This window comes from Coenobita brevimanus, chromosome 40, assembly GCF_032717465.1.
Source record: "Coenobita brevimanus isolate Jiangsu-jjx chromosome 40, ASM3271746v2, whole genome shotgun sequence".
NCBI lineage: Eukaryota > Metazoa > Arthropoda > Malacostraca > Decapoda > Coenobitidae > Coenobita > Coenobita brevimanus.
This window is the reverse complement of record NC_136993.1, coordinates 63,131,314-63,275,492: the sequence shown is the minus strand read 5'-3', so window position 1 is coordinate 63,275,492 and position 144,179 is coordinate 63,131,314. Positions and strand designations below refer to the sequence as shown.

Genomic DNA, 144,179 nt, shown 5'->3' with positions numbered 1-144,179 from the left:
TGATTCCTCTGCAGGCTGTGATGGTATTTCTTATGCATTTTTAAGTCACCTGTCTGATGACTCCCTTTTGTTTTTGCTGTTATTATTCAACAAGACCTGGTGTGCTGGTGAGTTTCAGCTTGTTGGTGTGTTGTTGTAGTCATCCCCATCTCCAGGCCAGGAAAGGACCACCTACAGGTGACGAGTTATTGGACCATTTCGCTGACTTCTTGAATGTGTTAAGTCTTGGACAAGATGGTCAATGGTCGGCTTTGTTGGAGAGAGGTGACTTCTTTTTCCCAGTCGAGTATGGTTTTTGCAAAGTGCAGTTTACCTCTGATGCCATACCGCCCATGGAATTTTCTATCTGTGAGGCTTTCTCTACAGTACTAACCAACAACAGGTTACAGTCTTCTTCTATCTGGAGAAGGCATACGACACTGCCTGGCATCACGACATTTTAATTTTTCTGCATGAGGTTGGTCTTAGTGGGCTTTTGCGTATTTTTATTAGCAATATTTATCTAACCGTTTTTTAAGGATCCAATTAGGGGGACGGGTGCTTTCTAATAACCATGCACTTGAAGTCGGGGCACTACATGGGATTATCTTTAGTGTTTCTTTATTTGATATTGCCATCAAGATTGTAAACAATGGACTATTTAAATTCCGTCACTGCATCTAGAATGTCTTTGATAGAGAGGAAGTTGCAGCTGGCACTTAACAGAATTTCCCTATGGGCTGGGTATCTTAGTTTCCATTTTTCTTTTACAAAGAAAGTGGCTACACATTTTTATCAACATTAGTGGGTTCATCCAGATAGTCAAAGAATCTACTGCTTGGAAGAGACGTGGTTTCTGGGTCTTCTGTTTGATAGACGACTAACTTGGGTTCCTCATATTCATTATGTTAAAGCAGCTTGTATTAACGCCTTCAGTCTTCTGAGGGTTTTGCCTCACACCTCTTGTGGTGCTGATAATCATACCCTCCTGCTCTTGCATAGGTCTCTTGTTCTTTGTAGACATGAATATAGATGTCAGATCTATTCCTTTGCGACAGATGTCCATCTCTTGATGTTAGATTCATTGCATCATGCTGGTGTGCATCTTGAAAATGAGGCATTTAGGTCATCCTCGATTTCGAGCTTGTTGGTGGATGCTGATGCCCTCCTTTTAGGAAATACGCCGCCAGTCATTGATGATGAGGTGTTGGTATCATCTTCACCCCGGCTTCCAGATTGAGTGCCATATGCCATGATGTAGGATTTCCGATCTGCTGTTTATGACACTTGTCCTAGTTTCCCGAAGTTCTTTGCTTACATGTTCCGGTCCGTTACGATAGCCTTCTCTGTTCCAAGACTTGCCATGTATCCACATCAGTTCTCGAGTGTGGTTTTTGGCTGCTCCCTCACGTGACATTTTGTAGGCCTGTTGGTGGTAAAAAGAGCTCACTTCCCTCTCAGGTGTCACTCTTTTACCTTTTAAAACATGCTTCTACTCCTTAGGGCTCTGACCCTGTCTATACCGTCGGATCGAAGACCGATGTTGAAGTAGGCTTTGGTGTCTATTCCCTTCCTTCAGTCGGGGTGATGACCTTCCTGGTACTGCTTCAGTAAACAGGGCGAAACTGACTGCAATTTTTTTGCTCTACAAATCGTTCTGACTCTCTCCCTAGCTATTTTTGTGATTTTTAGTGACTCCTGCAGTGCTATGTCTGCACTGGAGTCTTTTAACTCACCTCATTCATTGGTTAAATAAACTATAGAGTCAGTTTTTCTTTTTGGATCTCATTGCCGTCGTGCAGGGGGTTCGTGTCCATATGGGGGTGTCCAGGAATGAGTGGGCTGATCAGCTGGCTAAGGTAGCTTGGGCTTGACTTCCTGCGTATCTAGGATCACATCCTTCTCTGCATTGGCTGCCTGCATGCGATTATTACCCCTTTTATTACTAAACGGATTTACCATTGTTGGCAAGGCTGTTGGGATGCGGTGGGGTCTAACAAGATGTGTGTTATTCTATGGCGAGGTGGGCTCCTTCGCTTACGGAGGCTTGTCTCGCTGCTGAGACACTACTTTATGCTGGTTGTGAATTACCCACACTCGGTTCTCTCATGGATTTTTAATGAAGGACTCTACCCCTACATTCTGTGATGATTGCTTGGTCCTCCTGACTGTTCATCACTCGCTGGTGGAGTGACCCAGTCTTGGAGATTTATGCTGTTGGCATCTCTCTGAGCACCAAGCAGTTGATATGTCGTACCTTCTTTCATTGGTGCTTGGGAAGATGCTCTGCTGTATGGGAGGGGGGGGCCCTCGACTTTGTGGTGGCAGTTGGATTGTTGGGTAAGATATAGTACTCGGTGTTTTTCTTAGTGGTCCTTTTTGGTGTTTTAGTGGTTTTAGTGTGTTTTTCATCTTTCAGTGTAAATTATTATGTGTATTATTAGATTATTGCCTGCCCTGCTGGCCTCTTTTAACTTGATATCCATTGGTATATGACCATGGTATTGCGCTGCCAGTTTTTTTTATAGATATAATCAATAAATCAATCATTAAATTCTCTGTAACTCTGTATGATGCTTTAAACATTTCACCTGATTCAGAACAGCAGAGACCTTCCAACTAATCAGTTTTTATGAAGTATTGGAATCGTCTTCAATAAAACATCAACTATTGTATAGTGAGACATTGCATCAAAATCAAATGAATTGTCCTTAAAGGAAGACGGTTTCTACGAGTATTTATCAGTGGACGAATTCTCATGTGAGACTTGCAGATAATTTGCATCGTTTGAATGTTTGCTTTAAATAAAATCTGCCATATCTTATAGAAATTTTCTGCATAATTCCTATTTTACCTCTTGATGAATACCGTATAAAGTCTACAAAATGGCTACGATCCCGAATACCAGTTATTTAGTTTAATTTCAAATTGGTTCTGAGATTATGGATTTACATCCATCATGTAAGTTCCCACATTCAGTGCAAAGTGATTTACTTTGAAAATTAAAGTCGTTCAAAAATGCAAATCATATATAGAAAAAGACAATGATGATTCAGACGGTGGGATGGTTTGAACATGGCCGTTTTTGGAAATTTTGTGGGTGATATCGTTGCAAAATTTTGTGTAAATGTGCAAGTCTTAATCACCATAGAGCTGACAGAAGTGGATGGCACTGACGGTCATACTTACTGATGGACACCAGATTTTGTTATTTTTCACAAGTCATATAAAACTTTTCAAATAATTATCATAAGCTCTGCAGCCATGAATACATGTGCATTCGCATCTATATTATATTGTATGGATATATCGTCGACACCAGAGGATATTGTCTACCTCATGATAATGTTGATATGCGACTAGAGAGAGAGAGAGAGAGAGAGAGATAGATAGAGAGAGAGAGAGAGAGTATGCATGTAAATGAGCTTGTGTGTGTGTGTGTGTGTGTGTGTGTGTGTGTGTGTGTGTGTGTGTGTGTGTGTGTGTGTGTGTGTGTGTGTGTGTGTGGAAGTCATGTATGATGTCAGTATTATTAGTGTCTAAGTATCGGAATTATTATAGTTAGGTAAAGCATCGGCAGGCATTGTATTTAATGGAAAAAGTTACTCATTGTTTAATTTTCAAACACAACTTCTCTGAGTGCCACCGCGCCAGCACCGAGTCAATCACGGGCTCACGGCTGGGTGTTTGTAGGGTGTCCCTCCTGTTGTTCTCAAGAACTGTGCTTCTGTGTTTACACCCTGCTTACTGTATGTAAACTCTTGCCCCTTTGTCTATCAACTTGTACCTTTCCTTCTTGCTGGAAGATTTCTCTCATTCAGCCAGTCCCAAAGAAGGGTGACCATTCTCAACCCTCTAACTATCCCCCAACTGCTTTAACATCCTTTGTCTCAAAAGTTTACGAGTATATTCTTAACAGCAAGATTTTGAAGCATCTTTCCTATCACAACCTTCTTCCTGATCGTCTGTATGGGTTCCGTCAAGGATGCTCCACTGGCGATCTTCTGGCCTACCTCTCGGACTCCTGGTCATCCTCCTTTCAGGACTTTGGCGAAAGCTTTGTCATTGCACGTGACAATGCAAATGCTTTCGATCGAGTCTGGCTTATATCTTTAATTTCCAAACTGCCCTCTTACGGTTTCTATCCTTCTCTCTGTGCCTTCATCTATAGCTTCCTTTCTGGTCGTTCTACAGCTACTGTTGTAGACGGCCACCATTCTTGTCCTATATCTATCAACATTGGTGTTCCTCAGGGCTCTGTCCTAACAGCAGCTCTCTTTCTTTTGTTCATCAATGACCTAAGGTGTACATCTAACCCTATCCACTCATAAGCTGATGACTCGACCCTTCACCTTTCCATTTGGTTCCCGCAACGTCCTCTCAGCAGTTACTTAAACAAACAAGGGATGAGGCTATGGCACACCTAATGTCTGACTTGGCTCGTACCTCTGCCTAGGGTAAAAGTGATCTTGTTATTTGTAATGTATCAAAGACTCAGTTCTTACACCTATCAACCCTACAAAATCTTCCAGAAGAGTACCCACTAATGTTTAATAATATCCAGTTCAATCCTGCATCACCCTTAAACATACATGGGGTTTCATTCTCTCGGGACTTAGCTTGGAAAGATCATATTGCATCTCTTGCAAAATCTGCTTCAAAGAGATTAGGTGTGCTAAGCCGACTCAGTACCTTCTTTACCCCTGCACAGTTGTTGACCTTATACAAGGGTTTTATTCGCCCCTGTGTGGAATACAACTCTCATGTGTGGGAAGGCTCCCCACATACAGCTCTTCTCAACTGGGTGGAGTCAGAGGCTTTTCATCTCATTAACTCTCCTGTTACTGTCTCCCTTCAACCTCTGTCTCTTCGTCACTCTATTGCATCTTTATACCTTCTCCATCGCTACTTCAATGGTCACAGCTCCTCTGAACTGTGTGCTTGCATCCCTCCACCTCTACAATGGGTGTGTGGCACCCGTCTAGGAACAACCTCTCATCCCTTTTATGTCCAACTCTCTAATGCAAGAGTTAACTGTTACTCCCAGTCCTTCATTTATGCAACAGGCCAACTCTGGAAATGTCTCCCTCTGTCTGTATGTCCTGCTTCCTGTGATCTCCAGCCTTTTAAACGCAGTGTGTCCAGGCATCTCGAAATGAACGGATCTTGAATTTGGCTCTCTTTTGTATTGTTTTTGCTTTTCTCTTGGAAGGAAAAGTTTTCGGGCTCCTGGTCTGTGGTTCCTTCTTCCATGCATTAAAAAAAGAAAAATACATACAGTACACGCTTCGACTCTGTACTCCTATCGTAATAAACTTATGTTTAAGGTGTACAAGCGCCATTCTTTCTCCAAGACTACATCAAGGGTTTAAGGTGAACTACATGCCAAGAATGTGGTCTTTTAGCTGTGGTATACAAATTAATACAAGCCACTCAGCCAGCCAGCTCTACCACCCACCATCCACCCAGACTGACACCAATCGGTTCTAACTGCCACCACCACCTGCCTTTCCTATTGTACCTTCACCTCCTCAACGACGGGCAAGTTATCTCAGTCCTTTGCTGTGCCACATGAGCCTCATCTCCTCACACGAACCCCTGCCAGGCTCACCAGCGAAGCTCAAGCCCTTCAAGCTCCTGTCGCCCTACTGTTCCCGGGCTTCTTCGCCACGAGATGCCCACCCTTATGCTGTCCGGTGTAAAGGTCGACTGTCCATCATCCTGTCCCAATCACCACTCCCCAAGTCCTTGTAGCCCCCACACCACTTTTGCAGCCTCCTCAAGCTTTCCTACTGCTTCTGTCGCCGCCCCCTGGAGCTGAGAGTGGCATTACTATAGTTGTGGGTTTCTTCCCTACTGCTTGGGGACATTACTGTGACGAACACAGCACCCGCTAGTTCTGTAAACAACACTGCATCAGCTGCTTACCTTCCCCTGAAGCCTCCATCACAACCGCTGGCTCACCAGCTCTTCGTACCACTATACACCATCCTCTGGGACTAGGACAGCCTCGATGCATTGAATATCTGTGGTATTTACACTGCAATTATTGACTCTAGTGTTCTTCTTTATTATATGTTACGAGGTCACTTGCTGCTTGTTTTCTACTGCACATGTATAATTAGATATGTGGTGAGATTGAATCCTGGAACATTTAAACATTGTATCCTATGCAAATGTCGTGTGTAGTAACTAGAGGACAGCTGTTATACTGAGAAACATTGTCAGTCTCTATACCGACAGTTTATGATTCTGTAGTAATGAGCCATTTAGTTAAGTTCACAGTTTAGTAGTAGTATCTCTGCATTACCATTCATTGTACAGTAACAATTACCTGTAGGTTGACAGCCTTTGTTCATTAGTAATGATATTGCTACACTATGTGTTGAGATTTAATTGTTTAGTGGTTTGTTATGTCAGTGTAGGTAACCTGCATTTGTTTACTTTTTCCTTGTTCTTGCACTGTATGTTAATTTGTTTCATACTGGCAACCCACCTTTACTGTAATTTACTTTGCTACATACTGCCCCGCCCCCTCTGCACCCCTTTTGTGCCTATCTTGCATGTCTTTTTGCGGTGTTTAACAACTTTAGGTTTAGGACTCGGTATTTTGTAGCCACACGAAAGCAAAGCATTAATTTGCACCTTTTGCAGGCAAGCCCCTTGCAGTCATTGATTTTTCAAGGTTTGTGGATTTCTGCTCTCTCTTTGGACAGACGACGTCTTGCTTCATGCCAAGGCAGAGTCTGGGAGTGGATTGTTGTGACCGGTATTTCATCTTTACAGGTCTATCTATCTATCTATTGCTAGACGCCTCAATCCCGTTTGGGGTGGCCACAAACAAATCGCCTCCAAGTCGCCCTGTCCCCCGCCATTTCACTGCCCTGCTCCCAACTCACACCCTCCTCTCTCATATATCTCTCCACCCCATCCCTCCATCTCATCCTCGGCCTCCCCCTCCCTCTTCCCCCCTCCACCTCACTCACATACACTCTCTTCGTCAGTCTTTCACCCTCCATCCTCTCCACATGGCCAAACCACCTCAGTGTGTTCCTCATAATGCTTCCTATCACATCCACATCAACACCACAACGCTCCTTTTTATCCTCATTCGTCAGCCTGTCTCTCCATGTGACTCCACAGGCTCCTCCTAAATAACTCATTTCCACTGCTCTCACTCTTGACTTGTGTCCTTCCAACAACGTCCAAGCTTCACTTCCGTATGTTAGAGTTGGTATCACAATACTGTCATGTAGTAACTTTTTCACTTCCATGCTCACTTCCCTGTTTCTTATCACTGCTTTCAAAGAACCAGCAACCTTTCTTCACTGCTGTACCCTTTCAAGCACTTCACCCTCCAAACCTCCATCCTTACTCATCACACTACCCAAGTACTTAAATGTACTCACATTTTCCAATTCAACCATCCAACCTCGCTGTACATTCACTGACTTCACCTCTCTCAAAGACCATCACTTTACTCTTCCCTACATTCACCTTTAGATTCCGTTTCTTACACACTCTCCCAAACTCATCCACCAAGCCTTGCAGCTCCCCTTCGTCTTCACTCAACAACACAGTATCATCTGCAAACAACAGCACAGGGAGCTTCCAAACACCACCCCCTCCCACCAGGGCCACTCCAACATCCACCACCCTACCCTTTACCTCTTTTATTACCCCATCCATGTACAGATTGAACAACCATGGAGACATGACACATCCCTGTTTCAACCCAAGTTTAAAAGAGAAAAATTCACTTAGTTCACCATCTACATGCACTGCAGTCTTCGCACCATCGTACATACTCTTCACAACATTCAACAACTTCCCATCTACTCCATATATTCTTAACACTTTCCACAATCCTTGTCTATCCACCCTGTCATATGCTTTCTCCAAATCCATGAAAGCCGCATACAACTTCTTTCCCTTCTCTAGAAACTTTTCCACTAAAGATCTAAGAATGAATATCTGATCTACACAACCTCTTCCCTTCCTAAAGCCTCCCTGTTCTTCTCCAACTAATTTCTCTGTTCTTTCTCTAACTCTGTCAATAAGTATCCTACCATACACTTTTCCTATTATACTAAGAAGACAAATGTCCCTATGATTACCACACACTTCTTTTTCCCCTTTTCCTTTGTACAAGAGACTAATTATACCTGACTTCCAATCCTCCAGGACTCTACCTTCCTCCCAGGCCAATCTGCACATCTTCCACATCCATTCTACTACTATCTCTCCCCCATACTTCAGCATTTCACCACACACTCCATCAATTCCTGGGGCTTTCCCCGATTTAACTTTCTTCATTGCTTCCACAACTTCTATCCTACTGATTTCTTCCTGTCTTCTCACCTCCCTCCTTCTCCCAGCTATTCCCCAGCCACTTATACTCGCATTACTTCCATCCTCTATGTTCAACAATTCCTTAAAGTGTTCTCTCCATCTGCTCACTTTATCTCCCTTCTCCACTAGTAATCTACCATTTTTATCTTTCACTCCCCTGCTAACTTCACTTCCACCCTGTCTTACTCTTTTCGCCTCTTTCCAGAACATTTTTTTACAGTCCATCCACTTTACACTCAAATTCCTTCCAAATTCCTCATCCACTCTCTTCTTACTCTCTCTTACTAATCTTTTCACTTCTCTCTTTCTTTCTACATATAACTCTCTCTTCCGCCTCTCAACTTCTTCCACGCCTCTATTTCTCATCCATTCATTGTATGTTTTCTTCTTTTGTGCCACAGCCTGTCTCACCTCTTCATTCCACAACGCTGTTCCTTGCACCCCCCTCCGTCTTCTCTTCCTTGCACACACCACATCACATGCTGCACATATTTCTTCTGTAAATATCCTGCACACACCTTCCACGTCTCCCATCTGCTCCAGTTCATATTTGCCCAATCGTTCCTTCACTTCTCTCTTATACTCTGACTTTTTCTCATCGTCTTGTAACCTCTCCACTCTCCTTGCAACTACTCCTTCCTCTCGTCTTTCCCTTCTTCTATTCCTCCATCTTACTTGAATCCTAATTCTGGCCACCACCAAGTAGTGGTCAGAAAGTCCACTCCCCCAATCTCTATAAGCTCTTGCATCCATTACACATATTCGCATCCTTTCATCCACACACATAATCAATCATTGCCTTCCTTTCATTCAGTTCACTGTTAAATGAAATATTGAGTCTACGCACCTGTTATGAGGATACAGTAAGGTACAAAATTTTGTCATGATTTTCTAGAAACACAATTTTAAGGCTAATGTATCTGCCTGTTTTGCTGGGTAATATAAAGAGAATAAGTAAATTTAAAGGAAATTCTTCACATTGATTACCTCCTGCTCAGTGATGGCACGATGGGGCTGTCTTTGTGTCCAATCATACAGACGGATCTGGGTAGAATCTCCTCCCGGGAAGAGTAGTAATCGCAGCTGCCTGGATCATAACATAAAAGATGAGATGCTCGAGTGCACTGCTACAAGCAGGAAAACTTTCATCACAAATATTTAACATAAGTACACTGCTTCTGTGGAATGATCGAGATGCTGGATATATTCAGAAAATACATATTTTGTCGACATTACGTATAATAAGTGAAGTAACTGCAGGGAAAGAGAAACGAGGAAATAAAGGAGCGTTGTGGTGTTGATGTGGATGCGAATGAAACTGTTAAGAATAATATCTTAAAATGGTTTGGCTATGTGGAGAGGATGGAGAATGATAGACTGACTAGAAAAGTGAGTGAGTGAGGTGGAGGGGGAGAGAAGGGAGGGAGAATGAGGATGGGATAGAGAGATGGAGAGGAGACGGGGGGGGGGGTGAGCTGGAGGGAGGGCAGCAAAAAAATAAGAGGACAGGGCGACGTGTAGGCGATTTGTTTACGACTTCTCACGTGATTAAGGCGTCTGGCAGTAGATAGATAGATAAATAGGTAGATAGATGGATAGACAGATGCTTATGCAATCATTTTATTATCGCACCTGTTTTTAGAAACTCGTATCCCCCAAATGGTTAATTTTCATTGCACATTTTATGAACCCACCTGTTTTTGAAAATTCCTGGCCTTTAATAATATAGGTGATGGTATCGATATCAAAAATCACCTTGCGACCACTCTTAACCTCATTGTCGAGTACGTGTTCAGAGGCGTATTGGTTCGTTGTAAGGAACTCCACTCTGTTGTGTGCCTGACTCTCCTTCACCTCTTTAATTGCTCCAGATTCAGCTGCCTGTTGGTGAGGAGAGCAAAGTAGAGCACGAAGGGATGACTAAAGCTGTTGATGTGTATCTGCCTGTTTTCCTTAGGAGGCTGTACACTGAATAAGAAGCCTAGTGGTTTCCTGTGACCCAGGAAACCATTTATATCGTTAGGTAGTAGCTATATAACCAGATAACGAGGTGATGTGAAGCCTTCTATGGTGCCTTTTCTTTAATAGGACGAAGAGACACAAATGCAGGCCCATCCACTGAATGTGACAGCCCTGATGGGACTCTTGCCTGCATGCAGTTGATGGGTTTCCTTTACTACTATATGTGTGTATTACCTCTGAGGTGACAGTTCTTTTACATTTATGTATTGCCTCATAGGTGGCTGAAGTCCTTTGTATACCTGGATTACCTTACAGGCGATTGAGTTTTTCTATATACATTAATTGACTCAGAGGTCATTGCATTCATTTAAATACCGGTACTTGGATTGCCTCAGAGGTGACTGCATTTTTTTTACATACTTGGATTGCCTGAGAGCTGAGTGAGTTTTTCGGAAAGATCATGATGACGTTCTGATCATCGAGCACATCCCTGAGGGTCTAATATGGCTCTGGGATATATCTGACGGCCAGACGGGACATGAGATTACCAGCGTAGCTCTTCGTCAGTACCACCGTCACCAGGATCCACTTCCCCATCACCACACGCTGCCACCACCACCACTCCTTATGCACTCTCACTGCTGTTGGCATTTATCGCTTGTATACAAGATGGCTTGTAAATAGCACCCTACCATACCCACCATCAGGTAACTTGTCTCTGAAGCCCCACCCCTTTCCTGAAGTCCTGGCCTCAAGTCATAAGCCTCACCCACTCCTGAGGTCCTGGCCTCAAGTATTAAGTCACACCCCCTTCCTGAAGTCATGTTGTCAAGTCTTAAACCCTGCCCCCTTCTTGAAGTTCTGACCTCAGGTCTTAAACCCTATGCATTCTTAAAGTCATGGCCTCAAGTCATAAGGCACACCCTCTTCCGAAATTATGGCTTCAAGTCTTAATCCCTATCCCCTCTTCCTAAAGCCCTTGCCTCAAGTCTATAGCCTTCCATTATAAGGGCAGTGGGTGAGGGGGCAGGGCTTAAGAGACATGTTGCTTGGCAGTGGGTATAGAAACTCATGTGACAGTATCTCATGTGTTACATGGCATGGCTCAGTCGGCTAGTGTGAGCGTTGATCGTGGCATTTCGAGCGGGAAATTATTAAATGATACAGGGTAGATACTGATTACAAAGACTGTGCCGTCCCCACAACACACAAGAAACTTCTCAGTGGAGATGAAGTGGAGCGCAATGTATGGGCCACCTTGTATTATCCCGACCAAGTCACTGACATCCATAACTTAACAACACTATTTTCACATTGACTTGACCTAAAACTGCCGTTTCTTTACCTTGAATACTGAATTCTTATGTAATAATAACACTAGAATATGGTGCTAGTCACGCAAGAAGTGCTACCAAGAGAATGTAGAACCGTAGAACTGTTTTCTTCTACCTCTTGGGTTACGTGAAACTAGCTACAAAAGGACGAAAATTTAGGCACAGTAAAGGTAAAAGGAGGATAGGAGTGGTTTGTATATTGCCCTCATACAGTATATAACTTGGCCTATAATATATATATATATATATATATATATATATATATATATATATATATATATATATATATATATATATATATATACAGTATATATATATATATGCAGAAACTTCACTTCACCGTGACGATATGGATGCAAAATAACCAGAGGAAAAATGAAAGAAGCGACTGTTGCTCCTTTCTTTTCTCCTGTGGTTATTTTTTCATATCTATCTATCTATCTATCTATCTATATCTATCTATCTATCTATATATTTGTGTGTGTGTGTGTGTGTGTGTGTGTAAAACGACTACAGCACATGCTCCTATCTGTAGAGACAGTATAATATATGTTACTGCCTTTTAGAAAGTGTATTCTATACCTCATGTGACTATCTTTTACATGATTACACCACATGTCCCTACAACCAATATGCAGTACAAATACTCACTGAAATCATAGAAACAGTAGGTACTTTATTCCTGATAATGGTGGACGACTTTATTCACCAGTTATTAGCACACTTTGTAATTGTGTATGCCCTTTTTTCCAGATCTGTCCATTAAATATTACATAATTCTTAGTTTTCTCTCTTTTGCCTATCCTGTAAAAACTACCGTGATTATTTTTTTTCCAGCATGCATTTTTTAGCTCTAGTCCAGGCCCTGTTGTAGTGACCCGTTTACATCTGCTTAGGAAGAGGCTTTGACTGTTGATCTGAGTAAAGGATACCGCCAACTTGAAAACAGTATTATGTGGAATTGCTAGAATCAGCATAATTGAGAAAATGGCTGTTTTCAAAATGGCCACCACCGGAGTCTTTCAGGACTATAAAGGCTTACAATTTCTAATAGAAATGTAGTACCTGGAAGACTATTATGGGGTTTTCATGCACGGCCGACACGATGGTGCCTATAGGATATCAATATGACCTTGTGTAGTACCTGAAATCCAAGATGGCCGCCATCCGGACCCTCTCCAGACAAAAGAGTCGTGTATCTTTTGAAACAATGTGACTGGATGATTTTTATGCTAATTACAAGGTTTGCAGGCACTCCCGACACGATAGTACCTTTACTGATTCGATATCACAACATTTGATACTCAGAATTCAAGATGGCCGTCTTCCAAATTCCGTAGCTAACAAGAAAGTTGTCAAATTTTAGATATATCTGGAATATAGCAGTACTTTCTGGATATTATTATTTAATTTTTTTGTAAACGTCTGCTTGAACTCAGTTTTGGAAGGAAGTCATTACATACTTTGCTTCCATGGAATCATGATGGTATCAAATCTTCTCAACACCTTGGCATGAGAGGCATTCAGGGAGTGGTTGGTGCAGAATGATCGTAGTATCAATGACGAATTCATAGAACGTGCACACGAAGTATAGAGAGCTTTATGTGCAAAGGAAAGACCCACTGAGAAATTCGCAGAACTATTTGATCAGTCATCGAATCTCCATTAACAATTTGAGTGTTTTCTGGAAGAATGCTGTGCAAAATCTGAGGTGTGTCAGTACCTGCAAGTGTTTCAACAGATGGCTGCAACTATCAATCATGTGGTTGCATCAGACCGAGAAGGAAAATTCCTTCTACACATAGCTTCCATGGAAGCTTCTCTGCCAATCTTCTGAGAGAGCGCCAGCATCAATTACTTTTGCTATGGCATGTTCTACCTTGAATCCATGGAAGCCTTAGGAGCAACTCATCCGGATGTTTGTTAGCGGTTCATGCATAGTCAGCTTGTCGTGAAGGATCGAGTTGAAAGTTACATCAGTGCTGTTGCACCATCCATAGGGCATCAAAGAGTGCTGGTGACATTGTTGGCCAAGCAAGAAGTCTGAGGTTCGTGATCGTGTGGCAACTCATCTTCCACTAATTTCTCCTCATCTCAAACAACTTCAGGGATATTATGAATGATGTGTCGATGAATCATAGTGAATCGGAGTGTGTTCATCATAAACTTACTAGACGCAAAGCTCAACAGCTGAATGAAAACGTTTCAAGGCTCCTGGCCTTTGTGCGAGAAAGGGGTAACCCTTACTTCATCAAGGCTCCTGCCATGAACTGCACAACCTAATCACTAAGCAACTGGCATTGGATGAATTGGCCGTCTGTCTGCTCCAAGTGCAGGTGAATGGGGATCAACTGGTATGAGAATTCTAGAGAAAGAGGTTTGTTGACAAGACCAAAAAACTCTGCCAGTATATCGAAGAGGAACTTACCTCAACTTGACAGCAAACCATCCACTGGTGTGAGTGCAACTTCTGCTGTGACATCGAAAATGATAGCAGTGGCTCAGTGCGACATCGAAATTGTGAAAGAGTGAGGCATGGAACTTGAATCTACCTATGCCCATGATATCCTGCCTGTTTCATCTCTATTTGAAGGCGATCTGCCTTCCAAGACTGACAAAAGTGCGCTCATTGCAGACTTGGAGAAGAGCTTAACAGGCGATGAGTTCCACTTTCCTGCCTTTAGATGCATCCGTTATATTGGACAACATGTCGAAAATACGTTCCTTTCCAAACTTGGCTTCATTTTGAACATTTGAAAGTGCAATCAGTTGTGTGCTATCAGCAGGGCCACTCTATTTGTTCCAGGTCCAGCCTCTATATCGTGTTTGACAGCAACTTAGAGTCATTTGTTAAGGGTGGAGAAAGGCTTTGTCGCGCCAGTGGAGTTGAATCCGTTGACCTCACTGAGCTCACTGCAGGTGTCCCAATACCCCAACAAATGAATAAGTTGTGGACCTCCTCTGTCAACAAAACTATGCTACAGCTTCTCGTTTGCAATCTCGTCTCGACTCCTGAGATGGTGAAGTTGAATGTTATGCTTGGTGGATGCGTCACAGACGATGGTATTGTGTCAGCAGAGTTTCTCCAATCTGGAAGGCCATCCATCCAACTGCCTTCTGAAGCTACAGAACCTATTGACATGCTGACATGTGATGTGGAAGAAGCCGCTGATCACATAGTAATCCACTGTGGATGGGAGGTGGATCAGGGAATTAGCTAGTTGCCAGCAGTTTCCAATGACACAGACACAGTAGCACGTCTACCTCATTCTATCTGTCTATCTATTGCCAGACGCTTCAATCCCGTTCGGGGTGGCCACAAACAAATCGCCTCCACGTCGCCCTGTCCCCTGCCATTTCACTGCCCCACTCCCAACTCACACACCCCTCTCTCATATACCTCTCCACCCGATCCCTTCATCTCATCCTCGGCCTCCCCCTCCCTCTTCCTCTCTCCACCTCACTCACATACACTCTCTTCGTCAGTCTTTCACCCTCCATCCTCTCCACATGGCCAAACCACCTCAGTGTATTCCTCCTAACACTTCCTATCACATCCACATCCACACCACAACGCTCCTTTATATCCTCATTTGTCAGCCTGTCTCTCCATGTGACTACACAGGCTCCTCTTAACTCGTCACGTCCCGAGCTATTTCTCATCTCTGACATCCCCCAGTCCCGAGATATTTTCGAAAAAATTTTTTTTGGCTAAAATCTCCGCTTTTGGTGAGAAACATCGAAAATTCATAGAGAAATCGCTCACCTGAGGTTTAAAATACTCGATCCAGGTACCAGTTCCTCCTTACCTGACTGGGTTTTCTAACAGGCTGGCACCAAAGAAAACGAGTTCTATGGGAGGGTAACTATTTCACACCACTCATAAACCGTATTTATTTATGTACTTGGTACAAATTTATAAGTAGTACGAGAGTATATTGGTTTTCAAACAGTAATATAGGCATTATATGCATTGTTTCACCCACTAACTCATCACCATACCTGACCTTCTTTTGCCACATTACCTGATCATCATTTCTGACTGTTTCTTCCTCTAATGCTATGTAAACTTTGTCCTCCACATTATCATCGATTGGGGAATCACTCTGGCCCTGAATGTCTTTACTGGCCAGGTCACTGGTAACAGGTGAATTGCCAAGACTATGGCGTGAGTGGGGGAGAGGGAAGGTTATGCGGTGTAAGGCATTGCCCCTGCTTGGCATCTTGAAGAGGAGTAGAGGAAGGTGTCCCGTGTATACGTATGAAAAAACAAGCGCAAAATTTAAAATTGTGCAAATTAGGGACCTTGCAATTGCACGACATACCAGCACATTGCCGGGACTGGCAAATGCAAAATGTTGCAACGTACCCATACATCGATGGGACAGGGCGGGTTAAATAGCTCATTTCCACTGCTCTCACTCTTGACTTGTGTCCTTCCGGCAACGTCCAAGCTTCACTTCCATACGTTAGAGTTGGTATCACAATACTGTCATGTAGCAACTTCTAAATTTCCATGCTCACTTCCCTGCTTCTTATCATTGCTTTCAATTAACCAGCAACCTTTCTTCCTTGCTGTACCCTTTCAAGCACTTCATCCTCCAAACCTCCATCCTTATTCATCACACTACCCAAGTACTTAAACGTACGCACATTTTACAATTCCTCACCATGCAACCTCGCTGTATATTCACTGGCTTCATCTCTCTCAAAGACCATCAGTTTACTCTTCCCTACATTCACCTTTAGATTCCATTTCTTACACACTCTCCCAAACTCATCCACCACGCCTTGCAGCTCCCCGTCGTCTTCACTCAATAACACAGTATCATCTGCAAACAACAGTAGAGGGAGTTTCCAAACACTACCCTCTCTAACCAGAGCCACTCCAACATCCACTACCCTACCTTGTACCTCTTTTATTACCCCATCCATGTACAGATTGAACAACCATGGAGATGTGACACATCCCTGTTTCAACCCAACCTTCAAAGAGAAAAATTCAATCAGGTTCACCATCCACACGCACTGCAGCCTTCGCACCAACGTACATACTCTTCACAGCATTCAACAACTTCCCATCTACTCCATATATTCTTAACACTTTCCACAATCCTTGTCTATCCACCCTGTCATATGCTTTCTCCAAAACCATGAAAGCCGCATACAACTTCTTTCCCTTCTCTAGAAACTTTTCCACTAAAGATCTAAGGATGAATATTTGATCTACACAACCTCTTCCCTTCCTGAAGCCTCCCTGTTCTTCTCTAACTAATTCCTCTGTTCTTTCTCCAACTTTCAATAAGTATCCTACCACACACTTTTCCTCTTATACTAAGAAGACAGATGCCCCTATGATTACCACACACTTCTTTTTCCCCTTTTCCTTTGTACAAGAGAATAATTATACCTGACGTCCAATCCTCCGGGACTCTACCTTCCTCCCAGGCCAATCTGCACATTTTCCACATCCGTTCTACTACTATCTCTCCCCCATACTTCAGCATTTCACCACACGCTCCATCAATTCCTGGGACTTTCCCCGATTTAACTTTCTTCATTGCTTCCACAACTTCTATCCTACTGATTTCTTCCTTCATTCTCACCTCTCTCCTTCTCCCAGGCATTCCCCAGCCACTTATACTCGCATTACTTTCATCCTCTGTGTTCAACAATTCTTTAAAGTGTTCTCTCCATCTGCTCACTTTTTCTCCATTCTCCACTAGTAATCTACCATTTTTATCTTTCACTCCCCTGCTAACTTCACTTCCACCCTGTCTTACTCTTTTCGCCTCCTTCCAGAACATTTTCTTACAGTCCCTCCACTTTACACTCAAGTTCCTTCCAAATTCCTCATCCGCTCTCTTCTTACTCTCTCTTACTAATCTTTTCACTTCTCTCTTTCTTTCTACATATAACTTTCTCTTCCGGGTCTCAACTTCTTCCACGCCCCTATTTCTCATCCATTCATTGTATGCTTTCTTATTTTGTGCCAAAGCATGTCTCACCTCTTCATTCCACCACGCTGTTCGTTGCACACCCCTCCGTCTTCTCTTCATCCCACACACCACATCACATGTTGCACATATTTCTTCTGTGAATATCCTGCATACACCTTCCACGTCCCCCTTCTGCTCCAATTCATATTTGCCCAATCGTTCCTCCACTTCTCTTTTATACTCTGCCTTATTCTCATCCTCTTGTAACCTTTCCAGTCTCCTTACAAATATTCTTTCTTCTCGTCCTTCCCTTCTTCTATTTCTCCATCTTAATTGGATCTTGATTCTGGCCACCACCACGTAGTGGTCAGACAGTCCACTCCCCCAACCTCTATAAGCTCTTGCATCCATTACACATTTTCGCATCCTTTCAACCACACACATAATCAATCATTGCCTTCCTTTCATTCAGTTCACCACCCACCCTTCTCATCACTCACCATGTATACCTGTGGATCATTTTGTGCCTGAAGAGGGTACTGGCTATCACTAACCCCTTCCCAGCACAAATGTCCACTAACGCACTGCCATTCTCATCTATCTCAGCAGGCACACCCCACTCACCAACTATTCCATCCACCTTCACATTCCCTACTTTACCATTCATATCAACGATCAAAAACACTTTCTCATTCCTTCCAAACTTTTCCATGCACACTTCCACATTTGTCCAGAACTCTTCTCTCACTCTGCTTGCACGATCTTGCATTGGCTGATGCACACACACAATCACCCACGTTTGTATTCCAACTTTCAATCTTACCCACACTATCCTTGACCCAACTGATCCATAGTCTCTTATGCTCTTCTTCCATCTTTTACTCACAACTATACATACTCCTTCTTTTGCCCTCTCATTCTTATCTACTCCTGCACATATATCCCATCCATACTCCCATTCTCTCACACTCTCACCTCCCCATTTAGTTTCAGTTATTCCGCATACATCAACTTTCGCACCCTCAAGCACCTGGACAATCTCTCTCTCTTTCACCTCATCATTTGCTCCCCTTACATTCCATGTTCCGATTACCATGTCCTTTGTCCGGTCCTTGGTTGTCATCTTTTGGTCAGTCCTTGTCCGAGGCTTATTGTTTGTCTTTTTAGTTAGTTGTTTTCCGGTGAGGGGCACTAACCCTCCGCCAATCCTTTATTTGCCTTTTACGACAAGCAGGGATACTATGGGAGTATTCTTGAAAACCCCCCCTACCCCCAGGGGAGGAGGTATTTTCGAAAGCGAGGCCCCCAAGAATTGTGGGTAGAGCTTGGCACCAATGAGCAACAGCATCATATACCACTACACACTTTTCCAGATAAGCTGAGAGTAGGACTATCTAAAGTCATTGTGAAGGCACGTATATTGACTGGAGATGAAGCAATGATTAAGATAGGTACCGAACATGCCTCTCTGTCATGTGATCCAGAACATTAATTGGCTGATTTTGCAGTCTGACACTCTCACTGACGAGATCTTGATAAAAGCTGAGGAGTATCTCGTTCGGGTGTGGGCTGGCGCGAAGAGTAAACCCAAATCGCGAACATTCGACCAGCTCTGGGTGGAAGTCCAACTGCGAGCTCCGACACCAAAATCGTTGGAAGCCCTGCCACCAACTTCAAGTGCAATTCGTGGCCACATCAGTACACCATTACTCTGTCTGTAAAGTTCTATGCCTTCTTGATGTTACCCACCCTGCCACAGGCCCTACCAAATACAGATGGGTGAAAGACAATGACACACTACTATCTGAAAAATGCCTGAATCCATTACCCCAAAGAATGCTAGTCATTTGTAAGTGTGGTTCGATGTGATGTTTGTGCAAAATGTGTAATTTTTTGCCATAAACAGGAGTTAGTTTGTCAAAATAAGTGAAAATGCCATCTATCAGTCATAATTACCTCATATGTTTGTGAAATGAGCTTCACATTGTATTGGTATGACTGGGAAGTGTCTTTGAATTAATACTCTTCAATGCTTATGTTTTCATTGCTTATTTGTGACCATCTTGAATTTTGGGTATCAAATGTTGTGATATCGAATCACTAAAGGTACTATCGTGTCGGCAGTGCCTGAAAACATCATATTTAACATAAAAATCTTCCAGTCACGATGTTTCTTTCAAAAGATACACAGCTTTTTTGTTTGGGGAGGGTCTGGATGGCAGACACCTTGGATTATTGGTACTACACAAGGTCATATTGATTTCCTGTAGGCAGCATCGTGTCGGCCGTGCCTGAAAACCCCATAATAGTCTTCCAGGTATTGCATTTCTATAAGAAATTGTAAGCCTTTGCAGTCCTGAAAGACCCCGGTGGTGGCCATTTTGAATTATTTTCTCACTTATGCAATGATTCTAGCAATTGCACCTAATACTATTTTGAAGCTGACTGTATCCTTTACTCAAAGCACCAGTCAAAATCTCATCCTAAGAAGATGTATACGGGTTTCTAAAGCAGGGACAGGATTACTCCATTTCCTGTTGGTTTTTGACGGATGGTGTGGTTGGTGGGTCGGAGGGAGCCTTCCTGTTTTGTATCCCTTCCTCTTATACATTGTTTAAAACTCAGTAGATTTTTTTATACAGATAATTTGGTTATGAGCAATATGCATCCCGGTATCTATATTTCCAATATACTCCTGAGTACTGGAAGGGTTGGAAACAATAATAGACTAGTGGTTCATGACTCATGAAGGTGCTTGTCCTACTAGCAGCGTGGTAGCTTAGTCGTTGTGGGAGGACAAAATGACAAAAACACCTTTTCAGAGGAAAAGAAGATGGTGGGCTGTAGGAGAGGGGGATTTTAAACCTGCAGTCTGCTTGGTTCACCATCAGATGAACCTGCGACTGCAACGACTGCTACTACTACAACAGACAATGCAGTGAAGAAGCATTAGACAACCTTGCTGGAGACAAGGAAAAAGTGACACGTTCTGCATGAGCAGAAACATCTTGACTCACATTGCTGCAGCAGTACTTGCATCAACACAAACATCTCCGTGAAGAAATAGTCATGTTTGATAGTGTGGTGGGATAGACAAGCAGCCAAAATCAGCATAAAGGCAGGCAGCAGCAGGAGCATCGTCAGTATGGCCACCCACACCATGGGTGCCAGGGGGAACAGGAAGCCCCAGGGATCTACTTCCGGCAACCCCCGTCCAGCAAATACTCTGAGTGACTCTGTAAGCAGGGGCCACGTGAAGTCCACAGCCCCGGCACGCAGAAGACTCATGCCAAAAGGGCCAAGACCGATGTCCACCTCCTGAGGAAGTAAATATAAAGCCACAGGCACTGTACAGGGTGACCCTCAAATGTAACGAAGTATCAGGTTATTTTTCGGTTAATATAGAGTAACAAATGCTATAAGAGTGGTGTAGGGACATACAATCAGCTTTAGTTTTTATGTATACTTTAAACCGAAGCTGTTTTATGCATAGCCTAATGGCATGTCCCTCACGTATTTATAGTGACTTTCAGTGTTAGATGACTTTTTATTTGTTTTATGTATATAGATGGTTATATTTTGTCACTAATTTGCTATTACTCCTGTTCTGCTGCCACGATTTTTTTTTTATAGAATCAGTTACTCTAATTGTCTTTGGTTCTAGTTTTCCTACATAATCCTCATTCATATGTCCAGTTCTCAACCCATATAATATTCCTTGTGGGTGAATTATTCTAAGGGAGCTGGTGACTCACCTTGCGGTACACCTGTCCCATCATGCCACTCCAGGAACCGTCACTTAATCTGGTACCCCAGGTTCCGTCAGGAGGTAGAACAAATGTGTATCTGATGAAAATGAGTCATTAATTATCTACTGAATGAATACACTGCTATAAGAAAACGTTTTGTTGCAGGGCTACTATAAGAAAACGTTTTGTTGCAGGGCTACTATAAGAAAACGTTAATTGGTGCTAGTCTAAGAAATAAGAAATGTTTAATTGTAGGGCTGTCAGTCTCTAGTGTAGTTTATCATTTGAGTTGCAATATAACCTTCGGTCTCATTCAGCGTATGAGTAATTGGGTCCTTCGTTATACTGCAATTTTAAAAAAATCCTTGAAATTCCATTATTTTACAAATGAGATTAAAGACCATAATTCATTATTTTTTCACCTGAAATTGGCCAGAATTTTCGTCCTTTGAAGCTAACTTCACGAACCTCAATGGCAAAAAAAAAAAAAAAAAAAAAAAAAAAAAATGCTGCTGCTCTTCATCATTTTCATAGCAATTCTTCGTGACTAGTATCGTATCGTAGTGTTCATCCATTGTTACAGCTCAGCATTCAATATGAAGAGGTGGCAAAATTAGAACAGTTTAGAATAAAACTGGTAGTCACTCCGGAGATCTCGCAGAGTCTCTTCCTTGGCTATTTATTGTGCAAATTTTACCTCACTTTGGTCTTGTATGTTATTCATGCAAACAAGAAACGATATAAAGAGCATGGAAGAGAATGTTAAGGAGCAATAAGGAAAATACATCGCTAGGAGCCATGAAGCCTCAATGACACGTATAAAACGGCCCAAATTCTTATACGGCAAGTCATTGTTATAAATATTGTGTCATTTTTTCTGTTAAGCCCAACATTAATTACAAAAAAGTTCCTTAAGTTCTATTGCTGTACTGATTTTATTCTAACCTGGTCTTAAACAATCATATCCCCATCTTGAATGCTGAATTGGAAAAATAGATTAACACTAAGATATGATGTTAGTCACGAACTAGTGCTATGGAAAGGATCCAGAGCCGTAGTATTATACTTTTCCGTCAATGGCCTAGTGAAATCAGCTGCAAAATGGATTTGATTTTCCTTAAACTGTAGTTTTAGAGTACCTGTCGTATGGAGAAAGATTTGATACATACATGACACACTGAGAACTGCGTCCGTTTTATTCTTGTGTGTGTGTGTGTGTGTGTGTGTGTGTGTGTGTGTGTGTGTGTGTGTGTGTGTGTGTGTGTGTGTGTGTGTGTGTGTAATCATAAATAATAAAATAATATTCTTTTACATCCATTAATTCATTGTAGCCAGTGGGTGAAAATACACAGGTCCTAGATCTAGAATCCTTACCAGGGGGGGTCAATGGGGTAACCCTGGGAGCTCTTTGAGAGCGCCAACGCACTACCAAGCCTCACCGAGGCTGGAGTGAGGTGTAGGAACAATCTTTACCCTGCTGAGTTTCGAACCCTTGCTGGTCTGCCACCACAGTTCACCTTGAACAATAATTTACAGGTGAGCTCACCTCAGCATCACAGCTTGAGCGGCGCTCGAACTCGGGTCACAAGGACTGGGAGTCAAGTGTTTCATCAACTGAGCCAACTGTGTGTGTGTGTGTGTGTGTGTGTGTGTGTGTGTGTGTGTGTGTGTGTGTGTGTGTGTGTGTGTGTGTGTGTGTGTTTTGAAGGATACAGTGGCCCAATTCAACATACGAGAAATTAAGTCCCTGAGCGAGATAATCGAGGACAGTAACCATGTACCCCTCAAACCAATCTCGCTCTCCACCAGGCATCGATGGATCCTTGAGCTTCACTGCATTGTGTAGGGGATATCCTTCAGAAGCCACAGATAGGACTGGACCAGCAGTCAGTCTGAAATGAAAGAAAAACACGTGTTTTTATGTCATTGTCGTCAGTGCCTTATTATTTCCTTCAATTGGCATCAATAGATCTTTCAGCTCCAACATATTGTTTAGGAGAAATCCATCCAAAGCCACAACTTGGTCTAGCAGTCAGTCTGAAATGAATTAAAAACACATTCCATTATCAACCTCTTTCCTGAGATCATTAGTTTCCACTACCAGTCTTGTTACCACCGGATAATTATTCAATAGGAATTTAGGGACCTTCAGCTTCAATGCCTTTCAGAGATGTCCTCAGACACCGCAGATGGGGTTGGTTCAACACAAAGGATAGACTGGTAGAGAGCACGTGGCTGTATCATGGTAGTTAGTTTCGTATCATAAAGTATAGCCATTAGTAATCCTGACATACGTTTTGACCAATGAGTAACTGTTGATATTTGTTGTCTCCCGAACTGACTGATGATAAAATGAGAAACAATTTACGCCAGTGTTACGGCATCCACGTCTTCAACATCACTGTTTGATCTGAACATACATGCAACCAGTTAAGAATATCTTTACCAACAAAGAATTCCAAGTAAATGAAACCAGATATAACCTCCTCAACCTGCATAAAGTTACTGGATAACTGATCAAGAACTCAATAGCTTTTTACACAGTTTCAAAGGCACTTTTACATATCCTGACTTTTGAACAATTGAAGTACAGTTTTAAACCTCAGCCCCATTTAGTTTACTAGCTAGATTAATAAGTTCACAATTGCTTTCAAAACGGCTTCAAAATGGTGTAAGAGATGTACTGTTTGCCTTACTGTGAATTACTATAAGACCTTATTTACTTCTGGCACAGTTTCGCCAGGGTTCTCTACTAATGAAGCAAGATTCCAACAATTCAAAACTTTTTGAATTCTCGTTAACTAACCGCAGCTCATTTCGCCTGGTGCGGTTCTGAAACAGCTTTATGGAATGCTTGACCGCATCTTTGCAGCTACGGTATACCCTACCAGTGTAATACCTGCTGAATTTATCAGGGAAGAGCTGAATGTGAGATGAAACGACCAAACCTCGATGTTGGTCCCAGGAAGCGACTCGCACTGGCTTCGAATTAAGGGCACTGTAGGGCACCTCCACATACACATTGCACCTGACAACACAGAAGGACAGATACAGTTGTGATCTATAAATTATTTTATAGTGTTATTTTATGAAAAGTCTGGCAACCTACTGTAAACATTCAGCCATGAGAGTCCTTCCAATAATCCTCTGCCAGCGCTGGGTCCTTCCATCCGTATTTCGCCACTGAGGGTGGGTCACCTTAATGTGGTGGCAGGGATTGAAGCTTGGTTGATAGTGCCACCGACTCTGGAGGGCTGCCAATTATTGTACGATTCAGTAACTGTTGGTCTCATGAACCAAACATCTCCCCTACATCACTGGTACAGGAGGCCTGTTGGTGAGGTTGCTTGTAATTGCCCATCTTCCATCTTGGGTGGGATTTTTGATTCTCCACGAGTTTGCCTTGTATGGAGTCCCATAATGCTTGGAAAAAGGAGTCCTAAGGGTTGAGCAATGCAGCATGGTGCACCCAGCAGCTAGAAACACATCTCTTTGGTGTGTTTCTTCTGACTAGAAGGGGAGCCTAGTTGGGACTGACCAGGTCAATCAGCTTGGTCACTTCTTGGCAAGAGTCAAGCAGGCACTGAGGGGCCGGGTGACTCCTACCGGCCTGGAGTTACCGTTGTCCAGGTTCTCCAGTGGTTACCTGCATAAACTCATTCAAAACCTCTGGGGTCGCAAGCGATGTTATGCTTTGCATAATTACGGCCTCCCTTTGTTGGGTTTTATGGTGAGTGGAGGGATGGGAGAGCGAAGTTCTCTTTTCATGAACACATGGCATGTTCAGTCATAAATGTTGCTGATGATGATGCATGTATCCCCGGACATTTTTCGGACTCTTCCTCTCTTATTGTCATTCTGGAAAATTTCAAGTCCCATGGGGACTATCCTCCATTGTCCCAGCTGGACTGAGAGGCATCCACGTTGGGTTGGTGCGGCTATGGTGTTAGACCCACACAAAATGATGCCCGAGTCTTAAGCGAAATATCTACTGCTGAAATACTCTATGGGCAGGTTAGTGCTACATATTGACATTTTTTATATGCGCTGTGCCATCGTTTCTGCTTGTGACAGTGAAACTCAAATTTCTTCTCAGAGGGATGGAAGCATCCTTGCTGAAGTGTCCTCCCCATAATAGAGCTCCAATTTACTATGACCTCTGCTTGAGGCAATGATATTACATGTATTCATCACGCTACCTGTAACACTGGTCTGCGTGATTATAAAGGTCAAGGATATGTTTGCTGTTCTTAGGTCAGTTTCTTACGCTGATTCCGAAAATCACATTATCGTTTCTCAATCAGGTCAAAGTTTGGAAGTAAAACACTTTCTAGAAATGATCATTTCCTGTTATATTGGTAAATGAGTGATCCTACTAGCATAACTCAACTGCTATATATGTACAGGCTTGACAGGCGGTTGTTACAGATCGCAAGAAGGGTACAGCATGATATAAGATGGCTAATCAGGTATGAATGGCCTAGGTAGAAAAACTGCCTTAAGACTCCTCCTCTCAAGGTAGAAGTACCGCCTTAAGACTCCTCCTCTCAAGGTGGAAGTACCGCCTTGAGACTCCTACTCAGTGAGTCGATGAAAAGCCTCCATTCTGTAGCATCATACTTCAAACCCGTCACTTCAATCAGGTCGGCACAATGTTGCAGTAGACGAGAAGATGCCTCATTAGACGAGAAGTATTATTGGAACTCTTTATCTCGGTTTCGATACCATAAGAACGTTGTCACTGGTGCCAGCAGACGTTTCTCATGAAGGCAAGAACCAAGCAGCTGATCAGACTCCTTGGACAGGTTTAGGTCCCGGGTCAGATTGTATAGTTCAGCTTAACTCAGTGGCACAGGTTGGTCTCCCCCTTTTGGCTCGAATGTACAAGACTCGTCTGCATCGGTCGCATCTCCAGACTCGGAGTCAGATGACGATCCCATGTTGATGTCAGGTTCAGGAACAGGAACGCCTGGGCCACAGAGGACTGGCTTGGTGGTTAATGGAATGTCGGTATACTGAACATGATGTTTGTTCTTGCTATTGATGCCCTGTAGATTCGTCATACAAAAATCAGTTTGTGGTGTGATCTTTACCTTCCCTCCACACCATTGAAACACCGAACAGCATACTCTTCTTCGTTTTGTTCCTCCAATCCCATTATTTTGAACACATGTTTTGGAACAATTTGAGGGGCAAACAGCTTATCTTGGTCACCTAGTTTTACTCGGAAGTAAGCGTGATATGATTTCTTCACAAAATCTGTAATTCTCACCTGACGGTCTGAAAGGGTCACCTTTCCACAGATATGGCAGAATCTGTCAGGGTGGCTCTTGCACTTTCAATTCATTGAAGTGACAATCCAGATATGAATTGAAGAAAAGAAGTTCTTTTAAAGGCATCCGTGATAATTTAGGACAAAAACATAATTCATGAACACCGGTTCAGTAACACTATTTGAGCCATACATTCAGTTTTTTCAAATGTAGCATATCTAAAAACTTGACCTGATTGAAGAAAATGAATTGCATTTCTGAACTCGGCATGCAAAACTGATCCTCAATCAGTTGAAAAACCTCTGACCTTTGAAAAAAAGTTTTGAAACCCAGGCCAGTGTAATAAGTGTAAAGGTGCAATTTTTTCCTGTAATCTCCGATGCTCAGAGGCTCAGCTGTTGAATGAAGTGCGATCTTCTGGTGTGGTGAGTGTCGTGCACCTCGAGAAGAAAATAGATGGTATTCTGACCACAACTCAGACATCTTTCCTAAAATTTGACAAGGTAACCTCGCCTGCTTCTTTGAAAGTCACTTGGCTGTCACTTCCTGTGAAGTCTAATGTGCCAACTCCAAAGCAGTGTGTCTACTGTCAAGAGAATGGACACGTCAGCCATTTTTGCCGTTGTGCACAGGCTGGCCTTCCTGCAGTGTGTCTCATGTGGCTAACCAAGCCACACCTGTGACTGTCCAGGACACCTTAAATGCAGTCACTGCAGGGGTCCTTAGCCTGTAACTTCTCAAATATGTCGTCGATACTGCCTGGAGAAAGAGATTTTGTCAATTCGTACACATGAGAAGGTTTCGTTTCCTGGAGCAAAAAGGAGGGCCCAGACTCACTTCCTTCAGCCGGAGGTTACTTATTCTTCTCCTCTCCTTTCTGGAGAATCTGTGTGCTGTGCTGTGACTCGGATGTTCCCTTTTCCATCTGGTGATTTGCTGAATGCTGTCTCAGGGTTTAATACTGCATATGAGACTGGTGTTTGCCCACCATATTCTCAGGCTGTTTCTGCTCCCACATGGGTGGCTGAGGGTTCGCCCACTTCAATGGTGGTGGCGGAAGTCTGTGTTCAAGTGTCTCTTTGTCAGCATGCCAAAAGTTCCATTTGTATCTAGTAAGTACTTCCATGGTTCTTCAGGGTCCTCTGAGCCTGAAGACCGTCTGCCTAAAGTCTCTATTGTGAAATCTTGTGAGGACCTCTCTGCTGCTCCTCCTGCCATGGAATGTCTGACATCAAGACAGGTGCAGGATGAAGTTGGTGTTTCGCTGGTGGTCCGGTTTCCACTTGGGGATGGAGTTGCACGGATCGTTGGTGCATTATTTCCACCACTTAGTATATCAACCTAATAGGACTCTGGTCCTGTGGAATCTCCGTCAATTTATGAGGCTTCTTGTGGTGGTGCTGGCTGCCGTACTTCACCTTGGCCGACCTATAAGCTGCTTTCCAAGCAACATGTTCTTCACACTAAGAAAAGGAGTGTTGTATAACTTATTCCTTGTCCTCAAGTGTACTTTCAGATGGTTGGCACAAAGTGCAAGTCCCAGGTACTGAGCTGTCTTTTTCCGGGGGCTTTCCTAAGCATCAGTCCAAACCTGCTCGCTTGTCAGAGATTGCGTGGTCCTTCACCTCTAAAAGGTTAAAGGAATCAACTGTGCCTGGTCCATTAAGCACTACTCTGCATTGGAACTGCACAGGTGTTAGAGACAGTTGGGAGGATCTTCAACTGCTCCTGTCTGAGTTTCACCCCTTCTGTGTCTGCCTTCAGGAAGCTATGGCTGGAGACACACTTATTTTCATTCTTGGAGGATATACTGTACAGCTTTCTGCTCAGCACCCCTCATGGACTGTGGTTCTTGATGTGGCTGTGTTATTCTTTGCTGTACGGATATTCCATTCACTTTTTTTTTTTTTTTTCTGTTCAATTCCCCCAACAGCTTGTGGCGTTCAGTTACACCTGGAGATGACTTACATATTCTGTAGTCTTTACTTACCACCCTGTATACTGTCTCACATGCCGATCTAGATCATCTTATTCATCAACCTCCAAGGCCATTTGTGCTAAATGGGTATCATGCTTTGTGGGGTGATTCTCTGTGTAACTCCTGTGGTGATCTCCTGGAATCTTTGATTGAGGATTTAGACCTGGTTCTTCTGAATACTGGTGATGCAACATATCTTCATGAACAAAATGGTACTTTATCTGTTATTGATCTTACACTGATCTCCCCTGAATGTTCATTGACTTTTTGGTCACACTTTGTCTGACTTGAACGGTAGTGATCATTACGCTATTGTGAAAAAGGCATGTAACTCTGTTCTGGTGGAGCATATCCGTCACTGGTGTTTGGGTATGGCTAGTTGGGCAAACTTTGTAGAATACTGTAGTTTTGATCATAGTGTTCCCTGACTTTCATAATGTTGATGATGTAGAACAATATCTTACATCTACTATACATCAAGATGCTTGTTCCTCTATTTCTTGAACGTCTGGAAAGTTTTGCAGGAGACCTGTGCCTTCGGGGAATGAGGAGTGTGCTTTGGTCAGAAGATTCTACAAAGCTGCTGAAAGAGATACAGGCAAAATAAAGATGTTGTCTTTTTAAAAATTCAACTTAAGAATGTTATTGCCTGTTATCGGTGGGTTCTGAAAAACTCATGTCACACCTTGTGGAGACCCTGTGTCACGCGTGTCACCTTTTCCATGCCTTTACCATTAGTTTGGAAGAGGATTAGGAAAATAACAGGCAAATAATCACCTTCTCCTCCCCTGGTACTTATAATCCAGAGGTCTTCTGTATCCAATGCCTCTTAGGTAGCTTCAGCTCTTGCAGAGCATTTTTATAATGTTTCTAAATCAGATCCCTCCAAACCAATTACCTGTTTTCGCCGTCAATAGAAGTTCAATATTTCCTTTTTGTCAATTGGAAGACAACTTTATAATGCCTCCTTTACTCTCTGTGAACTACATGCTTCTCTCCAACAGTGTAGTGATTCTGTTTCTGAACCTGATGACATTCTTTATGCTATGACTAGCAATTGGCATACGATTCTCTGTTGTTTTTAGTAGATCTTTATAACAGGATATGGGACGAATCTTTACTCCCCACTGATTGGAAGATCAGTGCATTCCTACCATTTCCTCAGCCAGGTAAGGATCAGTCTATTGCCACTAGTTATCGCCCAGTTTGTTTGATGTCTCGTGTGAGCAAACTCTTTCAGATGATTAGCGTGAGGCTTATTTGGCATCTAAGAAAAAATGGTTTCTTCTCTCCACCACAGAGAGGATTTCGTAGAATGGGATGTATATTACATAACATCATCAGACTTAAGTCAGCAATCCGTGAGGCTTTTGCATGTCGGCAACATCTTGTGCCTGTGTTCCTGGAAAAACCTTATGATACGACATGTTGCCTTGGCCTTCTGAGTCAGTTTTACAATTTCGGGATGTGTGGTCGCCTGTCATTGTTCCTTAGCAACATCTTGTTAAATTACAAGTTTCAAGTAAATATGGGCTCCCCACTCTCTGTCTCTCGAGTTCATGAGGAGGCTGTTCCACAGGGAAGTGTGCACAGTGTTCCCTTATTAGCAGTCGTCATCAGTGACATAATGGGTTCCCTAAATGAGGGAGTGTTTTCTTTCCTTCATGTGGATGACCTATCAGTATGGTTTGCTGGATCCTAGATTTGCACAGACATGTGGAGAACGCAGCTAGAACTGGACAAGGTCACCAGCTGATCAGACTGGAGAGATTATAATTTTTCTTCCACCAAAAGTAGCTATGCATTTTTGTATATGCATATTGGGGGATTCAGGTCTGTGTGTAGAGTCTGTCTGCCCCTGTCTGGGTCCCAAGGATTGCTCTGTGGTTCCTTCTAGATGTGGAAGTGTTCAGAGATATTGAACGTAGCCAGTCTTCTATCCTTTCTCAAGCTCTCAATAGCTATTTCTGGAACATTCATCCGTTCACAGAGGCACCATTCCTCTACGTAGAAATGGTTTAACCCGTCCCGTCCCGACCACTTTTCCACCACTGACTCCCCCCAATCCCAACCAATTTTGTAGAAAAATTTTCTTTGCTCAAACCTTTGCTTTTGGTGAGAAACAATGGAAAATCACAAAGAAAGTGGTCACCGGGGTCTATAAGTGACCTACACAGGTATGCCTTCCCATTACACCTGGAACCGTTTTCTATGGAGGTGCTCCGTGGCCGTTGCATTTTCTATGGTAGAGATTAGTATGGGAAACCATTCACAATAGCTAGATATATATTTATTGCAAACAAAAAAACATGTAGTACAAGAGTATATTGGTTTTTATTTAAAAATAGAGGTGAAATAAGCATTGTTCCATTGGACGAACCTAGGGAAATCGCCCAAATTGGCCACAGATGATTTGCTGACATTGTTGTTTCATCATACATTTCATTTTTTCAACTTATATAATACTTTTCCAATAACATTATATCCTTTTCCACTTTACAGAACTGTTTTCACATATTTACAGGCCTGACGATAATATTTAGTGTAATGTTAGCGCATATTTACATAGTGAGTGAACTCGCTGTGACTGTTGTTTCAACTCACATTCTCTTTTTCAACTTATATAATACTTTTCCACTAACATTGGACCCATTTCCACTTTACAGAACTGTTTTCACATATTTACAGGCCTTACGATTATATTTATTGTAATATTAGCGCATATTTACATAGCGAGTGAAGTCGCTATGACTGTTGTTTCAACTTACACTCTACAGTATTTTTCAATTTATATAATACTTTTCCACTAACATTACACCCGTTTCCACTTTATATAATTGTTATCACATATTTACAGACCTTACTATTATACTAAGCATCATATTGCATATGTATATGTCTTACCTCTACAGTGAATGTCATATTATTGCTAGCATACACAGTATCAGTAATGTAGGAAGGTGTTATATTCCTTGAAACATGGCTCATGGCACAACGCTAAGTTGCAGTCTACACACTCGTATCTTGTGTCTTTTCTCTGAGTGGTTGGTCTTACTGTTGAGTGCTTGCATACATGGCAGTGGCACTGGGGTCTAGGACTGTTTGGTTGAGGAGGGATGCTGCTCAGGTAGTGGCATCCTGAGAAGCGTAGGGGAGTCTGGGCGGCACTGGGGGTGCGGGTGCTGTGTGGGGCCCTGTCCTGTGCATACCTGGTAATAATTTCACGAGACAGCTCCCTCACAAACCCCTCAAAGGTCTCAGAGATTCCCGTTGCCAAGGTATGGAGGTAGTGTGCGTTGAGGACTGTGATGTCGAGCAAGTGGAAGAAGAGCTTTTTCTACCACTTCATCGTGGTCCTGGCACACTCCACACTGGAAATCACGGAGTCAGACTGATCCACTTGCCTCATGTTGATATTGTAGTCCAGTACTGACTCCAGTTTCTGCAGTGATCCACAGAGTGTGTGTGGTGCATCAGGGGGCAGTGTACAGTCGACAGGAGGCAAACTTCCCTGTTGTGGTTCCACAGGGTGGCGAGGATTATATTTGCCTGGAAGAAAACCACCTCGTTCTTGTCAAGTTTCCACCCAACCTTGAGCATAGGGAGACGGTTTCTCTTTACTGTACCACAGGCTCCGGTGTCGTGTTGGTGGAGGAACCGAGCGAGAAGAGGGCTAGTGTACCAGTTGTCCAAATACAGCACATAACCACGATGAAGGTACTCCTCTATCACTATCTTCACCCGAAACGGTGTCTCTTGCTGGGTATGTACTGGTGAAAGGAAATATTGTCTTTCCACAACACAAGACTCTCGTCTATGACGAGGTCTCTGTAAGTATAAAATGACAAGTGGAACATTTCCCATAGGTGATCAAAGACAAGCCTAATTCTCCTCATTTTATCTGTGATATTAGCATTAGCAGGGTCATTGGCATCATAAAAGTGGAGGCAGCTGAGGATTTGCTGGAACTGATTATGACCCATTACCTTACCAAAGAAAGGTGTGCTGGTTATTGAGTCCATGGATCGGTATGCAGGAATTTTATTTTATCGTACTACACCCATCAAAAGAACCAGGGCCAAAAATATGAACATATCACCTAGGGTTACCGAATAGTCATAGTGTTGGGGGTGCTTGCTCGTTGTACCTTGACGCTCGCTTTCATGGTGCTGGCTGCTTGCAAAGAAGTTTGTTTGCTCCACTATGGAGCCCACAAACTCCTCCCCAAAGAACAGGTGGAAGAAATCCATCCTGGTGGAGCACATGTGGATACCTGGAGCCATGCAGCCAGACCGCCACTCCTCAGTGAAGGGGTGAATGATGGGAATGAAATTATTCCCATCTTCCCAGTCCCACAACACACTATCTTCTCCAGCCTCGTCCCCATCATCACCTTCGTCAGGATGGGGAGGGGAGGGTGGTGGGGGAGGTTGGGGAGTGGAGAGTGGTGCCCTTCCCCACTCGCACACCTTTTCCCTCTCCCTTTTCCTCTTCCCTTTCCTTCCCTTCCCCACATGGGGCTGTGGGGAGGAAATGCGGGAATATTGTGTGGCGAAAAATGGCTCCACCTCGCCTCCCCACTGCCCATGTACACCATGTGCTCGTGCTGCCTCCCTCACACCACCACTTTCCCTTTCACTGTGCACTCCTGCCACACCACTTTCCCTTTCAACCATCACTCCCACCACACCACTCGCGCCTTCCCCAGACAACACAGAAAGATCATATCCATTTTTCCTTCTCGCCGCACCTTTTGATCCTTGCGGCGAAATTTTCTCCCTCCTCAACCACGAGGTAACATCACGTCATGTGACTCCATCCTCATCCTTGTTCTCGTCCTCATCTGACTCTTTATGTAGGGGCTGGAGAGAGGTCCGTGCATGTGTATGGGGTCCAGGCTGGCCTTCCTTCACCTTATGGTATGTCACATGCCGCACTTTCCTCGGAGAAGGGACCTCCTCATCACTGCTGCTTGTTTCCTCCTCAGACTGCACATAATCCTTATCCTCCACATCATCATCCAATGGAGAATAACTATGACCAGTGAAGGTATCCAGGGCAGCTTGAATTTCATCCTCAGAGAGACCTATATGCACCATGTCTGACCTGGGTCACTGGTAACAGGTGAGTGGCTGAGACAAGGGAGCGAGCAGGTCAAGCGGGGCCTGTGAGTGGGCCCGCCTCGTGGCAGTTAGGGGAGGCTTGCCTGCGTATGCGTACCAAAAATCACGAGCAAAATTTGAAAATTGTGCAAATTTGAGACCTTCCAATTGCTGCACGTTTATATACGTCAATGGGATTCACAGTGACAAAACATTTGGATGTATATATACGTCCGAACGTTTTGTCACTGTGAGTCCCACTGATGTATATAAATGTGCCGGAATTGCAAGGTCTGTCATTTGCACATTTTTCAAATTTCGTGCTTGATTTTTGGTACATATACACGGGACACCTTCCTCTACAAGATGCCAGGCAGGGACAATGCCTTACCCCGCATGACCTCCCCCCCTGCACACCATTGTCTCGGCCAGTAAATATGTCATGCCACGGTACGAAATTCAAGGCCAGAGTGATTCCTCAACCAATGACAATGCAGAGGACACAGTTTACGTAGCATTAGAGAAAGAAACAGTCAGAAATGATGATCAAGTAATGTCGTCAAAAAAGGTCAGGTATGTTGATTTTTTGGTGAGTGAAACAATGCTTATATTGCCTATATTACTGTGAGAACACCAATATACTCTCGTACTACATATAAATCTGTAGCAAATAAATAAATAAATAATTTATGTGTGGTGTGGAATAGTTACCCTCCCACAGAACTCGTTTTCTTTGGAGCCAGCCTGACAGAAAACCCAGTAAGGTAAGGTGTACTGCTACCTCTATTCCATATTTTAAACCTCAGGTGAGCAATTTCTCACTGAAATTTCGATGTTTCTCACCAAAAACGGAGATTTGAACCAAATAATTTTTTTTTCCAAAATTGGTCAGGATTGGGGGGAGTCTGTGGTGGAAAATCGGTAGGGACGTGGCGGGTTAAAGTCAGACACTGGTGTTGGGCTTGTGTTGGTTTTCCCAAATTTTGTGAGGGGAGATTCCTGTATTTTTACTGCAGAACTGACTACTGTTGTTTTAGCTCTTCAACTGATTTTAACACATGAGGGGGTTTGTTTTACGATTTTTGACGATTCTCAAAGTGCCCTTTCGGCTCTTGAGTCCTTAAATCCCCTGGTCCTTGTGTTTCTTGAGTGGCTCTTCCTGAAAGAGGTGTGATAAGCTTGTCCGGTTATGTTAGGTTCCAAGGGCATGTTGATGTGGAGGACGATGAGTAGGTTGATACATTTGCTAATGCCACGTCTTCTCGACGGCTGCCTACCAACTACCCTCTTCCCACTTCCGATATGACACCTTTTTTGCAGTCTGTGGTTCATAAATGTTGGCAGACAGTAGGACGCTGTTATTCATAATAAATTAAAGAAAAATTTTCAGAGGGTGGTTGTGTCAAGGGTTCTCCAATCTATACCTTGGGGATTGAAGGTGGCTGTTGCCAGGCTTCGCACGGGGCACTCACAGGTAACTCATGGGTTCCTGAGTATGGTGGAACTCAGCTGTGCTGTGATGATTGCCTTGTTACCCTTACTGTCTGTCACTTGCTGGTCGAGTGCCCACGTCTGATGGACTTATATCAGAGATTCCTCCATAGGCATAAGGGGGCCGATGGTACCAACTGTCTGTCCTCGATGCTTGAAAGAGGCTATCTCACTGATGTTTTCAGTTTCCTTCAGGAGACAGGCCTCCTACCACTCTTACAGGGAATTGTCTATCTATCTATCTATTGCCAGATGCCTCAATCCCGTTCGGGGTGGCCACAAACAAATCGCCTCCACGTCGCTCTGTCCCCCGCCATTTCACTGCCCCACTCCCAACTCACACACCCCTCTCTCATATACCTCTCCACCCCATCCCTCCATCTCATCCTTGGCCTCCCCCTCATTCTTCCCCCCACCACCTCACTCACATACACTCTCTTCACCAGTCTTTCACCCTCCATCCTCTCCAGATGGCCAAACTACCTCAGTGTATTCCTCCTAATGCTTCCTATCACATCCACATCCACACCACAACGCTCCTTTATATCCTCATTTGTCAGCCTGTCTCTGCATGTGACTCCACAGGCTCCTCTTAAATAACTCATTTCCACTGCACTCACTCTTGACTTGTGTCCTTCCAGCAACGTCCAAGCTTCACTTCCATACGTTAGAGTTGGTATCACAATACTGTCATGTAGTAACTTTTTCACTTCCATGCTCACTTCCCTGCTTCTTATCACTGCTTTCAAGTAACCAGCAACCTTTCTTCCCTGCTGTACCCTTTCAAGCACTTCACCCTCCAAACCTCCATCCTTACTCATCACACTACCCAAGTCCTTAAACGTACTCAGATTTTCCAATTCCTCACCATCCAGTCCCGCTGTACGTTCACTGACTTCACCTCTCTCAAAGACCATCACTTTACTCTTCCCTACATTCACATTTAGATTCCGTTTCTTACACTCTCTCCCAAACTCATCCACCAAGCCTTGCAGCTCTTCTTTGTCTTCACTCAACAACACAGTATCATCTGCAAACAACAGTAGAGGGAGTTTCCAAACACTACCCTCTCTCACCAGAGCCACTCCAACATCCACTACCCTACCTTGTACCTCTTTTATTACCCCATCCATGTTCAAGAGCTTTTGCCAAAAGTGAGGAAAATATTTATGATATGCAAGTGTGCACAAAAAATATGATATCGTAAGAAAAATGCCTAAAAATATCGAGTTTGTACATTTAAGAAAAAATAAAAGAATGTTATCAACAAAACAGTACTATTAATGAGAAATTCAACAAATTTTTAACTTCTTGAATAACGGCATCATCAACAAACCCTTACTGTTTATCAAAAATTGGAAAATACTTTAACTCCTTGAATTAAAACATAATTATTCAGAAGTACCTTACCGTATTGTTTTGGCATGAGAGAATAAGACGAACAAAGAGTTTGTCATGGATAATGTTGGGCGGAGGTGGTGGAGGTGGTAAAGTGTGAGGCGGGTGAGGATGAGAAGTCTTGTTGACCACACCAGGAGGCGTCCTTTGAAGGAAAACTGGGTGAAGGAGGTGAAGAAATCTGGGTTGTCACTCACCACCACAATTGTCACAGATCCCAAATTCTGCTGCAGCTGATGACATGCATGGGTTAAAGGCATAAGTACCTTTGGTTAATGTAGTATAGGTTATGATTCTTTGGCTCGATTAAGTTAAATCACTGACCGAAAGGCTTGTCAGAAGGGTACTAACAGAACACTTTAACTGTTATGTGACAGTGACCCACCTGGCGAGCCTGGCCAACCACCTGGGAGAGCTGTGTCTGTGTCATGTTAGCGTCCTGGCCGTGCACACCCACCTCAAACACAGCCACATCCCGCACAGCCACATCCCGCAATGCCCCCAGATCACCAGCACTAACAAGCTGTATTTAGAATCTTGATGTGTAACTTGAAGATCTGACATTGGTGATTAAATTCTTTCCCCATCTTATATTGCTAGTGTTATCTGTGTCTATTGATCAATAGAGAAGCATTCATCGTATATGGCAGATCATCAAAAAGTATGTCGAAACTAAAAAGAAATATTTATTTCATATATTTGTATGTCATTCATTAGGATGGAGGAGAGGAAGGAGAGAGGGAGGCCAAAGAGCAATTAATGTCTCCCACCCACGTTAAAACCCACACTGAGAGGAGAGAGAGAGAGAGAGAGAGAGAGAGAGAGAGAGAGAAAGAAAGACAGACAGACAGACAGACAGACAGACAGGCAGACAGACAGAGAGAGAGAGAGAGAGAGAGAGAGAACAGATGGGCGCACCACCAGGCCAACAGGCAACGTGCTGGCTGCTGGTACTGTACAATACACAAAAAGGACATAAAAAGAATCCCCTCCAAAAATCTTTGTCAGCTTTTAGCTGCCATAATCAGGGAACATCGTCTGGCATCCATTTAGACGCAGAGAAAATTGCTAGCGCAACTCTGGGGGCTCTAATCTGGCCAAGTTCTCTCCTGGGTACAACAAGTGACTCTGGGGTTAATGTGTCCTAGACCGGCCACAGCCATTAGTGTGGCTGCACTTTTCGATGCTGGGGCAGCAACGTTTGCAAGAAGCTCAAAGTAAACAGACTGTTCGTATTAAAAGTTAAAATATTAGCTGTATTTACCAAGTATATGCTCATAACGTTATCTGAATGTCAGTTCCTTGTAGCAAATTCACCGTTAACAGTTCATATATGCGCTTTATTTACATGAGGTTCCAGGCTATCCTAGGTTAAGTAGTTGGTGTTTGGCTAGCTTAGCTTCGATTTTTTTTTTTTTTTTTTTTGCATGATCTGATTAAGTTTGGTAAGGATAAGATAAAGTTAGATCGTCAGGTGTAAGTTAGGATAGGCTGTACACATTTTACTCTAACTCAGCCCCCCAAAAAAATCTGCCATGGCTACTGAGCTACAGAATGAGATTAACACAAGAAAAATTATGTTGGTTATGAAGAAGTGCTATTGACTGGTTGCCGAACTTACGTATTGTCAGATTCTGCCAATGAACTACTTGAAATATGATTTAAAAAGACAGAAATTTGGGCTACGTTAAAATAATCGACAATATGTTAATTCTAAATTCTGTTGAGTGATAATCATGGACGAGCGAGCAGTACCAAAATAAATGACTAAGGAAATGCGCCTCGGGTAGCAGATTTCCCTTTTGTATACCATTTTTAAACCTTTGCTAGGTTTGATTTTGCCAGAACGATCAGTCATCATTTTTGTTTTATTTTTTAATTTATGCAAGGAAGAAGGGATCAAAGGCTGAGCCCGCAAAACAGTTCCTTCCAAGAAAAAAACAAAATAAACGATACAAAAGAGAGACAAATTCAAGATCCGTTCATTTCAAAATGCCTGGACACACTGCGTTTGAAAGACTGGAGATCATAGGAAGCAAGAAATGCAGACAGAGGGAGACTGTTCCGGAGCTGACCTGTTGCATAAATGAAGGACTGGGAGTTAACTCTTGCATAAGAGAGTTACAGAAAAGGGATGAGAGATTGTTGCTAGAGGGGTGTTACACACCCGTTGTAAAGGTGGAGGGATGCAAGCAGATAGTTCAGAGGAGCATTGACCATTGAAGTAGCGACAGAAAAGAGATAAAGAGGCAACAGTGCGGCAAAGAGACAGATGTTGAGGGGAGGCAGTAAGAGAAGGAGATTTGATGAGACGAAAAAACTTTTACTCCACCCTACTGAGAAGAGCTATATGTGGGAAGCCTCCCCACACATGAAAGTTCTACTCTAAACAGGGGCGAATAAAACCTGTGTATAAAGTCAACAACTGTGCAGGGGTAAAGAAAGCACGGAGTCGGTTTAGCACACCTAATCTCTTGGAAGCAGATTTTACGAGATGCAATATAATTTTTCCAAGATAAGTCCCAAGTGAATGATACCCCAAGCATGTTCAAGGATTATGCAGGATTCAGCTGGATATTATTAAACATTAGTGGGTACTCCTGTGGAAGATTTTGATGGGTTGATAGGTGTAAAATCTGAGTCTTTGATGCACTGAAAAAAAAAAGATAATTTTTACCCCAGTCAGAGATGCGAGCCAAGTCAGACATTAGGTTTGCCATAACCTCATCCCTTGTTTGTTGAAGTAAATGCTGAGATGGACATTGCAAGAACCGAATGGAAAGGTGAAGGATGGAATCATCATTGTACAGTCGTGGCCATAAATAATCACCTATCCTCCTGCACCCCGTGCCTTAGACTGGCTTCTTTATGCGCAGCAAGTCACACTGGAGTAAGAGGGGCTGAGAGGGAGGAGCCAGAGAGAGAGAAGGGACGGTGGGTGGGGGGGGGGGACGAGCGATGGTGCTGGGGTGGAATGAGAGAGGGGAGGTAGGGGAGGGAGATTGAAATGCGAAGTTGTGGCCACATAATTTGTCTATTTTCTTTTATTCAGGGCATCTTGTAAAGGAGTTACTATTCGGTAGATAAAGCTGCATTACACCTAATATAGCGGCGTCAAATAACAAGCTTTAGATAGGTGGTATTATCAAGGACTGGCTCGTGAGTGAAGTATACTGAAGTGGCAGATCAAACATTAGTGTGGAACCAGATATTTGCGTTTATCTGCGTATTTTGACTTCAGATGCAGAATGGAATCTGGATGGCTTTGACTTCTGTAATATTTGTGTAAGAAACGTCCTCTACCCTTACATGTAATTACTTTTTAGAACTAAATGTTATATGCAACCTTTGACATGGCTGTGTCCACAATAACTATGATCACCCTCGAGGTATACACTCCCTCTATACAGTCATCATCATGTCAATTCAATAATTATTTCATGACATCTTCATATGAAAAGGCTATTTAAAATAATTGTGCATAAAAGGTAAATAAATTTGATGTCTGTGCACATGGGTGGATATGATAACGATATCTATCATAATCTGTTAGAGGGAAAATGAAACAAAATCCTACATAAACTCCCAAAATATATCTGTGTCAGTGTTTACCGACACTGGTCAAGCGAAAGCAACCAGGAAAGGCTTAGTAAGTAGTTCAGTGGCCTCATGCCTTATAAACCTTATGCAGTCTTCGCGGCACCGGGGAAATAAATGTTGTTGATGGTTTGCTGGTTTCGTCTGAACAGCTCCCACTCGTCCTTGGTGTGCTGGTCCTGGAGGGTAGGCAGGCCCGTGTCCTCTCGTTCTCTGGCTGCCTCGCGTTGCCAGTCTGAACCCACACAATCTCGATGGCTCTGCATTAGAATTTGATCTGTCACGTCAGTATACTATTCTCACGCGCCAGTCCTTGATATCATCTCCTGATATGTCACGTCACTATACTTCTCCCACGAGCTAGTCCTTGATATCACCACCTGATCTGTCACGTCAATATACTTCTCTCACGAGCCAGCCCTTGATATCACCACCTATCGAAAGTTTGTTGTCTGACGCCGCTATACAAGGTGTAATGCAGCATTATCTACCGAATAGTAACTTCTTTATATGATGCCCTGAATGAAAGCGATTAGACGAATTATGTGGCCCAGCTGCCCAAGAATTTCGGGAGAATATGTGAAGGGGAGGCACAATTGAAGCAAGTTCGTCAGAGCACTTACGGTAACAAAAAGCTGTAAAATAATGCTCAAGAAGCAACATCTCTACGTACTGATAATGGAGGAAGGTCCTGCGTAATGGCAGGATTATTGATTAATCTAATGGCTTCATTTTGAATTTTGTCCAACTGCCTCAATGCAACCACTTCACATCCACTTAACAGTGACGAAAAGTATTCATTCTCCCTCCCCTACCTCCCCTCCCTCACTCTACCCCAGCACCATCGCTCGCCCTCCCGCCCCACCCACCTTCCCTTCTCTCTCTGGCCCCTCCCTCTCAGCCCCTCTTACTCCAGTGTGACTTGCCGCGCATAAAGGAGCCAGTCTGAGGCACGGAGTACAGAAGGATAGGTGATTATTTATGGCCACGACTGTACAAGTGGATAGGGTTAGATATACAGCTTAGAAGGTCATTGATGAACAAAAGGAACAATTTACCTTTGAACATCTGTCTCTAATGATGATAACAGATGTCTCCTCCTGTGCTGCAGCTCTCAGTACGGCGTCTAGTGCTTCTCTCTCGGCTGTTGCTTTGGAGGAGTTAGTTATCAGAGTGGAGAAGCAGTTATTAATAGGATGAGTTAAGCATTAAACCGCCATACTCGCTCCAAACACGAGACTCGGGGGTTCGTCCAACATTTGAACTCCGATACTGCACCGGATCAAACCTGAAACTTCGTCTCATCTTGTCTATCACATGTTTCGGGAAAGTGTGGCTGCACCATTACAGGATTTTAATGCACTGAGAACACCTGTAATCTGGTGTATGGATTCTTTTTTCTGTATTTGTTTCCTCTATTTTTTTTCTGAAAAAGGTGCTCTACATAGATGGGCAGTACTCATAAAAACACAAACTTTTTTTGGGGGGAGGGGGGGAAGCAGGTTTGCTTTTGATGATTTTGCTTTTGACAGACAGGCAGTATTGGGCAAATTCTCTTGAATCCTCACTAGGGTCGATGCGGTAACTTGATCATGCATAAATTAACAAAACTTAATCAAAACTGTTGCAGTAAATAATGTTTTGTGCGATGCTATTATTTTGGCAGGTTCCTTCTATTTGCCACAGTACTGCTGGTGATGTCACGGAATAATACCTGGCGCCTGATGGGTTATATTTTACTCCTCTGGTAAAGAAAATATATAACTGATATTTTTTTTAGAACATGGCCTAATACTTGAAAGGCACGCTTTGTTAGATCCTGTCTTGCACTATATCCTTTCTGATCTAACTTGGCCTAATGTTGTCATTTCTCCGTCTTGGATATACCAATAAACTTACTCCATCTTGAGCTATACCAATAAACTTACATGAGAGAATGTGGTGTTAGGCACGAAGCTCTATGGAAAGGATGTTGAGTTATAGCATTGTTTATTTCTACCCTTGAGCCACGTGGAAGAAGCTACTCCTGAACAAAAATCTGGGTCAAATTTGGGTTAAATGAGTGTATGTGCTGCATCATGTATATTGTCGGATGCAACACTTGTGGACAAGGAAAGGTTGATTCCTGACCGAATTAACACAGATTGAATTCATGTCAGCTCATAACCGAAATCTTTGTCACGAGTCGGCTAGTGACATTGGCTTTTGTGGGAAACCGCGAACTCTAGTGGAATCCCAGTTTATCGTTCAGTTAACCGCTCACTCGGCCGGGAGTGTTTTCAAATCAATTTTTCACTGTCATAAGTGATCGTCTTTGTGTGAGACATTAGCGCTTCCGCTGAGCGATTTGTTTTGGGCGTGTTTCGCTCATTCTAGCCGTTGGAAAGGCGGCCACAGTACTTGCCTCTTTCCCACGAGTTAGTCAGTCAAGCTTCGAGCACCACGGAAGTAGGTTGTGTGTGGCAGTGTCCTTCCTCAACGACATCTACGAAGTAGTTCCCACCACCGTCGTAGTCCCACATAGCTGTGATAGGCGAGAGACTTAAACGAGTCCAGTGTCCTTCCAGTAACGACGCCCAGTCATCTGCTTAGTCCACTATTTGGCCAGTATTTTCTTTTCGTTTTCCTAGACTTAAGAGTTTAGTTAAGGTGTTGTTTTCCTAGGTTTAAGAATTTTGCTTTTGAGTGAGTGAGTGAGTGCGATCTCTTTATCTGAATTCACTTTGAAATGTACCGTTAAATTTATTCCTTTGTAATCAATAAATTTAACAGTTCTTTTTCTTTGAGCTTAATGTTATGTAAACTTGTGTTTCATTTCTCCATAATTAAGCTTATTCTAGTTATAGCTCCTAGCTTGCATAAACGCATTGCTATTCATAACTGGTACTTGGGCCAGTCTTGTTGTATTAAGCTTAAAATCCGTTGTGCCTTCTAGGAGTTAACGCATCAGCAAGAACCTGATATCATTAATAGTATTAGTTATTTATTGTTAGGAGTGAAGTCACTTTCTCCAGGGGCTAACAGTACCATTAAACAACAATTGTGAGGAATTAGTCTCTGCTGTGTACTGTTGAGAAAGTTTATAAATTCTCGTTCTTAGAGAATCGAGCAAAGCAAGCCAGTATAAAGTAATCATTGCTTGATTTTAGCAAGACATTTAATTGTCCCTGCTATCAGTATTATTGAACATTATCATTTAATAATGCATATATTTTAAAAACCTCGTGACAATCTTCATTACCATGTCTCTCTTTTTACTTAAAGAAATTCCACTGTAATGTTCATGTAAGATATATATTATATATATTTTGACAAAAAAATATTACCCCTTTTGTTATAAGTAAGCACTGGTCAATGTAAGGAAGGGGACGTTCGCACCTATACACACATACCCTGAATCCGTGCCTGTTAGATTTAAATATTTCACTCCTCAGTAACCCACGGATGAGTATTTGAAACAAACTCTGGATTATCTTAGTTTTTAACAAGTTATTGTTGCAGCTTTGATTAAAGCTACCATACGTCCCTATTTTCACTGACGTGCCTTTCTATTTGCTTCTTTTACTTCCGTCTGGGAGGAGTACTAAATATATAAAACTGTCCGGAGTTTACCGAGGTTTTTATATTTCACCAAACTTTCACAGGCGAAACTAGTAATACTGTATATCCTAGAATTAAGAATAAAGTATTCAGATTTTTTAGAACAAGATTTAAATTTCCATGGCAGTTCAGCCCTGGACTGTTTAACCTCTACCACAGCCACCTCTCCTGGCTCCACATGAGTCAAATCCGAAGAATTAAATTATGCATCATTTACTCCGGTTTGACCGAGATTTTTGTCCTTTTGCAACTTATCTCACGTGACTTAGTAACGGAATTAAGTTATGCCACGACTCTACAACCTTTCTATACTACTTCTTCGTGACTAAAAACAAATTCCAGTGTTCGTCTCGTATAACAACTTGGCATAAGATAGAGATGGTAAATTTTGGCCAAAAATCGAGTAAGAGTATAGTGCTTAATTCCGCAACACTTGCAGATAAATTAAGACTATTTTATGCACAGAACATAACACATTAATACAATCGAAATAGATTAGTATATACATTGCGTCAAGTCTCCTTCCTCCCGCTTTTGTTGATGAGTATGGCTATTTTTTAAGATAATGTAGACTCTTCACAGATATCATTCAGTTGTATGTTATATTGATCATACTTATCCAGATACTTACATTTTGGCAATGGTACAAGTTTGGCAGCCATTATTAAATCAGTTGCCAGGTTCAAGACGAGCAGCCCCACACAGCCATACATTTCTAGAATACAAGCTTTAGTTAGACGTGTAAAACTAAATAAATAAATCAGAGTAGTAGTAGTAGTTTTTTTTTAAATAATCAAAGAAAACCATCACTATTACCACGGACCTTTTCCCACTAATCCAGAAACGCCATCACCATCATCATCATCATCGTCATGACCATTTTCCCACGGATCCAGAACTATCCTCATCCTCATCGTCACCCGTATAGATGAGGCGTTCCCATAATGAAAGTCTTATATATGCCAGCTGATAGTTGCCATTCTTCACTATCAGTTTTAAGCTTTAGAATTCTGGTGACCTATTTTCCATTTTCACTACCTATGTAGAATGCACTGTATGACCCAGAATATAGGAACTCTTATGCTCATCAGCAAACAGAATCTGGGCAGTGAGACTGGAAAGCCGGGCAATGTGATCGGAAAACTGGGCACTGTGACTGAAAAGCTGGGCAACTTAATTGAAAAGCTGGGGAATTTGATTGGAAAGCTGGGCACTGTGACTGGAAAAATGGACAGTGTGAATGAAAACCTGGGCAGTGTGACTGGAAAGCTGGGCAATGTGATTGGAATGCTGGACAGCGTCATTGGAAAATTATGCAGTGTGACTGGAAAGCTGGAGAGTGTGACTGGAAAGCTGGGCAGTGTGATGAGAAAAATGTGCATTGTGATGGGGAAACTGGGCAGTATAATTTTAAGGTTGAGCAGTGCGATGGAAAAGTTATCTGTAGTAACACTTTTGTAACAGCCTTCGTCCTTTTCACCAATAGTTAAGCCTATTTGGAACAATCATTATGCCTTATGAACTGATTAATAACTGAGAAATGCTTAGATTCAGAGGTAATTTAAGGTAATAGCGCAATTCGTCACCATGTCTCGAACCTAATGAGCTTTGAAAATGATGGTTTGGAAGAGTCATTTGAGAGCTAATGCAGGCCTCCCTCTGTCCAGAAGGCACCTGGCCTTCACCTCAGGAAAGACCGTGGTGGGGGACTCGATAGCCTCTTGAGTGTACAATACATACCTGCATTTGACACAGCTACTCACCCCGACTGCAACTATGTTCGACATATCATTTTCCGCAAACTGCGCCTCCATCTGACACAACATTTTTCCCAGAATGCACCTCCAACAGACAACATTTTTCCGAGACTGTACCTCCCTCTGACATTTTTCCTAGTCTGCACCTCCATCTGAAACATTTTCCCCAGTTTGCATCTCCATCTGGTACAATATTTTTCCCAGACTCTAAATCCATCTGATTCAACATTTTTCCCAGTCTGCATCTCCATGTGACACAATATTTTCCTGAGACTCTAACTCCATCTGACAATATTTTTCCCAGTCTGCATCTCCATCTGACACAGCATATTTACAAGACTGTACCCCCATCTGACGCAACATTTTTTTTTTTTTTCGCAGGCTGCACTTCCGTCTGAAAGAACATTTTCTGCAGACTGCACCTCCATCTGACACATTATTCACAGACTGTTCCTCCGTCTGACACAACTTTCGACTTCACCTCCATCTGGCACAACAGTTTTCCGAGACTGTGCCTGTACTTCACACAATTTTTGACCCCAACTGCACCTTCATCTGATGCAATTATTGACCTAGACTGGACATCCATCTGACAATTTTTGACCTCTACTGCACCTTCAACCCTTTGCTCCCATGACTTATTACTAATATTACCGGACCTCTAATGCTGAAGCGGTTTAGGAAATCTATATTAAACTCTTCCAGTTTGGCAAGCCTTTCTAAAGCTGAATATATATTTTGCGATTGTCTGAGAAAAATTATAAGTAAAATCAAAGAACTGCTATCTTCCCAGCATCATTTGAAGGAAAAATAATACCAAAATACAGTAAACATCTTTTCTCTGCTAGTGTCTTTCAGATGGTTAGACTTTTCTGCTATATACTCATATTCATCAATCTTTGGGAAGATATATTCTCGTTTCTCTCTGGACGTCATCGGATTCAAGGCAGTGAGGGTAGAGATACAACCACTGTTTAATTACATTTTATTAATATTGGTCTTTCAGTGACTTACAAACTCAGTTTCAAAGAGACAAATTGTTACAAGCAGATAGGGTATTGCTCCTTATAAAAGGATTAAATTCTGTAACACACTCTACTATCCAGAAAGCAGGATATTGTTCCTTGCAGAAGCATTAACATTTATTAGCAAGATATTGTCCAGAAAACATGTACTGTATTAATTTAAGAAATAATATAGCATATATGAAATACTTGGAAAGTGGACGATGCTCATGTGTGTGGATTTGTACAAGTTCTAACAAACGATTTCGTCCATGTTTTCACTCCACCTTATGTTATCCATTAAGCATTATTATCCAGTACACTGTTCCTCACAGGAAAAAACATTTAATATTCTTGTCCAGAAATACGTGTGGTTTTGTGTCCAAATTAAAGATTGTAATTTATCTGTCCTTCCTTATGTAATTTATGGAAGGTTTTAGTTTGATTCTGTCAAAGGCAGAGTTTGCGAGTGAGTGAGAGAATCCTTGAGATGACAGGTGATTCTTGTGTGATGTCTCGTTAGCCGTCTTCTGCCTGTCCACTGTCCTGCGAGTAGGCCATCTCGGAATCTGGTGGCCAAGTATTTACAAAGGTTATAAGCTGATTTTTACAATGTAGTTGTTCATCGTTATTAGCTTTTGCAGTAAGGTTCCTGATATTCGTATGTGCATTGTCTGTATCACGTCGTTATCCGTACCAGTCGAAAAACTGACTTTAAACGTGGCTTTCCTCTAATATCCAAGCTAGCAGAGGAAAAGTGAATTTTTCTGGCATTTCAAATTGCTCACCAGCTAGCTGGCTGCCCTCGCAACATAAACGTTTGGCTGATAGATAGCATGGAATGTCTGACTTGAAACGGTTAGTGTCCAAATATTGTACAGTATTACATGTTTATTCATATTTTATATTTATGTCTTGTGTTAATTTATTGTGATGTTGCAGGCTACGATCTTTTTTAGGGTTGGTGTGCCGTTCTTAGGGGTTTTCAGGGATTATTATCGCACTCTTCGTAAAGTCTGTTTGTTTGTACCGACTTTGATTCCATTAGTTTGGATGTGAGGAACTTTCTATATGAATCGTGATGCTTGTCTCGTTTTTCAGATTAATAATCGCTCTGGTTTGGCTGCCAAGTGTTTAATGAATGTAACAGTTGATATTATTTCAGGGTAGTTCGTATATTGCACATCCCTCTATTCTTGTGTTGTTTGGACAGCTCAGTCAGTGTTATCGGTGTTGACACTGTATCATATTTCCACTATATCGGTGCTGGAGAGGGTTGCCTTCATGAGGTGGCACTAATGATACCTAGTGACTCAACTACCTCGTAATAAAAACATTTCTCAGATAATTCTCTTTTCAAAAGAATGAGGAACTTAAGCCTACTGTCCACCGGATTCACATTCACCTGAACCTGGGGTTGTAACTACTGGTACTACTACTACTACTACTACTACTACTCATAACAATTTTCATGCTTTATAGTGTCTACTTTTTTACGCTCATTCACTGGTTAGTAATGTCATTGTTCTGCCAAACTGTCTTCCCTCCTTTTAAAAGCAAACTGGGCCATTCCCATTACACACAGAATTAGAGAGCACAATACTTGGACCATCCTGTGTATAAAGAAAACAATCTTACACAGAAATTAGGCTCAAAGCTCATGAATATAGGCAAGGAAGGTAACCAATAAGTATCATAAGCATTTTTACAGTAAACATGTAACAGTTAGTGGTAAGTGGCGGCACCCATCATCCATTCACTTGATGTAGTCATGCCTTCAGGTGACCGTAAACTGTGTGACACGCCAAGTGTTTTTTTCTTCTTTCTTAATTATGAAACCATTTCCTACGTTTTGTTGTAACCATATAACCAGACGGGGCCTGGTTGTTAAGTGAGTTGAGGCGCTCCGACTGGGCTCTCCCCATAAGAGTTATATCCGAGGTATGGTTTGGTTTATTGCTCACATAATGCCACTCAGGGTTTAAAGAAGTTGGCCACCTTCCCTCCCCCCCATCTTAAATGTCTGGACTCGGTAGTCTAGCCCCAGACCCCGATGCCCCCAGTGGGTCAGAAAAGAATGGGATGATAGAATTATTTCAAAATTATTATCAGAAATCACTTGGTTTCCTTAAAATTTTTGCTCTAATATTTACTTTGGTTAAAAATAGAATGGGGTGATAGAGTTATTTTAAAATTGTTATCAGATAGCACTGGATTTCCTTATAATTTTTGCTCTAACATATACCCTGGTTTGCATCAATATCCAGACGGCTTAATCATGGAAGGGTTGGCCACAAACAAATCCCCTTCATGTCATTCCCTCCTCAGTCATCAGGCTGCTCTCTCTCCAGCTCACCCTCTTATGTACTTCTCTACCCTATCCCTTCATATCATCCACGGTTCCTCTTCCTCTTTTCCCTTTCCACCTCACTGAAATAGACTCTCCTAGTCACTCTCTTTTTCTCCACTTTCTAATGGTCATTTTATCTGGCCATCTTATTAATACACCACATCCTTGGTCTCCTATTTCTCCCTTCACCCACTAAACAGTCCTCACATTGAATCTCCTAGTCAGTCTTTCATTCACATTTTCATCATGGCCAGACAATTTTTCCATCTCATCCTCAGTCTCCTCTTTCTCCTCTCTCCTTCTGTCTCATTCACCTAGGCTCCCCTAGATAGTCCCTCATTCTCCATTCTATCCACATGGTCAAACTAACCTACCTCAAGGCACCTTTCCTAATGTTTTGGTTGTGGTGTTAAGTGGTTATGTGAGTGATGAGAAAGTGAAAGCCAGCCACCGTATGACTGCTTGGTTCCCCTTACAGTCCGTCACTTGCTGATTAAATGTCCTAGTAGGAGGGACCTGCGTCAGAGATCTCTCCATAGGCAAAGGGGGGTGGATGGTGGTTGTTGTTTGTCGTCCATGCTTAGAGGAACATCTGGCTATCCGGCTGACATTGTTTTTTTCTGTGTGATTTGAACCTCGTTACCTTTTATAGTTTATAGTATTTTTTTCCAGTTCTTACCGTTCTTGCAGTCAGATTTACTTTATTCTGATGTGCATTTTGTGTGTGTGTGTGTGTGTGTGTGTGTGTGTGTGTGTGTGTGTGTGTGTGTGTGTGTGTGCGCGCGTGCGCCTTATGGCCGTGTTGTTGTGGTGCAAAGTTATCACTTAATAATTCAATTCAGTTATACACACCTTAATCCTTAGCAACACATTACCTCTAGTTCATTCACTTTAACTTGGTGGAGGTTTTCATCCTTTCAGAAGCCTATTTCCTGTTGACCATTGTTAAAAACAAAGAAAACTATAGCCTTGCACTGTACCATTGAACGTTATCGTGACTGGTAACGTATCTTTGGTTCTGAAACAGCATTCATGACAGAGATGGCATTTTTTTTGTCTGAAGTTGTTGTCGTTGTTGTTGTTGATAATGCTGTTGTTTTTTTGTTTTGTTTGTTTGTTTGTATTGTTTACCCCCCAATGGCCTTGAGGTAAAATATTTGCATGCATCCCAGGCCGACCCCAGGACCATTTTTCAGATTTCTAAAATCGGTTTCACTTTCGTACAGATGTGAAGAGAATCATCTGACGCACCTGGCAGTGAGATTTTAGCTTCCTAAATCCATCCTGCTATTTGCTATGAATCGCGGAAGAATTCATAAAATTCCTGATCATGTGCCATTACCATGTAAAGATATGAGCGAAAACATACGAGATAAACTGTCTGAATGCTTGAGATGGCAGAGTAGAGTCGTTTAAACATACCAGTGACCTTCATTCCCTTCCCATAGAAGTTCTTTTTATAGCTCGCGCTAATTCCGCTAATTGCACACCACCAGCATTGGCACTGGTTGGTGTCGTTCGACGCCTGTGGCCATTAGAGGACCTACTCAGGTATGCCTGGCCAAGCATTTAACCAGCTGACAGCAGGTATGAAACTACCCTTGAAGTGGTTCCACAGGTGCCTCATTCGTTGATGTTGTGTTCATGTTAGATGTGCATTGTGCTGTGTAGTGTTCCATTATGTGTGTAATAGTGTGCGGGTTTATTATACAAGCAGGTGCTGTGCAGTACTCCATTAGACTATGTAAAAGGCTCAGGGATGACTAAGACTAAGTGCAAATTATGGACCATCCTGTATTTTTCATACTTTCATACGATCTTACTCAACTTGGGGAGAACTTAGCTACCCACACCCACACTAGAAGACTGAGCTGTCTTTGCAACACAAAATACTGCCAAGTGAGTTTCCAATGAGGCACTATTTAAGGACCACCTTGTATTTTTCCTGATGCATTTATTCAACTTAGGAAAAAACTTAGGTATCCATATCCACACCAGTAGACTGAGCTGTCTCCAAAACATACAAGGTTCTGTACCTCCAGGTGATTTTCTAGTGGAGTGTTATTTTCGGATTTCCCTGTATTTTTGCGACTTCCTGACTCTCATTCAACTTCGTGAAAAAAAAAAAAAAAATGGTTGTAAAACAGTCCCCCCTTCCAGAATTAAGGCGTCTGGCTATACATGCATAGATAAGTAGAGGTTTAATCACATGGAAATTAAAATTAATGAGGTTCCCTAACACCTTTTCTGAAGCCATTTATTTTGCCTATTACAACTTGCTGTCCTATCCTGTGCTATATAAATCCTTCTAACATTGCTTGCTCTGCATAAATATAAACCAGCCATGTTCATTAATAAATCACTAAGAAGTGTTACAGACTACTTTACCCAACGGTAATACTGGTCTTAGTGATAAGCAAACATTCTGTTTCTGAAGTTCGACCTTGTTAGACTGTGAGTTATTTGGTAACTAGGACTGAAGCTACTAGCATAAACAGGTAATAATACAAGTATCTGATTACCAAAGAAATCTACTGATATACTACCTGCATTTGCTTCACAGATCCTTGTTGGTGGAGAAGAGAAAATGTCGTGGAAGGAATCACGTTCCTACTCAGGAGACAGCATCATGCATGACAAACGCCACAATAGGGGGAATAGTGTTCGCCTTGATTATCATTAGCTTTTTGTGTGGTCTGAGTAATAAGTGTCTGATCAGTAGCTTCACACACAGACGAAAGTTCTCTGGGATCGACAAACAAAGATGGACACTCACTGGATCGGGAACACACATTGGCGGATGATAATTCTCCAGGATGGGCATCCGCTGCCAAAAGCTCTCTAGTACTGGGGCACAGCCTGGACGAAAGCTCTCTGGGATAGGAAGACACATACGAAAGCTTTCTGGTATGGTTAGACACACTGGTTGAAAGCCCTCTGGGATAGGGAGACACACATGCAGACGAAAGCTCACTGGGACTGTAGGCAAACTGTGACTCTTGTGGACAAAACATCAATAGTCTGATAAGACAGGAGTAGAGACTATCACTCGATTTTCTTGAGCACAGGCTGCCTTCCCTCCTCCACCGCTGCACCCATCTGCGCACTGTGGATGTGCTAGTGCCTGTTTGCTCGGCTATGGCGCGTAGGGAGAGGCCTGCTGTGCTCAGTCTTATTAAGTTCACACGCTGCTCCATAACAGTCTTCTTGAATGATCTTCGAGGTTTCATTATTTCGTTCTGCGTGAGAGACTGACTGGAATAAGAAATGGAATAGTAGGGGGACAAACTCATGTTTTTTAACCCCTTAACTGCGAAAGGCCCCTCATAAGCTGAGAGAAAAATCATTAAAGTATGGATGGAGAAACAGTTGTTCATAGCATTAATGAAAAGTTGTCTGAGCCTTAAAATAATAATAATAATAGTAATATTACAACAAAAATTATAAAAACAAATTCAAACAGAATTTCTCTCCTCGCCCTTTTCCGTGTCATTTCTTCTTTTTATCCTAGGAGACATAGGAGGCTTTTTAGCACCTGTTCTTAGCGATTAATTTTCAGTACTGCACTAAAAAAAGCACATGCAGAATGACAGTTTGCAGTATACTGTCAGGATGATTAAATGCCTCTGAGAGTGAGGCCTCATAGCCGCCTCACCACTGTGGGTCCAAAGGTGTGAGAGCATCACACATGGTGATGCTTCCTTTCAGATTCCCACACGTCGACCCATTGCAGAGGGGGTGACAGTGAATACCCACAGCAGTGAGGTGACTACGAGGCCTTGCCTTTAGAGGTGTTTATTCGACCTGATGGTATATTGCAAATTGTCATTCTGCATCTATTTATCAACCATTGATGCCACATTAACTTAAATCACTGTTTTCCTCACTCTATGAGTCGGGGTGTGCGAATCAGAAAGGAAACATCAACATGTATGGTGCTTTCACACCTTTTAGTCCCGCAGCAGCAACGTGGATATGAAGCCCTACTCTTAGAGATGTTCAGTCGACCTGATCGTATATTGCAAAAGATTGTGGGATAGAGAGTTTTTAACTCCATTAGCATTAGAAAAAAATGGATTCATAGGTAAAGTACTCTGATCGAAACCAGAAAAGAGTATCCAGATCTTGTTAAATTTTCAGGTATGTCGACATTTTCGTGTGACTATTCCGGACACCCTCGTATGACAAAAATAAAGAAGCTGGAGAAAGAAAGGCAATATGTTGAAAAATGGATTGTAATGATATTACTCTACCATAGCCCAGATTCTCATCCTATGACAGCTTATTTCACATAGCTTTGTAGCAGAAAAAGAGAATACTACGGCTCTACATGCTTTCATCCATAGCACTTCTTCGTGAGTGGCATCGTGTTCCGAAGTTAATCTATTGTCACAACATTCAAGATGGCGATGTGGAAATTTAAGGCAAGGTTAGTGTAAAAATTGACTCCTGGATAATGAAGGGATGTAAAACGAGTATATGTTGTTTTAGAAGACCATGAATATTATTACTGTCTCACAAAGGAACGACTAGCTTAGACGGAAATAAATACATTTTTGTTTTTACTGGGAAACTTTATAAAGTAGATAAACGAAGCTTCTCATTTTTGTCGACCTGCGTGACACAGGTGTCCTTGTAGTGATATAAGGAATTCAGTTCTAAGAGAGAGAGAGAGAGAGAGAGAGACTTGGAATGAAGAATACAGCAATACAGCAGCTGCTGGTACTGTAGAGGGCACCGTGTCACTGTTCGTATTTTTTATTACCAACGCCGTAATGGAGTCCGTTTCTATGTATTTATATGTATCTGTATATTTACTGTATACTGAATTGCTTAATCAGGTTCGGATCCGCCTTGACACATAAATCTTGTATGGAGATGGAAAGAAGTTATTTGAATTTATCGAAGACTTATCAATGTTCAGGTCATGGTTCAAATTCAAACTTCGGGTGAGGCGTTGCTGAGCTGTTCAAGCAGTTTTAATCTGCTGTATATATAATTGCTTCTCGAGGCACTCCTGTGGTGTTATACTCATTAAACTGCTTTTAATTTAACTTGGCCTAAAATTACCATCTCCCCGTCTTGAATGCTATGTTGTAACCCTAAATTAACACTAGAAAATAATGGAAGTTACGAAGAGTGCAGTGGAAAGTGTGTAGTACCAGAGTAATTTTCTAAAACTGAGGAACTTGAAATATGGCACAAAAAGATGAAAAATCAGGGACAGGTTACGGTGAAAGGAAAATACTCATTCATCATTTAAACGTTTCACTGCGGAAGAAATCCCCCTGTGAACAGCATATCATTATCAGGTCTTACACTATCTATCTATCTATCTATTGCCAGACGCCTCAATCCCGTTTGGGGTGGCCACAAACAAATCGCCTCCAAGTCGCCCTGTCCCCCGCCATTTCACTGCCCTGCTCCCAACTCACACCCCCCTGTCTCATATACCTCTCCACCCTATCCCTCCATCTCATCCTCGGCCTCCCCCTCCCTCTTACCCCCTCCACCTCGCTCACATACACTCTCTTCGTCAGTCTTTCACCCTCCATCCTCTCCACATGGCCAAACCACCTCAGTGTGTTCCTCATAACGCTTCCTATCACATCCACATCCACACCAAAACGCTCCTTTATATCCTCATTCGTCAGCCTGTCTCTCCACGTGACTCCACAGGCTCCTCTTAAATAACTCATTTCCACTGCTCTCACTCTTGACTTGTGTCCTTCCAACAATGTCCAAGCTTCACTTCCGTACGTTAGAGTTGGTATCACAATACTGTCATGTAGTAACTTTTTCACTTCCATGCTCACTTCCCTGTTTCTTATCACTGCTTTCAAGGAACCAGCAACCTTTCTTCCCTGCTGTACCCTTTCAAGCACTTCACCCTCCAAACCTCAATCCTTACTCATCACACTACCCAAATACTTAAACGTACTCACATTTTCCAATTCCTCACCATCTTACACGTACCCAGTAATAATGTAACACAAAGGCAAAAGTCGAGTCTTTTAAAGCGTCCAGTCTTGGCATTTCGAAGCTAAAGGATTACACAGGTATAGCCTATATTGATTTATTATATTATTATTTTTTTTTATGTGGTTTTTATATAGTTTTCGGTGATGGATTCAAAAATGAAAACCAGTTTTCTCCATCACGTAACGTTATTTTTCACAAAACACTTTCTTTTTAGTTTTCATTTATAGTTTTTTTTCATTTCACGTTATATAAATATTTCCTTGTATAATGATTATGTGTCTGAATTTATTATATTCTAATATTAACATCTGTGTTTAAAACAACACAGTTATTATATTTGATAATCAGCGAGAATATAGCTGGAACACAACAGAGTTATGAGTCATACCAATATTGGAGTGCGGCAAACATATCTCAGCGTGACTCAGTTGACTAATGCGTTTCTAAATTACTTTCAGTGGAGTGTTTTTTTTTACCTTTTTTTATGCTAGGAAGAAGGAACCAAAGGCCACGAGCCCACAATAACTGTTCCTTCCAAGAGAAAAACAAAATACAAAAGAGAGCGTCATTCATGATCCGATCATTTCGAGATATCTGGACACACTGCGTTTGAAAGAATGGAGATCATAGCTAGCAAGAAATACAGACAGCGGGAGACAGTTCCAGAGTTGACCTGTTGCATACGTGAAGGACTGGGAGTAACGGTTAACTTTTACATTAGAGAGTGGGACAGAAAAGGGTTGAGAGTTTACTACTAGACGTGTGCTACACGCCCGTCGTAGAGATTGAGGAATGCAAGGAGATAGTTCAGAGAAGCAGTGAGCATTGTAGCAGCGATAGAAAAGAGATAAAGTGCGGTGAAGAGACAGAGGTTGAAGGGAGCCAGTAAGAGGAGGAGAGTTTATGAGACGAAAAGCCTTTGACTCCACCCTATTTAGAAGAGCTGTATGTGGGGAGCATCCCCACACATGAGAGCTGAACTCCTCACAGGGGCGGAAAAAAAAAACGTGTATAGAGTCAACAGTTGTGCAGGGGTAAAGAAGGAACGGAGTCGGCTTAGCACACCTAATCTCTTGAAAGCAGATTTTACAAAAGATGTAATAATATGATCTTTCCAAGATAAGTCCCTAGTGAATGAAACCCCAAGCATGTTCAAGGATGATGCAGGATTAAGCTGAATATTATAAAATATTAGTGTCCAGTGTTATTTATTGTTTTTCCTTTCTTTACAGATAAATTAAAACTTTGTTGTACTGTTAATGATCATATCCTGATGTCTAGAGGTTGTGTGAACAGTCTGAATCTTTTATGCTACATTTGTGGAAAATTTTTAGTGAATAACAGAGATAGAACGTAAGAGATATTGTTATAAAAGCTTATTACGCCAACTTTGGAATAAAACATGGTGACCAAGACAAAAAGTGGGTCCCTCTCAATGTCTGCTCTGTTGTGCTGAGGAACTAAGACAACGGACGAAAGGTAAAAAGAAGGCTCTAGCTTTTAGTTTCTGATGACATGTAGGGAACTCAAGAATCATTACAGTGATTGTTATTTTTGTTCCTGCAAAAATCAGAGATACAACAGTAAGATCGAGAAAGAAATATTAATCCTAATTTTCCATCAGCTGCAAGACCTGTACCACATGGACCTGATCTGTTAATCCCTACTCCCCATAATAGCCTTGATTATGTTGAAACTCTCTCAGAGGAAGGAAGAGCTGCGGTAGACAATGAAGTATTTGTCCCAGCGTGTTCAAACAATGAGCCACAGCCATTCTCTCAGGATGAACTTAATGATATAGTAGGAGATCTCTTTCTCCCTAAAGATAAAGCAGAGCTGTTTGGGTCCCAATGAAAAGATAAAATCTTATTGCATTCAGACAACTTTCTTTTGGTAAGGAAATAGAGAAATTTTGAGTTTGCACCACATGTCAAGCAAGAGATATCCTTGGTTCATTGCACTAACGTAAGTGGCGTAGTGCAGAAACCTGGCAGAGATTATACTCGTAATGCAGAAGAATGAAGACTGTTTATAGATTCATTTACAGGAAGCCTGAAAAGGGTACTTTTTCATAATGGTAATAAATTTGCATCAATACCTGTTCCTCATTATGAGCATTTAAAAGAAACGTACTAGAATTTAGCAAATCTCATCGCGAAAATCAACTACAGCGAACTCCGTTTGTTCATATGTGGGGTCCTGAAAGGCCTGTGTATCTTACTAGGTCAGCAGTCTGGGTATACAACATTCCCATAATCTCTCTGTGAGTAGGACAGCAGAGCCAGGGATATACAGTGTGTTTAGAAGGAATGGCCAAATAGAAAAAAAATCTACAGCTTGTTGTCAACATCAGACCTAGCTCCAAAAATCCAGATAAACTGCTGTTACCACCGCTTCATGTCAAGCTTCGATTAATGAAGAATTGTGTTAAAGCCGTATCAAAGGACAAAGCCTGTTTTCTGTGTTTGTGCCAAAAGTTTCCTGGTTTGTCTGAAGCTAAATTGAAAGAAGACGTGTTTACTGGACCTGGTATGAAAATTGAATTCTGATCCAGAATTTGATGGTGTGATGAAGGACCTGAAATAAAAGGCTTGGGTATCATTCAAAAAAATTATTTCTAAGTTTTTACCTAACAATAAGGGTCCAACTTAAAAGGAAATTGTGAGAAATTTCTTGGTTAAGTTTCGCTTTTTGGATTCGGATTTGAAAATGTTCCCCGAAAATCTTGGAGCAGTGAATGAAGAACAGTGTGAAAGATTCCATCAGAATATGAAGAGTATGGAAAGAAGGTACCAGGGACGCTGGGATGTCAGTATGGCGGCGGACTACTGTTGGATGATTCATAGGGACTCACCAGAAAAGGTGTGCGAACAACTGGCCACCAAATGAAGTTTTGGAGAAAAAAAAAAAAAGTGACAAATACTACAGAAGTTATATGTGAGTCATAGAATGTATAGTGTTATTTGCTTCATGTATATGTTTAAAAAATTACAATGACTAAATATTTTCATTTTACATTAACTTTGAATAATATTGTACAGATCGACTGAAATTTTCTTGTATTTTGATTACACATCTTTTTAATTTTGTGTATAATGGGATGTGATGGAAATATCCTGAATTTATTTTTTCGCTGTGTTCATTGGTACAATAAATATTAACTACTCAGAAATAAAACAAGTTTTAATGACTCATTTTTCAGAATTATAATTATAATTCTGACTTTCTTTTGATTACCTGCCAATAAAAAGGATCTCTCTAGCCTCCCCTCAAACTTTGCTTTTATCTACCTACATTTATTTCATTTTCATCTGTCTACAGGCAGACTCCTCAGTTCTGCAGGGGATGGCTACAGACTAATCACTTTCACGTGGGCCTGTCCTATGCCATCAGGCTGTCGTTCCTCCATCTCACACCACTGTTTCGTATACTTCTCCATCTCGTCCCCCCCACTTCACCCTCTTTCTTCTTCACTCTGTGCCCTACAGTGCTCGTAGTCTGTTTAATCTGACCTAAAATTGCCCTCTCTTCATCTAAAATGCTGATTTGCAACATTAGAAAACACTACTGTATGATGTTATTCACGAAGTAGCGCTATGGAAGGTATGTACAGCCGTATAAATTTTTCCACCACCCAGCTATGCGAGGAAAGCTGCAAAAGGACGAAAATCTGGATCAAGTTAAAGTAAAACAAGTACAGTCAGCTTCTCAATCTCAGCTCAATCCACATAACCATACCCTCTCACCATATGCAAATTCACATCAACTTCTCAGCATAGGCCAATCCGTGTCAACACCACACCACTCCCTTATTTCCTCATTTATCTGTATTCCTTTCCATGAAACTCAACATGCTCCTCGCAGGTAACTCATTTCCGCCACTCTGTTTCCAAGTTGACCATACAGCGTCAAAATCAGTATTGTTACTTTTCCTTATTTCTAAAAAAAGTAAATGATTAGTATATTCTTTTTTTTCCTAAGTCTCAGGGCATTAGTTTTTGTGAATGCAAAGTATGACAGGGACAATAAACAGCATAAAAATGGTCATTATGTTCAATGTTTTCTTTAAAAATGGAACTTTCCCTCTCCATCGAGCTGCTGAGTAAACGGTACTTTTATTCTTCAGGCTCAAGATTTCCTTTCATGTTCTGATCACCTTTTTATTTATTTATTTATTTATTTTTTATTATTTTTTAACAAAGGACATTGTCATATGTACGCTGCATATGTAATTATATAACTCTGCAGCCTCCACAACCCCACCCCTGACCTGTATCCACACTCGCGTATTGAGTCAGTCTCACTGTTCGTACTCTAATCCTTTCACAACAACGCGCCACACTCTCAAGACTTACCAGAGGAGAGGCGATGGTCAGGCAGCGGCGGGTGATGTAGTCAGCCGCACAGGGTCAGGCGACCAGTGAGGCAGACACCCCGGCACGACCAAATTTATTGCAGATATCTCTCTCTCTCTCTCTCTCTCTCTCTCTCACACACGCACACACACACACACACACACACACACACACGCGCGCGCACACACACACACACACACACACACACACACACACACACACACACACACACACACACACACACACACACGTACGCACGCACGCGCGCGCGTACTCTCTTTGACATATACTTTATGATACTTTGTAGCACATCTTCCTTGGTGACTATTCTGCCTTTTACACCTTAAAATTCAAGTAAGGTTTTCATGCCTTCACTCTGTGAGGAGAAAGTCAAGTTCTATTCTGGACTTAAAAGTGGGTAATTATAGTTAAAGATGAACTGACCTCTTATACTCTTTTTATTCTGACTTGGCCTAAAATTGCCTTCTCTCCTGTTTGAATGCTGAGTTGTAACATTGGACTGGCAGTAGAATATGACACTAGTCACAAAGATGTGTTCTGGAAAGGATGTTGAGCCATAACATTGTCTTTTTCTGTCAGTGAGCTACGTGAAATTAGCGGCAGAAAGAGAAAAACCTGGGCCTAGTTTGTGTAAAAGTGCTACAGTATTGATTGGGAAAGGTAATAATCGAATCATTTGCACTAATTGCTTTATTATGTATTCATGGGTGCAGAGATAATTACATATTAAGCCATATCAACCCAGACCATTTCAGTCTTCTTAGGAAAGTACTCGAGTGCTGATGCCCATTTTGTGTTACATTCTTGCCCTTACTTCTTTTCCATGAAAGTGTAGATTAGGCTGAGTTTTCTTCATATCAGGTTAGGTTAGTCTGTTACTCAGTTGAGTTAAATGTTAGATTAGCATAGGATAGGTTAACTTGAGAGAGAGAGAGAGAGAGAGAGAGAATGGAAGGGTGATCATCCGGGATAAATCAAACCTAGAACGTAGCGTAAAAATGGTATAATGACCTGATGTGCTGCCCAATTAGTGGAGGGGTTAATGAAGGCTGTATTTAACCTCACCCTTACCAAATGTCTGTCCTGAACTGAATGGAAGTAACAAGAATATAATGAAAAAATATTGTGCTGTAGAGAAGTACTCCGCAACCGTTTTCACTTCACGGCACATTATACAATTTGTTAAGTTTTGTTGTACACCTACAAATTTTAATATTTGTCATGTCAGAACTGAACTGCAGAAAGTTATTTTAACTTTTCTTAAATGATGAAAGGAAACTACTACTTCTTGGTGCACAGCACCGTGTGTTTAAAGTAACTTGCTGAATTATCTAGTGTTCAAGATAATTACAAAATCCTTGAATAAAGTCTATTGTGGGTGCATGCACTATTATATATTTGCATACTTCACATGGGATACTTTCTCAAAAAAAAAAAAAAAATTATAATGAATGCAGGAAGGAAAAACAAAGGAAAAAAAAGTCCATGTGCCTAAAGGCATCCTCCATTCATAAAATACTTATAACAATTGGATTTAAAATCGAGAGGATTAAATGTATGTGGGAAACAACTCCCAGGAAGTGAATTCCAGAGAGTAATAGTTCTGGGGATAAATGCATTTTGATAAGGAGAGGTTCTGCATTGTGGGGGAGAGAGTGTGAGTTCATGGGTGCTCCCAGCTGCCTGAGTATTTCGGGAGAAAATGTGAAGGGGAGGCACAATTGCAGCCAGTTCATTAGAGCACTTACAGTAAAAATATCGATAAAATAGTGCTAAAGATGCAACATCTCGACGTACTGATAAGGAGGAAGGTCCTGTGTTATGGCAGGATTATTCATTAATCTAATGGCTTTGTTTTGAATTTTGTCCAACTGCCTCAGTACAACCGCTCCACATCCACTCCACAGTGGTGAACAGTATTCGATCTGAGAACGCACATGACTTTTGTATATTGTGGCCATCTGCTCGTCAGTGAAGAACTCACGAACTCTGTACATAAGTCCCAGTTTTTTAGAAGCATTTTTAGCAAGGGATTTAACATAAGCTGTTCAGCTTAGGTTGGGGTTTAGAGTAACACCTAGGATATCAATTGTAGTGGATATGGGAATACTGACGTCATTTAAGATTATGTGTGAGTCTGAGGGGTTCTTTCTATTGGAAAAATTAATGTATTTAGTTTTCTGAGCATTAAATGAGACAAGATTTTTTTTTCCCCATTGATTAATTTTAGAATGGTCCTGGTTCAAAGAAATTGCTGTATTTATTTGGGAATTTACAATATCAAATTGTGTAAAGGAGGTACTAAATGTGAAAGAACTATGAAGGGTTGAGTCATCAGCATAAGAGTGTATTGGGTTGTGCGTGACAGATAGGAGGTAATTTATATGAATGAGAAAAAGGGTTGGCGCCAAAACTGATCCCTGAGGTACGCCAGCATTTATGGAATGAAACTGAGAATAAATTCCATCTACCATGACCCGTATTTTTCTACTATGAAGGTAAGAAGAAATTGCAGGAACCAGTGATGCAAGGCCATAGTGTGACATCTTAGACAATATGGCCTTGTGCCATACTCTGTCAAATGCTTTTGAAATATCAAGTGCTACTGTGTGTGTTTCACCATGTTGGTCTATTGTTTTGTTAATCTGATGGGTAAGAAGGCAAAGAATATCTACAGTTGAATGTTCCTGTCTAAATCCATACTGCCGATCATTGATCAATTTATTGATTTCTAGATGCTTGACTATGTGTTTGTTAATTAGTGTCTCAAAAACTTTACCGAGAACGGAAGTTATTGCAATTGGTCTATAGTTTGATGGATCAGAAATGGCCCCCTTTTTAGGAACAGGATGAATATTTGCTTCTTTCCAAGGGGCTGGAAAAATTGAGGTACGGATGCATAAGCGGACAAAATTTGCTAATACAGGAGCCAACACTGAGGAGCAATTCTTAAGTTCTATTGAGGGAATTTCATCTGGAGCAGTGGCTTTGTCTGCTGATAGATTCTGTAATACGGCTTGTACATGTTTGGTGTGAATCATGAAAGGAGGTATTTGTGGGGAATCAATATCAGGTACAGGAATATTACGATTTTCTGAATTTAGGGTTGAGTTTGTTGAAAAAATGTCAACAAGAAGGTTGGCTTTTCCGCATGGGTCACTTACTAGATTTCCACTGGGGGACTATAACGGTGGAATGGAAGAGGTGGTAATGAAGTTAGTTTTAAATGAATTAAGGGTTGACCAGAATATTTTGTTATTATTTGGATTGTTTAGTAGTTTGTTAGCTTGTCTATGTAGAAAGTTTGATTTAGAAAGATTGATAATAGTTTTGGGATGGTTTCTGATATTTTTATAATAGTTAAAGGCTTCTTTGGTTTTGTTCCTTGTATAAGTGTTATACGCTATTGTTTTATGTTCTGTTACTCTAGCACAAATGTGGTCAAATCATTTAGGAGAATTACATCTTTTTCTGTAACTATGATGGGGAATGAATGTTTCCATGCCGACTTTAATGAAATCCTGTATGTGGCCCAATGTGGAACTTGCATCATGGGAGAAAAAGGAGGTCCAAGGAACATCCATGAGAAAATTTTGAAGTCCCTCCCAGTCTGCCCTGTCTTAGTGCCATTTAGTCATCACGACAGGTTCAGAGCAGGAGGGTGTGGTAGGTGTTAAACTGGTGGCTTGAATCAGACAATGATCAGAGGATCTGAGGGGGGACTTCACTTCGACATTATAATTATCTGAATTGGTTGTTAGAAACAAGTCCAATAGGTGGGGATTTTGATTGGGGGTTGTCTGGTACACGGGTGGGTTGACTGACTACCTGGATGAGATTAAATGAGTCAGCAAATAGCTCACATTCAAGACCAGAGTCATCAGTTCTGGCTGAATAAGTGAGCTATTCGACATAACAGACATTAAAATCACCCAGAATAGTAATTTCTGATGCAGTATTAATGCTGAGGACACTTAGTTGTGAAGACAGAGAGTCAAATAAACTCGGCTCTTGAGGGGCATTAGGGGAACTATAAACAACAGAAATACTTAATTTTACCAAAAGAGTTTAATTTCTTTATGGAATAGTCGAAATAATGACAATTAAATTTAGTAATCTCCTCCAGAGCAATTTCTGATTTAGCAAGGCAACAAACACCTCCTTTGGGTCTGAAATTTTGAATCAAGATATAACTAGGAAAGTTAAATATAGCTAAATTAGAGGTGGAGCTTACTTGTGCCTCTGTCAGAAATAGCAGATCAGGGGATTCAAACTGGAGAAAATTTTGAACAGAGTTGATGTTGGAGTGAAGTCCCCTAATATTGCAAAAGAAAATTTTTCTGCACTGACGAGCAGATTAAAGGCACCACAACACTGGAGGTGACACAGTCGCTTGATGACGACCGGGAGGGCCCTGTGCAGACAACCCAGCCCTGCCGGTGGTGGTCACCCGAGAAACCACCGCACTGATTCCCAGTATAGCAGCAGCCATGGTTCTTTTTATGGGGGGAGGGGGAGAACAAGGATGTGTTGTGGAATGAGTATGATATGTAATGACAAGATCGGTGTTTTTTGGAGAGAGGAGAGCTGGTTTAAGGTAATGTAATATAATGTGGATATGTGTGTTGTGTAAAGAGGGCAGCCTGATGCCCTCCAGTGTGTGAGGCAGAAAGATGTGTAACCAGCTACCAAGGCCTAGGAGAGAAAATGGAATCCAGGCTATTCCTTGTCTCCCGTGATCTTGGCGGTAGTACTTCCCTGGGCGGGGCTGCCTACCCCTACTACTCAGATGTTTTTCTTAGTGGATAAACCCAGTCAGTTTTTACTATGACAGGGTATTAAACGAACACATTTAACAAAAATTATAATTCCGGAGCCAATAAAAATTAAAATTGCCACTGAAACTTTCTGTAATAATAAGTCAAAATGTTTTTCAGAATGTTTATTGTCAGTTGCAACAACATATTTGTGTTTAGCGAGTTTTTTTCAGTATTAACACTTAAATATATGATATATTATATATGTAAATAAATACCCTATATATATATATATATATATATATATATATATATATATATATATATACCTAGGCTGCTTCCCCCAAGGAAAGGGAGGTAGCCGAGACAGGACGACTCACTCTCCATTTACTCATCCATTCAAACACATTTATTCGCATCTTAGCCCCAAAGGGGAGAACGGACAGATCCTCACTGCACCACACCGCACAAGGGTCAACTGCGCAATGCAATCAGTGACATCCGCAGCAGGGCCCGACAGCAGAACTGGTTTACCCCTGCCACATCATAATAGACCCATCCCCTTACCCGCACCTGACCTGACTAGCTGATCAGACCAAATGCGGGAGAATATCCCCTCAGGGCTGCGTCATCACTTATTCATTCACAATTTCTCTCCATTTATTTCTGTCACGCACAGCCACTCTTCCTTGCTCAACAGACATCCCTCTCGCATCCAGCGCTCTCTTCACACTGTCCATCCATCCTATTCGTGGTCTTCCTCTCAGCCTTACACCTCTCACATCAGATCTAATTATCTTTTTCACCAGTCGCTCATTATCCATTCTCTCCATATGCCCAAACCATTGCAACACCCTCTGCTCAACTCTACCAGCCATCTCCCGAACAACTCCAGTTCTCCTTCGCACTTCATCATTTCGCACTCGATCCACACGCGTCACTCCACACATACTCCTCAGACATCTCATCTCCATTACATTCAAACTTTTCCTCTCTGCTACACCCATATTCCATGTTTCAGCCCCATTTAATGCAGTCGGTACCACAACACCCTCATACAGCCTTCTCTTTACATCCATTCTAAGCGAACGACATTTAAACACTTTTTTCATTCCTCCCAGCACCTTTCCTACTTCATTTATTCTAAACTTCACTTCTGCATCTATTCTTCCATCCACAGCAACATGTGACCCTAGATATTTAAAACAATCTACCTCCTCAAGCAACTCACCATTCAAAACTATATTCATCCCCCTACCATCTATCAACCTCGTACACTTCATCACTTTACTCTTATTCTCATTTACTTTCAATTTCATCCTTTCACACACCCTTCCAAACTCCTCTACCAACTGTCTCAATCTCTCCTCTGAATCAGTCACCAGTGCAGTATCATCTGCAAACAGCAGCTGCTTCAGATTCCACTCTCCTCCATCAACATTTACCAGATTATATATATATATATATATATATAAAATTGTTAACACTGAAAAACTCAGTTAACACAAATATGCTGTTGCAACTGACAATATCACGTCAATAGCACACTTGGAGATTGTTGGGTACGGTAATCTCTTTTTAGCTCTGTCCAAAATATGTCTAATGATACGTCACTGGATGTTAGTTTTAGGTTACTGTAATTCGTAATATCCAGAAGATCCTCTCGTACCCCTGGAAAGATATAACCAGTTGATGCTTCTGCAGCTGAAGCAAAAGGATCACAGATCAAGTCACATTGTTCTGTGTAGCAAAAGTTTTCTGGTACGACATTCCTTCCGAGTAATAACTCAGTTATAGGGAGCGGGGAGTGTGTGCTGCAACACAAGTTAATGATATGTGCCGGGGTGCTTAAGGAGCGGGTGATGAAAATAATGACCTGTGCACCTAACAGGAAAATATGGAAGTTTAATAACCAAGCAGTAAGGGATACCTTCCATATGCGAGATATATAGAGTGGTGGCTGAACAGGGAGACGTTGATTGAGGTGTTAATGAACAAACAAGATCCCCCAAAACCAACCTCTTGAGAGTTACTGATTCAGCATGTGGATGGACAAAGGGCCCCCCAAGACTTAAAGTAACTTGGTGGTAGGATGAGGGTGTAACAGCTGCAGTTTAGGAGAAAAGAGGCTTCTCCAGGAGTGGAGAGAGAGTTGTAGCAGAGAGGAATACTTGGCTGTCAAGCGAAGGCGTAGATGAGACGTTTACAAGGCAAAGTCTGATTTACAGTTACTTTTGCTGGATTATCTAAATAGAAGGAAAGGAAGAATATGATATTTAAGGTGGCAAATATGATAAAGAGGGAGAATTGGGTCAGCAGTGTGTGAAGAATGATGATGGAAAGGTAGTGGTGAAGTGGAGATTAATAATTAAAGACTCCTGGAGACAGCACTACATCCGGTCATTGAATGAGGAGTTTGACTATGACAAGGAAGGTTTGGAGTAGAGATGTATTGGATATCCACATCGGATATGTGGAAGATCCGCATCATTCTTTACATCCGCATCTGCATCTGCCTTTGTGATAAAAAAAAAAAAATCTGCATCCGCAACTGCATTATCGATTTAATAACCATCAGCATCCGCATCTGCATCCTTACCACACTCAAACAGGATGTGATGGATATAAAAAAAGAAGACTGAAAAACAAGCACTAAACACTTCCTATCACTCGGTGACAAAGCGCAGGTGGCCAGATGTAGCATAATTATGTTAAGTTAGCATGTTTCCCCAACAAATCATTGGTTTAGCATGAAATTTAACATATTGTCAAATTGTTCACATTACCAGAGAAATTTTGTTCATTAAACACAAACAAACATGATTATTAGTATGGTGGTTTTTGTCACAAGATAGAGATGTATCTGATCTCCTCATCCGCATATGTGGAACATCCGCATCATTTTTGAAATCCACATCCGCATCTGCATCCGCGTTTGTGATAAAATCAGCGTCTGTATCTGTATCTGCATCTGCATCAGCACTCGCGATTTAACATCCGCATCCGCGGATCTCTGAATTCAGACATCCAATATGTCTCTAGTTTGGAGCCAGCAGATCCAGTGTTTGGCCCTTGGCCTTTGTTTGACACTGATACTGTGAGTAGGGCTATAGACAGGATGCAGGTGGGGAAGTCAGCAGGTGTGTCTGGGTTGACTGCTGAAATGTTGAAAACCTCAGGAGATACAGGAGTGAGGTTAGTCACTGATTTCATAAATACAGTTATATATGAGCGTGTTGTCCTAGATGATTGGTTGAAGAGTAGTTACAAATGTGTACAAGGAGAAGGATGATGACCTGGAAAGAAGAAGTTAGAGAGGCATAAAGCTTTTGAACCAGAAAAGAAGAGCAATGGTGAGAGTTCTAGAAGGTATGATTAGAGAATAAGTGAATCTTGATGAGATGCTGTTTGGGTTTATGCCAGGCAAAAGGACCGCAGATGCTATTATTCAATGTTCGACAACTTCAGGAAAAATATATAGAAAACAAACATTCTCTTCTAGCATGATTGTTAAGAAGTAGGAATGGCAAAAGTGCACAGATAAGAAATGAAATATAAAATACAGAAACAAGAGAGCATTCAGAATGGGAGGAGATTTGGAGAACCATACCCATAACCACATTCCACACTTTAGCCACAAACTTGTAGCTGGTGGAATGTGGTACTGGGTATAGGTCTACAAATCTCCTTCCATCCTGAATGCTCTCTTGTTTCTGTGCCTGTTTCATGTATTTTCTGTGCACGTTTGCCATTACTACGTCTTAACAATCATTTTAGAAGAAAATTTTTGTTTTCTAGTTAAGGATCTTTTGGTGGAAGTATAATTAAGCATAAAGCAAGTGTTAGATTTGGCTTTATACATGCACAGAATATTGAAAGAAAATAACGAGGATGCCTTCCCGTGAAAGAAGTGTTTTGGGAAGTTCTGTAACAGCTGGCGAGCTGCAGCTAACCAATATTGCAGAAAATGGTGTACTTACGGGTGACTGCAATGTGGTTTTGAGGCTGTAACTCAGGAGCCGTAGCCTTAATGCTTTCCTAAACATGAACAGCAGCATCTACACTTGACATATAGCGTTATGGTGTATGGTACGCTCACGTACTCCTTTTGTTGTGGAGTTATAACTGACGAAGAAAAAAGAAAGAATGAAAGAAGAAAACAATTTATATTTTAGCGCTTCGATTCAGTGACATCCACTAAGCTTAGCAAGACTTTTCATGTAGTTTTGCACTTGAATACCGAAAGTCTCTTATTTTGTAAGCTTAGAACTGGGCTTTGCGACCGTTTTCGGATGAATGCTCCTATACCCAATGTATAGGACACTATTTTGAACCTGCGCCATTCCTACTTATGGAGTGGCTACCGCATTCCATGATAGGATAGAAAAGTTAACTGTACTTTGTTTTTATTGATTTGGAGAAGGCTTTTGACAGAGTCCCTAGAGAGGTGGTAAAGTGGACAATGAGAAAGCTTGGGATCGCGGAGTGACTTATAGGGTGGTTATGGCCATATGTGTGGGTGCTCTCACCCAGGAAAATTTGAATGGAGTTTCGAGTGAGTAGTTTCCGTGACTGTTGGTGCGTATCAGGAGTCAGTCTTGAGCCCCTTGTTGTTTATTATGGTACTTGAAGCCCTCTCACATAACTTCAGAAATGGACTCCCATGGGAGATGTATGCTGATGAACTGGTGTTGATTGCAGAAACTGAAAGGGAGGCAGAGGAAAGATTTAGGAAATGGAGAGATGGTATGGGGAACATGGGTTTATGAATAAATGCAGATAAGACATTAGTGTTGGTATCTAGGGCTGGGGACAGTACAAAGAAGAGGGGGATTGGCCATGTGCGATTTGCCAGAAGGGCGTGGGAAGCAATATTATTCCATCTTGTGCACTATTTATGACACGTGGGTGCATAAGAGATGTGATGGTTTTAGAGGTACACTGCAAGATAATGCTGGTTTCATGTGTCAGTGTGTCAGGGAAAGCATGTGGAGATTGCCATCCGTGAAAGGACTGAACTTGCTGGTGAGTCTCTTGAGTGTGTGGAAGAGTTCTGTTATTTGGTAGACGATGTTATGTGCTGGAGGTGGGGCTGGAGCTAGGTTTGTGATTGAGGAGTGGTTGGAAGAAGTTCAGGGGGCTGTTACCTCTCCTGACATTGGAAGATCTCTTCCTCCCTGCTAAGGGATTTTTGTATGCGGCATGTGTTGGGAGTGTAATGATTTTTTTTTAATGCTAGAGTGTCCCTTTCCCACCACCATACAAGTAGATGGTACTACTACTCTGCGGCCAGGTTGTGTAGTAAGAACTCTGCCACCGTATTCCCTGCGTGTCATAATAGGCGATTAAAAGGGGCGGGGTGAGCGGACTAGGGACCCCCCCTCCTCTTTTTTTTTTTAGTTCCTAAGAAGAGACAGGCCATAGAAAGGGATTGGGGATTGAGTTATCCCCGTACCCTGAAGATTGGGTCTATGAATGTGCGTGGCTGTAGTACGATTGAGGCTAAAAGGGAGGAGATTGGGAGAATGTTTATGAGAAGAAAGTTGGATGTGTTAGCTTTGAGTGAAACATAGATGAAAGGCGAAGGTGAGTCTATGTTTGGATGTGTGAATGGAAGATTGTCAGGTGCTGATAGAGGGAGGGCAAGAGAGTGAGCCCGGAAGTACAGCAGTGTGTGACTGAATGGAAGGAGGTGTCATCGAGACTGATGTGGGTGAAAGCGAAATTTGAACATGAGTTTTGGGTATTTGTGAGTGCATATGGGCTTGGTAGTGAAAGGTATGAAGAAGAGAGGGAGTCATTCTGGAATGATATTGATGAGTGTCTGCAGAGTTTTGGAGCGAATGTGAATGTGGTATTGATGGGAGATTGAATGCTAGAGTGGGAAATGTAGCAGTTGAAGGTGTAGTTGGTATGTATGGTGTGCCTGGAAGAAATGAAAATGCGGAACGAATGATAGGAATGTGCGCTGAATAAGAGATGGTGCTTGTAAAAACCTTGATTGAGAAGAAAGATATTTATAAGTATGCATGGGCGAGGCAGGAGGGTGCAAGGGTTGTTGACAGAGCATTGATGAACAATGTGGTTGTGTCCAGGAATGTAATTGGAAGACTGTTGGATGTGAGAGTTTTAAGAGGGGAGGGTGGAGATATGTCTGACCACTACCTGGTGGAGGGAAAGTTGAGAGTAGGTAAGAGATGAGTGAAGGCTAGGAGAGTTAGGTGTGGGAGGGAGGTTTTGCAAGTGAATGAGTTGGATTAAAGATAGAAAACGATAGAGCATCAGGAGAAATTGAAAGCTGAGTGGAATGCAGTGAAAGATCAGGAGAATGGCAGTGTGGAGGAGGAATGGCAGTTGTTTAAGAGTGCTGTGGTGGGACATGCTGAAGAGGTGTGTGGTGTGAGACGAGTGGGTGGTGGCATAAGAAAGGGAAGTGAATGGTGGTGCGAGGAAGTAATTATGGCTGTGGCTGAGAAGAGATGCGCATATGAAGTGTGGCTGCAGAGGAAGGATGAGGTGTCATATGAGAGGTATAGGGAAAAGAGGAATAAGACGAGGAGGGGTTGTGCGTGATGCTATTGTGGCAGCAGATGAGAGGTGGGGTAGGCGGCTGACAGAAAATTTTCAACAGGATAAGAAAATTTTTTGGATGGAGATGGAAAGGGTGTGAAAGGAAGAGTCTGGGAAGGAAGAGTCTGGGAAGGAAGAGCGAGTAAAAGCAGAGGATGGAAGGATGTTAATTGAAATGGATGCAGTAAGGAAGAGATGGACGGAGTATTTTGAAAGACTGTTAAATGTGGAGGAGGAACGGGAGGCTGAGATTGTGGCAGATGGAAGCATACACTGAATAAATGTGCTGGAAGATTTGAATGATTCTTTAATCACGATGGAGGAAGCGCAGGAGGAAGTAAAGGAGATGAAAACATGGAAAGCTGCAGGTATGGATGGGTGTGCTGTGGAATGCCTGAAAGGTGGTGGAGCAACTGTTGTTGACTGGTTAGTAAGATTGTTGAATGTGTGCTTTGTGAAAGGTATGGTGCCAATTGACTGGGCAATTGCTTGTGTGGTCCCGTTGTATAAAGGTAAGGGTGATAAGTGTGAATGTACTAGCTTTAGGGGTATAAGTCTGTTGAGTGTTGTAGGTAAGGTGTATGTCAGACTGTTAATTAAGAGAATTAGAGAGGGTACAGAGGGAGTGATCTGTGATTAGCAGTGTGGCTTTAGGAGAGGGAGGGGATGCATGGATTAGGTGTTTGCTGTGAGACAGGTGTGTGAAAAGTATTTAGCGAAAGGTAAGGATGTGTTTTGGGCGTTATAGATTTAGAGAAAGCGTATGATAGAATTGATAGAGAGGCTTTGTGGACTGTTTCAAGAATGTATGGACTTGATGGTAGGTTACTAAAAGGAGTGAAAAGTTTTTATGTAAATAGTAGAGCGTGTGTAAGAGTGGGAAATACTATGAGTGAGTGGTTTCCAGTGAGAGTGGGGCTGCGGCAGGGATGTGTGATGTCGCCTTGGTTGTTTAATATTTATATGGATGGTGTTGTAAGGGAGGTGAATGCAAGGCTATTAGGTGGAGGTCTGAATCTTGTGAATGTTGATGGCAGAGAGTGGAATCTAAAGCAGCTACTGTTTGCATATGGTACTGCACTGGTGGCTAATTCAGAGGAGAGATTGAGACAGTTGGTAGAGGAGTTTGAAAGGGTGTGTGAAAGGAGGAAATTGGAAGTAAATGAGAATAAAAGTAAAGTGATGAAGTGTACGAGGTTGGTAGATGGTAGGAGGATGAGTACAGTTTTGAATGGTGAGTTGCTTGAGGAGGTAGAGTTATAGGATCACATGTTGCTGTGGATGGAAAAATACAATAGATGCAGAAGTGAAGTTTAGAATGAATGAAGTAGGAAACGTGCTGGCAGGAAGGAAAAAAGTGTTTAGATGTCGTTCACTTAGAATGGATGTAATGAGAAGGCTGTATGAGGGTGTTGTGGTACCGACTGCATTACATGGAGATGAAACATGGAATATGGGTGTAGCAGAGAGGAAAAGTTTGAATGTAATGGAGATGAGGTGTCTGAGGAGTATGTGTGGAGTGACGCATATGGATCGAGTGAGAAATGATGAAGTGCGAGGGAGAGCTGGAGTTGAGCAGGAGATAGTTGATCAAGTTGAGCAGAGGATCTTGCGATGGTTTGGGCATATGGAGAGAATGGATAATGATTGATTGGTGAAAAAGATAACTAGATCTGACATGAGATGTGTCAGGCTGAGAGGGAGACCACAGATAAGATAGATGGACAGTGTAAAGAGAGCATTGGATGCAAGAGGGATGTCTGTTGAGCAAGGAAGAATGGCTGTGCGTGATAGAAATGATTGGAGAGAAATTGTGAACGAATAAATGATACAGCCCTGAGGGGATATTCTCCCACATTTGGTCTGATCAGCTGATCAGGTCAGGTGCATGTAAGGGGATGGGTCGATTACGATGTGACAGGGGTAAACCAGCTCTACAGTCAGACTCTGCTGCATATGTCACTGATATCACACTGCAGTTGACCCTTGTGCTGTGTGGTGCAGTGAGGATCTGTCCCTTCTCTTAGGGCTAAGATGCGAATGAATGTGCTTGAGTGGATGAGTAAATTGGGAGTGTGTCGTCCTGTCTCGACTACTCCCTTTCCTTGGGGGAAGCAGCCTAAGTATACAGATAGATAGACAGGAAGAAGGAACCAAATGCCAGGGGCCAATAAACTGTTCTTTCCAAAAAAACAAATAAAAGGGGATAGTTCGCAAGCTCAAACGTACAGAAAAGGCAATGAAGAGGTGGATATGCAGTGCGTCCCTGAGTGCGAGGCCTGGGGGGGCTAGGTTTATGATGGAAGAGTTGAGAGGTATGATGGGATTCGAGTGTGTTGGTGTTGTGATGAAGAGAGGTAGATTGTGATGGTTTCAGCATGTGGAGAGGATAGGGGTTGAAAATCTGGTGCAGAAAATGAGAAGTGTTATTGATGGGGGTGGGGCAGCAAATGGTAGACCGAAAAATCCTTGGGAAGAGGTTGTTGAGTGTAACCTCAGGGATTAGGGACTAATCAGGGAAGCTGCGAGAGATTGAACAGCATGTACAGCCGCCATTAGGTGGCCATGACCAACGTTTGCAGCATGTTGGAGTCTTCAAAAACGAAACGAAACGTTAGGGTAAACTCATATAATAATAACAATAAATCACCAGCAACCAAACCTGCATATGGAGCACTCTTAAGAACCAAGGTGCATCACATTCAATTACTCATGTATACACTCCAAAATGTCATATCTATGTCCAAAGAGACAGTTCTTGGCGACACTTTCGAAAAACGCACACTCATATTACAGGAGAGTAATGTACTGCGGCACACAGGAAACTTCGGGCGGCTCAACAGTGTGCCCCAGAGCACTGATTGCGTGGCACTACTGTGGAGATCATGTAGCAGATATTATAGGGAGGAATTCTGGTGATCGTGCTACGTGGAGTGAATGGAAAGTTTGAGACTGACAAGGGAGGTGGTGGTGGCTTATTTGGACTGCTGGCCGGGGATTGGGTGGAGAATGTGTGGTTGTGGGTTGAATTCTGGTTATTGCTGAGATTATTTTGTGGCTCTGAGAAGAGAGAGAGAGAGAGAGAGAGAGAGAGAGAGAGAGAGAGAGAGAGAGAGAGAGAGAGAGAGAGAGAGAGAGAGAGAGAGAGAGAGAGAGAGAGAGAGAGAGAGAGAGAGAGGTGAGGGAGACACTCACACACACACAGAGGCAGACAGCTACAGAAACCTGTCAGATATGTTCCTGTCTATTCAGTTTGAGGTTCACATAACAGGGACGGGGGGAAGAGCATCTGCATTTGTCCATCTTCCAGCAGCTTTACAAATGATTTCAAAAAGCAGAATCAACAGACCGGCAGCGTGTCCAACAGCCAGAACTGCAAACATGCCCTGGAATGAGATTTGACGGCTTAGATTATCCACTCAGATGATTTTGTTAGATTAACGTTCGACCTAGCCCCGTTACCTTGATCTTTGACCTACTGGTCTAAAAAAACTAGTAGATGTACGCATCATCTTACCCATAACTAAATATAATTAAAGTCGGATGAGAAATATCTGAAACATTTTGTTCACACACACACACACACACACACACACACACACACACACACACACACACACACACACAGCACAAAACATAACACCCGTCATGGGTTGAAAGAGTGAGCCATACAGCCGTCAAGACCCACCCATAGGTTTGTGAGGGTGAGTGTTGTACTGACGGTGATCCTGGTGGGTAGGTTGTGGCAGGAGGTGACGTTGGGTATCGTTTTCTTGATCCACTCGTAGTACAAGCCAGCCTCAGCCATGGAAGACATTCTGTACAACACAAAAAATATATATTTTTTTATGTGTTTGACTCTGGCCTTACAATTAATGGCCCATTCCCAGAGAATCATCAGCCCTCTTACGTACTATCCACTCCACATGCCACTGCTTCGGAGGAAACACCCACCGTCCATACTGAATACTTGTTAGGGTTGTCTCATACAGGAATTTTGTATTGTCAATAGTGGATATGTTTTCACGGAATTCGGCGGGTCTTATGGTATATCAGTAAGGTCTGCATTAACGCGATTCAGTTCTTTAAACTCTTCCCTGCTCCAGCGAGGATTTGAAGCTGTGTCCTTTGGGACTGCAAGCCGCCTCTCTACCGACTCACACACCGTCGAAAATTTGTATGAGGTGAGAAACTACTTTAAAAAGAGGAAGTATTATCAAATTAAAATATGGTATCAGTAATTACGTCAGTCCATGAGACTGTTACCTAGGAAGAAAATGGGATCAGTATTAGTGTATGAAGCTTCAAAATACTAAGAAGCCTGAAGAGCAGTGAAAAAAATCCTCGGAAAACACATTAGTACTAATAAAACCTTTCGAGGTAAAGAAAGCAAGCTTGTATATTTTGTTGCTTACTTTTAGAACAACTTTGGGGATAAATTGTGGATGGTCCGCACACTACGTTATAAAATGGATTCAGGGGCGACATAGAGATCAATATACCTAAATCATATCACTACAGTTCTTTCGCTTTAACTTGATCCAGATTTTCGTCCCTTAAACCTGTCGTCAGGCAACTTGGCTTTATTCTCAATGATTAACCATAGACAGGTACTGTTTCTGACTTAACATATTTAGGTAATGTGGGGTCTGATAGACCCCAACATTAAAAAATACAAAAAAAAAAAAAACCCCTACTTACACTGACTTTATTTGGAAATCCTTATTTCTACATGAAACTAGATCATATTTCTTTATTTTAATAAAAACAAAGTCCATTTTTCATTATTTTTTTTCCTTAATTTTAAATCAAAACTTCCATTTTTTCTTACACCTTTTTAAATTGCCCTGTGAAAACTGAAAGGTTTCTTCTTCCACCGGTGGGTGGTCCACACATCACTGATGGTGGGAACTTCTTTTGGGAAATGGAAAAACAAAGCAAATGAATATTTCACCAGAAAAAGAGGAAGTACAAAATCACGTACAAATAGTAACGTATTTTAGGTTACCTTCAAGTACCACTTCCTCATATGCATACTTTTTTTACGTCCAGGGCTTCATTTTTTAGTCTGTATATACTGCAAACATCTGTTAACATAACAATCCAAGAAAAAAAAAAAAACTTTTACCTGCACTGGTATCTAATTGCACTTGCCAAGTGCTGACAGTGGAGGCAGCAGGAGCACTCAATTCCCATCTGCAGTGACCGCAGTTAGATACTAGCGAGGGTTAAAGTTTTTTTCATTGATTGTCATGGTAACAGATGTTTGCAGTATATACAGACTAAAAATGGATCCCTGGATGTAAAAAAAATATGCATGTGAGGAAGTGGTAACAATATTACATGAATGGTAATCTGGGGTCTCTCAGACCCGAACAAGTTACATGTTAGGAAATCTGGGGTCTGAAAAACCCCAATGGCCCTATAGGGCCAAATTAGAGCCAGATACAGAAATGACCCCACTATTCCCATGAAGGTCATCATGAGTCAGGAGGGTACTGGGAAGGACATGTTTTTTGCATTAAAAAAAAATAAACACCACATGTGAAAAAAAAGGGTCAAGGAAGCTCCCCAACACCAATACCTATGCGATTGATTTCGTTTATTACTCAATATTATCCTCTTCTGTGTCCTTTAATCATTCAGATATCATCATACTCAGCATAAGTAACACATAAATTGATATTAACCAGCCATATCAAAGAATAAATCGCTAAGGAAGACATGCTAAGGAGCTTCCTAAACAGACGAGAATCACGAACTCCCCATCTCTTAAGCCACCGCCCTCTTTCTGAAGCCGTAGCCCCGTCGCTCTTCGTCCACTCCTCGGGAGGTGGATGAGGGAGGACGGAGGCAAGTTGACTGGCTAAAGGCATAGTAGTCCTTTTCACATAATTCAGTAACAGAAACCCATACAGCTACGGGTTATCATCCTCTCTACTGCACTCCTTTATCAGTAGCATTTTCCAGTGTTTTTCTGTTGTTTACACTTCAGTATTGAAGACTGAGAAATGGCCATTTTATGTCAGTTTAACAATATCTATCAATATCTATCTATCTATCTATCTGTCTATTTATCTATCTGTCTGTCTGTCTGTCTGTCTGTCTGTCTGTCTGTCTCTCTCTCTCTCTCTCTCTTTATATATATATATATATATATATATATATATATATATATATATATATATATATATATATATATATATATATACAGTATATATATATATATATATATATATACATATATATATATATATATATATATATATATATATATATATATATATATATATATATCTATATATATATATATATATATATATATATATATATATATATACCCAATACCGTCTTAGTACATCATAACATAGAGTTCATCTGTTTTTAACACCTTGGCATTCAAGACTGAGAGAGGGCAAATTTAGGCCGGATTAGAAAAAAGAGTATACCCAACACCGTCTAAGCATCCACTTCCCTTTTGCTAAGTGCTGGAACAAGCGGACTGTCCTTCTGGCCTATCATTGACAGCATCGTGGGAAGGAACCGCTCCTCTGACGTGTAGAAGTCACATCTCCCTGGAGAACGATGACAATATTATTACTCTCTTCACTCTAACATGGGCCAGATTTTCCTCCGCTTTTAGCTTATTTCACGTAAATTCGTGAAAAAAAAAAAAAAAAACTACATTCTTTTCATGACACTTCTTTGTGATTAGCATCATATTCTATTGTTAATCTATTGTTATAATTCTGTATTCAAGATGAAATAATGGCATTTTTAGGATAAGTTAGAGAAAAAATAAATTAGTTCTTTTCATCTTAACTTGACCCAGATTCACGTTGCTCACTGGCAGAAAAAGGGAGTGCTCCGGCTCTACATCCTTTCCGTTGCACTTCTCGTGACCGTGGGTTTGTGTTTTACTGTAAATCAATTGCTACAACTCAACATTAAATATAGAGAGATGGCAGTTTGGGGTCAAATTAAAGTAAACAGAGTATTGGATCTCTCAAGAGATTTATTTTCCACATTAGTAACCCCACCCCCACACTCACATGACTCTCTCTCTCTCTCTCTCTCTCACACACACACACACACACACACACACACACACACACACACACACACACACCTGTATTGGTGTAGTCTTGCCCAATTATTATAAACAACACCAAATCGAGCTCCACAAGTACATGGTGTCCGGGTCGAACCACTGTGTTCAACACATTGAAGAATTCCATCAGTCTGTGATGTCTGACCCTCCCAGCCTCCTCTGCCTCCCTCACCTCTCGATATATCCCGGATTCCACTGACTGGTGGAGGAGGATGAGAGAGGTCATCATCATCATCATCATCATCATCATCATCATATGAATTTTAGTCAAGTAGAGGCAGAATTTCTGAGGAGTGAAGAAACAGTGTTAGAAAGATCTGGTTTAGTCTGTTCACCTGTAGTAGTGCAGTAAAGGTGTGTTCTGCCAGGCCACACTGGCGAGAAATTAACACTGGATATCTGACTCCTTAGCCTGGTTTTTCTTGTTTTTTTTCCAAAGCAAAATTTTGTCTTCCGTTTGGAAACGCCAATATCGCATCATGTTGATATTTCTTGAAGTTTTTAAATGATTTAAGATTTGACGCCACTTCTGTACCATCATACTTCTGAGTTGTTGTTACTGAGTAATCCCAGTTTGTCTGCCCGATCAGACCAATTAACAACACTCAACCAACCGCCCCCGCAGGTCCGTCCTGTGCCATACACCGATATACCTCTGTGGCAGACAGCGCCTTGCCACAGCAAGGAGCAGGTAAGAGAGTAGAGATATGGTCCTGGATGGATGCCGCACTTGCGTCTCTCAATTCTGGTAACAGGGGCACCATATTAGGCTCCACATCACCCTATTATTTGGTTATTTGCTTACCACCTAGCACTGTAAGAGGATAGTGGGTTATAGGAAATATTAGGCTTATCACTCAGGGTAGTGTCGCCTGAGGTGGAAAGATGAGTGCTAAAAAGTAACAGGAGGAAGGCAGACAGAGAAAAAGGATGATAAAGGTGAAGGATGGAGTAGGTAGCGCTGCTTCAGGTGAGTGGATGATGGTTGCCACCAGAGCCCCCCATACTTCTGACAGTTACCTTAAATCAAGATTAACTGGCAACATCAGTTTCTACCTCCAGATGCTGCAGGTGACAGTTCCCTTATATAATTACTGGTTGATCCAGACAGTGGCAGTAAAACTGAAAACTATGCAATGAAACTGTGCAGAAGGACCTGAAATAATTACCAGTGCAGAGAAAAGTGTGTTCAGAAGACTAGACCAGTGCAGAGGGGTCATGAAATAATTACCAGTAAAGAGAGAAATTTAGCAAGAACATAGTTCACACTTGCTTGCATGAACCCCGCTGAGAGAGGTCACCTTGACGTGGTGGCAGAGCTTGAAGCGTGACTGGCTGTGCCACATACTCAGGAGGCCTGCTTACCTTTGTAGGGCTTGGCATTTGTCGACCTCGTGGACCAAGCACCCCCCCACCCCACATCAGTGGTAGAGGAGACGGGCTGGTGATGTTGCTTGGCCCTGCCCACCCTCCGTCTTAGGTGGGTTTTCTTGTCCCCTAACGTGTTTACAGTGCGTAGCATTTTGTAACGCTGGGAAACGGGAGTCCTGGAGGTTGAGTGATACTGCACGATGCACCCTGCAGCTACCATCACACGTCTTTGGTCCCCCTGTTCTGGTAGATGGATGGCCTGGTTGGGCCCGATTAAGTCAATTGGCTGGTCACTTGTTGGCTGGGTAAAGTAGGCACTGCGGGGCCTAGTGACTCGTATTATCCTGCACTCATCCTTGTCCAGGTCCCACAGTGGTTACCTGCATTTTCTCTCTCACTACCTCTAGGTTTGCCAGCGATGTCGTCCCTGGCATATGACCTCCCCTTGTTGGGCTCCGTGGTGGATGGAAGGGTGGGGGAATGAAGTTTTTCAGTTGCTATACATGGTGTCTTCAAATAAAAATATTGTTGACGATGCTTGGACAATCTTTAGACGTTTCCTCCACTATTGCTACTCTTGACCCTTGCCAAGCCCGTGGGAGCTGTCCTCCTTTGACTGAACATTAAACTGGGACTGGGAGGCAGTCACGTCGGTCTGATGGAACTCAAAGGTTAGGTTAGGTTAGGTTAAGTTGGGTTAGGTTATTGACTCTGACCTCTGTTTCTGGTGATGATGTTACCTCTGTTCTGCATGCAACCTTTAACTGATGAGAGGGAGTCATTTTCCATAGGAATAGTTGTTGGAGGAACTGCAGGTGTGGTAAATGTTGAGCGCTTGCAGAAGAAAACAGATGGTGTTCTGACCCCAACTCTGACCTTGTTCCTAGCATTTGACAAATTAACCTTGCCTGCCTCTGTGAAACTCACTTAGTTGTAACTTCCAGTGAAGCCGTATATGCCAACTCCAAAGTGGTGTTTCCACTGTCAGGATTAGGAACATGTTAGCTGCATTTGCTGCCATGCACAGGCTAGCCTTCCTGGTACGAGTGTCCAGGACCCCTTAAATGCTATCACAGTGGGAGTCCTCAAGCTACATATTTTTGAAACTGTCCTTGATACTGCCTGGAGAAGGAAATTTTGTCCATTTGTATATGTGAGAGAGTTTCGTTTCCTGAAGCAAAGAAGAGAGCACAGACTCACTTCTTCAGCCCAGGGTTACTTATGCTTCTTCCTTTCTGGAGTGTTTGTGTGCTGTTCTGTGTCTCAGAAGCAGCCTAACCCATTCCATTGCCTACTTCTTCATCTGGTGATTTGCCAGATGTGTCCTATTTCAGTACTGCATGAAAATTGGTGTTCACCCACCCTCGACTTCGACTGTTTCTGCTCCCACTTCAGAGCCTGAGGGTTTGCTTACTTCCATGGTTGTGGCAGATGTCAATGCTGATGTGTCTTCTTGTCCTGCCGTGTCCAGCAAGCCTGAAGTCCCAGGAAAACGTCACCATGGTTCTTCAGACTCCAGTCAGCCTGAAGACCATATAACTAAGGTGTCTGTTGTGGAACCTTGTGTCGACCTCTCTGCTGTTCCCTCTGCCCTGGAGGTGATGGGGTCTAGCCAGGTGGAGGCTGATAACATTGGGTCTCCTAGAGTCCGGTACCGACCAGGGGATAGTGTAGCACAGACAGTTGGTGTTTCAGTTCTGCTGCATACCATTTCATGCTCACAGGGTTCTGGTCCTGCGGACCTAGTTTCTCCTTCTGTGGCTACTGGTGGTGGCACTGGCCATCCTGCATCATCCAAGGTGGCCTCCAAGCCACCTTCCAAGAAAACTGTTGTTCCCCTCGAGGAGGAGTATTATAAAACTTTCTTCTTCCTTGTTCCGATGTTTGCCGTGGGATGTTCGGCATAGGGTGCGGGTTGCTGGTGCTGGGCAGACTCTTCCTTAGGGCATTCCTAAGCATCACTTTAAACCTGCTTGTTTGTGAGTTGTAAAGTCCCGCAACTTAACCTGATCCACTCTCAACTATTGGTTCTATCATTCAGTCGAACTGTCGTGGTTTACATTCCAGCTATGAGGGTATCCAGGAGACCATGGTTGGCAATGCTGTTCCTTCCGGTCCATTTGGCTACCATGCCTTATATTCTGATCCTCTGCCAGGCCAAATTCGTCATGGAGGTGTTGCTATCTTTCTTAGTCAGGATATTCCATTCACTCGTCTGAGCATCTCCATTCCCCTTCAGGCTGTTGCTATCCAGATGTTTTTACGTCGTAATTACACAGTTCGTAGTCTTTATCTTACTCCTACTTCTGCTGTCGAAAAGGTGGATCTGGAACACCTTATTCACAGCCTTCCTTCTCCTTTTCTGTTACTACGAGATATGAATGGTCATAATCCACTATCGGGTGAAAGTGAGGCCAATCATCAGGGTGTTATGCTGGCTTTTTTAGGGGCAGATGAAGAGCTGAACATTTTAAATTTCAAAAAGATGAATCAGTTCCATAACAATAATGTAACTATTACTTTTATTTATTTGTCATTGTGCTCAGCTGATTATAATTTGGATGCATTGCAAGACCTGTATGACAGCGACCACTTCCCATTATTTTTAACTGTTGCTGCTGATGGACCTTACCCTCCTCTTCATCACTGGTGTCTGGATAAGGCTGACTGGGCACTTTTCATGGAATTATGTTCCAACATCTTTTCTGTTAAGGAGTTTGGCTGTCTTACAGAGGTGGTGTCTTATTACACTGACGTTTTGTATTTAGCAGCCCTGTTATCAATTTCTAGAATGAGGGGTCAGTTTCATATACATCCGGTTCCTTAGTGGAACCCTGAGAGCCAGTCAAGCAGGCCAGTACTGCCAAGGTAGATGGAAAGCTGATGACAGGGATAGCTGGAGCTCCCGTTTCATCATCCCGACCATCCCCCTTTGCTGAACTTTTTCAGTGTCTCAGTAACACAGAGAGTAGGTCAGCATGCTCTCCAATACAAGTTTCACTATCTATCAACAACAAACTACAGGCACAGTACACACTACACTTCCTTTTCCAAAATTTAAAGAAATCTTGGCAGCGCAACAGGTGGCCTCCAAGTCCCCGGGGGGGGGGGACATAAAATGCCCCCACCTTCTGCTCCTCTCTTGGTAATGACTCGAGCTGCCTGGAACCACTTTCTGACTCTCTTCTTCATATCTGCAACATTCGCGGCCTTTCCTCTAGCTTCTGCTCTGTTGAGCACCACCTCTCCTTCTCTAAACCTCACCTTCTTTTTCTAACAGGCTCAGCTGTCTGAGGCATCTGACAGCAGACCCTTTTCTGTATCCTCCTACTTTCTCTATACTCATTTCAAAGCCAAAGGTGGCTGTTGTGTATATATAAGCAACGACATATCTTGCTCTTGTGTTCCTGAACTCAATTCTTCTTAATTCTCTACATTCTGGCTTCGGCTTTCCTGTCATTGTCTGACTAAATATATATGTGCTGTTTACTTATCTCCTAATTCTACTGACTATCAAAAATTCGTTGACTATCTTACTTCCACGAAGGAACATATTCTACACATTTCTCCTTTCTATGAAATCTCCATACTAGGAGATTTCAATGTTCACCACCATCTTTGGCTCTCCTCTCCTTTCACTGATCCACCTGGTGAACAAGCTTACGCCTTTTCTATCCTTAATGACCTAGAGCAGCTTGTACAGCATCTTACCCGTATCCCTGACTGCCTTGGAGAGAGCCCCAAGATACTTCACCTTTTCCTTACAACTAATCCTTCTGCTTACACTGTTAATCATTTCTTTCTGTTGGGCTTCACCGATCACAACCTTATCACCTTAACCTGTCCTATCGCTCCGGTATGTCTTGTGGACCCTCCAAAGAAACGTCGTCTGTGGCATTTTGGAGCTGCAGATTGGGAGGCCCTCTGGCAGTACTTCTTTGATTTTCAATGGAATGATTATTGCTTCCATGGCCGGGAGCCATCTGGATGTGCCTTGTGCATTACGGAGGTTATTCTCTCGTGCATGGAAGCATACATTCCTTTCTCATATTCTCTAACTAATGCAAGAAAGTCTTGGTTTAATCACAGTTGCTGTAATGCTGCCCGCAACAAGGAGATGGCCTATAAAAAGTACCGGAGCCAACCCATCCCTGAATCACATCTTTATTATGTTTCTGCCCGGAATCGTGTTAAGTCTGTTCTTCGCTCTGCTAAAAATAATTTCATCCATACTCTATGCTCTCAAGTCTCCAACTCGAATTCTTCCCGCTCCTTCTGGCACCTTGCCAAATACCTTTCTAACAACTTTACCTCATCATCCTTCCCTCCTTTTTTCTACTCTGGTGGCTCTGTAGCTATTTCATCTATTGATAAAGCAGATCTCTTCGTTCAGACTTTCTCCTCCAACTCCACCTTTGACGATTCTGGTGTTGCTCCATCACTTCCCCCCTCTGACTTCCTCATGGCTGACATTAAAATTTCTTCAGCTGATGTATTTTCTGCCATCACAGGCCTCATTACTAATAAGGCATATGGGCCTGATGGAGTCTCTCCTGTTGTTCTCAAGAACTGTGCTTCTGTGCTTACACCCTGCCTAGGCAAACTCTTCCTCCTTTGTCTATCAGCTTGTACCTTTCCTTCAGCTGGAAGTTTGCCCTCATTCAGCCAGTCCCAAAGAAGGGTGACCATTCCCAGCCCTCTAACTATCGCCCAATTGCTTTAACATCCTGTATCTCAAAAGTTTTTGAGTCAATTCTTAATAGAAAATTTTAAAAGAATCTTTCCTATCACAACCTTCTTTCTGATCGTCAGTATGGGTTCCGTCAGGGACGCTCCACTGGCGATCTTCTCACCTACCTTTCAGACTCCTGGTCATCCTTTTTTCGGGACTTTGGCGAAAGCTTTACCATTGTACTTGACATCTCAAAAGCTTTTGATCGAGTCTGGCATAAATATTTAATTTCCAAACTGCCCTCTTACGGTTTCAATCCTTCTATCTGTGCCTTCATCTCTAGCTTCCTTTCTGGTCGTTCTATAGCCGCTGTTGTAGACGGCCATCGTTCTTCTCCTAGATCTATCAACAGTGGTGTTCCTCAGGGCTCTGTCCTATCACCAACTCCCTTTCTTTTATTCATCAATGACCTTCTAACCTGTACATCTAACCCTATCCACTCATACGCTGATGAGTCCACCCTTCACCTTTCCATTCGGTTCCTGCAACGTCCATGTCAGCAGTTACTTCAACAAACAATGGATTAGGCTATGGCACACCAAATGTCTGATTTGGCTCGTATGTGTGACTGGGGTAAAAATAATCTGGCTGTTTTTAATGCATCAAAGACTCAGTTTTTACACCTATCAACCCGACAAAGTCTTCCACAGGTATACCCACTAATGTTTAATTATATTCAGCTTAATCCTTCTTTATCCTTGAACATGTTTAGAGTTTCATTTATTCTGGACTTAAATTGGAAAGATCATATTACATCTCTTGTAAAATCTTCTTTCAAGAGATTAGGTGTGCTAAGCCAACTCCATTCCTTCTTTACCCCTGCACAATTGTTGACTCTATAACAGGGGTTTTATCTGCCCCTGTTTAGAGTACAACTCTCATATGAAGGGAAGCTCCCCACATACAGCTCTTAATAGGGTGGAGTCAAAGGCTTTCCGTCTCATTAACTCTCCTCCTCTTACTGACTCCCTTCAACCTCTCTTTTCAATCACTACTTCAATGGTCACTGCTCCCCTAAACTGTCTGCATGCACTCCTCCACCTCTACAATGGGCGCATAGCACCCGTCTAGCAGGAAACTCTCATCCCTTTTCTATCCAACTCTCTAATGCAAGAGTTAACCGTTACTCCGAGTCCTTCATTTATGCAACAGGTCAGCTCTGGAACTGTCTCCCTCTGTCTGTATTTCCTGCTTCCTATGATCTTCAGTCTTTCAAACGCAGTGTGTCCAGGTATCTCGAAATGATTGGATCTTGAATTTGGCTCTCTGTCGTATTTTGTTTTTCTCTTGGAAGGAACAATAATTGCGGGCTCGCGGCCTTTGGTTCCTTCTTCCTCGCATAAAAAAAGAAGTCGCTTTCTTTCGATATCATCGCCACCACCAGGATCATCAGTATTTTGTGGTATATCGGACGGTCCGAGCTCATATGAGACGGGTTTTAAACGAGGCCAGGCTTTCATCCTGGAAGGGTTATGTTTCCTCCTTCAATTCCAAGACTTCCCTCATTCAGGTGTGGAACTGAGTAAGTAAAATGTCTGGAAAAATTACTATTCCCTCCATTCCTATTTTGTCTGCAGCAGGTGGAACTGTGGCTGATCCTTTTGCTGTTGCAAAGTTGTTTGCTGATCATATTGCAATGTATCACAGAAGGATATGGTTTAGCTTTCGGGTTGCCAATGTCGGCGCCTAGAGTCTCATGGTCTCAGTTTTGCCTCTTCTGGAGGAGAGTCTTATAATGTTCCCTTTTCTGTTTCTGAAATATAGGTGGCTCTGTTGCAGTACCATGATTTCTCTCCAGGCCGTGATGATATTCCTTATGCCTTTTTATATCATGTATCTGATAAATCTATTGCATCTTTGCTGCCATAGTTAGATCTGTATACTGGTGATTTTCCAGCTTGTTGGGGTGTTGCTGAAGTTATCCCCATTCCCAGGCCAGGTAAAGACCTCCTACAGATGACGAATTATTGGCCTATTTCTCTGTTCTTAGAAAAGATGGTCAGTGTTAGGGCTCTGTGGATTGTGGAGAGAGGTGACTTTGTATCCTCAGTCCAGTATGGTTTTCGTAAAATGCAGTCTACCTTTGGTGCCCTGCTGTCTTTGGATTCTGTCTGTAAAGTTTTCTGCACTTATCAACACCGGGTAACGGTCTTCTTCGACCTCGAGAAGGCAAGCGACACTGCCTGCTGTCATGGCAATTCATTTTCTCTTCATGAATTTGCTCTTTGTGGGTGCTAGCCTACTTTTTATTCAGCAGCTCTTATCTAACTGTTTTTTAAGGGTTCGAGTGGGAAGAGTGCTTTTTTATGCCATTGCACTTGTAGATGGGGTACCACAGGAGAGTATCCTTAGCGTTACTCTCTTTGCAGTAGTCATTAATAGTGTAATCAGTGTACATCCTGTTGGTGTACGAGACTCACTACATGTAGATAACCTCTCAGTTTCTGTCACTGCATCTACAATGTATCTGATAGACAGGAACTTGCAGCTGGCTTTTGATAAAATTTCTGAGTGGACTGAGTTTCATGGCTTCCATTTTTCTTGAAGAATGACTGTGGCTATGCATTTATGTCGTCTACTGGGGATTCACCCAGACCCTGACTCATATCTCTATGGTCAACGAATATCCTGTGTGGAAGAGACTCGGTTTGTGGGTCATCTATTTGGTAGACAACTAACTTGGGTTCCTCATTTTCGTTCTGTTAAGGCAGCATGTATTAAAACTTTGAGTCCTCTGAGAGTTTTGGGTCATATTTCTTAGGGTTCTGACTGTCAGAAGCTGCTCGACTTGCATAGGTCCCTTATCCTTCCTAAACAAGAATATGGGTGTGAGATCTGCTCCTCTGCAACAGATGCCCGTCTCCAGATATTTGATTCTGTGCATCATGATGGTGTACGTCTGGCAATTGGGCCATTCATGTCATCCCCGATTTCGAGTTTTTTGGCTGATGCTGATTCATTGATGATGAGGTGTTGGTATCTTTTTCTGGACTCAGTTCCTTGTGCCATGGTTTCCTGGGATTCCTGATCTTCTGTTTATGACACACATTCTAGTTTCCTGAAGCCCTTTGGCTGCAGGGTTTGGTCTGTTATGTTAGCCCTCTCTTTTCCAAGACTAGCAGTTTGTCCATATCAGATCCTGAGAGTGGGTTTTTGGCAAGTCCCTCATGTGACATTTTGTAGGTCCGTTGTTGGTAAAAAGAGCTCACTTCCCTTCCAGGTCTTTCCCTCTCTCTCTCTCTCTCTCTCTCTCTTTAGAACATGTCTCAACTCATGATCTCTGCATCCCTGTCTATACTGACGGATCTAAGACTGATACTGGAGCAAGCTTTGCTGGCGTCTTCCCTTCCTTCAATCGGGGAGGAAGTTTTCCATGTATTGCTTAAGTATATTCGGCAGAATTGAATGAGATTTTATCTTTCTATCTATCTATTGCCAGACGCCTTAATCCCGTAATGGGTGGCCACAAACAGTTCGCCTCCATGTCACCCTGTCATCTCGCCATTTCGCTGCCCTGCTAGCAGCTCATCCCCCCCCCCCAACCTTCTATCATACCTCTCCACTCCATCCCTCCATCTCATCTTTGGCCTCCCCCTCCCTCTCCCCTCTCCACCTCACCCACACACACTCTTCTCGTCAGTCTTTCACTCTCCATCCTTTCCACATGGCCAAACCACATCAGTGTGTTTTTCCTAGCGCCTCCTATCACATCTACATCCACACCACAATGCTCCTTCACTTCCTCATTTGTCAGTCTGTCTCTCCATGTGACTTCACATGCTTCTCTCAAGAAACTTATATCCACTACTCTCACTCTTGACTTGTGTCCCTCTAACAAAGTCCAAGCTTCACTTCCATACGTTAGGGTTAGTATCACAATACTGTCATGCAGTAACTTTTTCTTTCTCATACTCACTTCCCTTTTTTTATCACTGCTTTCAAAGAACTAGCAACATTTCTTTCTTGTTGTACCCTTTCAAACATTTCACCCTCTAAACTTCCATCCTTACTCCCCACACCACCCAGGTACTTAAATGCACTCACATTTTCCATTTCCTCCTCAACCAACCTCACTGTACATTCAGTGGCTTCAGTTCTCTCGAAGACCATAACTTTACTATTCTCTCTATTCATCTTTAGATTCCGTTTCTTACACACTCTCTCAGACTCATTCACCAAGCCTTGCAGCTCCCCTTCGTCTTCACTTGACAACACAGTATCATCTGCAAACAACAGTACATGGAGTTTCCACACACTGCCCTCTCTCATTAGGGCCACTCCAACATCCACTGCCCTACCTTGTATCTCTTTTATAGCCCCATCCATATAGAGATTGAGCAACCATGGAGACATAACACATCTTTGTTTCAATCCAATCTTCAAATAGAAAAATCCACCCAGTTCAATATCCACATGCACAGCAGCCTTAGCACCCTCAGACACACTCTTCACGGCATTCAACAGCTTCCCATTTACTCCATATACTCTTAATACTTTCCACAATCCTTGTCTATCCACCCTAGCATATCTATCTATCTATAGCCCAGCGCCCTAATCCCGCAAAGGGTGGCTGCAGACAAAATGCTTCCAAGTCGCTCCGTCACCCACCATTTGACTGCCCTCCCCCCAACTCACTCCCCCCTTCCTCATATACCTCTCTACTCCATCCCTCCACCTCATGCTCGGTCTCCTCCTCCCACTCCCTTCCTCCATTTCACCTACATACACCCTCTTAGTCAGGCTTTCATTCTCTGGTCTCTCTACATGTCCAAACTACTTCAGCGTATTTCTCCTAATTCTCTCAATCACATCCACATCCACCCCACAGCACTGTTCCACTTCTTCATTCGTTAACCTGTCCCTCCATGTCTCTCCACAGGCTCCTCTTCGGTAATTCATTTTCGCTGCTCTCACCCTTGACTTGTTCCCCTCCGGCAAGGTCCACGCCTCGCTTCCACACGTCAGGGTAGGGATCACATTATTATCATGCAGTGACTTCTTAACTTCCCTCTCACCTCCCGGTTTCTCATCGCCGCTTTCGGTGAACCAACAACCTTCTTTCCTACTGTACCCTTTCAAGTACTTCATCCCCAAAGCTTCCATCCTTACTCATCATACTATTCAAGTACTTGAATTCACTCACATTCTCCATACCCTCACCATCCAACCTCACTGTGCACTCTGTGCACATTCCTCTCAAACACCATAACTTTACTCTTGTTTACATTAACTTTCAGATTCCTTTTCTTACACACTGTCCCGAATTCAATCACCAAACCTTGCAACTCCCATTCATTTTCACTTAACAATACCGTGCAGTATCATTAGCAAACAGCAACACCAGACTCTTCCACACCTCACCCTCATTCATTAGAGCCACCCCCACATCCAGTACACTATCATGCACATCCTTTACAACACCATCCATGAATATAGTAAACATCCATGGAGACATTACACATTTCTGGTTCAGTCCCACATTTCGATCAAAGAACTCACTCAGGTCACCATCCACCCGCACAATAGCCCTAACTCCCTCGTACATACTCCTCACAGCACTCAGCAATTTCCCATCCATTCCATATATTCTTAAAACCTTCCACATACCTTGCCTATCTACTCTGTCATATGTTTTCTTCAAATCCATGAAGGCCGCATACAACATCTTTCCCTTCTCTAGAAACTTTTCCACTAAAGACCCAGGAATGAGTGTATGATCTACACAACCTCTTCCCTTCCTAAAACCTCCTAGTTCTTCTCCACCGAATCCCTATTTTATTTCCTTAACTCTGTCAATAAGTATCCTGCCATATATATTTTCCCCTTTACTCTAAGAAGACAAAAGCCTCATTGATTACCACACACTTCTTCCCCTTTTCCTTTGACCAGGGGAATAAGTATACCTGACTTCCAATCCTCCGGGACGTTACATTCCTCCCAGGCCATTCTGCACATCTTCCACATCCGTTCTACTACTATCTCTCACCATGCTTCAGCTTTTCACTACAGACTGCATCAATGCCTGGGGCTTTCCCCATTTTGTCTTTCTTCATTGCTTGCACAATATCCATCCTACTGATTTCTTCCACTCTTGTCACAGCCCTCCTTCTTCCAGCCATTCCCCAGCCACTAATGTTTACATTACTTTCATTCTCTATGTTCAACATATCCTTAAATTGTTCTCTTCATCTCCTCACCTTTTCTCCCATCTCCACCAGTAATATACCATTTTTATCTTTCACCTCCCTGACTGGCTTCTTTAACCCCTAAACCGCGGGCTTGTTTTGCTTTGACTTGCATGTCCCGCGGGCATATTCGCGCTCCGACAAACTCTATAAAAATATTTTGCCAAAAATCAGTTATTAGACCTAGAATATTAGAATTATATATGCATATGGCACCTACCTTCAGCTTTCTCCTGGGATGTTTGCTGAGCCTTCGTCGAGTACCGTAGGACTTGTGGAGACCTCTGAAGTTGGGTAACGAAGTCTCCACTTTACACTTCCTGACAACCCGTAATATGATTACCACAGCCTGATATTATCACTAGAAACACTGTTCTATGATTCTCAAATAGTTTGGAATCCATACTCAAAAAAAAAAAAAAACTGAAAGCAATGAAAATTACAAGTGCGTATGACCTTCCCACTTGTGATCGTTTGCTGCTGGTGTTCTGTCATTTATTATTCATAAAACCCCTCTCACTTTATATTTCTATTATTATATAACACTTATATATATCTACAGTCTTTATCCATAAGTTTCCTTCAGTATTAGTAGTTTATTGTCACTGTAGGCATTCAATTTCTCTTTCAGTAAAATATGTAGCATTCACTTTCTTGTCCTGTATACTAGCGTTGAGAGTGAATGTCACTTTCACCTTCACTTTCATAACTCATAGTATTCATACATGCTAGAGTGAAACTTTCATTACTCCTAGTATATATACTCGTATTCTTATATTACTACTCATTTGCATTTCTATTTACATTCTCTATTTTATTTACATTATTTACATTTCTGTTTTATTTACACTGTGTTAGGCACTGTCACTTGCAGTAACTTATAAAACTATTTTCCACTGTTCACTTAATATTACATTCATTGCTTTCACTTGCTGTTTACACATTATTTACACATTATTTTCATTTCCACTTGCACTGTTTTACTCACCAGAAAGATCGTAGTCACTCTCTATCATTTTCATTGACAAATTAGCCAGTTCACGTTTCCCCGTCAGTCACTTAGCCCTTTACATCTTTCCACACGAGGTTTAGTAGGGGGTGGAGGTCACAGGGCCCTTTGCAAGGGGCTAAAATGCGGTGGAATTTGACAGGCGTGAATCCGATGTACTTTCACCTTGAAAGATGACAGTAAACTGATACTGGTGGCCTGCCTTAGCCTAGGGGAAGTGTATTGCAGCCTTGTGACAGCGCTCATATATACGCTATGAAATGATTGGCACAATAAATAATAAATTAGATAGTTCCAGGTGAATGTAAATATCACTTAGGCTTCTCCCTTCCCTCCTTATATATATTTTTATTATGAGAATAGATTATATGGCATATTTCAAGGGGAAATAAACAGTGAAAATTAGCGAACGAGTGCACGTGAGGTGTTGTCAGGTGATAATTAGCCAATTCCAGGTGAATGGCACTATCACTTACTTGATTTGCTTTTTGTATATATTATTTGGTACAAGAATAGGGCATAGGGCTTATTTCAATGGATGAAATCAGTGGAAAATTCCAGGGAAGATTTACTTAGCCTAGCACGGCCAGGCAGGCGAGAGGAGAGGGTAATGGAGGGGAGGTAGGGAGGGGAGTCAAGAACGGGGAGAAATGGCTAAATTGTCAACAATGGATGGGAGTACAGATGAGATTAGGAGTGCTGACTAGTGTTGGACATTGGCAGTACTGATAGATGATACAAGCCACCACTTGAAAGCCCGGGCGAATTCAAAATAACACAGAATCACAAAAGTGACGCCCTGCGGTATGATCCCTTGCTCCCAAGCATCACGAAAGTGACGCCCCGCGGTTAAGGGGTTAACGCCCTGTCTAACTCTATTTACCTCTTTCCAGAACATTTTCTTATATTCCCTCCACTTTACACTCAAATTCCTTATAAAATTTCTCATCCACTCTCTTCTTACTCCTTCTTACTAATTATTTCACCTCACTCTTCCTCTGTCTATATAACTCTTCCTTATGTTTCTCAACTTCCTTCACACTCCTGTTTTTCATCCACTCACTGTATGCTTTCTTCTTTTGTCTTACCTCTTCATTCCACAATGCTGTTCTTTGCAACCCCTTTCTCCTTCTCTTCACCCCACACACCACCTCACATCCAGTACAGATTTCTAGTGTGAATATCTTGCAAACACCTTCCACATCCCCCATCTCCTCCAAATCATTTTTACCTAATAACTCCTCCACTTGTATCTTCTATTCTGCCCTTTTTCCATCCTCTTGTAACCTTTCCATCCTCCTTGTGAGAACTACTTCCTCATTTCTTTCCCTTCTTCTATTCTTCCACTTCATTTCAACCTTGACTTTCACCACCATCAAATGGTGGCCAGAGAGTCCACTCCCTCAACCTCTACATGCTCTTGCATCCATTACACACCTCATTCTATCATCCACACACATAATCAGTCATTCTCTTCCATTCATTCTACTCACCATTCACTCTTCTTATCACTCGCCACGTATACTACCTGTGGATCATTTTGTGTATGATGACGGAATTGGCTATCATCCCCCCCCCCCGGCACAAATGTCCACTAGATCTCTGCCATTCTCAACCACTTCTGCAGGCATATCCCATTCACGTACTACTCCATCCACCTTCACATTCCTTACTTTTCCATTCATCTCTCCAATCAATAACACTCTCTTTCCTTTAAAACATTTCTATGCATGCTTTCACATTTGTCCAGAACTCTTCTTTCACTCTGCTTACTCGATCTTGCATTGGCGCATACACACACACACACAATTGTCCACATTTGTAGTCCAATTTTCAGTCATTCCCAGACAATTCTTGAGCCAACTGATCCCTACTCTTTTTTATTCTCCTGCAATCTCTTTCACACAACAATACACACTTCTTCTTTTGCCGTCTCATTCTCAATCACTCCTACATATATACCCCATCCATGCTCCCATTCTCTCATCCCCTCTCACCTTACCATTTAGTTTTAGGTAATCCACATACATCCACTTTTGCACCCTCAAGCACCTGGACAATCTCTCTCTTTCACCTCATCATTTGCACCCCTTACATTCCATGTCTCAATCCGTACCATGTCCTTTGTTTGGTCCATAGTCGTCATCTGTTGGTCAGTCCTGGTCCGAGGCTTCTTGTTCGTATTTTTAGTTACTTGTTTTCCGGGGAGGGGCACTAACCCTCCACCAAGCCACTTCCTGTCACGTAAGGAACAATTGTTGATTTGTTATAAGGTTACCACCCAGCGTTGTAAATGATTTCCTGATTTACAAAGAATCATTTGGCTTGCCACTGAATGCACAGCTACCTGAAAATAGGGTACTGCTACCCTAAGTGTTGGGATGATGGGTGCCCTGAGATATTATGTGCTCTCAAAGTCATTCTTAATCTCCCCTAGTCTAGTGTGATTTTTGCAACACTTTCAGTATTGTGTCTGCACTAGAGTCTTTTACTTCATTCTCTCCACTGGTTTTATCGTATTTAGGGTGGCTTTATCTCCTCGGCCGTCGTGGCCATCACGTGGACTTCTTTTGGGTTCCCATGCATGTTGGTGAGGAGGGCAACGAATGGGCAGATACATTAGCTAAAGCTGCATCTTCTCGATGTTCCCCTACCAGCTATTCACTTCCCACTTCCGATATGACACTTTCCCTGAAGTACACGATTCGTACTTGTTGGCAGAGACAGTGGGATGATGTTGCTCATAATAGGCTAAAAGAAAATTTTCAGAGAATGTTTGTGCTGAGAGTTCCCCCCTCCATGCCTCGCCTATGTGAGGTGGCTCTTGCCCTGATTTGCACTGGGCACTCACGGCTTGCGCATGGGTTCCTGATGTGTGGTGGTACTCAGCCATACTGTTATGATTGCCTTGTTCACCTTACTGTCCGTCACTTGCTGGTTCAGTGTCTAAGTCTGGGGGATCTTCGTCAGAGACTCCTCCATAGGCAAATGCGGGTGGATTGTGCATAACGTCAGTTCTTGATGACTGGAGGAGCCCACAGTGATTTTACTGATGTTTTTTAGTTTTCTGTAAGAGGCGGGATACATACCACTTTTATAGGTAACTGAAGAGAGAGTTATAAGGAGAGAGGAAGAGAGAGGTGAAAAGATTAGTAAGAGAGTAAGAAGAGAATGGATGAGGAATTCGGAAGAAATTTGAGTGTAAAGTGGAGGGAATATAAGAAAATGTTCTGGAAAGAGGTAAAGAGAGTTAGACAGGGTGTTAAAGAAGTTAGTAAGGGAGTAAAAGATAAATATGGTAGATTACTGGTAGAGAAGGGTGAAAAGATGAACAGATGAACACTTTAAGAAAGTGTCGAACATGAATGAAAGTAATGCGAGTATAGGTGGCTGAGGAATGGGTGGGAGAAAGAGGGATGTGAGAAGAAAGGAAGAAACCAGTAGGATGGATGTTGTGGAAGCAATGAAGAAAGTCATAATAGGGAAAGCCCCTGGAACTGATGCAGTGTGTGGTGAAATGCTGAAGCATGGGAGAGAGATAATAGTAGAATGGATGTGGAAGATGTGCAGACTGGCCTGGGGGAAAGGTAATGTCCCGGAGGATTGGAAGTCAGATATAATTATTCTCCTGGTCAAAGGAAAGGGGGAAATAGAAGTGTGTGGTAATCATAGGGACATTTGTCTTAATGGTGTAATAGGAACAAAATATATGTTAGGATACATATTGACAAAGATAAGGAAATAAAAGAGGAATTAGTTGGAGAAGAACAGAGAGATTTTAGGAAGGGAAGAGGTTGTGTAGATCATATATTCATTCTTAGGTCTTTAGAGAAAAAGTTTCTAGAGAAGGGGAAGAAGTTGTATGGAGTTTTCATGGATTTGGAGAAAGGATATGACGGGGTGGATAGACAAGGATTGTGGACAGTATTAAGAATGTATGGAGTAAATGGGAAGCTGCTGAATGCCGTGAAGAGTATGTATGAGGGTGCTAAGGCTATAGTGTATGTGGAGAGCGAACTCAGGGATTTTTTTTATTTGATGGTTGGATTGAAACAGGGAGGTGTCATGTTTCCATGATTGTTTAGTCTGTATATGGGTGGGGTTAAAAAAGAGATTCAAGGTAGGGTAGTGGATGTTGGAACGGCCTTAATGAGAGAGGTTAGTGTGTGGAAAATCCATGTACTGTTGTTTGGAGATGATACTGTGTTGTTAAGTGAAGACGAAAGGGAGCTACAAGTCTTGGTGAACGAGTTTGAGAGAATGTGTAGGAAACGGAATCTAATGGTGAATTTAGGGAAGAGTAAAGGTATGATCTTCGAGAGAAATGAAGTAGCTGAATGTACAGTGAGGTTGGATGAGGATGAAGTGGAAAACATGTGTGCATTTAAGTACTTGGGTACTGTGATGAGTAGGGATGGAAGTCTAGAGGGTGAAGTGCTTGAAAGAGTATAGCAAGAAAGAAAGGTTCCTGGTTCTTTGAAAGCAGTGATAAGAAACAGGGAAGTGAGCATTGAAGTGAAAAAGTTGCTGCATGAGAGTATTGTGATACCAACTTTAATGTATGGAAGTGAAGCTTGGATCTTGTTGGAGGGACACAAGTCAAGAGTAAGAGCAGTGGAAATGAGTTATTTGACAGGTGTATGTGAAGTCACATGGAGAGACAGACTGACAAATGAGTAAGTGAAGGAGCGTTGTGGTGTGGATGTGGATGTGATAGGAACCATTAGGAGAAAAACACTGAGATGGTTTGGCCATGTGGAAAGGATGGAGAGCGACAGGCTGACGAGGACAGTGTATGTGAGCGAAGTGGAGGAAGGGAGAGGGAGGGGGAGGCCAAGGATGAGATGGAGGGATGAAGTGGAAAGGTATATGAGAGAGGGGTTGTGAACTGGGAACAGGGCAGTGAAATGGAGGGCGACAGGTGACATGGAGTCGATTTGTTTGTAGCCACCCTTTACCGGATTAAGGCTTCTGGCAGTAGACAGGTAGATAGATAAAATTAATCAATCAATCAGTTACTCAATCAGCTGCTCACTTGAAGATAAAATATTAAACTAAACAAATGAGACAAGGTACAAGCTGCTCACCCTGTAGTACTGTACGTTAGAGGTGTTGGTTTGCCAGACCATAGTGACGTGAGGGTCGTCCAGCACGTGTCTGAGGCTCTGATACGGCTGCTGGATGTGCCGCACTGCCAACACCGACATCAGGTTCCCAGCGTAGCTCCTTACTACCACCACAGCCGCAAACATCCACCCAGCCAGTCCTACTCGTCTCCACCACCGCCAGCCACTTAACCAGGTGTCTAATTATACATCCATTATCAGTGCAGTAATAATTACTTCCACCATCATTACAGGAGTACTATTCACCACCATTACCATCACAGTATATATATATATATATATATATATATATATATATATATATATATATATATATATATATATATGGGATTATAAGAGAAGTAAAAACACGAGTGATGGAAAGGGGAATGACGTTGGTAATGAACGATGATGGATGGAATATCTCAGATTTATTGTATGCTAATGTTGCAGTACTGCATGCAATTACCGGGCAAGAACTTGGTAGACTCGTGCAGAGTTTTGCTAATGTCTGTGAGCGTCGTGCCTTGGGAGTAAATGTAGATTAGAGTAAAGTGATGGTAACTGAGAGAGAAAGTGACTCCCAGTGTGATGTTACTGTGAATGGAGAGAGACTGGAATTGGTGAGAGAGTTCAAAATCTGGGCACAGTGATAGAAAAGAGAGGAAAATGTGCAAAAGAAGTGGAAAGTAGAGTGACAAGGAAGAAAAGTAGGTGGTGCAATTTGGGCCTTGATAAGAAAGAGAGGCTTAAGTGTTGCAGCTGCACGAGGCTTACATGAGGGAGTGTTAGTGCCAACTTTAACATATGGATGTGAGACTATGGTGTGTCATGAAAATGTAAAGTCAAGAATAAGAGCAGTGGAGATGGGACTGTTGAGGATTGTATGTGGAGTACACATTGTGGATAGGACACGAAATAATGTGGTTCGTGAAAGACGTGGCGTGCGGAAGTCGGTGGACACCAGAATCTTAGAGACTGTACTGAGATGGTATGGTCATGTAGAGAGAATGGATAACAACACAGTGGTGAAAAAAGTACATCTGAGCGAATTTGAAGGAGGGAGGAGGCGAGGTAGGCCAGGGAGAAGGTGCAGGGATATGGTGGATGAATGTGTGAGGAAGAGAGGTTTGGAAGTCTGTGAGGCTAGGGAGCTGACAAGAGATCGAGCTGGCTGGATGAATGTTGTGAGGAGAAGTGCATGATCAGGGATTTGGCACCCCTTTTTAACGTGGCAGTGTTTGAACTGACTCTATCGGATACGTGTATGTGGAGCTACAGAACGCAGTGAATGTTTTTGGCGTATCCGATAGAGCCAGGATTGATGAGTGAATGGAAGCGTGGCCCATTGGACTGGGCAAATTTGGGCTGTCTGGACATTGCTACCCCTCACCCTGCCCTAGGGTGGGAAAGAAGGTCCGGATGATGATGATGATGATGATGATGATGATGATTTATTATTATTATTATTATTAGTAGTAGTAGTAGTAGTAGTAGTAGTAGTTTACTATTAGTCTTATTATTATTAATATTGATGCCATCGTCACCATCATTATAAAAATCTGTGACCTCAAAATGCTTATACCAAAACAAATGGTATAACAAGTCACTACAACAATAATGTACTGAGGTATTGACACATCTGTCTTCTGATTTGTACAGTATACCATTGGACTGGTTAAACACTTCTATGTGCGAGATCTTACCTGTCTCATTGTAGGAACTATTAAAAAAAAAAAAAAAAAAAAAAAAAACAGGAGGGGGTCCCTAGTCCCCTCACCCCGCCTCTTTTAGTCGCCTTTCACGACACGCAGAGAATACAGCGGCAGAATTCTTCCTAAACAACCTGGACGCAGAGTAGTAGTACCACCCCATAGTGCAGCCAGACTGTGTTCCCTCCGCCACAGGGAAAGGGGTGGGGGATTGAGTTATCCCCGTATCCTGAAGACTGGGTTCATGAATGTGTGTGGATGTAGTACGATTGAGGCTAAAAGGGAGGAGACTGGGAGAATGTTTGTGAGAAGAAAGTTGAATGTGTTAGCTATGAGTGAATCAAAGACGAAAGGGAAAGGTGAGTCTAAGTTTGGTAGTGTGAATGGATGATTGTCAGGTGTTGATAGAGGAAGGGCGAAAGGTGTGGCCTTGTTAGTGAGCCCGGAAGTACAGCAGTGTGTGACTGAATGGAAGGAGTTGTCATCAAGACTGATGTGGGTGAAAGCGAAATTTGAATGTGAGTTGTGGGTGTTTGTGGGTGCATATGGGCCTGGTAGTGAAAGGGATGAACAAGAGAGGGAGTCATTCTGGAATGATGATGAGTGTCTGCAGAGTTTTGGAGCGAATGTGAATGTGGTAATGATGGGAGATCTGAATGCTAGAGAGGGAAATGCAGCAGTTGAAGGTGTAGTTGGTATGCATGGTGTGCCTGGAAGAAATGAAAATGGGGAACGAATGGTAGGGATGTGTGCCGAACGAGAGATGGTGATTGGAAATACCTTGTATGAGAATAAAAATATAAGGATACATGAGTGAGACAAGAGGGTGGAAGGGTTGTTGATGGAGCATTGATGAACCATGTGGTTTATGTCCAGGAATGTAATTGGAGGATTGTTGGATGTGAGAGTTTTGAGAGGGGAGGGTGGACGTATGTCTGACCACTACCTGGTGGAGGGAAAATTGAGAGTAGGTAAGACATGGGTGAAGGCTAGGAGAGTTATGTGTGGCAGGGAAGTTTTCCAAGTGAGTGAGTTCGATAAAAAAGAGAGCATCAGGAGAAATTGAAAGATGAATGGAGCACAGTGAAAGATCAGGAGAATGGCAGTTTGGAGAAAGAATGGCAGTTGTTAAAGAATGCAGTGGTGTGGATGTGGAAGAGGTGTGTGGTGAGTGGGTTGTGGTGTAAGAAAGGGAAGTGAATGGTGGTGCGAGAAAGTTTGGCTGTGGTTGAGAAGAGACGTGCATATGAAGTGTGGCTGCGGGGGAAGGGTGAGTCGTCATATGAGAGGTATAAGGAAAAGAGGAATAGGGCAAGAAGGGCTGTGCGTGATGCTAATGTGGCAGCAGATGAAAGCTGGGGTAGGTTGTTGACTGAAAATTTTCAACAGAATAAGAAAATGTTTTGGAAGGAGGTTAAAAGGGTCCGAAAGGGAGAGTCTGGGAAGGAAAAACGAGTAAAAGCAGAGGATGGAGGGATGTCTCATGAGATGGATGCAGTAAGGAAGAGATGGGCAGAGTATTTCAGAGACTGTTTAATGCAGAGGAGGAATGGGAGGCTGAGATTGTGGCAGATGGCAGGGTGCAAGGAACAAATGTGTTGGAAGAGTTGAGTGATTCTTTGATCACGATGGAGGAAATGCAGGAGGCAGTAAAGGAGATAAACAGGGAATGCCGTGGGTATGGATGGGTGTGTTGTACAATCCCTGAAAGGTGGTGGAACTACCACGAGTACTGTTGAGTGGTTAGTAAGATTGCTGAATGTGTGTTTTGTGAGAGTTATGGTTCCAACTGACTGGGCAAGTGCTTGTGTGGTTCCGTTTTATAAAGGTAAGGGTGATAAGTATGAATGTACCAGCTTTAGGAGTATAAATCTGTTGAGTGCTGTAGGGAATGTGGATGGTAGAATGTAAATTAAGAGAGTTAGAGAGGGAACAGAGGGAGTGATTGGCGATGAGCAGTGTGGCTTTAGAAGAAGGAGGTGATGCGTGGATCAGGTGTTTGCTGTGAGAAGTGTGTGAAAAATATTTAGCAAAATTTAAGAATGTGCTTTGGGCGTTCATGGATTTAGAGAAAGTGTATGATAGAACTGACAGAGAGGCTTTGTGGACTGTTTTAAGGTTGTATGGACTTGATGGTAGGTTGCTAAAAGGAGTGAAAATTTTTATGTAAATAGTACAGCGTGTGTAAGAGTGGGAAATACTATGAGTGATTGGTTTCCCGCGAGTGTGAAGCTGCGGCAGGGATGTGTGATGTCGCCTTGGTTGTCTGATATTTGTATGGATGGTGTTGTAAGGGAGGTGAATCAAGAGTGTTAGGTGGAGGTTTGAGCTAATGGTAGAGAGTGGAATCTGAATCAGCTGCTGTTTGTGGATGATACTGCACTGGTGGCTAATTTAGAGGAGAGACTGAGACAGTTGGTAGAGGAGTGTGGAAGGGTTTGTGAAAGGAGGAAATTGAAAGTAAAGAGTAAAGTGATGATGTGTACGAGGTTCGTAGATGGTAAAAGAATGAAAATAGTTTTGAACAGTGAGTTACTTGAGGAGGTAGAGTGTTTTAAGTATTTAGGGTCACATGTTGCTGTGGATGGAAGAATAGATGCAGAAGTGAAGTTTAGAATGAATGAAGTGGGAAAGGTGCTGGGAGGAAGGAAAAATGCGTTTAGATGTCGTTCGCTTAGAGTGGATGTAAAGAGAAGGCTGTATGAGGGTGTTGTGGTACCGATTTCGTTATATGGGGCTGGAACGTGGAGTATGGGTGTAGCAGAGAGGAAAAGTTTGAATGTAGTGCGGATGAGATGTCTGAGGAGTATGTGTGGAGTGATATGTATGGATCGAGTGAGAAATGATGAAGTGTGAAGGAGACCTGGAGTTGTGCGGGAGATTGCTGGTAGAGTTGAGCAGAGGGTGTTGCGATGGTTTGGGCGTATGGAGACAATGGATGATGAGCGATTGGTGAAAAGATAACTGGACTGCATATGAGAGGTGTAAGGCTGAAAGGAAGACCACGAATAGGGTGGATGGACAGTGTGAAGAGAATGCTGGATGTGAGAGGGATGTCTTTTGACCAAGGAAGATTGGCTGCGCATGATAGGGATGATTGGAGAGAAATTGCCAATGAATAAATGATGTTGCAGCCTTGAAGGGATATTCTCCCGCATTTGGTCTGATCAGCTGATCATGTTAGGTGCGGGTAAGGGGATGGGTCCTTTATGATGTGGCAGGGGTAAACTAGCTCTGCTGTAGGGCCCTGTTGCATATGTCGCTGACTGCACTGTGCAGTTGACCCTCGTATGGTTTGGTGCGGTAAGGATCTGCCCCTTCTCCCCTTGGGACTAAGATGCGAATGAATTTGTGTGTGGATGAGTCAGTTGGGAGTGTGTCGTCCTGTCTCGGTTAAGTCCTCTTCTCTGGGGGAAGCAGTCTAGGTATATAGATAGAAGTGTGAGCTCTCGATGTAGACTAAAGATGTAAGGCAGCAACTGATATATCCTTTTGGATTCTGACATACTGACATACTGTACGGGCTGAAGACGTGAATATTAACAAACGTGGTCAAATGTGCTGAGAAATAGACCCAAAATCGCATTTCGCAGTATATCATTAGGTCAGTTAAATACACCTGAGAGCAAGTCCACGAGGCCACCTTGCCACTGCCTCTCCAATAGGTCAGGATGTGAGAACACAAAAGGAAGCGTTAAAATATATGATGATGTCATATATTTAAGACCTGCAGTGGCAAGGGGACATCGAGGCCTCTCTCCTGTGGATATTACCGACTCGATGGTGAATTCCTGTTTTTCATTCGGATATACAGTGCTTCTGGTTTGTCTCTTATTTCTTATCAGGGCAGAAGGAACCCGGTTAGTTTTAATACCTCAAAAATTCTTTTTCCTCATCTCTCGACTTTGCAATTATCTTACACACGACAGTCCCATACCTTCAACAACATGCTTATCTTCATCTTCTCTTACTATTCTTCGTCTCATCTTCTCTTCTGACCTATCTTAGAAGGATCATATATCTTAATAATGACAGCAGCTTCGCAAAAAGAACAGCAGTGCCAACTCCATGCACTATTTTCCCCTATTCAGTTGCTGTTTTTGTACAAGGCATTATTCGCAAATATATGGAGTAATGTTTTAGCATTGTGTGTGTGTGTGTGTGTGTGTGTGTGTGTGTGTGTGTGTGTGTGTGTGTGTGTGTGTGTGTGTGTGTGTGTGTGTGTGTGTGTGTGTGTGTTTTGGTTGGAGGCCTGACTGCATGAATATTCTAGTCCTTCTTATTTTGAACTTCCTGCTTGTATTCCTCTCCCATCCAACCCTCTAATGCAAGAGTCCAATCGTACTCTCTGTCCTTCATATACGCAATGCAATGTGTCCACTTGTCGTGAAATGAAGCACCCTTGAATTTGGCTTTCTTAGCTAGCTTTGCAGGCTATAAGCCTTTGAATCTTTATTTTTTTTAATCCAACTCATTTCTTTGACAGTAATAGGGAAGTTGTAGCCTGCAACAGCTTGTCCAGAAAGTACTGGCCTGTATATTGCAAGCACTGTTGCTTTTCAAATGCATTATTCTCAAGCACAGCTTCTCTTGCTCAAGATTAACTGACAAAACGAATTTATTGTCATCTTACTTAAAAAAAAACCTGAGATATGGCATACAGGGAACATAAAGGTCCTGCCTTAGTTCAAGGTCCCAGGATTTGTGGCAGTGTCATGGCCAGTTTGGATTTCTCCTACCAGTTTTCTCCTCCCCTTTGCTTGGTACACTGAGAACGTAGGTAAAGCGCATGACCAAGGGAAAAAGTAGAAAAGAAATATGGTAGTCACTCGACAACTCGTAGGACTATCTTGTGATAGAACTCGAACCGTAATAAAGGTATCCTTTTGCAAGCTTTCCCTACCCCGTTGTTGCTGTGTTAGCAGCAGGAAACGAGATTAAGGACGTAGGAATAGCCAGGAAAAAGATAACAATGGCTATTCTATCTATAACTACGTTTTTACTGCTGTTTTGTTCACTTACGATGTTGAAGTAGTACTCGGGCGATAGTAAAGGTATCTTCTGGTCAGCTTTCTCCACCCCTATTCTCGGTGTTTAGGTAGCAGGAAAGAAGTTAAAAGACCGTAGAAATAGCCAGACAGGAGTTTACAACAATACAAAAAACAAGCTATAGAGTAGCCACTGTTTAATCACTTACCCTGTTGAAGCAGCACGCGGACCACAGTAAAAGTATCCTCTGGCCAGCTTTCGCCACCCCGGTTCTCGGTGTGTTGGCAGTAGGAGAGGAGGCAGGTAAGAGTAGGAAGAGCCAAGAGGGAGATGGCGATAGCGAGCCACACCATAGGCTGAAGAGGGAGGAAAAATCCCCAGGGATTGACTTCAGGACTGCCTCTTGCCCCAAGGATCATGGCGTATTGCACCAGCACGGGGTAGGTGCAGTCTATTACCTCGGAACGACTATCTGACAGGCTGAATTGCCCCAACGAGAAGTCGGCCTCCTAGACGTCACCAATGGAAAAATAAGAATGGTTTATATATATATATATATATATATATATATATATATATATAGATAGATAGATAGATAGATAGATAGATATATATATATATATAGATAGATATATATATATATATATATATATATATATATATATATATATATACAGATAGATAGATATAGATATAGATATATATACGTATAAATGTATATTAGGTGTGGGTGTCCATCATCCACCCACTTCGTGTAGCGATCCTTTGTTTGAGAGTAGCTCATCATTAAGTGACAAGCCAAATGATTTCCTGTAAACCAGGAAATCATTTACAACGCTGGATGGTAACCTTATAACCAACGAACATGTGTTCCCTAAATGACAACATGTGGGTTGGCAGAGATACATTGCCCCTAACCGGAAAACAACAAACTAAAAATACAAACAGGAAGCCTCGGACCAGGACTGACCAACAGGTGACAACTAAAAACCGAACAAAGGACATGGTACGGATTGTGACATGGAATGTAAGGGATGCGAACTACGAGGTGAAAGGGAGAGAGAGAGAGATCAGGTGCCTGAGGATGTAAAAGTGGACATACGTGGAATAACTGAGACTAAATGGTAAGGTGAGAGTGTGAGAGAGTGGGAAGATGGATGGGGTGTATGTGCAGGAGTTTTGAGAATGATAGGGGAAGTGAAGGAGTATGAACTGTTGTGTGCAGGAGATGGAAGGTGAATATAAGAGAGTACAGATCTGTTGGCTCAAGGTTTGTGTGGGTAAGATTGATAGTAAGACTACATATGTGGGTGATTGTGTGTGTGTGTGTGTGTGTGTGTGTGCACCAACATAAGTTCATACAAGCAGAGTGAAAGAAGAATTCTGGGCAAATGTGGAATGGGACATGGAAAAGTTTGAAAGGAATGAAAGAGTGTTTTTGATTGGAGATATGAATGGAAATGTAGGGAATGTGATGGTTAATGGAGTAGTTGGTGAGTGGGGTGTGTCTGCAGAAGTGAATGAGAATGGCAGTGTTCTAGTAGACATTTATGCAGGGAGGGGGTTGTTAACAGCCAATACAATCTTCAGACACAAAATGATACACAGGTATATGTGGCGAATGATGAGGAGGATAGGTGGAGAAATAAATGAATGGAAGGCAGTGATTGATCATGAGTATGTGGCTGACAGAATGAGATGACGTGTAATGGATGGAAGAGCGTACAGAGGTTGGGGGTGATAGTAAAAGTCAAGGTTAAAATGCAAAGGAGGGATAAAAGGAGGGAAGGACAGGAGAAAGTAGTTCATACAAGGAGGGTTGAAAGGTAGCAAGAGGATGAAAAAAAAGGCAGAATATAAGGGAGAAGTGGAGGAGTGATCGGGTAAATCTGCATTGGAGTACATGGGCGAAAGGTGTGTGCAAGATATTCACAAAAGAAATCTGTGCAGCATGAGAGGTGGTGTGTAAGGTGAAGAATAGACGAAAGGGGGTGCAAGGAACAGCATGGTGGAATGAAGAGGTGAGAGAGGCTGTGGTGCAAAAGAAGAAAGGATAGAGTGAGTCGATGGAAAACAAGGGCATGGAGGAGGTTGAGAGATGAAAGAGAGAGTTATATGTAGAGAGGAAGAAAGAGGTGAAGAGATTAGTAAGAGAGAATAAGAAGAGAGTGGATGAGACATTCGGAAGGGGTCTGATTGCAGAGTGGAGGGAATGTAAGAGAATGTTTTGGGAGAGTTAGACAATGTGATAAAGAAGTTAGTCAGGGAGTGATAGATAAAAATGGTAATTTGCTAATGGAGAAGGAAGAAAAGGTGACCAGATGGAGAGAATACTTTCAGGAACTGTTAAACATAGAGAAGGAAAGTAATGCGGGTAAAAGTGGTTTGGGAATGGTTGGGAGAAGGAGGGAAGTGGGAAAAGAAGAAATCAGTAGGATGAAAGTAGTGGAGGGAATGAAGACAGTCAGAATGGGGAAAGCCCCAGGAATTCATGAAGTGTGTGGTGAAATGCTGAAACATGGGGGAGAGATACCCGGTAGTAGTAGAATGGATATGGAAGAAGTGCATATTGGCCTGGGAGGAAGGTAGAGTCCCAGAGGATTGGAAGTCAGGTATAATTATTCCCCTGAACAAAGGAAATGGGAAAAAGAAGTGAGTAGTCATCATATGGGCATTTGTCTTAATGTAATAGAAAAGTATATCGTAGGATACTTAGATAGGGAAATAACAGAGGAATTAGCAGAGGAAGAAGAGGGAGGTTTTAGGAAAGGAAGAGGTTGCATACATCAGATATTCCTTCTTAAGATTTTTAGTGGAAACGTTTTTAGAGAAGGGAAAGAAGTTGTACACGACCTTCATGGATTTGGAGGAAGTATATGACAGGGTGGATTGACAAAGAATGTGGAAATTAATAAGAATATATTGAGTAAATGGGAAACTGTTGAATGCCGTGAAGTGTATGTATGAGAGGGCTAAGACTGCAGTATGTGTGGATGGTGAACTAAGTGAATATTTCTATTTGAATGTTGGAATGAAACAGGGATGTGTTATATCTCCATGGTTGTTCAGTCTGTATATGGATGAGGTTATAAAAAGATACAAGGCTGGGCGGTGGATGTTGGAACGGCTCCAATGAGAATGAGAGAGGGCAGCATATGGAAATTTCCTGTACTGTTGTTTGCAGATGATACTGTATTGATAAGAGAAGACGAAGGGGAACTGCAAGGCTCGGTGGATGAGGTTGGAAGAGTGTGTAGGAAACGGAATTTAAAGGTAAATGTAGGGAAAAGTAAAGTATTGATATTTGAGAGAAATAAAGTCACTGGATTTAAAGTGAGGTTGGATGGGGAGGAAATGGGAAAAGGTGAGTGCATTTAAGTACTTGAGTAAAGTGATGACTAAGGACGGAAGTTTGGAAGATGAAGTACTTGGAAGAGTACAACAAGGAAAAAGCTTGCTGGTTATTTCAAAGCAGTGATAGGAAGCTGGGAAGTGGGCATGGAAGTAAAAAAGTCCCTGCATGGCAGTATTGTAATACCAACTCTAACGTATGGAAGTGAAACTTGGACCTTGTTGGAAGGACACAATTTAAGTGTGAGAGCAGTGAAACTGAGTTATCTGAGATGAACATGTGGAATCACATGGAGAGAGAGAAACTGACAAGTGAGGAAGGAGAAGGAGCGTTGTGATGTAGATGTGACTGAAAGCATTAGGAGAAATACATTTAGGTGGTTTGGACATGTGGAGAGGATGGAGAGCGAGAGAATAAAGAGGAGAATGTATGTGAGTGAAGCGGAGTGGGGGAGGTAAAGGGAGAGGGAGGCCAAGGATGATATCGAGTGATGGAGTGGAGTGGCATATGGGAGAGCGGTACGTGGGCTAGAAGCAGGGCAGTGATATGGCGGGGAATAAGGCAACATTTGCACGATTTGTTTGTGGCTACCCCTTAAGGGATTAAGGCGTCTGGGAATAGATGGATAGATAGATAGATATTTATAGATATTTATAAATATGCATTTATATATATATATATATATATATATATATATATATATATATATATAGATATATATACAGTACACACACACACATAAACATATATATATATATATATATATATATATATATATATATATATATGTAATTCTCTCTATCACCATTAGCCTTGCGCAGTGTTTCTTAAACTTTTCCACTTCATTCCCCACTTGTGGGGATCTTGACAACCTTGCGGCCCTCCTTATCAAGCCCCTCACAAATAATGGTCAAGAAAACTATTTAAATGCTCTGCATTTATTGTAATGCATATTATGTTACATATCAGTGTGGTGGATGACACTGTTTGCTTTCAGCCAGTCGACTGATTCGAGGTTGAGTCACTGATAACGCACGTCACATATCTGCGCACACATTCAACTGGTTTCGGCTTTTACATTTTATGCGTCGAAGGGTGGAGACACTAGATTCTCATAAATATGTTATGGAAAATGGAAGAGGACTCTATTGCGATTTCACTACCTTTTGAATATGACTGATACAAGGAGCACCTGAACACAGAGATTCTTCTTCATAAAGGTCTCTGACAGCAGAATCATTCTTGAGGTCAAAGAATTCGTCCTGAACATATCGGGAATGGCAGCAGTATCAAGAGTGTCAGAAATTATTCTTCGCCAATTTCCCTAATATGAATTCCGGGAAGTATCTTATGAGCTCACTTTCCAAGTATTTCATGTGCTGAATTATTTAACTTTTGAATGATGGGTCAAGTAGGAGATCCTCTTCAATCTCAAGAAGGGTTGAAAGATTCCCGAACATGGCAACATTTTCTGCATTCACTTTCCATTGCCAGTGCTGGAGATTAGCAAGAAATGCACGCATACAGTCCATAAGGTGAAATATTTTTCTTTCTGTGCCGTAGCTTGGGTTTTAGAAAATTTAGCTGCTCAGAAATGTCGTCCAGGTATGCAAAATGTGATTCCCTCAACACCTGGTTGAAGACTTAATAGATCATCCTTCCCTTTCATATCCATTAGAAATTTAAATTCTCTCTGAATCTCAAATACTCTGTTCACAACGCTGTCCTTGGAAAGCCATCACATTTTTTTAGTAAAAGAGGAGGGATTCATGCTCTGAATCCATGTCTTCACAGAGTTTCTGGAGAAGGCGAGAGTTCAGATCTGTTTTCACAAAGTTAGCACATTTTACCAATGCCTCCAGGATCCTGCAAGTGGCATTAGGGAGGATTTTTTACGCCAATGCAAAACGATGAATCATACAGTGAACCACTTGCACATTCGGAGACACTTCCTTGATATTCTTCTGCAGCCTCAATTTTGATCCCGGCTTCGCCGAGGCCACATCAGTACAGACTCCACAACAATTTTTCCAGGCTATTAGTTAGCTGAGAAGAAATCGTCAACTTTTCCGTCACATCTAAAAACTTTGTGGTAGTGTTAAACTGTGTACAGAACGAATATTCATGTGTGCTGTCATGTATGAATATATATCTAACAAACACGAGGAGCTGTGCACATAACTCATCTCTTGCCTTATACAACTGTACTGTGAACATACCAACAGGAGACAATTTAATTTCCCGTATCACTTGTTCCATGACAGCAGAAAACATTTCACTGATTCTCCAATTTACTGTGTAGTTTAAGGAAGGAATCTGTTGAATTAAATGTGAGGGAAGCGGTGGTTCAATCGGTAGAGAGTTGGCCTGCAGTCATAACGGACCCCGGTTCAAATCCCGCTGGGGCAGGGAACAGTTTAAGGCTTTGAATTTCATAAATATCAGACTTTACTGATCTACCAGAAGAACCGCCGACATGTAAAATTACCCCCGCTAATACCAATACACCAGTCCAGACAGCCCTAGCATGTATTCAATATGGACGGTGGGTGTTAGTGCCGAAGTGGTGACATGTAGGGGTGTATGGTACGTCGGAGGACTACTGGGCCTAGAAAACAGGCTGTGAAGCCTATGCCCAGAATCGGTCATATGGTCATATAAAAGAGAGAGAGAGAGAGAGAGAGAGAGAGAGAGAGAGAGAGAGAGAGAGAGAAAAAGAAATTTGGCTCTCCAAGAACTCACTTGACCATAATTACAGCACAGCTTAATGAAAGTTTCACCAATTAGGTGGGCCTTTTTCTTCCTTACCATTTCACAGGAAACCTCACATGATCCCCCTGCTGCACTTAAGTTCTGTTGTTGGAAAGTATCGCTCCCATCAAGTCTCTGTTTTCCAACTCTCTGGTCATGGCGCTTGAAGAAACTGGGGTCTTTCTCTGAATACTGAGGGTGGATTGTCGTCAGACGATGCTTCAGCTTACTCGGCTTCACAGAATCGTTCCCCAGCTTTTTAAGACACAGCACACACTGAGCTTTCTTGATGCCATCATCGAGGATTGATGTAAATCCGTTATTAATGCGTACATCATTGTATTTCTACTCAGCAACACAGGCAGCCATAGCAAATCTATCTATCTATCTATCTGTCTATCTATCTATCTATCTAGATATAAACAGATAGAAACAGGCGATAGGTAAAGGTTAAAATGATGTGGCCATTTGCACCAAAATGAATTTAATTCACAACACTGATTTAAAATCAGTGTCAAAATGAAATCACCAGCATCAAATGACTTTCACCAAAGTAGCTTGACGAACTAGTGAATTGAACTGTATCCAGTATCAAGTCACTGGTTTTCTGTATTTTATTTTATTTTATTTTATTTTTTGCAAACAATACTGCATGCATTTTCCATAATATCTTTCTTTCTAATATGTTAGAATAAGTTTCACTGAAGAAACTTTCGAGCAAATGATGCAGATGTTACGAAAGGCGCAATTTAAGCAAAATTCACTCGGCATTGTACCATCTATTAAATTCTCCAAAATCTTTACGTGTGGTAGCCGGGCTCCGTCATCGTCTCTACTGATGCAAACACAATGTAAAATCATGGTTACACTGTAAGAAAACAATGTGAAATATCGTGTGAAAATGCTAAATGCAGTATTACACTTTGAATTATCATATTTAATCATTACCAAATAAGTTGCACACTGTCACACATTTTGACAATAAACAGCAGATGTTGATGAAAAAATAAAAGGCAAAGAGGTGTCAAATGCAACAAAAGAAACATAAGGCAATAGGCTACATATGAATGTTTAATCATCCAAAAACATCGATAATTATAAGAAAGTAGCACCAAAAAAAAAAAAAAATACTGTTATAAATTTGTATCCAACTGCACCTAACATTAAAATTTCACATTGTTTGTCATAAAGTTCAAGTCAGTGCTGCTAAATCTGCATTGAAACTGGGTTTGGTGAAAGCCATTTAAGTTCAACGTAACACGGCGATTCATTTACTCCATTGATTTTAATTCAGATCATTTAGTGCAGTAAAATAGTCGAAATTCGTCATATATTTCAAGTCAATGTTGTATTTTTGTGCAAATGGCCAGTGCTAATTTTTAAAAAATTTGTGAATGAGATAATGAAAAAAAAATGAGATTACAAAGAGAATAAGTGAGAACAATATCAAAGTAGAGATGCGATAGGGAGACCAACAGTCAGCTAGGAAGGCACAGTGGAGGAATATATATCTAAATATGTCAAGAGGTGGATGGATAGATAGATAGAAAAAGAACACAAATATAAGTATATTTCGCAGTACTAATATCAAATTAAATATCTCACAAGCAACATTAGAGTACCATCCAGAAAGCAGTAGTTATTTCTCACAAGCTTACATCTGCAGGTGCCAACTGATGTCATGGTCAAGAGGAAGGTTACAACAGGGAGGGAGAGAGAGACATTTGCACCCTGTACACAGTCCTAAGCCTGTTGGAAAAATCCCTTCTAATATAGGCAAATAGGAATTTATACATGGTTTGTTCAACAACAAGTTTATTCCTGCATATTGCATAACACATGTTGTCACTTAGCCATATTTTTTCTTGTCTGTTCATTGTTCCAGTGTTGAAACATTGCAAGCATATGCTGGAGCAAGAGGGTGTAAGGAATCAAGCTTAACTCTCAAACGATGGGCTACTTGTAACGCAGTCATTACCTCACTATGGGCAATTTCCCAGAAACTGCTGAAAATTGCTTGTTTTCAAACCTTAATATATCGGAAACTATAGCACTTGGGGGAACGAATTAATGACTCTTTTAACCAACAACTCTTCCTCTTGCGAATGAATGTATTCTCAGGTCTCTTGGTCTTTGGAATCATGAGTAATGACGTGAGGAAGAGAACTAATTTTTGCCGCGAGAGCAGGATGTGTTTGTACGCGTGCCCATGGCACCGACATTGGCTTTGCTCTCAACGTGATAACTTTTCCATTACTAGATAAAACTAGACACTGTTGCATCCAAAGCATTTCTAGTATCCTTTGGAAAGAGGCTTGGCAGTGGTAGATGATGCAATTGGCTACAGGCAGTGCGGATGGAATCAGACGACTAGGAACCTGAAAATATCGTTTTACACTTGGTAAAAGTATGCGACAGACTGACTCTCGCCTGTGTGCTATGGAGAGACTCCCTCCCTACCCTTTTTTGGCAAGATCATATGGCAACCAGTTCAAACGGTGGCGGGAAGACACTTGCATGTATAGACATCACCCAGCGGCTCCATAGTAGCCAGATTCGACATGTATAGACTTTATCCAGTGGATGGGGGTAAAACACGTGGTCCCCTCACCACAGTGTAAGTCGGACACACTCTGTATACTACTTACACCTAGAGCACGCAAGGAAATGGTAGACATAATTTTACACACAAACACAGAAAAGAGAAACTTATCACACACACACACACACACACACACACACACACACACACAGATAACTGTTATAAATAGACTTCCACACAAACACAGATACACTATATCTGGTATATGTAGAATGACTTACCCTCCTGGCCACCAATCCAGTCATACCGGACCATGAGCCATCTTGTTGCTTGGAGCCGAAGGTGCCATCTGAGGTGTGCACGTACCGGTACCTGACACACACAAGAACATCAGCCAAAAATTATACCAACAAAACACACAACAGATAGGTACAGATTAATGGATATCCGGGGAGAATGAATTTATATATTTATTAATTTATTATATAAGTACATAAATTTATGTGTGTGTCTGTGTGTGTGTGTGTGTGTATGTGTGTGTGTGTGTGTGTGTGTGTGTGTGTGTGTGTGTGTGAGGGAAGATCCATATGGCCGGTGGCTGTATGGGGGCAGCACATCTCTTGAATACCTAGAAACCATTAGCCAAGGCCATTTTTTTTTTTTTTTAATCTGGGAACACGAATATTCCCACAACTTTAGAGTTTTACTAGTGTCAGGTCATAGGCATGGTGGTACCCCCCAGTGCCGCCCCACAGAGGGGGAGTGGCTCCAGTGGTCCTGGCCAAAGACTATGCACGGTTATGGTTTTGAACCTGAGAACGCACACTTTTACATAATGGTAGACGCTCATACCTGCCACGGTTTAGGAAGGGTGTGACCCCAGATGCCCCCCTCCAAGGAGGGTACTGTCCCTAGAGATGACGACGCCATAGTTGTTATGTAGGTACACGAAATTTGGGACAGTATAGATCATCACCCAGATCAGTGTTTGTAGAGGGTGCGAATCTGGGATTCACCCCTTCAGCTCTCCTGTAAAGAATTATTGCTTTTTCCTTACAATATTCCAGGGGCAGGCCCTACTGTCAGAGATGTCATTTGACTTCTTGCAACTTTCCCCGAAAAGGAATAGCTGCTGAATGTTGTTAGAGTCGAATGCTGGTATGAAAGTAAATAGCTAAGTGAGTGTCAGAGTTGGGATACGATAAGGAAGTGTGATGTCACATCAGCTGTTCTATGCTTTGATCATGTGGATGGGATTATTTGTGATTAAAAACTCGAGTGACAGAGACAAGAATGAAAATAGAATTGAATCTTGAAGGGTGGAGTATTTTTGACGTTTGCAGATGATGCTGTGCTGCTGGATATTAGTTAACAAGAAGGAGATTGATACAGTGTCTTAAAAAATGTTGGAAGTGTAAAATTATGCTTGTAGAGAGAGAAGGTGACTTGTCGTATAATGTTCTGGTGAATGGAAGAGACTCGAATCAGTGAAAGAGTTAGGCACGGACACAGACACTACTATCTTCCCAAAGTCTTATGATTATATAGCAGAAAATTTATCTATCTGAATCATGTACAAGTAGAGCTAGGGTTTTCATTGTATTTCGCCACTTGTAAATTTTCTGCAGCAAGAACAGGGAAGTTAGTTGTTTCTTTGACTGTACTAAGGTAATAAAGTCGTGAATAAAGTGAACAAACTGCTCCTACGAGAAATTCATGCCTTGAGCCAAGTACTCTGCTAAGTGGTCCTTTCTGCTGTCTCTTGGATCGGCCCCCTGAACCTCACTGGAATGGAAGGCCTCAGTTGCCAAGGCCAGGGTGGGCCGCTGCAGGAACCTGAAAAAATGGCCCCCTAAGAATTAAGTCTCGCAGGGTAAATCCTCTTTACAAGCCATTTTCTTACAAGTTTTGCTGCTAACAATTTTCACTCGATGACATAGTTTGAGTTTTTCACAACCGTAGAAGACTGTATTCAGTTTTGTGCAGACTTTTCAAAACAGACCACAATACATTCCTCCCTCAGCATTCTCAGACTCTTCCAAATCTTCACACACCCTCATCATTACCAGCATCATAAACTCGTCTCAGGTTACACTTCTTAAGGATCAACCCCCTCAAAGAGAACTGACCCCCACAGGGATTGAAATAACCCCTGGAAAGCCATCTCTTCCAGAGCAACCTCTACCCCATTATGGAGGGGGTCCACCCTCTTTGATACTTGAACTATGACAGCTCAACATTTGAAGACTGAAAGTTTAAAAAGCTTTTTCCTCCAGGAACCCACTCATCCAGTGAAGTGTGTTTCTAACACTGTTGTCTCTCATTAAGCTCCTAACCACAGGAGGAGCCGAAGTTCCTTCATTGAGTTTTGCCCATTATCCCACCCAACCAATGGGATATGAAAATGCCCATGATATTAAATCCCCTGGTTCCTCTCTCTCGATGGTCAACCAAAGGCATACACCCCATCACTCCCCTAAGCTCCACCAGTAGGATGACTCATCAAGTTTCTAAACACACACACACACACACACACACACACACACACACACACACACACACACACACACACACACACACACACACACACACACAGATCCTATGGGTGAAGATATAATCAACATCATCATCATCATCAGCCATTACATGTCCACTGCTGAACAAAGGCCTCCTCCAGCCTTCTCCAGGAATTCCATGACTAAGCCAATCTTTGCCACGTTTTTCCTACAAATTTCTGTATCTCATCCCTAAAACCTCCTGTTTGGTCTTTTTCTGCTACGCTTACAATCTCTTGGTGTCTAGTCAGTCAACCTCTTGCTCCATCTATTATCCCTTATTCTTGCTACATGGCCTGCCCACCTCCATTTCTGTTCATTTATAACTTCTATAATGTCTTTGACTTTAGTCTGCTTTCTCACCCAAGTTGATCTTTTCCTGTCTCTTAAAGATATTCCCAACATTGACCTTTCCACTGCTCTCTGAGAACGAACTAGTTTATTTTCCATCGATTTTGTCAGTTTCCAAGTTTCACAACCATACGTCATAGCTGGAATTATACATTCGTTATATACTTTTCGTTCCATACAAACTGGCATGCTACTTTTCATAATGTCCCTATGTTTACCGAAAGCTTTCCATCCAATTGTAATGCGTCTTTTTACGAGTATTTCGGCATCATTATTTTTCGTTAATTTTATTATTTGTCCCAGGTAATTGTATTCCTCGATTTCTTCAAGAATTTCTCCACTTATTCTGATGACGCTCTTTGGTGTTTGAGGATTAAACATTACTTTAGTTTTACTCCGGTTCATCTTTAGCCCTACTTTGAGACTTTCTATTTTCAGGTCATTTAACATTTCTTGCAACGTCTCTGCTGTTTCTGAGATAAGGACAACGTCATCTGCAAATCTTAAATGGTTTGGCTTTTCTCCATCTATGTTCACTCCTTTGTTTTCCCAGTCTAGCTTTCTGAAAATACTTTCTAGGCAAGCTGTAATGAACTTTGGTGGAACTGTATCTCCCTGACGAACGCCCTTCTCAATCTTAATTTTCTCAGAGTCCTTATGTAATTTAACTGTAGCAGTTCCCTCTTTATATTATTATGTTTTCGAGCAGTACAATGTTCTCATTCATTCCTTGTTCTCATAATGAATTTATAATTGCTATGTGCTCCACTGAGTTGAAATCCTTTTCGTAATCACAAGAGGTTCTGTTTGTAAGGACTTTGGTGAAGAGTTTGTAAATGACTGATAGCAAGCCTTTGGGTCGATAGTTACTAAGGTCTTTTGAGTCACCTTTTTTGTAAAAAGGTGAAGTAGTTACATTTATAACAGTTAAAAGTTGAATCACTTGGTAATTGGTGCTAGAGAGCCTTCACCTGGTGGCACTGATATAACTGGATGTTGGAGCTGCTTGGTTACATAAACGTCCCTCACTAACTTCCCTGTCTCCCGAAAGAAAGATGTCCTGCAGGATGAGAGCAACTTAAGTCTGCAGTCCACTGGGTTTATATGATTTGGATGAACCTGGGGCTACATATACAACAATAATAATTACTACTACTACTACTATTACTACTACTACTACGACTACGACTAATACTATTACTACTACTACTACGACTACGACTACGACTACTACTAGTACTACTATTACTACTACTAATAATACTAATACTACTACCTGGTGTACTTATCAGGAAAGAGCGGCAGGAGTGTAGAAAAAACGAGGGATCTTCCAGGCGTCCATTTTGCCAGAAGAAGGGGCTTTTGTTGAGGCGAAGTGTATGGCAGGTGGATGAAGATCCTGCAGCTGTTTTAATTATGGTTTTAATACCAATGTGAGAATGCTTTCTTTTAATTACCTGCTTAAAATGTTGTCTTACTTTATTTATCTGTCTGTTGCTAAACGCCTTAACCCCATAAGGTGTGGCCACAAACAAATCACCTCCACGTCGCCCTGTCCTCTGCTATTCATCTGTCCTCCCTCCAACTCACATACCCCTCTCTTATACATATCTCCACTCCATTCTTCCACCTTAATATTGGTCTCCTCCCCTTCCTCCTCCTCTCTCTTCTAATAAGATTTTTATTCTCCATTTTCTCCACATGGCCAAACCGTCTCATAGTATTCTCTTAACACTTTCAGCCACATCCATATCAACACCACATCACTCTTTAACTTCCTCATTTGCCTGTCTGTCTCTCCATGATATTCCATACCTTTCAGATAGCTCATTTCCACTGCTCGCACTCTTCACTTATAACCTTTATTTACCTACCATTTTTTCGTCAGAGCAGTAATATATTTTAATAATAATAATGAGAAATACTTCATTTAATTATCTGTTGGAGATGTTGTCTTTATTTAACTCTCATAAAATTTCTTAATCTATGTATCTATATACCTAGGCTGCTTCCTCCATGGAAAGGGAGGTAGCTGAGACAGGACGACACATTCCCCATTTACTCATCCATTCAAACACATTCATTCGCATCTTAACCCCAAAGGGGAGAACGGACAGATCCTCACCGCACCACACCGCACAAGGGTCAACTGCGCAATGCAATCAGTGACATCCGCAGCAGGGCCCGACAGCAGAACTGGTTTACCCCTGCCACATCATAACAGACCCATCCCCTTACCCGCACCTGACCTGACTAGCTGATCAAACCAAATGCGGGAGAATATCCCCTCACGGCTGCGTCATCACTTATTCATTCACAATTTCTCTCCATTTATTTCTGTCACGCACAGCCACTCTTCCTTGCTCAACAGACATCCCTCTCGCATCCAACGCTCTCTTCACACTGTCCATCCATCCTATTCGTGGTCTTCCTCTCAGCCTTACACCTCTCACATCAGATCTAGTTATCTTTTTCACCAATCACTCATTATCCATTCTCTCCATATGCCCAAACCATCGCAACACCCTCTGCTCAACTCTACCAGCCATCTCCCGAACAACTCCAGTTCTCCTTCGCACTTCATCATTTCGCACCCGATCCATACGCGTCACTCCACACATACTCCTCAGGCACCTCATCTCCATTACATTCAAACTTTTCCTCTCTGCTACACCCATATTCCATGTTTCAGCCTCATATAACGCAGTCGGTACCACAACACCCTCATGCAGCCTTCTCTTTACATCCATTCTAAGCGAACGACATTTAACCCGCCCCGTCCCGACCACTTTTTGACCACTGGTACCCCCCAATCCCGACCATTTTTCGACCCTTTTTTTTTTTTGCTAAAACTTTCGCTTTTGGTGAGAAACATCGAAAATTCATAGAGAAATCGCTCACCTGAGGTTTAAAATACTCATTACAGGTAGGAGAGCCTCCTTACCTTACTGGGTTTTCTATCAGGCTGGCAGCAAAGAAAACGAGTTCTATGGGAGGATAACTATTTCACACCACTCATAAACGGTATTTATTTATTTATTGTTAAGAATTTATATGTAGTACAAGAGTATATTGGTTTTCAAGCAGTAATATAGGCATTATAAGCATTGTTTCACTCACTAATACCTGACCTTTTTTTGCCACATTACCTGATCATCATTTCTAACTGTTTCTTCCTCTAATGCTATGTAAAGTTTGTCCTCCACATTGTCATTGATTGGGGAATCACTCTGGCCCTGAATTTCGTACCGTGGCATGACATGGCTATACTGGCCAGGTCACTGATAACAGGTGAATTGCTGAGAAAAGGGCTTGCAGAGGGGGGGGAGGAGGTCATGCTGGGAAAGGCATTGTCTCTGCCTGGCATCTTGTTGAGGAAGGTGTCCCGTGTATACGTACCAAAAATGACTCGCGAAAATTGAAAATTGTGGAAATTATGAACCTTGCAATTGCAGGACGTTGAAGTACGTCCTCGGGATTAGCTGTGACAAAACGTGAGGACGTGGAAGTACGTCCTCGGGACGGCGCGGGTTAAACACTTTTTCATTCCTCCCAGCACCTTTCCTACTTCATTTATTCTAAACTTCACTTCTGCATCTATTCTTCCATCCACAGCAACATGTGACCCTAGATATTTAAAACAATCTACCTCTTCAAGCAACTCACCATTCAAAATTATATTTATCCCCCTACCATCTATCAACCTCGTACACTTCATCACTTTACTCTTATTCTCATTTACTTTCAATTTCCTCCTTTCACACACCCTTCCAAACTCCTCTACCAACTGTCTCAATCTCTCCTCCGAATCAGTCACCAGTGCAGTATCATCTGCAAACAGCAGCTGCTTCAGATTCCACTCTCCACCATCAACATTCACCAGACTCAGACCTCCACCTAAAACTCTTGCATTCACCTCCCTTACAACACCATCCATGTAAATATTAAACAACCAAGGCGACATCACACATCCCTGTCGCAGCCCCACTCTCACGGGAAGCCAATCACTCTCAGCATTTCCCACTCTAACAAACGCTCTACTATTTACATAAAAACTTTTCACCCCTTTTAGTAACCTACCATCAAGTCCATACAATCTTAAAACATTCCACAAAGCCTACCTATCAATTCTATCATACGCTTTCTCTAAATCCATAAATGCCCAAAACACATCCTTGCCTTTCGCTAAATACTTTTCACACACTTGTCTCACAGCAAACACCTGATCAACGCATCCCCTCCCTCTCCTAAAGCCACACTGCTCATCACCAATCACTCCCTCTGTACCCTCTCTAACTCTCATAATTAACACTCTACCATACACCTTACCTACAACACTCAACAAACTTATACCCCTAAAGCTAGTACATTCATACTTATCACCCTTGCCTTTACACAACGGGACCACACAAGCACTTGCCCAGTCAGTTGGCACCATACCTTTCTCAAAGCACACTTTCAACAATCTTACTAACCAGTCAACAATAGTCACTCCACCACCCTTCAGGCATTCCACAGAACACCCATCCATACCTGCAGCTTTCCCTGTTTTCATCTCCTTTACTGCCTCCTCCACTTCCTCCTTCGTGATCAAAGAATCATTTAACTCTCCCAACACATTTATTCCTTGCACCCTTCCATCTGCCACAATCTCAGCCACCCTTTCCTCCTCTTCATTTAACAATCTTTCAAAATACTCTGCCCATCCCTTCCTTACTGCATCCATCTCAATTAACATCCTTCCATCCTCTGATTTTACCCGTTCTTCCTTCCCAGACTCTCCCTTTCGCACCCTTTTCACCTCCTTCCAAAACATTTTCTTATTCTGTTGAAAATTCTCTGTCAGCCACCTACCCCACCTCTCATCTGCTGCCACTTTAGCATCACGCAGAGCCCTTCTCGCTCTATTCCTCTTTTCCTTATACCTTTCATATGACATCTCATCCTTCCTCTGCAGCCACACTTCATATGCACGTCTCTTCTCAGTCACAGCCATACTTACTTCCTCGCACCACCATTCACTTCCGTTTCTTACACCACCACCCACACGTCTCACACCACACACCTCTTCTGTATGCCCCACCACAGCACTCTTAAACAACTGCCATTCCTCCTCCACGCTGCCATTTTCCCGATCTTTCACTGCGTTCCACTCATCTTTCAATTTCTCCTGATACTCTATCTTTTTCTCTCTTTTATCCAACTCACTCACTTTCAAAACCTCCCTGCCACACCTAACCCTCCTAGCTCTCACTCATCTCTTACCTACTCTCAACTTTCTCTCCACCAGGTAATGGTCAGACATACCTCCACCCTCCCCTCTCAGAACTCTCACATCCAACAATCTTCCTATTACATTCCTAGACACAACCACATAGTCCATCAATGCTCTATCAACAACCCTTCCACCCTCCTGTCTCACCCATGTATACTTATAAATATCTTTCTTCTCAAACAGCGTATTCCCAATCACCATCTCTCGCTCAACACACATCGCTATCATTTGTTCCCCATTTTCAGTTCTTCCAGGCACACCATGCATACCAACTACACCTTCAACTGCTACATTTCCCACTCTAGCATTCAGATCTCCCATCATTACCACATTCACATTTGCTCTTAATACAATAGTTGTATTCATATAATACTGAGAAATATTGACCTTAGCTTGTAGAAATTTTGTTTTTCGCCGCCATATATTTCGTCAGCGCTCTAGTTATGTTTTAATAATATAATACTGAGAAATAGTTCATTTAATTAACTGTTAAATACTTGCTATAGATTTCGCCACTGAGGCAGTACAAAGTATTCTATAATCCTTTCAGTTCGGTGACATATTCTGTTATATTCCTGCTAACATTTGATGATATTAACCTCAAGCGAGCCCCTTTTTTTGCAATGAAAGGATTAACGAAAGCTATCTCTAGCTCCTCTAGTTGAAAATTTCTCATAAACTTAGAATAAAATTGTTTGGAGGAAGCAAAAACAAAATAAACACAAGAAGGAGCACACCCGCATCCACCAACTGGCTTAAGATGCAAACATCTGACTTTGTCCCATGCCACTGACCCTCGACCAGCTACTTTCAGCATCGAAGTAGTTCATTCTTGTCTCTCTCTTAACCCTGCGTAAGTCACCTGGGTTGTTTGGGAACCCCTCAAAATTTTAATCCTTCGTTAGTCCTGCGGGGTATGCAAACGTGGTTAGTCCGGTGGGGTGTTACCACACCCCAATCCAAAAACACATGTAGTGGTACTAACATGTAAAATATAATCATACTGCCACTTCAGCATATCTCTGCAATCACTAATGAAAAGACTGAATGCTTTGTAGGTGGTGTTTATTAATTCATAATAATAAAATACAGTAAGTTATAATATCAGTAAAAAAAATAACAAATGGACTCATATCTCATTTGCCAGGTAAACACACACAGGAAAATACATTTTGCGATTGTTAAAATCAGTATAATGATAAATAATATGCAAAAATAAGATACAAAACCAATCTATATCACAATATGATCTAAATAGTTAGTTTGATGGGGTGACTGGACAGCCCACGGGGGGGGGGGTGCCCCTCTCTCGCACTAGAGTAGAGGCAGGCCTAAACCAATCCACAAGCGCCCTCCCCAAACTGAATCAGGAGAGTACTGGAACGGAGAGAAATATTCGAATTACCGGCTACGAAACATGAGCTTTAAAAAAAAGATTGGAGTGCCAAAATACCCCACCTGACTAACGAAGGGTTAAAAGCTATATTTCATAATTGGTAGCTTGACCGTTCCAATCCTTTCAAGTACTTTCCTGAGTTGGTGAGGGAAGGGGGTACCAAGAGCCGTGCATATCTGACCCTGCCTTTGTGAGGAGCAGACATCCTTTTGTCCTCTTGGGGTGTGTTGTAATGGTGAGGATGTTTGGGAAAAACACATTTCTCTTTCATGGTTTTCTCAAATTACTCCACATAAATATCCATATCATTTCATTTTTACTGGAACAGTCTGAGATAACTTTCATGTGTCATACATATTCTAATATTTCCTTGGTGTGCTTTAGCAAGAATAAACAACATATTTTTATAGTAACAGAAATATTTTTGTCACGACTGTGACATATCTTTAGTTAGAATTGTTAAGAATGTTTTGTATCTAGTTTTTGTAGTTTGTTTGTAATGATGTTGATTAAAAAAATCAAATCATGTATAATCCCATGTGACTACCTAATAAATCAATGTTAGAATCAAAATTTGATTTTTTTCCATTTTTTAAATACAAAAACACTTAAGCTATTATCAGCAATAATGACATCGGTCTGCTCATTAGTGAGTGGAGGAATATGCTGAAAGAGCTATATGAACATATTTTGAAAGTACCTTCGAGACGTTTCTGGTACCGTAAGTTTCGGTACGAGTCGTCAGAGTTGCCAGTTTACCTGGTGTTTGTAAGCGTAGTTATTTCGTAAGTTAAACATTCATTTATTTTTATGCTCTTTTTCTTTATAATGTTTTACGTAAGTGATTGCTTGTTGAATTATGTAATTTAAGTTCGTATGGTAAATTATTTAGAGTGTTAAGTAATGTAAGACAACTCTAGCATATTTTCATGTCTCTGAGTTGGCAACTGTTGCTCTCGTAGAATGTAGACGTTTCTGGAACAATGCAAGTTTATATAAGATGGGGTAGAGATTATTACAACTTTAGTCGGGTGTCAAGTTAATCCGATTGAAGTGCAGTCAGTTTAGTGTAGTGCATTGTCAGTGAAGGTTGTATACTTTCGGTACTTGTGAAAACAGTGGCAAACAGTGACGAGTTATTGAAGTTTAAATATCATTGGTTCTTAAGTAGACAGTGAAGTGTATTAAGTGTAATTACTGACAGTGAAGATAATTTTAGGTACTTGTGTAATACGTGAAGCGTTGGCAAGCATTAAGTGTACTAACAGTGAAGTGTTGTTAAGCATTAAGTGTAATAGCAGTTAGTAAAGTGTGTATAGCTCCAGTGCTTGTGAGAACAGTGAAATTGAAAAGCATTAAGTGGAATTACTTGGAATATAAAGACATTGAACTTTAAGGAGCCAGTGTTTATTTTCGCCTCAGCTAATCTTATGTACTGTACACCTAAGGCTGACCATAGGAAGAACAACTCACTGGGCAACGTCCTTCCTGTACTGTACTGCTGCTGTTGGAGCCTGTGGCAGTGTGGGGACTGGGACGTAACAATATTTTGAAAATTAGTAACAATACATGCATTTTTCCTACTGGGATGTCAAAACACTCCAGAGTATGAACGGTGTGACGGCACTCCAGGCGACAAAGGAAAGGTTAACCTTTCCAATATCCTTGATCCATACAGAAAAAAAAAAAGAATAAATTACATTTGTTTACGTCCTAGGCCTTTAGCCTCTTCTTCTCCAAATGAAATTTCTCCGTTATCAGGCTGTCCCTGAACCCCTATCTGCCGGTTGAAGTGTATGCAAGACATGATTCAGGGTGCGGAGGGCCGTCAGTTGACTTGTTATACCGCACTCACCTTCCCACCACTGTTTGAGCATGGGACCATTTTCTGGGATACCTACAGGGTAGGTGGGACCCGCAGGTAACTCGCAGTTGTGCGGTTCAGTTTGTACTCTGCAGTGGTAGCGAGAGGAGCCATGTCATCTTCCTCGACGTCATCTGATTCCGTCCCACCTTGTGAAGGACTGATCGCCTCATTGACCCTCACTAAAGTTCAGCTCTTTGTGCCAGGGAAAGGGCTAAGTGACAGTTCCATAAGACGTGCCCTAGATGAAACTGTCTCCTCTAGAACACTTAGTGAGATTACGTTGTCAGAGGGTAAACAAAGCTACCATGTGGTTAGCAAGCTCTCTCGCCCTCCAACCCCCACTCGCTCTCCAACGCCAATGAGGGCTTTCCGACTTCTTCAGGAGGAAGGAACAGCCTAGGAGAGCGATGATTTGATGATCAGGAGGAGAAAAATGACCCAGGAGATCGGAAAAGTGGCCCTGGACCTGGCGGACATCTGCGGAAAAAACGTCACAAAGCCGTTTCCCCCACACTCTCCCCGCTTGCTCGCCGATGTATCTTCCTCCACCACTCCCCCACACCTCAGCCTACCACTTCAAGGGCAGAATCTCTTCAACCAGGCCCTTCGGGAGTGGTATTTCCAAGACGGGCACCACGTGGTGATATGCAGCGCTGAGCACCTTTTGTGGAAAGTTCCGCATCAGATGAGTCATCACCCGCTTACTCACCTGCCTCCCCCACCTCGCCCTCTCCCTCTCCCTCTCCTTCCCCTCCCCCCGCCCGTGGCCGTGCACGTTGTCGTGCACGAGTGATGGAAAAGTGCAGTGCAACTGCCAGACGGCCTGCTCTACCAGGTGTAGGTAGAGTAGACACATTGTGTGGGAGAATGGTGCCGGCTTTGAGCCGTCTGTTCCGGCATTTGATTAGAAGGGTGCAGGTGTTCAGGAGGATGAGCTTCCCCCCAGGCCCTGGACAATTAGCAGACTGTTCAAAGCCATTTTCACGACTGCAAAATGCAGTACCTGGTGGATGAAATCAATTTCCACCAGGCCATGTGAGTGCGTTGGCTGGGCATGCCTGCCAGCAAGAGCATGCACATGCATGAATGGATACCTGTTGAGGTGGGGGAGATGTTTGTGTGGCTCGCCCTGACCATGCTGATGGCGCACGTAAAAAAACTTGTGCTCCACGACTATTGGTCAATGGATGAACTCGTTGGCACACCTGTCTTCGGCAAGTACATGGCCTATGATAGGTACCTGGGAATTCTGAGGTTCATACACTTCAATCGAAATTACGGGCCTGCACTGAACGACATGTTATGGAAAATAAGACCAATCCTTACAATGCTGAAAGAGTCATTCTCCAGGGTTTTCCGTCAGTTCCAGAAAGTGGTTATTGACGAATCGCTGGTGTTATTCAGAGGCAGGCTTGCATTCATTCAGTATGTGCTATCAAAGCGTCACAGATTTGGCCTCAATTTCTTTGTCCTTTGTGACTTTAAAACTGGATATGTGCTGGATGTAATAGTTTACTCGGCAACAGCTGTTGATATACCTAGTGATGATCCTTATGGATTCTCTGCATCAGTAGTGAAAGTGCTGATGGAAAGGTATTTCAACATGCACCACATTCTGCATACTGACAATTATTACAGAGCCCCGGCGTTGACAAAGTATTTGCTTGACCATGGTACTGGGTCCTGTGGAACTTTTAGGGCCAACATAAAGAATTTCCTAGTATTTCCGGCAAATACTGAGAAACGAGCCCTTCTGACAATGAAATATGGGAACATGTTAGCCCTTCTCTGCCATGACAAGAGACTGGTTAACATGTTGTCTATAGTTCATAAGGGTGTGCTGGAGGAAACTGGTAAAACAGACTATCAGGAACAGGGAACCCGTGGTAAAGCCATATGCAGGCGATCAATTATTTCCTGTGGCACCCCACGGGATGCGTAGGGCCTCAATGAACTCACTTCACCAATATTTGTCTCTTGCCATCTCTTTCAGGTCCCACCAACACTCCTCTCCGGCTTCTCTTTTCATTGTCCTCAACCAGGTTTCCCTCGGCCTACCTCTTCCTCTTCTTCCTTTAGCAGTCCACTCTGGCACATCCTGGATTAAACTGCCTTCTTTTCTATATACGTGCCCCAGCCATTTCCAGCGAGACAATCTTACATATTATTAAACTTTTCCCCTCTCGTAATATCCCTTACTCTTTCATTTGTAACTCTGTCTTGCCACTTTACCCTAATAATCCTTCTTAGTATTTTATTCTCATATCCTAATACTTTCTGATCTGTTGCAATTGTACTGTACCACGACTCATGCCCATTAATCAAAATTAGTCTAACCATGGACTTGTAAATTTTTACTTAAGTATGCACCGAAAGCATACAATTATTCCAAATAGATTTCAACATTCCAAAAGCTCGACAAGCCTGTCTAATCCTCTCCTCAATTTCATTGTTTAATAATTCATTAGATGATACAATCGTTCCCAGATATTTAAAATTTTCTACATTCTTCACCACAGTATTTCCAATTACACGATCAATTTTGTTCTCCATATTCCTATTAATAATTTCAGTCTTTCCACAATTTATTATCAATCCAACTTTTTGTTCTTCCTCCACCAGACAATCAAGCACGCTCTGCATCTCGTAAACACTTCCGCAGATCAGGACAATATCATCAGCATAGTCCAAATCCATCAGCCTCCTATTTTCTTTCCAGTTAATTTCTGCACCTGTTCTCCTTACAACCTTTCTCATAACATAATCCATAACCAAAACAAACAGCAAAGGTGAAAAAACTCCTTGAATCACTCCTGACCTGACTTCAAATGGATCACTCAAAGAACCACCCACCATTACCTTACAGAATGTACACTCGTGATCACTAATCTCTGACCAGAGAGTTAGCCAAAGTCGTGGCCAGGCGTAGGCTACACAGACAGACACACTCCACCGTCGTTTCAGAAAGGTTTAGTACTTCAATGAACAATTTTCTAAGCGTCACTGAAACACTTTTGTCTAATATATTCTATTACTTTCTCAAGTAATTTATTCATGGTAAGAAATTGACAAACTTGGTCATAGCTGTTATTTTTAGTCTACAATGAGTGTGTGATATTTGAATTTCATACACTGTTATATTAATCTGTTTATTATTTCACTGACCTATTTCTTGTGACGAGCCTTTAACCGAGCTGTTGGTAGGTGATAGCAGAGAAATATCTATGATTGCCACAGCAGCCGGCATTCACGCGACATGTTCTAAGTAAGAATGCTTTATAATGCATATCATTGACACAAATTTACTATTAATACTACTTTGAACTGAATGTTTTTCTCTAGTAATAACAGGACCCGTTGCCCATAGATATAAATAAGCCTAGATGGCACATGACACTGCTCTCGATGCGTCTGCGCGGCCGCCATCTTGGAACGGTGGAGGCAGACGATGTCGTGTTCCTGACGATGGTCAAAGCTGACCGCTATTTACTTAGAAATGCAACAGCACTGTGCTGCTTTTGGATGTAGAAAGCGTCGGAATATATCTATGGTGACACCGATAGCATGGGTGACTCAACTGTCTGGTTATGCAAACGTCCCTCAGCTGCTTCTCTATCCTCCGAAAGAAGGATGGTGGGTTGCAGAAGGGAAATTTAAGCCTGCAGTCCACCAAGTTCACGTTTCAGATGAACCAGGAACCACAACCACTACCACCACAACAACCACCACCACCACAGCCGCCACCACCACCACAGCCGCCACCACCACCACCACAATAACAACAACAACAACCACTACCACAGCACCACATCCACCACCACAACCACCACCACCACAACAACAACAACAACAAACAACCACTACCACAGCACCACATCCACCACCACAACCACCACCACCACAACCACCACCACCACAACAACAGCAACAACATCCACATCCACCACCATAACAACAATCACCACCACAACAACAACCACCACCATCACAAAAACAACCACCACCATTACAACAACAACCTTCACCATCACCACAACCACCAGCACATCAACCACCACCATCACAACAAAAACCACCATCACAACAGAAACCACCACCACAACAACAACCACCACCACAACAACAACCACCATCACTAGAACAACCACCACCAAAGCAACCACCACAACAACAAAAACCACCACCACAACAACAACCATCACAAAAACAAACACCACAACGCTAACCACAACCACAACACTAACCACAACCACAACAATAACCACCACCACAACAACAACCACAAAACCTACACCACCACACAACAACCACCATCACTACAACACGCACCACCACAACAACCACCAACACAACAACAACCACAACAATAGCTACCACAGCAACAACCACAACAACAATCACCACAACAATAACCACCACCACCACAACAACAACCATCACAACAACAACAATCACAACAACAACAATCACAACAACAACAATCACAACAACAACAACCATCACAACAACAACAACCACAATAACAACCACAACAATAATCACCGCAGCAATAACCACCACAGTAACAACAACAACCAACACAACCACAACCAGCACCACCACAAGAACAACCACCACCATCACAACAACAGCAACAACGACAACAACCACCACAACAACCACCACCACCACCTCCACCACCAATGCAACCACCACCAACACAACAACATCCACCACCATAACAAACAACAAGAACAACAACCAACACAACCACAACCATCACCACTACAAGAACAACCACCATCACCACCACCACAACAGCAACAACGATAACAACCATAAAACCACCACCACCACCACTACAACCATCACCACAACCACGACCACCACAACAAGAACAGCAGCAACAACTATAACCACCATCACAACAATGACCACCACAACAACAACCACCACAACAACCACCACAACAACAACAACCACAACAACAACCACCACAACAACCACCACAACAACCATCACAACAACCACCACCATAACAACTACAACATCCACCGCAACCACCACCACAGCACTAACAACAACCACAATCACCACCACAACAGCCACCATTATAACCACCATCACAACCACCACCACCACCACAACAACCACCACCACCACAACCACCACCACCACAACAACAACAACCGCAACAACAACAACCACAACAACCACCACTAACAACAACCACCACTAACAACAACCACAACTAACAACAACAACCACAATTAACACAACAACCACCACCAACAACAACACAATAACCACCACCACAACAACAACAACAAAAATCACCATCACCACCACCACCACCACAGCAACAACCACCACTACCAGTACAATAACCACCATCACCACCACCACAACAGTAACCACCATCACCACCTCCACCACTACAACATTCATTTTCATAGTCTGAATTCGCTCTAAAAAAAAGCCCCACTATTACATGCTTGACCGCTCCAACATGGCGGCCACAAAGACGCATAGCCGCTGTACTGAGGAATGGGAGATTTTTTTTTTTTTTTTTTTCCCTATCGACCATTGAGGCCGGAGCCTCTGGTCATTAAGGCAAATATATATATATATATATATATATATATATATATATATATATATATATATATATATATATATACATACATACATACATACACTTATCCATGCATATGAACATACACACTTTCATGCACACGTACATATATATATAATAATTTTTATTTTATTATTTTTTTTGTAGCTTTATTTTTATTATTTTTATTTATTTTTTATATTTTTAACCTTATATTACTTATAATCATAAATACCTAATCTAAATACCCTAAGACTAATCACCTAACAGACAAATCGCTAACCTATACTAAATCCTAAGAGACAAATAACTAGACCTACACTAATGTTAAAAAAGCCTTGACCAAGAGAACTCCATCGACTGCAGATATGTAATGCCTTTCTACAATACATACCTGCATTCATCACCTGGTGACTGTCAGTCGAGGCACAACCTAATATAGGGGACATCAATATATGAAAGGGAACCAGACGAGTCAGGAACATTTCCATATACGTCAGCTGTCGTCCCTAATTAGAATAACTTAACCCGTCATGTCCTGAGGTTTTCCGCACCTCCAACATCCCCCAGTCCCGAGGTATTTTCGATTTTTTTTTTTTTGGCTAAAACCTTCGCTTTTGGTGAGAAACATCGAAAATCCATAGAGAAATCGCTCACCTGAGGTTTAAAACACTCAATCCAGGTAGGAGTTCCTTCTTACCTGACTGGGTTTTCTAACATGCTGGCACCAAAGAAAACGAGTTCTATGGGAGGGTAACGATTTTATCCACTCATAAACGGTATTTATTTATTTACTTGGTACGAATGTATATGTAGTATGAGTGTATATTGGTTTTCAAGCAGTAATAAAGGCATTATAAGCACTGTTTCACTCACTAACTAATCACCATACCTGACCTTTTTTTGCCACATTACCTGATCATTATTTCTGGCTGTTTCTTCTTCTAATGCTATGTAAACATTGTCCTCCATATTGTCATCGATTGGGGAATCACTCTGGCCCTGAATATCTTTACTAGCCAGGTCACTGGTAACAGGTGAATTGCCGAGACAATGGTGTGAGGGGGGGAGGGGGGAGGTTATGCGGTGTAAGGCATTGTCCCTGCTTGGCATCTTGTAGAGGAATAGAGGAAGCTGTCCCGTGTATACCTACGAAAAATCACGCGCGAAAATTGAAAATTGTGCAAATTAGGGACCTTGCAATTGCACGACGTACCGGTACGTCACCGGGACTGGCAAATGCAAATCGTTGCAATGTACCCATACGTCGACGGGACGGGGCGGGTTAAGCAAGATAGTATAATGTACAGTATTTACATAATTTGTACAAAAAGTGAAGAACCTCGCCCAGCAAACCACCATCAACTGCAAGTGCCCAATACCTTCCTATATTGCACACTTGCACTCATCAGCTGGTGGCTGTCAGGCAAGGAACTTGGCTTAATGTAGGGGACATCTATATTAGAAATAGATCGGTGGGAGGAGGAAGTATTTAAAATATGTCAACTGTCAACCCTAATTAATATTACAATACATACATATTTACCGTTGATAAAAGCCATAACCACACAGTAAAAAAGTCACATCACTCTGATCAGTCCGGTCTCTCTCAAGAAAGCCATCAATTTATCAGTCATAACAATGTCCCCATCACCCAGGATGGTGGAAAGGGTGAAGGGGACGTCTACTGTGCCGCAGTAATTTATAAGTGAAGCACGTTCATGAATAAATCGCCGACAGTGCAGGATGATATGACTGATAGATAACACTGCATTACAGATGTCATAGTGCAGTGGGAAGCGTCTTTCCATATATGGTTTCATGTGGGTTAAAATGGTGGCATTGAGCCGTAACTGCGCCAACACTTTTTCTTCTAGGCGACTGGGATGGTTGGCAGTGTCCCAGTTGCCCAGGTACGGCTTACAAGTTGGAATATTTAGTCTGGTCCACTGACCTTGCCACAGTAGATTTATTGATTTCTTTCCGAGAGATAGAGTCAATTGTATTTCACGAGGAACGTCCCAAGTCTCTTCAAGCTCTACAGCCGACTTTGCAAGTAAGTCAGCCTGCTCATTGCCGTAGATACGACAATGACCAGGCACCCAGATCAGCGTGAATGACTTGTTGCATGAATGCAACTTATTAATGAAAAAAGTTCTGAAGTAAACACAGATGTATGAGTCGGCAACCGAAACCTGAGGGCACATTCAGTCGACCACACACTTGCACCCACACATTCACTCGACTTGGAGCCGTCGGTGTACAGTTGATGGGACCCCAAGTGACGAACAATGATGTTACGAAACAAGTGGTGGACCTCCGCCTCCAGCGCCTTGGCCTTTGGTGCTGGGAGCCATGTAACATCCACTGTAAAGCCGAGTGGCTCCCAAGGCACCAACTTGTCACAGTCACTGGGGTCCACACCAAGCTCCTGAGTCAGTAAGTGGAGGCGAGTGGCAAGTGGCTGATGCACCTTCCGCAGAAGGTGGTGGTATTGACGCAGGGGGGTACAGGCCACATTGCCGATATTACTTTTCCAAAATGTCCTTACGCCATAGGACAAGGCCATACGAGCCACACGGGTACACCGGACGGCTCCAAGACACATTCACAAACATTTATTCTGTAACACATCCAATCCTTTCAGCGTGGCATCGGATGCCGAGCCATACACCTGTGCGCCATAGTCTAGCTTCGATCAAATAAGGGACTTATACACCATTAATAAAGATTTTCTTTCAGCACCCCAGGTAGTACCCACTAGGTACTTGAGGACATTTAATGGTTTATCACAACGAGCAAGCAAAGTATTAACGTGAAGTTTAAAATTCATTCTATGATCAAAATGCATTCCTAAAAATTTTACAGAATTTTGAAAAGGTACCACCTGATTATCCAAAGTTAAGCACAAATTAGGTACGTTATGATTAATGAAGACTACAGCGGCACATTTACGGACGGAAAACTTAAATCCCCACTGCAAGGCCCATTGATGGACGAAGTCAAGGGCTGCTTGAATTCGCCAAGCCGAAAATTGTGCATTACGGGAGGAGTGCCATATTGCACAATCGTCAGCGTAAAGCGAGTATTTAAGATTCCTCGGGATGGGAGCTGATGACAGAATATCATTGATCATAATACTAAATAAAGTAGGACTAAGCACACTTCCCTGTGGCACCCCGTTTTCCTGGATAAATATATCCGATGTTACGATACAGGGCAATTTGACAGAAAAAGTTCTGTCCCTTAAGAAATTTTAAATAAAAATAGGCAAATTTCCTCTTAAACCATAAGCATAGAGCTTCATTAGTATACCGTGTCGCCATGTCTTGTCATAGGCTTTATGGATGTCCAAGAACACCTCTTTCATGAATTCTTTATTGGCAAACGCCTCTGCAATACAATGCTCCAAATTCATTAAATGACCTAGTGAACTTCTGTATTTACGGAAGTCACATTGTTGATCATTTAACAAATTCTTCGACTCTAAAACAAAAAGAAGCCTATTGTTTACCATACGTTCCATGACCTTACATAGACAAGAAGTCAACACAATAGGACGAAATGAAGTGGGATTCATAAGACGACCAGCCTCTTTGGGTATCGATATGACGTGCGCAAAGTGCCATGAGTTTGGGAACGTTCAAGATGCCCAAATCTCATTGTACAATGCTAACATCTTAATCAGGTTGTCCTGATTAAGATACTGGATCATACCATACGTCATGGTGTCTGGTCCAGGGCTGGTGTCTTTACAGGATTTAAGGGCAAGGAGCAGTTCCTCTAGCATAAACTCTTGGTTGTATGGGGAGTCTACGTCTTCTGTGGCAAAGTCTAATATCTGTAGCTCAGCCATGCGTTTATGATGTTGAAAACGCAGATCATAATTGGCTGAGCTACTTACGTGAGAAAAACTCCTGGCGAGGATGTTAGCAACGTCCACGGGCTCGTCATAGATGTTATTATTTACCTGACGGGTGGTGATCGGGAAATATGGGCCTTTATTATTTAATATTCTTATAGTGGACCAGACTTTACGTAATGGTGTTGTACGAGTCACCGTGGACACAAAGGACCGCCAGGAGTCACGTTTGACCCTTCTTATTATTCTCCTTGCCTCAGCCCGTGCCTGTTTGTATGCAATAAAATTTTTCTCAGTGGGCTGACTATCAAAAATTCTGTATCTCCTATTGCATTTTCTTAATGCTTGTCGGCAATCCGGCGTCCACCAATGTGCTCTATGCTTCGCATGAACTGTAGAAGTCTTGGGAATAGCAGCCTCAGCTGCGTGTAATATGGATTGGGTTATATTTTCGATCTTAACATCCATGATCTCCCCAGATATATCTAAATTGGTGATCCTTGAGAAGGATCCCCAATCTGCTTTCTTATAGTTAAAATTTGGAGGTGGAGGGTCCGAAACAATGTCGCGTGTGTAAGAAAGACAGATGGGTAAGTGATCACTTCCCAAGGAGTCGTCATAAGGATTCCATAAATAATCTTGATGTATAGCAGGAGGCCAAAGATAAGTCAATGGCCGAAAAGTTACCAGTACGATCATTTACATGAGTCGCTCTACCATCGTTCAGAAGACAGAGGTTGGACTGTAGTATTAGGTCAGCTACTTGCTCCCCACGACCATCGATCCTCAAGCTACCCCATTGATAGTGATGGGCGTTAAAATCGCCCAACACTAACTTATTCCCAGGGAGATGTTCAACTAGTGAATTTATAACATCACTATCAATGGGGCCATGTGGAGGACAGTACAGAGAGCAAATAGACAGATACGTGTTATTAAATTTTACTCTGTACGCGACCGCTTCCAGAGTAGAATTTAGAATCACTTCCGTTTGTGGGTGTGATTTGTGTGTGTACAGTATATGGCGACTCCATGACCTTCATATCTTCTATATGAGTGGTAGTGTTTTAACTGTGGAGGATCAGAGTGATCCTCCAGGCACGTCTCCTGTAAACAAATAACGTCTGGCCTGTGTATTGACAGGAAAATTGCTATATTTGGTATCTTATTCCCGACACCTTTACAATTCCACTGTAATAGAGTGAATGCTGCGGTTTAAGATTTTCGTTGGGGGCCAATGTGCTTCGTCTTTTTTGGTCGCCCGTCAGAAGGCGAGCGACTACAGGAGGACCTATCTCAGTGCTTGTTGACGGAAACCTCCATATTTTCATCAATAACTAGGTTCCCAGCCTCCCCCGAGGAAGAGCTAACCTTTCTCTCCCTCACTGGAGTAGGAACCGGAAGGACATGAGGACGTGACTGTTTCGTGAGGGTGGTCGTGTTATTCTTAGTAGGCTTGTCAGGCTTCGCTTTAGGTCGTACTGATGGAGAGGCAGCAGCAGCCTGAGAATAAGTTGAAGCCTTAGGGATGTCAGTGAGAGAGTTGGAGCGGACAGGAGGTCGAGATGGAGATGTACTGTGAGTGGCAGAAGGGAGAAGGACAGGATCAGTCTGCGTCTCTACAGAGCACATCACAGGACGGGACATTACTGCCGAAGCATAGGACCTATTCGGTGTGGAGTTGCATGCAACTCCTTCACCATTTTCCTAGCTTCGTAATAGGAAATGCCCTCAGTTTGCCTTCACTGTGCAGACCTCCTTCTCCTCCTTCCACTTGGGACAGTCCCTAGAGGAAGTGCAGTGATTCCCCTTGCAGTGAAAGCAACATACCGTCTCAGATGTACAATGTTCTGCATCATGACCTTGGCTTGCACACTTGCCACACACTGGCTGGGAAGCCCGACAAGTCTTTACACCATGCCCATGTAACTGGCATTTCATACAACGGAAAGGGTTGGGGATGTATGGCCGGACATGAACAATTTCGTAGCCGATTTTTACTTGGCTAGGCAGTGACACTTTACCAAAAGTTAGAATGACGGTTGCAGTCTATGTCCTGACACATTCCGAAAATCTGGTGATAAATCTAGCATCGATCACATCTTGCTGAGCGAGTTCCTTTATGATCTCTTCCTCACTCATCACCATGAGATCCCTGTAAGTGATAACACCCTTGCAGGAATACATGGAAGTTGGGATCTTGGCTTCGACATCATAGATATGAAACTTGCGCAGCTTCAACAAGTCCTTAACCTGGGAAGAATTGCAAGTCTTTATGAGGAGGTCTCTGTTTGCAAGTTTTTTTACTTGTTCCACCTCCCCAGCACAGCCATCAATAACCTTCTTAATCATGAAGGGATTGAGACTGCTCAAGGGAGTGGAACCTAGAGCATGGACGAGAACGAATTCAACATTATTTACATTTATGTCACGGGGCAGACGAGTCTGGGGCCGTTCTGTCTGGAGGCTGTCAGTCCATGGTTCAGTCGGGGATCGGTCAGGACCACCTCCCCCCCTTAAGGGGGGGGAGGCAGTAGGGGCGTCCGCCATAGTACCACTCCCCCCTAACGGGGGAAGTGGGAAGGAGGAGAGAAAACAAGCAAGGGCCAATCAACCTGGGACCAAACACCTATGTCTGAGGTTGCCCTCTCAAACCACTCCAGGGAGGCCCGACCGTGTCAATTCACGCCCCAGAGAGATCAGTGGGGGAAACCCTCCATGGGCAATAAGCAAAGGTAAACTCAGTATAGTAGAACAGACACCTACTGTTCTAACTAACAGGGAGAGGAGGAAAGTGAGTACTAACTATCCTATCGACCACCAGAAGGGTGAAAAAAAAGAACTAAAGCCGGTGAGGCAAACCTACAAGCTAAAGAAGAGCTCAGCACACGTCCGCTCTCTTCACAACCATGCATCAAAGTCCCGTGGGAGATGCGGCATCTAGTCTTATTTATATCTATGCTGTTGCCATCCAGTGGGAATGGTTGCCCTATCCCTACGCGACGTCTTAGCTGCATGCCCTCTCTGGTCAAAATTTTTGCCAGTTAATGCCTCTAATTCATAAATAATTATTAAGGTATATATGATGCCAATACCTACATATAGTGGCACATGTTTTTTTACTTCTTGGAAACTGCTAAATTGCTGACTGATTGAAGAAATGTCAGCCCCTGTCAATAAACGCAGATTATTATATTATGGAGGAGAAACCATAAGAATATGGTAATATCAATGCTATGAGGAGTAATACGCTTCAGATCACCTGGTTACAGTTCATTGCCCCGCCCACTAGTGCGGAGGCTGTGTTCGAATGCGTGGCTCGTGTGTGGTCATAACACTGCCCGCCTCGTGTCCCTGGTCAGAGATTAGTAATCATGAGTGTACCTTCATGCAGGCTTCTAACAATATTTACAAACTTTTCTGGTACACCATAGCTCCATGTGAAACACTATCAAACGCCTTTTCAGATCAACAAAACACATATTAAGTGGCATTTTCATCTCATTAGCTTGTTGCATTAGATGCCTTACAATAAAAATTTGATCATTACAACCTCGACCCTTTCTAAATCCCGCTTGTTCTTCTCTTATAGTTTATCAGTTTCTGGCTTTATTCTGTTCAACAAGATTTTGGAAAAGACTTTTGCAACTACAGGTGTTAAAGTTATCCCCCTCCAATTTCCACACACACTTAAATCTTCTATTTTTGGTATTTTTATAATCACTCCATTTTTCCACTCTTCTGGAATTCCACCATTATCCCAAGCCATACTAAAAAGTTTCAAATGCGCATTCATTTACTCATCGTTTTCCACCTTAAGCATTTCAGGAAATATTCCATCCTCTCCTGGGGCCTTAAAATTCTTTAATTCCTTTACAGATTTTGCTACCTCCTCCAAGGTTATATCCCCTGTTTCTATCTGCAAATCTCTCTTAGCTGGCAAAATGTCCTCTTCAGCTAGAATTGGACTGTTTAGAATGATTACAATATCAACATGTGGCTGGTAGATAAATTGGACATGCTGGGATTGGACTGTTTAGAATGATTACAATAACAACATGCAGCTGGTAGATAAATCTACCAGGTGAGGTTGATTGCCTACGTAAGTCTTGCAGGTGGTACAAAAGGTGTTCTGACACCTTGATATCGCCGTCCTGAACAGTTTCATACTGTTCAAGGAGTTTGTCGGGAAACCTCTCTCTCTACGAGAGTTTAAGAGAGAGCTTGCACGCGAACTCCTTGAGCAATATTCAACTGCTCAGGTGACATGTCTAGGCGGGGGACAATGGCTCCAGTGGACAGGCTCAGCTGTGCTGAGTATTTCCGTCGGCACTAGATTGTGGTGATCGGGAGAACCGCAGCAGGTCGTCTGGCATACAGGCGGTGCCACGTCTGCCGCACAACCAAACGCCGTCCCCCAGCACGAATAGAGACCTTGTACCAATGTGCAGAATGGAAGGTTCCCCTATGCCCCAAATGCTTCTCAGAGTATCACTCCGAGCGTGAGTATCGAGCAGGTGTGTGGGGAAGTGTAAATAGTGTAGAGCAATGCACAAGTTGTGTATTTTCATAAATGAGTGAAAAGTGTGATATTATAAATGAATTATAGTAAGTACTAAGATATGTCTTTTATAAGTTCTACAAGTCCATATAAGCGATTTATGGTAAGTGCAATACAGAAATTTATACTGTGTATTGGATATTGGTTAGAAAATTATTGGTAATACTTTGAGTCTGCCTACCCGTTACGTGAAAGAAAACAACTTGTGAGCGGGCCACAAAGAACAATACCTGCTTCGCTATACCTAAATTATTTCACTCAGTACTCAGGGGGATTGTGCCAAATATGAGCATCATTGTATCTGTGACGTGAAGTACAATAATGTTACGTGTGTAAAACATTTGTATGATTTTCACTATAACCTTGATTACTACAAAGCAATCTGACTTTAGGTACAAATCATTACCTCATGCTCTTTAATAATGTGTGAAAGAGCAACAGCATTTACTTGTCGAAGTGTAATTACCCTTAATCGTGCAGTTCTAAGTGTCTTAGTAAATGAGAAATATGATTATTTACGGAAGAAGTGAGTACAGAAAAACGAAGTTAAGGAGAAATACTCTACGGAAGAAGTGAGTACAGAAAAACGACGAGATATTTCCTTTCCCACACACCTACATGGTATAGCCTTGAGGCATAATGAAGCATGCTGTAAATCCTTGGGTGACCCACATGAACCGGGTGATGACTCATTTTCATGGCGGTGAGTAAGGAGGAGTAGAAAAAACGAGTGGAATCTTCCGCAGTCCATCCAAGGACGCACGGTCGGTGGCTCAATCGGTAGAGAGGTGGCCTGCAGTCCTAACGGACCCAGGTTCGAATCCCGGCTGGGGCAGGGAACAGTTTAAGGATTTGAATTTCATTAAATCAGGCTTTACTGATCTACCAGATGACCCGCCGACATGTCGTAAAAATACCCCCGCTAATACCAGTACACCAGTCCTGTACAAGACAGCCCTAGCATGTATTCAGTATGGACGGTGGGTGTTAACGCCGAAGTGGTGACATGTAGTGATGTATGGTATGTAGGAGGATTGCTGGGCCTTGATAGCAGGCTGTGAAGCCTATGCACAGAGTTGGACACATAAAAAAAAAAAAAAAAAAAAAAACTCCAGGCAGTGCTGCCAACGCTAGCCGGCTGGGCCAAGGCCATGGCCAGTGGCGCGTGATCAGAGCCGCCCGCCAAAACATGAAAAAACACTCGTCTTCAACTCATCCTTACTCATCGAAGGGACCACCTAGAGACCTCGGGATACCTTCATTGGAAAGAGGAAGAGTTGATGAGTCTTATGAACTTCATTTGATTCTCTAGCTACTATAATTTCTCAGATTTAAGAGTTCAAAGTAAGGGTATTTTTCCCAAAATCTCAGAAATCACACGTAGGGAGGAATGTCCAGCGGCCAGGAACCCCCCCGGCGGCTAAGGATTAAACATTCCGCCAACTTTGATCCAAATCATATCTTTGTGGCATAGAACCATTGACATTCCCCTGTTACCTATCATTTTAAAAAGCCCTGTATGACGCCATTATACTCTCCACCAGACAACTTGTCTCGTAAGTTTCCCCTTGCCCCCGTGCCCACTGCACTAGGAATGGATGAGGAGGGGTGGGGCTACGACTTCAGGAAGGGGCAGGGCTAAGTGACAAGTTGCCTGACATCAGGTGTACTCAAAGGTGATAATTATATAACCAGGAGGTGGTCGTACCTATAATATTTTGAAGAGTCATTAATAGTCATGATTATGGCATTCATTGATTTAAATGTCTTATGTATGATTCGATGACGAGTAACAGGGATACGGGTGACAGCGAGGAGCCTTGTTGACCACACCAGGAGGCGGCCCTTAACAGACCACTCGGCAAAAGCGGAGAGGAAGGCTGGGTCGTCACTCACCACCACCACCATCACAGACCACGACGCCAGCCGCAGCTGGTGGATTAATTGACTGATATCATTAAAAAGAATATGGCGGGTTAAATTAACTGTAAAGGTCATTGCCGCCATACAAGCCTAGTAAAGGCAGAACATGGATAAAATATACACATATCTATATGTTTATACATAAGTATATAATACAGAAAACGAGTACATATAGATGTAAAAAAATCAAGGACACACCATAAAAAGTATGCAAACAGCAGCTACAGTTAAAACTTCACATAAATATTAAAGTTTCCTCAGCAAAGGATGTGGCTACTCTCTTCATGCACGCGTCCTCTTCGAGCGCTGAGAAGAGAGTAATATGATGAAAGTACTCTAAGAAATCAGTACGATTGTCTACACTTATAACTTCTACAGAGGCTGGTATGTTAAGGGTCGTGTGTGGCACCAATGTATTTGTTTACATGTCATGTCCTCTGGTGTGCTGAAGGTCGCATGTGGCACCGGTGTATACGTGTCATGTCTCCTGGTGTGTTGTGGGTCGTATGTGGCACCAGTGTATTTGTTTACAGGTCATGTCTACTGGTGTGTTGAGGGTCGTATGTTGCACTAGTGTAAATGTTTACGTGTCATGCCTCCTGGTGTGTTGTGGGTCGTATGTGGCACCAGTGTATTTGTTTACATGTCATGTCTACTGGTGTGTTGTGGGTCGTATGTGGCATCAGTGTATTTGTTTACGTGTCATATCTACTGGTGTGTTGTGGGTCGTATGTGGCACCAGTGTATTTGTTTACGTGTCATATCTACTGGTGTGTTGTGGGTCGTATGTGGCATCAATGAATTGGTGTTGGGAGTCTTGTATGACATCGGTGTATCTGTTTATGTTCCGTATCTAAAGATAAGAGACATGACACATATGTAGCACTCTGTATTGTGTCACCAAAGATCTCCAACGCATGACATCCTGTACTTATATTTGGTGGAGATTGTACACATCCATGAGCAAAAGTTTACAGACAATTTCCTGACCACATCATGTCCAGCCTTCCATATTTCTTATTCGTCTCATAGTGTTAGTAATCATCCTTAATCCCCTCTAAATACTGAAAAGCTTTATCACACCTCCCTTAATGTAAAAAATATTCCTCTTTCATCCCTTAATATTAAAAATTATCTTCATTCCTCCCTAAAATTTAGAAAACATCCTCATTTCTCCCTTAACGTTAAAAAGCATCCTCATTCCTCCCTTAACATTCTAAAGCATCCCCATTCTCTTAACGTTCAACAGCATCCTTCCCTCTCATATCCTTTCGTTGTGTGCTTCGTATTGCAGTCACAAACAACCATTTCATATAACGCTTTCCATCACTTCAGTCGTCAGGGAAGTGTCGCTGAACTTATGCCCACAGGTGAACAGTATGCCAGTACTATAATAAATATTTATCATATAGAACTGAGTTATGCACAAATGCGTGGATTACATTCACCGAGCTGTATAATAATGAACTGTTTTATTTGTTTGTACATTATGTCTTGCTACATATTTAACTATTAAAACTTTTACCCAGTATCCCATTTCTAGATGTATACTATAAAGGAGAGTTGCAGTGCTGATGTGGATGCGGTGGAAGACGTTAAGGGAAATACATATGGTTTTGTCATGTGGGGAGAATGGAGAGCATTTTGAAACAGGCAGGGCAATGTGGGCGGTGGGTCATGCCTACTTGAGTCTTACCAGCGCGTGTCCCTAATGAGAGAGAAACTTACCTGGCGAGCTTGGGAGACGAGCCGAGAGAGTTGTGCCTGTGTCGTGTTATCGTCCTGGCCATCTGACACCTCAAACGCACTTACCCCTATGTGAGGACGACTGTTCAAAAATGCCTGCAGCGAGAAAATAGTATCCTTAAACCTTTTAACTCCAGAGGCGTGATCATAATTGTAGTCATGCCGCTTCTGCGCAATTTTACGCCAAATAGTGAAGTCAGTTTTAAGACTCGTTTTACTGAAGGGGTTTATGAAACTATCCCTAACCTCGCCACTTACAAAAGCGTCTCGTAAGTTGAACGAAATCGCCTTAAGTTGCCAAGAATAAATGAGAGAGAGAGAGAGAGAGAGAGAGAGAGAGAGTCACCTGATGGAAGTTAGCAACATGATATTCCAGCATCTGACGCATGTATGCATTTTTATTTATTAATCTTTTGCGCACAAAATTACGTAATGCGCATAGATCTAAATGCTATTATTGATGTTGTCGTGGTCCCAGGCTCATATCAAGGTGAACCAATGGACTGCAGGCTGATAGTGGCATTTTCCTGCTGTCCACCATCTCTGGTTCCAAGGATAGATTGATAGATAGATGGACAAATAGATAGATAGGTAGACAGGTAGATATCCAAGTAATATTTTTAATATTTTTACTACTAATAATCACAAACTACCGAAGTGTTAGTAAACACAGTAGGCTCTTTTCATTTGTTCTTACATATTATTTTGTTCAGGTTTTCTAGTTACACTGAGACTCTCCAACAACAAACTTTCCACATGAACTTCTCTCCCAACACACCAGAAGCCTTCCACACGTATATCCATGTGTGAAGCTGTGGATGAGGTGAACTACTTCTCCTTTGACAATAAAGTGTTCTATTTTGGCCATATGGATTATACCCTTTTTATCTTAACTTGGCTTATATTTTCGTTCTCTTGCACTTTATTGCACGCAGATCATTGAGGGAAAAAGAGAACACTACGTCCCTACATCCTTTCCATAACATTTTTCGTGATTAACATCGTATTTTATTGTTAATGTATCGTTATAGCTGAGTACTGGAAATGGAGAGAGAACAATTTTAGGCCAGGTTAAAGTAAAAACAGTATAGCGGTTCGGCAGGAGCCACAAAATACGACTTAAACGAATATAACAGAGACACTTATATGGGTGATTACTGCGGTGCACTAAAGTACTATAACTGAGGACTCACATTAAGAAGGGAGGTGGTAGTGTTGGTGCCATCAATGACAAACACCAGTGAGCTGCGCGCGTCACTCAGTGTTGTCAGAACTGACTCCAGGGCGTTGATGTTCAGAGTGTTGTCCATTGGCAATCCTGAAATGACACAAAGAAATGCTAGAAGTGATGACGAAGAGATATCATATTTTTCAAAGTTCAGCTCAGGCGATGCCCGCCACGTTTTTGTTCACAGGGAATCCTGAAATGACACAAATAGTTATAATAAATAAATAAGAAATGAAATCAAACTACGGAATGAAATATGATCGATTCATATGATGCCTTCCCAAACTTTTATGTATGCCAGCCGTATTAACCTATTTGCTGGTCGTAGCCTGATTTATTTATTTACTTATTTTCCGTTTTTATGGTTTGTATTTTATATTGTTCTAAGGCCATTTGCAACAAATAACTTAGCTGATATTGCTTCAAGTGTAGGTGAATTTCCCATCCACACCATCCCCTCCCACATAATCACTCTCTGTGGCACGCAGTGAATATGTGCGCATAGCTGTGCCTTGCCAGTGCCATAGTGACATCTGCTACCGTCGATAAGAAAGAAGTTAGAAAGCTCTAGAAAGAAGTGTGTTGTATATACTGTATGTGTGACTCTCAGCTTGGACCTTAATTCAGTATACTTGTGGCTAGCTCTCTGCCTTGGTGTAATATATTTGCATGGCTTGTTATCGACGCTGTAGTAACCTTCATCCTCTTTTAATGGTGCTCCAGAGGGACGCCTTCACGTGGTGGCACGGATATGACCGGATGGCTCTGCTGCCTGATCATATAAACGTCCCACAGTTCCCTCCCTCTCTCTCATCCCTCCCTCTCCCTCAAAAGGAGGAGGATGGTTCACAGCCAGTTGATTCTGGGGCTGCAGCTATAACACCTACTGCTACTACTACTACGACCACTGCTGCTGCTGCTGCTGCTACCACTCACTCTTCATACTTCTACTGAAGGAGCTAAGAAGGTACTCTTGGTCATATGCAGTGAATCTGGTGACATCCTGTTCTGCTGTGTCTTATTATCTCAGCGCTGCGACTTGAGGACCTGGCAGAATTGTAAATACATAAGAGTATGTTTTTTTTTTTTTTTTTTTTTTTGGGGGGAAAGCAATCAGATTTGAAATTAGCGGTCGTCCGTTCGTCCAGTAGTATTACCTGTTCACTTTTACTTGACCTGAAATTGTCATCGTTCCATCTCGAATGATGAGCTATGACAAGAGATTAATACAAGAGTAAGGAGCTGGTCATGAAAAAATGCTGTGGAGAGAATGTAGAGCCTTAGTATTGCCTTATTCTGCCACAGATTACGATAACTATGACGCACAAGGATAAAATCTAGGCCCAGTTTAAGTGAATGAACTGTACCAGAATTTATGACGGACTACAAAATTTCCAGCACTGCTAGTCCGATGCACTAACAAAACACTACAAGATCTGACCTGTTGAAAAAATAACATAAAAAAAAAATAAAATAAAATAAAATGTTGTAGTAGTTATGGTTTATGGTTGATTATATCCCGTCTTTAAATCCGAATAAACACTTTATGTCGTATTCATTTAAAAAAATTCTGGAGGCGATTTGTTTGTGGCCACCTCAAACGGGATTGAGGCGTCTGGCAATAGATAGATCTATCTATCTATCTATCTATCTATCTATCTATATATATATATATATATATATATATATATATATGGCTGTATCGTCCCGACTTCGGTCGGGATAGGCCGGTCCTGCAGTGGATACTCAAACGGCTGACGATGATGATGATATATATATATATATATATATATATATATATATATATATATATATATATATATATAGCCCGACACCCTAATCCCGCAAAGGGTGGCCGCAGACAAAACGCCTCCAAGTCGCTCTGTCACCCACCATTTGACTACCCTCCCCCCAACTCACCCTCCCTCCCTCATATATATATATATATATATATATATATATATATATAGATAGATAGATAGATAGATATACCTTTGCAAGAAACTCTACTATAGATGATACCAGCCAGAATGTTTCAGTACTGGAACTTGATTCTCCCGAAATTGCCCCACTTAAAATACAGACAAGATTCGTAAAATCCATCCTAGACAATTTACCTACCAACAAAGCTCCAGGCCCAGATGGAATTCCTCCAATTGTTTTGAAAAAGTGTTCCCCTGAACTTGCCTCTGTCCTAGCCAAATTATTCAGACTATGCATACGTACTTCTTTATTCCCAAATTCATGGAAAGAAGCCAATATCCACCCAGTTCCGAAGAAAGGAAGATCGTCTGACCCCTCCAATTACAGACCAATAGCTGTCACATCTTCTCTTGGTAAGGTATTTGAAACTTTAATTAATAAGCATATTGTTAAACATCTTGAATCCAACAACTTAATTAGTGACAGACGA

General features: G+C 42.2%; 1 protein-coding gene across 1 annotated transcript; it reads right to left on the bottom strand.

The window, feature by feature from the left end:
* Positions 1–77,009: 77,009 nt before the first annotated feature.
* On the bottom strand, positions 77,010–142,709 carry LOC145397165 (putative glutamate receptor). The gene is made up of 12 exons (XM_080270362.1): positions 142,703–142,709; positions 141,732–141,856; positions 140,521–140,706; positions 138,578–138,801; positions 115,592–115,720; positions 113,117–113,245; positions 111,691–111,781; positions 102,973–103,273; positions 97,690–97,705; positions 96,046–96,250; positions 77,680–77,860; positions 77,010–77,125 (listed from the first exon to the last, which is right to left on the bottom strand). Exons 1-12 carry the CDS (start codon positions 142,707–142,709, stop codon positions 77,010–77,012), a joined length of 1,710 nt encoding a protein of 569 aa, XP_080126488.1.
* Positions 142,710–144,179: the final 1,470 nt, after the last annotated feature.

Coding starts and splice junctions, on each gene's coding strand:
- LOC145397165 (XM_080270362.1), bottom strand. Junction 140,707..141,731: donor CTACCACCTCCCTTCTTAAT/GTGAGTCCTCAG, acceptor AAAATTGCGCAG/AAGCGGCATGACTACAATTA. Junction 77,126..77,679: donor GCAAGACTACACCAATACAG/GTGTGTGTGTGT, acceptor ATCGTTCTCCAG/GGAGATGTGACTTCTACACG.